The sequence below is a fragment of the Natrix helvetica genome (genome assembly GCF_964273705.1).
Source record: "Natrix helvetica genome assembly, chromosome: 9".
Lineage (NCBI taxonomy): Eukaryota > Metazoa > Chordata > Lepidosauria > Squamata > Natricidae > Natrix > Natrix helvetica.
The window spans coordinates 17,845,010-17,989,188 of NC_138560.1; the positions used below are offsets into that span (position 1 = coordinate 17,845,010).

At 44.8% G+C, this 144,179-nt stretch overlaps 2 protein-coding genes across 5 annotated transcripts in view; both read right to left on the bottom strand.

The window, feature by feature from the left end:
- The window catches only part of CAP1 (cyclase associated actin cytoskeleton regulatory protein 1), a 30,697-nt gene extending 30,633 nt beyond the window's left edge, over positions 1–64 (bottom strand). The window contains exon 1 of one of the 2 annotated variants that reach the window (XM_081961960.1): positions 1–64. This exon is cut by the window's left edge and continues 85 nt beyond it. The gene's annotated coding sequence lies outside the window, so the exon portion shown is untranslated. The other variant, XM_081961961.1, reaches the window with a different exon arrangement.
- A 21,523-nt stretch (positions 65–21,587) lies between these two features.
- On the bottom strand, positions 21,588–80,055 carry MFSD2A (MFSD2 lysolipid transporter A, lysophospholipid). 3 transcript variants are annotated; one of them, XM_081961950.1, is made up of 14 exons: positions 79,255–80,055; positions 76,253–76,378; positions 72,687–72,811; positions 54,088–54,211; positions 53,271–53,349; positions 50,696–50,868; positions 47,158–47,248; positions 43,075–43,196; positions 40,795–40,878; positions 31,177–31,260; positions 28,086–28,198; positions 26,199–26,342; positions 24,457–24,633; positions 21,588–22,351 (listed from the first exon to the last, which is right to left on the bottom strand). In XM_081961950.1, exons 1-14 carry the CDS (start codon positions 79,342–79,344, stop codon positions 22,291–22,293), a joined length of 1,593 nt encoding a protein of 530 aa, XP_081818076.1. In that variant the 5' UTR covers positions 79,345–80,055; the 3' UTR covers positions 21,588–22,290. The 3 variants fall into 3 exon arrangements, with proteins under 3 accessions (XP_081818076.1, XP_081818077.1, XP_081818078.1); XM_081961951.1 differs by lacking the exon at positions 79,255–80,055 and adding an exon at positions 78,735–79,234; XM_081961952.1 differs by lacking the exon at positions 79,255–80,055 and adding an exon at positions 78,502–78,678.
- Between the last annotated feature and the right edge of the window lie 64,124 nt (positions 80,056–144,179).

A 144,179-nucleotide genomic window follows, 5' to 3' on the forward strand; every position in this document is an offset into this window, starting at 1 on the left:
CTGGAGACGCCCAGTAACCCTCCCCGCTCCACTTCCGGCGTTACCGGAAATACGCTAAGTGAGAGAGAGAGAGAGAGAGAGAGAGAGAGAGAGAGAGAGAGAGAGAAGGCAGGTAAAGAAGACGCGCCAGTGGGCGGGGCTTAAAAGGGAAATAGCCCTAGCCACGCCTCTCTCGCTCGTCTTAGGCTGGGGAAGAGAAGGGAAAGGTGGGATTCGGGCGGAAGGTCTCTGAAGGCGAAGGCTCGAAGGAAGGGCGGGGAGGAGGCGGGGCTTCCCCCGACGGGGCGGGCTTTGGACGAGATGGACAGCTAAGGTTTCCGCCGGGAAGCACGAAGGCGGGAAAGTTGAGGCATGGGGCGTGTGGGGGAGGGGAAGGTTTCCACGCCGAGCAAGGTTTTTCCGGTTGCAGGCAGAAGTAGAGATGGTGCATAAGCTTCGCGCACCGGTTGGATTTCTGCCTGTCGTAATTAGAGGAGTTCCACACTTTGCAAGGCAGTGTGATTGAAAATACCTGCACACGGGAACCACATGCTTCAAATTCTGCCTGTCGTAATTGCAGGAATTTCACACTTTATTTATTTATTTATTTACTTATTTACTTACTTATTTTGTCACTCATCCACAAGATGACAGGAATAAGAATAAAGATGAAGAAGAAGACAGGAGATGGGTACAAATAAATGGGGACAGTAGGCAGGCTGGTATGCTTATGCACGCCCATTGCAATTGCAATTTCAGTGTGGCTGAAATGCACCTAAACGCACGTAAACTAAACACATTTTGTCTACCGGGTGAATGTCTGCCTGTCGTCATTGTAGCTATGGGGTTCAAATACAGGTCGTCCTTGACTTCCGATCACAACTGAGCCCAAGATTTCTGTTGCTAAGTGAGACCGTGGTTAAGGCAGTTTTGCCCCGTTTTACCACCTTTGTGGCCAGAGTTGTTAAATGAATCACTGCAGTTCTTAAGATAGTAACACGGTTGTTAAGTGAATCTAGGTTCCCCATTGACTTTGCTTGTCAGAAGGTCATAAAAGGTATTCACAATGACCCCCAGGACACTGCAACTGTCATAAATACGAGTCAAGTAATCAGAGCTGCAGCAATGGTTGTAAGTGTGAAAAATGGTCCTAAGTCACTTTTTTCAGTGCCCTTGTAACTTTGGCCAGTAAATAAACTTGCAAACCAAGGACAACCTCTATATACACATACACACACACCAGGGGTGTCCAAACTTGGGAACTTTAAGACTTGTGGACTTCAACTCCCAGAATTCCCCAGCCAGCTGGCTGGGGAATTCTGGGAGTTGAAGTCCACAAGTCTTAAAGTTCCCAAGTTTGGACACCCCTGACATACACAAACACATACATTTAAGACGCTTGCTCAGAACCAAAAAGCCGTCCAGATGACTTTTTGCAGAACCTTTTCATGCTTCCCCAGCCAGGTTTCTGGGGTGGTGGGTTGCAGAGCCCATAATCCTGCATTTTACTCCTGAGTGGGTCTCTAGAGATCGTCAATCATCCAGGTCATGGTTGTCTCAAAGATGCTTTTCTGGAAGCAACTGGGCTTCTTGTTTTTTTTTCCTTTGAAGATGTTTCACTATACAATTTGGGATGAACACCAGACTACAGGAACTATGTGCACTACTCAGGTGACCCTGAGGACACATATAAAACCTCCAAGGGCTTCAACGACCCTCAAAAAGGATGCAAATGACCAGCTGTCTGCAAGGAAGATAAATCCTTCCATTCCCCACCATCCAGTCAGAGCTGAAGAAGCTTCTTGGATCAGAAGCAAAACTTCTTCAAAGAAAAAACAAACAAACCAGAAAGCCCAGTTGTCTTCTGAAAAAGGACCTTTACTTCCCAACCCAGTTTCCCAAAGCCCATTTGGAGCCTTATTCAACCCACATGACCCCAGGCAGGTCTCTACTCCACCCCACCCAGCTGTGCTGTTTGCTCTCCCCCACTTGCCCTCCCCTTCCTCATCCACCCGCCTGCCAGGCGAGCAGCTTTTTAAAAACAAAAAACACCCAGAAAAGAGCCGAAAAGCAGCATTGCAAAAGAGGCCTGAGCGGTTGGGGGATATTTATGGGACTCGCAGCCCGCCGAGAGGAAGGAGGCAGCGGGCTGTGTGTGTGTGTGTGTGTTTTATCCGGCTTCCTGCTCGTCTCGGTGTTTTTGACCATAGATGGTAAAATCGACAGTCATTGGCACGTGGAAAGTGGAAAGGAGCGGGCGTAGCTGGCCTGCAGCTCTCAAACAGACGTCTGCGCTGTTCAGATGCTTCAGAAATAGGGGGAGGAGGGAGGGAGGGAGAAGGGGGGGATGGCTGCTGGGGGCAACTCGGTGCAGGAGATGGGAGGCTCGCACACGCGAGGAATGGGGGGGGACGTTGGCAGCTAAGTAGTCCGTCCGTCCGTGGAAGGGCTGGGAAAATGCAGGACTGGGTGGAAAGGACTTCGAAGTGCTTAAAAGCAAGAGTGTCCCCCTCCCTCCCTCCCACCCACCCCTGCGCCCCACAATCCCAAAATACAGCTGCCAAACAACTGATGCATTTTATCCTGCATTTATTTAATTTGCTTATTTGTTTAGAGTTCGAAGGGACCTTGTAGGTCACAGAATAACAAGAATTGGAAGGGGCCTGGGAGGGTATCTAGTCCAACCCCCTGCTCAAGCAGGAGACCCTACACCAGGGACGGCTAATCTTTTCCACAATAAGTGCCCAAAGTGTGTGTGTGTGTGTGCGCGTGTGTGCGTGCGTGCGGAAGTGCGTGCGCCCAAAGTGCGTGCGTGCGTGCGTGCGTCCCGAATCCCCAAAATGCAATGCCTGCATGCCCCCCAACGCCCACACTCTCCGCACATTTGCGTGTGGCCCCCCCAGCACACCCATGCCAGTGGTGGGTTCCTACCAATTTGGACCGGTTTAGCCGAACCGGCAGTGGTTTCGCGGCATGGGCCGCTGGAACTGGCAGCGACCCAGGCCTGCTACGCCCTCGAATGCAAAGCACGCATGTGAGCGAACCAGCAGTAGTGCTGGCTGGAACCCCCACCCCTGGTCCACGCCCCCCGCCTTGATCCATGCATTGCAGAGACCCGAAGACCAGCTGCCTGGCAGGAGGCGTTCATGTATGCGCGGTGGAACTGAAATGGGGTGACAGCTCACGTGCCCACAGAGAGGGCGCTGCTTGCCATCTCTGGCACGCGGGCCATAGGTTCACCATCACAGCGCTACATCTTTTTTCACAGATGGCAATCCAATCTCTTCTTGAAAGCTTCCAGTGATAAAGCTCCCACAACTTCTGTTCCATGGGTTGATTGTTCTCACTGTCAGGAAATTTCTCCTTATTTCTAGGTTGAATCTCTCCTTGGTCAGTTTCCATCCATTATTCCTTGTCTGGCTTTATGCTTTGGAAAGTTTTGGAAAATAGGTGCTTTGGAAAATAGGCTGATCCTATTCTCTCTGGGGCAGCCCCTCAAATATTGGAAGGATGCTCTCATGTCTCCCCTGGTCCTTCTCTTCACTAGACTAGCCATGCCCAATTCCTGTAACCGTTCTTTGTATGTTTTAGCCTCCAGTCCCCTAACCATCTTTGTTGCTCTCCTCTGCACTCTTTCTAGAGTCTCAACAACTTTTTTATAGCGTGGCCAAAACTGGATGCAGTATTCTAGATGTGGTAAACAATAACAGAGTTGGAAGGGACCTTGGAGGTCATCTAGTCCAACCCCCTGCTCATGCAGCAGACCTGTACTAGGGATTCGAACCGCTGAACTGCCGACCTTTCTGATCGACAAGCTCAGTGTCTTAGCCACTGGGCCACCTAGTGGTCTTACCCCTTGATTTGTTAAATTTAAATTTAAATTGAGCCCCAAAATTTCTGTTATTAAGTGAGGCATTTGTAAACTGAATTTTGCCTAACTTTACAATCTTTCTTGCCATGGTTGTTAAGTGAAGCACTGCAGTTGTTAAGTTAGTAACATAGTTATGAAGTGATCCTGGCTTCCTCATTCACTTGATTTGGCAAAAGGTGACCACCTGACCTTGGGAACACAACAACGGTCGTAAGTATGAACCAGTTGCCAAGCATCTGAATTTTGATCATATGATCATGGAGATGCTGGAAATGTCGTAACTGTGAAAAACAGTCATAAGTCCCTTTTTTCAGTACCGTTGTAACTGTAAATGGTCCCTAAGTGAATTGTTATAAATCAGGGATGTCCAAACTTGGCAACTTTAAGACTTGTGGACTTCAACTCCCAGAATTCCTCAGCCAGCTGGCTGTGGAATTCTGGGAGTTGAAGTCCACAAGTCTTAAAGTTGCCAAGTTTGGACACCCCTGTTATAAATCAAGGACTATTTGTGGAGTAACCATACAATGGATATTTTAATATTAAGTAATTGGCTTAAGATTGAAACTATTGTCATACAATTAATACTTTAATGTGGATTGCACTATTTCCCCCCTTTGTTTAATACTTAACTTTGGATGAGAGCTAAGTTACGTTATGCTTAAAATATTGACATCCTGAATAATAATGTTGACAGATTAAGGAGGCGTGTGCATTTACATATGCAGATACATTCCTACCAAGCTAACTCAATGAAATTCATGGTAAGTTTCTTTATTTTTTTAAAATAATTTTTATTAAAGTTTATTATAGGATAAGTGCAAATAAAAGCAAACACTAAGAAAGAGAAAAGTGCAGAAAGAAATGAAAAAGGATTAAAAAGTAATGCTTTCCAACATTTTGAGTGCAGTAGAATGCAAAGAGAGTTAAAACCTCAACTTTTTCCTTTGCACTTCTAAATGTTAGCAGCCATTTCTGTAACAACAAAGTCATTCTAATCGTCAAAACCTAAAATTAGTTCTGTTTTTGTGTGTGTGCTTCAAGCACAAAATCCAGAAGTGGTTTCTAAATGGAAACAAAACTAGATGAATTCTTCTCTTTATTTAGAACAGACAATTTTACCATCTCCGCCAACTCCATCACCTTAACCATCCGTGCTTCCAATGTAGGAATTATAATTCACAGTAATTTTCAGCGACTACGATTTCTTTTTAAAAAAAGAAGTTTTCGGCTGTCCCTGACAGCTTTAGCTGGGGGTGGAAGAAAAGAGGCTTTAGGCATCATTTTGAACAGGAGTCAAATAACACTGGATATTTGCATCTGTTCACCTTTCTTAATTCCCTCCGATGCTCCGATGGATGTTTTGAAGGCAACATTGGGAAAAACAATCACTGCCCTATTTATAGCAGTGGACTCTATAATTTGGAGAATGTGCTCCTCTTATGAGAACAAGTGTGGGAGAATCTGAGAACCGAATAAGTCCAATGCATCTTTATTGCACTGAATAAGAACTGAGTAAGTCCAACGCATCTTTCATGGAAGATGCCTGCACTTACATTATCCTTAAAATCTGGAAATGCGTAGATCAGTGGTTCTCAACCTGTGGGTCGGGACCCCTTTGGGGGTCGCCTAAGACCATCAGAAAACACCTATTTTTGATGGTCTTAGGAACTGAGACACCAATTTTATGGTTGGGGGTCACCACAACATGAGGAACTGTATTAAAGGGTTGCGGCATTGGGAAGGTGGAGAACCACTGGGGTTGATGGATAGAGACAAATTCCTTCCATCCATTCTTGGGTAATTTCAGGCTCCCCTCAGGGCTGTGTGCTCAGCCCCTACCTGTACTCGTTGTATACACATGGCTGCAAAATCTCTGATCCATCCAACATCATAATAAAGTTTGCAGACAACACAACGTGCTGGATTTCATAACGAGGGGACGAATCAGCATACAGGGAAGAAGTCCAGAAGGTATCCACATGGTGCTCAAGAAACAACTTAACATCTAATTACTAGTAAGGCAAAGGAGAAGGTGCTAGATTTCCGGAAGCACAGAGAGGAACCTGCCCCACTGTATACCGAGGGGGGCTGTGTAGAGAGGGTTTCCTCTTTCAAATTCTTGAGAGTGCTTATTAGTCAAGATTTCACCTGGAAAAACAACAAGTCCCTGGTGATTGGCAAGGCCCAACAAACACTTCATTTCTTAGAGTCCTGCGAAAAAAATCAGGTGGAACAACGGCTGATGACCTCTTTCTATCAGTCCACGATAGAAAGAGTCCTCACATATTGTGTTACAGTATGGTACCCTGGTTTAACAGCTGTGAACAGGAAGGCCCTACAGAGAGTGATCGATTCGGCACAAGAAGCCATTGGTTGCCCTCTGACACCACTGGATGACATCGCCAGCTCTCGCTGCTTTAGCAGAGTAAGGAAGATACTCAGAGATGATTCACACCCTGGTCAGTGTCTCTTTGCACTTCTACCATCGGGCAGAAGGCATCAAAGTATAGCCAGCGGAACAAATAGGTTTAAAAATAGTTTCTACCCTTGGGCTGCCAGACTCTTAAACACAACCACAATCACTCCACGCACACATGGAAATTTATGACTAGCTTTTATTTTTCTTTCTTTTTTCCCCCTAATTACTTGCATAGGGATTATTCTTTATGCTATTTATGTTGTTTGTATTTGTTGTCATGGATTGCAACAGTGAGACTAAAACCAATTTTGTTCTATACATGATGTACAATGACAATAAAGGCTGTACTATACCAATTTCTCAAGCACTGGATTGCTCAAAAGAATGCAAAATATTTCCTTTCCCCCCCTTTGGCTGGCTAGCCCACCTCTTTGCTTTTCTTCCTCGAAGAACTATTGCCCTCAAGAGTAATAATGTGCTTAAAATCAGAGTCAGTTCAAGAACAGCTACATCGTATTGGAGATAAGTGGTGAGTAGGAAGCTCTGTATTTGCACATCTATAGCGGTCATGTCGGTACAGCAACCACAGGACAGGTACAGACTCCAAGGAGTAATTAAGACCAGGGATTTAACAACCGGTTCGTTGAGTGTCAATCATGGGATTCAATTTTTTTTTACTACTGGTTCTGTGGGCGTGGCTTGGCTTGGTGTGGTTTGATGGGTGTGGCTTGGTGGGCATGCCAGGGGAAGGATACTGCAAAATCCCCATTTCCTCCTGATCAGCTGGGACTCGGGAGGCAAAGAATAGATGGAGGTGGGGCCAGTCAGAGATGGTATTTACCGGGTCTCCGAACTACTCAAAATTTCCTCTACCAGTTCTCCAGAACTGGTCAGAACCTGCTGAATACCACCTCTGGCACACGTGCACAGTTTACAAATAATTTTTTACTTCCCCTTTTACTGCCTGTACAGTTTATTATTATTATTGTTATTATGATGATGATGATGATGATGATGATGATGTCCTGTTATTCTGCAAGTACACTGAGTACTTCTGTACCAGAGACAAATTCCTTGTATGTCTAACCATACTTGGTCAAATAAATAAAGCATAAAGTATTTATGATGCAGCAGCACTGAAACAGCGATTCTTAGAGGTTGATATAATTGTTTTTATGCTTAGGAGAGATGCAGGATTCCTTCCCTTATGTAAATGCATTAATAAAACTAACATAAAGTATTTTGAATTTTTTTGTAATGCTTACCCAATACTTTAAGATGTTGGTCAATAATTCCCGGAGTTAAAAGATTAATAGAGTTAATTAACATCCTCCTTGTTTTGAAAAAGAAATGTTTTTATTGTTGATCTAATGCAATGCAAAAGAAAGAAAATAAGAATATGAAACATTTTCTAATAATACATTCTCCCCTTCCCTTCCATGTGTGTTCCCAACCGCCAGGCCTCATTTTACATATTTATATTATAGAATGTCAAAGATGGTTGATGGTTTCTATTTAAGTTCCCCAAACATCTGACAGTGTCTACATTTCCCTTCCCCACATTGTGTAATGTGTTGTGTATAAAGGAACCATCCCTGCTGGGATATGGTTAATCTTCTATTGTGGATATATATTCCGTCAATTTTGCCATTGCTGTATACTCTCCAATTTTATCCTTCCAATCTCTTTTGCAGAGTACTGCCAAGTTTGTTCTAGCTTCTGTCAACATATTGTAGATCTTAGTAAATTATGGTTTTCATTTATGTATTCTGGAATTCTATCTGATAAAAAAATATCTGGAGTTTCCTTTCAAATCTTGTTTTTAGATTCCCTCCCCACCCCCCGTATCTGGATGCATTTCTTTCTAATACTGTTATTTTCTGTCCCACTGTTATGTCTGAGTATGATGAGTAGAGAGGGTCTCTAAACTTCAGCCTTCTATCATGCAGAAGAGGATAATCAAAAGAGGAGCAAAAGCAACAGCACTTAGACTTATATACCGCTTCACAGTGCTTTTACAGCCCTCTCTAAGCGGTTTACCGAGCCAGCATATTGCCCCCAATAATCTGGGCCCTCATTTTATCCACCTCTGAAGGATGGAAGGCTGAGTCAACCTTGAGACTGGTGAGATTTGAACTGCCAAACTTCAGGCAGCCAGCAATCAGCAGAAGGAACCTGCAGTACTGCACTCTAACCACCGTGGCTCTTTAGAGTAGCAAGGATTATGAGTCACTTTTCATACTTCTCTTCCTTGGTGAAGCTCGTGGCAGCCTCCGTGAGGCTCATTCTATATTTACAGAATGACAATGACAGTACAAGTTGTACTCAATTTAGAAGAGTTCATTTAGTGACCATTTTTCAATGGCACTGAAAAAAGTGGCTCATGACCGTTTTCCCCATGGTCACTTGATCAAAATTCAGACACATAAAATCAACGGGGAAGCCAGCTTCATTTAACAGCCATGTTAATAACTTAACAACCCTAATGATTCACTTAACAACTGTGGCAAGAAAGGAACATATCGAAATTGGGGATTTCAATATAAATGGCTTTAAATTGGCCGGCAACGGAGTTTAAAAGCATGTCATTTTCCATATAGACCAGGAGGTGGCGGCCTTCTTCCAGTCCTCGAAATAGTCCTCCTGCAGGCCAGCAGTACAGATGGGCTGGTTACTATTATGCCTAAAGAAGGAATAAGAAGTCTCAAAGCAGAATAAAAAGCGTAACCTGTTATGCAACACTAATTTCTGTCGTGTCCCCTAATTAGATGACTTCAAGGGAAAAATATTGCATTTCTCTTCTCCAGTGGAATGTATTAGCATATGGGCAGGAGCCAAGACGTGAATGCTTCTCTCTAAAAATAATTTTCAGAGGCTGTTTCGCAGGCTCTTCGGTTAATTCCAAGGTCTCAGAATAGTGTGCACTCTTTCTGATTCTGCAAAAAAATGTTCAGGGGGATAAAGCAGGGAGGTTAGGCTGAAACCAGGAATCTTCTGAGGGAATTCCTCAGGGATTTGTCAGTAGAAGACAGGTAGTCCTCAACTTAAGAGCACAATTGAGTCCCAAAAAATTAGTGCCGTGGTTGTTAATATATCTCCAACGTATTCTTGGCATCAACCGGCATGACAAAGTTCCAAATAGCACAGTCTTGGAACGTGTGGGAATTTCAATACACTATTGAAACAGCGACGTCTACGGTGGCTTGGGCATTTGTGAGAATGGCCGATGGTCAGATACCAAAAGATCTCCTGTATGGAGAACTAGTGCAGGGAAAGCTCCCCAGAGGGAGACCAGAGCTGCGATATAAGGATATCTGCAAGAGGGATCTAAAGGCCTTGGGAATGGACATTAACAGCTGGGAAACCTTGACCTCTGATCGGTCAGCTTGGAGGCTAAAGAAGCAGCATGGCCCTCTCCAATCCAAAAAGACGCTCGTTCGACAGGCTGAGGCAAAGGCAGTCCCGGAACCAGCAAAATCTGGGTTCTGGGCAGGGGACAGAATGTATCTGCCCTCAGTGTGGAAGGGATTACCACTCCCGAATTGGCCTCTTTAGCCACACCAGATGCTGCTTTAGGGCCTCTTTCCAGAGCACGAGACCCTCGTCTTTTGAGACTGAAGGATGCCAATGTATGGTTGTTAAGTGAATTTAGCTTCCCCATTGACTTTGCTTCTCAGAAAGTCACAAAAGGGGATCGGTCCCGTGACCCCGGGATACTGCAACCGTCATAAATATATGCCAGTTGCCAAGCATCTGATTTTTGATCGCATGACTGTGGGGGATGCTAGAAATGTCATAACTGTGAAAAACAGCCAGAAGTCACTTTTTTTCAGGGCCGTTATAACTTTGAACCAGGGGTGAAATCCAGCAGGTTCTGAAATTTTGAGTAGTTCGGAGAACCGGCAAATGCCACCTCTGGCTGGCCCCAGAGTGGGTTTGGGAATGGGGATTTTGCAGTATCCTTCCCCTGCCACGCCCACCATGCCATGCCCACAGAACCGGTAGTAAAAAAACTTTGAATCCCATCACTGCTCCATGGTAGTGTTTGTCAATTTTTAGATGCATGGATTTGAAATCCCAGAATTCCCCAGCCAGCATGGCAAGCTGGAGAATTCTGGGAGCTGAAGTCCACCTGTCTTAAAGTTATCTAGTTTGAGAAACATGATGTATGAGGCACTTGGGGCTTTTCATATATTTCTAAATACTCTGCAGTCATAGCCAACAGGACCAATGATGAGAAACCTGTTGTTGGTTTTAGTAGCATTTAAGGATCATAGATTCCTGACTCTTGGCTTATGACAGGGGTGTCCAAACTTGGGAACTTTAAGACTTGTGGACTTCAACTCCCAGAATTCTGGGAGTTGAAGTCCACAAGTCTTAAAGTTCCCAAGTTTGGACACCCCTGGCTTATGACAATGGCAACCCAGCTTTGCATGTACATTATTTCTCTTCTTCCTCTTCCTCCCTCTTTCCCTTCTCCTATAAAAAGAACTTTATCATCTATTGAAAATCCAAATGTTTTTCATTTCATAATCTATAGCACATGCTAAGCTTTCTTAAACAAAAATAATGCCATGCTCCAGATATTACATTTATTTGAATTCCTTTGGCGTCTTGGATTCTCTTTCCATGTTTCAACAACTAATATATGGATCAATATACAAGAATGAAAAAAAAAACCCTGCTTAGCTGCTAAACATTTCTTACTGTGGTTGGCAAGAATGCTGCATCTCTAGTATTTGAGGGGGGAAGAGGGGGCTGTTTAGCCTTTCATTTGCATTGCATCAGAAAGATTGGTTGCATATTTTAGCTGCATCCTGAAATAATTATTTTAACAGCAGACCTCTACTTCTCATTCTGCTGGAATAAAAATATATGCCTGTAAGATGAGTCTGGTTTGATTGTACATCCAATTGAATACAATATATGCCATTGGCCTTGCTAGCTGAAGATTTTGGCAGTTTTAGTTACAATACATATGAAAACTAACCGATTGGGAAAGATTAATTTAACGTCTGACACCAGAATTCAGCACTGTCAATTTTGCAGCCAGTGGTTATATTCACACAACATGCTAAACTTGATTAGTATTCATCCTGGCTTGTTTGTTCGTATTTTTACTAAGTGAAATATAAGATAATAAATAGCACATTGGATTAGGTTGATTCATTATACTGGGTAAACATAGAAAACGAATGAGTTCAGTTTATTTATGTTGTATAAATAAAATGAATGAAAAAAAGTCCTGATCTTTACACTATAAGATCCTGTGATAGGCATACATTTATCTGGTCTACAAACAGCAGAATCCCACAGGATACACTGAAATACAGCTAAAAAGATGGATTGATGCAAACCTATGCAAATTGTTTTTATCCTTAAAGAAAAATTATGATTTAAAAAAGCATATAAGCCCAAAGAATAGAAGGGCATACAAAAATAAAATGCTTATTAAGATTAAAGTAAATAAACCTGGGATCTGAAATGAGATGGAAATTACAAGTTTTCAATATTTCCCTAACTGTAAAGTTATATAATATATATTACTTTTATACCACTTTTTAAGGACAGAACTAAAAGTCATAAACTTTAAAAAATACCTGGTTAGCACAGTAACTTTTTGATAACTGGAATAATAAACGAATAATTAATATCAATACTGAAAATCAAATACTTCATAAAACAACTATGGAAATATAGAAAAACTGTAGCTTGGGGTATGGTACAAACCCTTATATTAGGTTATAGTGCAAAAATATTTTCCTATTAGAATTAAATTGCACATCATTAATTTTTGTGTTGTTTTTATTGTTCACTATGGAGAAGAGAAGATAGAAGGGGAGAGGAAGGGAAAGGAAGAGAAGAGAAGAGAATCATAGGGCTGAAGGGACCTTTGAGGTCTTCCAGTCGGGAAACTCTATATCAGTGTTTCTCAACCTTGGTGACTTTAAGTCCTGTGGACTTCAACTCCCAGAATCCCCCAGCCAGCACAGCACTCTTTTCTTGAAAACCTCCAACAATAGGACACCCACTCACTCACCTGCCCACCCACTCAACCACACAGAGAATGTGTGAGGGGTGGGCTTCAAACATTTCAGCAACGGGTTCTCTGCCTGGTTGCTGGGTGGGCATGGCCATGGTGGCTATGGTCTAGTCGGCCTCCTGCACCACGACGTGTGTGTGTGTGTGTGTGTGTGTGTGTGTACCTTTCACCAAAGGTAGTCCCTATTTTTCTACTTGCATTTTTACGTGCTTTTGAACTGCTAGGTTGGCAGAAACTGGGACAAGTAACGGGAGCTCACTCCGTTACGCGGCACTAGGGATTCGAAATGCCGAACTGCTGACCTTCTGATCGATGTTCAGCATCTTAGTCAGCATCTTCCTCAGGCTCCGGAGGCTTTCCTGTAGGCTCCGGGAGAGCGAAAACTGCCTCTCCCAGGTTCTGGAGGCCTTCCGGGAGGCCATTTCCCCCCCTGTCCGACCCTCCACACAGGTCCTGCACTTACCTTGCATCCAAAACAGGCTGCATGGAGATTGCTGGGAGGGGCATGGTGGGGTGGCATGGACGGGGTCAGCCAGGGGTGGGATTTGGCGGGTCTCAGAACCGGCCATAACTCCCGAACCCAGGCAAACACGTAGTAGCTGACCCCCTGGAATATGTATATGTGTGTATACATACACATACATACATACATACATACATACATACATACATACATACATAGATGGCAAAAAGCATAAATGCAATTTTAAACACTGCCTCTTTGTTGTGATTATATTTAGCAGCTCAAAGATAAAGAGATGAAACAAAGGTAGGAAATGTCAGTGGAGGTCAAGAAATAGGTGTGTGAGTCAGACTAATTTTTTTAATCGATTAAATTTTATGGTTTCCGAAAAGTTTCATAGAAAAGAAGCACACAATACTTCTTTCCTAAAAAAAAAAATGTGCACGGCTATTTTTAAAACCTATTTTTATAAGCCAAAGTTGCAATTGTGTCCATTTTATATCCATGTCACCCAATTGTGTTTGCCTGGTTTTTACAGAAAAAACAGAAAAGAATCAACAAAGTTTGTCAACTAATGGAATATATTATGATCAGAGTTCCTCGTTCGCATTGAGATGATCACAGTTTCAAACTGAAAAAGTTCATAGCCCACAGCCAAACAAATCTACCTCTACTACCCTGTTTCCCTGAAAATAAGACCCCCTCGAATAATAAGCCCAACGGGCTTTTGAGTGCATGCGCTAAAATAAGCCCTCCCTGAAAATATTGCAACACAGCAGCAGCCATGAGGTGACCACTCTCGCCGCCTCCTGCACCTGAAAAATAATAAGACCTCCCCCAAAATAAGGCCAAGCCCTTATTTTGGGGGTCAAAAGAAAATAAGACCCTGTCTTATTTTGGGGGAAACACAGTAGGTAAAGGTAAAGGTTCCCCTCGCACATCTGTGTTAGTCGTTCCCGACTCTAGGGGCGGTTCGAAAGCTCATCTCTGTTTCAAAGCCAAAGAGCCAGCGCTGTCTGAAGACGTCTCCATGGTCATGTAGCCGGCATGACTAAATGCCAAAGGCGCATGGAACACTGTTACCTTTCCACCAAAGGTGGTCCCTATTTTTCTACTTGCATTTTTACGTGCTTTCGAACAGCTAGGTTGGCAGAAACTGGGACAAGTAACGGGAGCTCACTCTGTTACGCGGTGCTAGGGATTCGAAATGCTGAACTGCCAACCTTCTGATTAACAAGTTCAGCATCTTAGCCACTGAGCCACCAAGCCCCTATCTACCTCTACTGCTGAGGCGGAAATATTTTGCCTAAACATTGAAGTACAGTGACGATCCAATGCTTTTCCTTCCTAGCATCCTTGTGATGTGATAGACACGCAGGATTCCAGAAGCATCCCACCAATTCCTGAGAATTCTGGGAGCTGAGATCCTACACATGAAGTGTCCCAATATGGGACAGGCTGAAATAAGTCTTAAAATAAGCTGAGAGCGTGGACCGTCTGTAGCTATCTCTGCTCCCAAGCACGGCGAGAACCATCCGTGTGGCCAGCTGTGGATCCAACATCACGGTTGTGCTTTCACTCCACTTCCTGACCTCATTCTCCATGTTTTCTCCAGAGGATATAATTTACTTGTGCTTGAATGGACCAGTTGTTTCTTTCCTCCCATGGAGATGGAGGAGAACCATGCCTCCCCCTGCTTTTCACGTACAGGCATTAATTTGGAAGCTGCCTTCCTTGCTTGGCCTATTCAAGAAGCCATTATCTGGGCTGCTTTTGTCTCCTTGTTTCCGACCAACCATTCATCCCAATGGCAAGATAGACCCCTCGATTCTTTTCCCACGCCAGAAACCCCTTTTCCTTAGCAGCTCCCTCAGTTCTGCTGGGTCCTTTCCCCCCACCTCTTTTTATGAGGAAGGGGCTTTTATTGAGCCAAACGATCAGGCCATACACATCTGGGATGTCAGTCAGCTTTTTGCCCAATGGAGGACGAGACCCATAATTCGTGTACTTTTTACCAAACGAGAACCACCGAACGCCCCTGGGGGGGGTGTGCTCTATTGGTCAGGCTGCAATTGCATCTGATGTTCCCTGAGCTGAAAGAAATTTACTTCACTTCTTTTTAAAAGAAATCATTATAGAAAAGTTATAATAAAGGTCAAATACAAATCGAAACAAAAAGTTAAGAAAGTTAAAAGGAGAAAAAAGAGTGGTGGAAAAAAAGAAGAAAGAAGAAGAAAAAAACATGACTTTTTTCAGTGCCATAGAGTACAAATAAAAGAGTTAACAACCTCACCTTTTCGTGTTACATATTTAAGAATTACAAGCCATTTCTATAACAACAAGTTGTCCTAGTTGTCAAAACCTAAAATCCAAGTTTCATTTTTATTTTGGTTCAAGTACAAAGTCCAGAAATGGTTTCCATATGGAAACAAAACTAGATAAATTCTTCTCTTCGGTTAAAGCAGCCAATTTTGCCATCTCTGTCACTTTTACAATCCAGATGTCCTTCATTTCTTGATTCACATCATAAGACCACCCTTTAATTTGCTTGCTTTTGGCTCCAGATCCCCAACTGCTTTTCAGACTGTTTTGTTGGGAGGATAGAAAAAAGCATTTCTATCCGAGGGATATAATCCCTTTTGTTATTTTTAACCCACCACCTCCTCCTGGCTCCCTGGCTCTCTTCCGTTGACATGCCGTGCATGAGTCATTCTTCGTGCAATCTTCCCATCCACTTCTGAGAACGATGCTCTGTTAAGGCTCATGTCTCGTTCTTGAACTTTTGGCTTGCAAAGGCGTTGAATGGGTGCCAGAACGATGCTAAAGTTGTCGCAAAGAAAGGGAGCACTCTTGACTTTCAGAGTCCCTTTTCACCGTCTGGAAAGCAAAATATCCCCTTCAAGCCAAAATGAAAGGCCTTATGAAAGATCAAGAAAACAAACTTGGTCAACTGCACAGCAGCATAACTTAAAACAGCAGCCAAAGAATCCCAATATTAATCTTCTATAGATATATAAAAATGGCTGTGTTTGTCTATGTATGTTTCAGCATAATTCTGGAACGCCACGAGCAATTTCAACCAAACTTGGTACATGGATTACTTACCCTCTGGAGACAAATACTGTGGGAGCAAGACATCCCTAACACCCCCTCGGTGTGTGTGTTCTGCTAAGATACAGCCTGTTGTGCCTTACAATGACTTCTACTGTACTGCCATAAAATGGCTTTTACTGTGTAGTGTGTGAAGTCGCCTTGGTAGCGGCTTCACAGTACTCCACAAGGAGGCTCCCTCTGGTAAGGGGGAAAACCCAACATTAGAAAATAAGGTGGTATCATGTTTCTTGACGCTTCTGGGGGGCACAGGGAAAATATTTGGAACTAATTTCATTGTCGCTGAAATCAGGGCTTTTCCTGTCTAATAAAGGATTAGGATAAGTAAATACACGGACAATGCCAGGTTATCAGCTACTACTTTCTTTAAAAATTGAAATGGCCTGAATCTTCTGTTCTCATGTTCGTTCAGGTGAACTCACAGATAAGTTATGTTAGGTGCTATTATGCAAGATTTGGGCTATTTAAAAAAAATATGGTGCATATGCTCCAAATTACGCATTGCTTGAAAAGGCTGCTGAAGTCAGTGACATTTAGGATGGTCCATGCTGGCTGGGGAATTCTGGGAACTGAAGCCCACAAATTTTATATTTGTGGGCTTCTTTATAATACCACTTTATAATGCCTTGGTAAGGCCACACTTGGAATACTGCATTCAGTTCTGGTCGCCACGATGTAAAAAAGATGTGGAGACTCTAGAAAGAGTGCGGAGAACAGCAACAAAGATGATTAGGGGACTGGAGGCTAAAACCTATGAAGAACGGTTGCAGGAACTGGGTATGTTTAGCTTAAGAGAAAGAAGGACTAGGGGAGACATGATAGCAGTGTTCCAATATCTCAGGGGTTGCCACAAAGAAGAGGGAGTCAAACTATTCTCCAAAGCACCTGAGGGTAGAACAAGAAGCAATGGGTGGAAACTAATCAAGGAGAGAAGCAACTTAGAACTGAGGGGAAATTTCCTGACAGTTAGAACAATTAATCAGTGGAACAGAAGTTGCCTCCAGAAGTTGTGAATGCTCCAACACTGGAAGTCTTTAAGAAGATGTTGGATAGCTATTTGTCTGAAACGGTATAGGGTTTCCTGCCTAGGCAGTGGGTTGGACTAGAAGACCTCCAAGGTCCCTTCCAACTCTACTATTGTATTGTATTGTATTAAATCTTTAACTTGCCAAGGTTGGACACCCTGGTGCACACCTTCATCCCATTCTCCCTCAGTGTGATTTTTTCTAAAACAAAAACTAACCTAAATTGATACGGGTATTTTCTGTTCTCCAAAGATGGGACACATTCCAGGCCTCTGGTCATTGTGGTTGTGTCTTTTGCACTTTCCCCAGCTCTATTACATCTTTTCCAACATGGCAATCAGAACTGTACCTTAGAGTCAACATTGCAATATTATTTTTGGTCCATTAACAAATGACTCCAATATGGAATTTGCCCTTTTCATTGCTGTTGCATGTTGAGTCGATTTCCTCCCTGAATTGCCTCTTATGATCCCATAACTTTTTCCCTGATTAGTTTCAGATAATTGCGACCTGATCAGAACATATGCAAAACGGAGAGAAGGTACAGCTGTCTGCCTTAAATTGCTTTGGCGTTTGTTTGACTTCTTACACAGTTTTAAAGAAATATTTCTGGAGCTGCTGAAATCACTTATTTATTTAATATACTGAATGCATTTATTTTCTGCTGTTATTCTTTTTATAAATAACTCAAGGCAGTGACCATGCTACCTAATCAGGGGTGGGTTCTGGCTTCTTCTACTGCCTGTTCGCTCAGGGATGCGCTTCACATGCGTACATGCTTGATGCACACTACATGCGCATGCACAGTAGTAAAAAAACAAAAAACAAGATGGTGGTGTCTATAGCACTGCCGATAGAACCAGTTCTGGGGCATGGCAGGCCGAGTTACTAACTACTCGGCCGAACCAGCCTCTGTACCTAATATCCATAATATTTAATGCTTCTTTCTCCTGTTTTCTCCACAACAATCCTGTGAGATGAACTGGACCAAGAGGGAATGATTGGCCTAAAGTTACCAATTGACTTTTCTGCCTAAGGCAAGATTACCTCCTCTGATTGGCCCAAAGACATCCAGGTGGCTTTCGTTACTAAAGTGGGACTAGAAGTCACACTCTCCTGGGTTCTAGATTGGTGCCTTAAACCACTAGAGTGCCGAAAAGAGAGTGTGCGTATGCATGCATTCGTCAGCCACACAACCTAGAAGAGGAGCTGCAAAAGGGGGACATGCGCGCGCATGCACATACCGGGAAATGAACTTCTAGTTTCTAGCGCACGTATGCATACCAGACACCTAGTCTTCTGGTTACTGGCATATGCGTGCGCAACGACCAGATGGCCAGCGTGCATGCCCATGCTGGAAAACTTTCCAGTTTCTAGCACTGCCACACGCACAAACACCAGCTGATGATCGCGTGCCAGAAACCTGGAAGAGGAACAGGTGATGCTGCGTGTGCCAGGCGAAATGGCTCTGCATGCCACTTCAGGCACGTGTGCTATAGGTTCGCCATCACTGCACTAGATCAAACTAACTTTTACTTTTCGATACCCAGGGAAAGAATTGATTACAAGGCTGGACCCCTTCCAGGCAACTCAGAACATTTTGTTTGGAGACTGAAATGTTCCCTGACAGATTGTTTTGCACACCTGGCACAAAAGCCCTCCACAGCTTCCTTGTCACCAGTACACAGCTGATATATTGTCAGTGCTGCCAAGTACCTTACTCAGTAGAAAAACCCAGCCATTGGAAAACTTTCTCTCTTCCCTGATGCCATGCAAAGAAGATTAAGGGACCGGAGGCTAAAACCTATGGAGAACGGTTGCAGGAATCAAGGATGCCTAGTTTAATGGAAAAAAAAAAGGGACCAGGGGAGACATGATAGCAGTCGTTCCGATATCTCAGGGGCTGCCACAAAGAAGAGGGAGTCAAGCTATTCTCCAAGGCACCTGAACCAAAAGCAGTAGATTGAAACTAATCAAGGAGAGAACCAACTTAGAACTAAGGAGAAATTTACTGAGAGTGAGAACAATTAATTTTCCTTCAGTGGTTGTGGCTACTCCCATCACTGGAGGTTTTTAACAGGAGTTTGGACAGTCATTTGTCTGGAATGGTATACAGTGCATTCAGAAAGTATTCAGACCCCCTTCACTTTTGTTAACATTGTTATGCTCCAGTCAGGGGTGGGTTCGGGCAGGCACTACTGCTGCTTTGTTCGTGGGCTGCGCATTCATGCACCATGCAATAAAAATTGCTATGCGCAGAACAGGGACGTGCGGTCAGGGGAGGCACGGGAGGCAGAGCCTCACCTCTCTTCATGAAATAATAGTATATAATATTATATACTATATATATATATATATATATATATATATATATATATATATATATATATATATATATATATATATATAATATTATAATATTATATACTATATATACTACTAATATTATATACATCCGTCCGGTCGCGCCTGGGAGCTGTGGAGGCAGAAATGTTGTCGGCGCTCCCGGATGACAAAGGCACGAAAGCCACTGGGTCCCCAGTCGCTTTCGTGCCTTCGTCATCCGGCAGCGCCAACAACATTTCTGCCTCCACCCTCCGCAGCTCCCGGGCGCGGCCGTCCAGATGTAGCCACAGCGACGCCGAGGCGGTCCGGGTGGATGAAAGAGCGAGCGAGGCAGCCTGATCCTCGGTCGCTCGCCCGCCAGACTGCCTCGGCACCATTCTGGCTACCTCCGTCCGGGCGCACCCAGGAGATGCGGAGGGCGGAGGCAGAAATGTTGTTGCCGCTCCCGGATGACGAAGGCACGAAATCAACTGGGGAACGACGAGAACCTTCCTGCCTCTGCTGGATTTCGCGCGCTCCTCGCGACTGCATATTGCACAAAGTGCGCAAAGTCCAGGAGAGGCAGGAAGGTTCTCGTCATTCCCCAGTCGCTTTCGAGGACTGCGGAGCGCGAGCCGGCGGAGCACGCTCAGGAAGGCACGGAATGGGATCACGTGTGCTGGAGGCTGAGGCAGCCTGAGCCTCCAGCACACTTGGTCCCATTCCCCGCCTTCCTGATGACGTCACCACCCTCACCAGCCATAAACCTCACCGCACGTCACTGGCGCAGAAGTGAAAAACAAGGTGGCGGTGCCTACAGCGCCGCCCGGAGAACAGGTTCAGGGATGTGGCAGACCTGGGTCACTGCTGGTTCCAGTGACCCAGGCTGCCAAACCATTACCGGTTCGGTCGAACCAGTCGGAACCCACCACTGGTCCCCAGCCTTTCTACAGTTGTTGAAATTCCCCCTCCCCCCCACTCATTAATCTACACTCAGTACCCCATAATGAGAAAGTGTAAACAGAATTTTAGAAATGTCTGTAAATTTATTAAAAAGAAAAAAAAACTGAAATATTCACTCAGTGCTTAGTTGAAGCACCTTTGGTAGCAATTACAGCCCCGAGCCTTTTTGGGTATGACATACAGCGTTTCCTGCTTGAGCAAGGGGTTGGACTAGAAGACCTCCAAGGTCCCTTCCAACTCTATTGTACTGTTATATTAAAATGTACTTTGCCACTGTGATTATGGAAAGATGGAAACTACTGTGCTTCCCCACCCCCCAAAAAGACTGGGTCTTATATTAATTTTGGCTACTAGATGTTCGTTAGGCTATTTCATAAATGGTAAAGGTCTATGACCGCAGTAAACTGAACTGAACTGAACGTCTTCCATTTATATTATTTTCTGCCTTTCTTTAAAACGAGAGAACTGAAATCACGACAATGCTTAATGACAAATGTAATCCTTCACAAATAAAAAGTGTTGTAGATTTAATAAAGAGTTTGAGGATCCAATTAAGTGTATAGTCACATCACACGTATCCGGGGGTGGGTGGGTTTGCTGCCGATCTTACTACTGATTCGCAACCCGCGCACACAAGAAATGCGCTGGGTGCACCTGCGCTGTTCAACGTAAATTGTTTTTTGTGCATGCACAGAACAATTTACAATGAACTGCGCACATGCAGCCTAGTGGTGGATTCCGGATCCCGTTCCTCCAACCGGTATGGTTGGAACGGGCCCAGCGGTGTCCACATGGACGCGCGCAGCACGTGCATATGCGCGCAGGGGGCACATGCATCTTAGTGCCTCCACGATGCTCCAGCTGCTCAGCGGAGCATTGCGCGGGTGCTGTACGTGCCGTGCACGGAAGACTTAAAAAAGACCGGTAAGGAGCTTGGGCGGGCGGGTGGGCCCTCTGGAGCACTGTACCGGAATGTTATGCGGTGCTCCAGGCTGGCTCCGGTACGCCTGTACCGGGGCGTACTGCCTGCAACTCACCACTGGAGCAGTCACTAGAAAAACAAAATGGCGGCAAGCAGCAGCGGTGAGGGAACCGGTTTGGGGGCGTGGCAGGCCTGCGTCGCTGCCGGTTCTGCGACCCAGGCCTGAACTCCACGACCAGTTCAGCTGAACCAGGCCGAACCGGCAGGAACCCACCTCTGTATGTACGGTATCTTATTTTATTTTTTTTTTAAAAAAACTTTTTCTTAAGCTCTTTTGCTTCTTCCTTTCAGTTTAATGCATCTTTAGCAGGGTAACGAATGCACTTTCTTATTATTGATGCATTATCTTGTTTGTTATACTTCACTTACATTTGTAAGAAATATTAAAGAAAAACAGCCATGCTAGTGTCATTTTTCCATTTTAATGTAAATTATTAACAAATCCACAGTTTTCTTTCTGTACACAATATACAAATAGGAAAACGTAACATTTTTATATGTACAGGATTAAGTTACTTTAATTAGCTTCTTGATATGTACAAATATATATACATATATTTATACTTATATATAAACAGGAACATCATAGGATCGTTCATTAGTTGCATCTTATTTACAGAAAAAAACAGTACAAGGTCATATTTTGACAAGGTCAAGCCACCGGTGTAATATACACCAAAAAAGCACCATCTGGATCCATGATAATATAATATATAATGCAATATTGAATAGAAAAAACATACCAAAATACACTTAACAGTACTTTAGAGATTTGCACCATTCAGTGGGTGGATTAGTGATAAATAGCATAGGTTTAAAAGATACCACAACACAACAGAGTTTTTCAAACCAATTCTGGCAAAAGACACACTGAAATGGTGCTTGCTCTCCTTAGAGGTATCTTCCTGGAGTACCAAAAGGTAAAGTATGTTTCACAATCGGTGATCCATGGATCCCACTTAAGGCACAACGTCGATCAATATTTGATTTCCAGAGCAGTCTTTAAGGCTTCACAAGAGCTCTCCCATGGAAGGAAGTCTTTCACAGTAGATGTCATGGTGGCCCCAGGTTTAGAGGATTCCCAGGGGGTAAACCAAGACAAGGTAAGGTCAAACAATACTGGCTAATTCTGTAGAATCTGTCTCGGTGCTACTGCTGCTCTCTTCCTCTCTGAAAGAGTCAAAAGATAGAAAAGTAATAAGTACAACATCTTGGTAGGCACAATTATCTCTAGTGGTGATTCAGGGACTGGGTTCACCCATTGCCTTAGGCCAGGGGTGTCAAACTCAAGCCCTGTTGGCCGGATCTGGCCCAGGGGACAGCCCTGGAAACAGCAAAGGACCAGCGCATGGTGCCTCTGCCAGTGAAAACAGAGCTCAGGTGGGCCGCGAGCTCAGTTTTTGCTGGCAGAGGTTGCAGGAGTCTGTCGCAACCGAAAACGGAGCTCGGGAGCCCGTTTTCACAGGCAGAGCTCTTGCGCCACACAGGCGCCCCCTGACACGAGTGATGACAAGATGGCCACGCCCACCCTGTCGTCCCCCATCCCCCGCCCAAGGTCAAACACAACCCTGATGCGGCCCAGAATGAAATCGAGTTTGACACCCCTGCCTTAGGCTACGGGTATGGTGCCCTTGATTTTGACCCAGCCAAAGTTGACTCTACAAAAGATGATTAAATGGGCTATGGCTTAGTCTATGATGCAACACCTGATCCAGGTGAGTTTGGAGGAGAGAGAAGGAAGATAGTGTGTAATATAAGACCAAACCAAGGCTGGAGATTGCTTTTGTGCCAGGCATAGTATAAAGAATGGCTAACTAAGGAAGCGTAAACTTAGCTAGAGATCGGGAAGGTGGCCCAAAATCATTTGTTGACGACCCATCTCTGCACAAGATGGAACAATATATGAACGCTTCCTATTCTTCTAAAAAGCCAGGTGCTCACAATCTAACGACAACTGGACAAATTTGAAACATATGAGAAGTCTAGTATAAAGAAGACTAAAAGGCCATAGGTGTGATGGAACATGCACCTGCAGTAGAAGTGGGGAGGGGGGAAAGTTTGGGTAACACAGAGCTTTCCTAGAGAGAGACCCACATCAAGAGGCTGCACAGTCCTGAGATGAAAGTGGGGTGGGGAGGATCACGGTAGCCACACCTGAGAATTTGTCAAGATATATCTAGTAGAGTGTTTCTCAAACTTGGCAACTCTAAGACATGTGGACTTCAACTCCTAGAATTCCCCAGCCAGGGGGGGGAAATCATAACTTTAGTTTGGCAAGATTCTGTCTATTAGATGCAAGTAAATGAAGGACTAGACTCGACTGGATTTCACTGTGTCATCTCTGAGTTTGGGCCTGACCATCAGCAAGCCATGCAAGACTTCTCTTTGCAAAACTATGGTACGGGAACACTCAGCATTTTATATTTAGTGTCCTACTGTATGCTCACCCTTCTGGGGCAAAAGTGCTACATCAGAGAAATGAGATAGCCACTTGTCTCAGAGCCAGAAGCATCCACCCTATTTTAAGTTTCAGCAATTAAGTTACAAGGATGCTCTTGAACGGAACTCCTGGGGTTCAGGATTTCAAATGCTATCCATAAGAGGGAGTTCTTTCAGGTATATATTAAATGTGACAATTTTAGTGTACTTATTTAGGGTAAACAAGGGATTGGTGTTACTTATGTCCCACAGCTGCAGAAATGTGAACTGATCCAGAAGGCAGCTTCAAAGAATTCTATTTATGCCATCATGGTACAAAAACGATAAAAGAGAGATGGGGGGCTTTGTGACCATGCATCCTGAATGAAGGGCATTTCTGCCAGCTATGCCAACCACGGGTGGTTATGTAGAAGCCCTAAAGGTCATCACTTGTGGTATGACATCATAGCAATAGCAGTAACAATAGACTTATATACTGCCCCATAATGCTTTACAGCCCCCTCTGGGCAGTTTACAGAGTCAGCATATTGCCCCCAACAATCTGGGTCCTCGTTTTACCAAACTCAGAAGGATGGAAGGCTGAGTCAACCTCTAAGCCTGGTCAGGATCGAACTGCAGGCTGTGGGTAGAGTTTGCCTGTAATACTGTAGTTCAACTTTTTGAGTTTGCATGATAATGCAATGACACGAGTGATGTCCTTTGCTTCCCTGTGGGTCATCCAAGCTGCCAGCCCATGAAAGGCAAATCCCAGCCCACCTTTCCCTCTTCGCCAGGTGCCCATCCTGAGGAGATCCCTCCTCCCCTTCCTCTCGGGCTGCCCGTGGTAAGCCTTTCACCTTAAATCCTGCAGCGCTTTCTTGTTTTTTTTCCGCCTGTCCTCATCAATGGGGTAGAGCTTAAAAAGGAGCAGGCCAAAGATGATCAAAGCCACCGGGGCAGCAGAGACGAGCATTTTCAAAGTCAGGTTCACCTCCTCTGGTTGGGAGCAGCCTCGAGTCTTGTATCCTGCAAAGCTGCAACGAATTAAACAGGGGAGGTTGAATAAAGGGAGCGGAGGCAACAATTCAAACTACTTCGTGGTGGTAACAAAATTAGAATAAACGATGGAAGAGGAAGAGCAGTGATACCAGTTGGCGCAAAGCTCTGTATAGAGTTTGAATGCAGAGCTTTGCCATGGGGTCATATTTTCTCTATTGGACAAACGGTTAATCATTGTTTAGCCAAATTATGCTGGAACAGGAATTATACAGATTCTGCAAAATCCCCATTCCCTCCCCACTCCAGGGGAAGGATACTGCAAAATCCCCATTCCCTCCCCACTCCAGGGGAAGGATACTGCAAAATCCCCATTCCCTCCCCACTCCAGGGGAAGGATACTGCAAAATCTCCACTCCCTCCCACTTCAGGGGAAGAATACTGCACAATCTCCATTCCCTCCCCACTCCAGGGGAAGGATACTGCAAAATCTCCACTCCCTCCCCACTCCAGGGGAAGAATACTGCAAAATCTCCACTCCCTCCCCACTCCAGGGGAAGGATACTGCAAAATCTCCACTCCCTCCCCACTCCAGGGGAAGAATACTGCAAAATCTCCACTCCCTCCCCACTCCAGGGGAAGGATACTGCAAAATCCCCATTCCCTCCCCACTCCAGGGGAAGGATACTGCAAAATCCCCATTCCCTCCCCACTCCAGGGGAAGGATACTGCAAAATCTCCACTCCCTCCCCACTCCAGGGGAAGGATACTGCAAAATCTCCATTCCCTCCCCACTCCAGGGGAAGGATACTGCAAAATCTCAACTCCCTCCCCACTCCAGGGGAAGAATACTGCAAAATCTCCACTCCCTCCCCACTCCAGGGGAAGGATACTGCAAAATCCCCATTCCTTCCACACTCCAGGGAAAGGATACTGCAAAATCCCCATTCCTGCCAAAAAGAAGCTTTTAATTCCCGCCAATAAACTTCGTGCATGTATATATGCATGAGAGACAGAAGCTTTACTCCAAGGATTACCAACTGCTAGGGCTACTCAGTGAAGCAGAAAGGGCTGTGACCTCTATTAAATTGCATTGTCTCTCCTGTTGCTTTAAAATAAGAATGGATTGGAATAGAGTAGAATAGAATAGAATTGGAACTGGAATGGAATAGAAATAAGAATAGAATAGAAATCAAAGTAGAATAGAATAGAACTGGAATGGAATAGAAATAGGAATAGAATAAAATAGAATAGAATAGAATAGTGGAATGAAGACTAGACTAGAATAGTATAGGAATAAAAATAGAATAGTATAGAAATAAAAATAGAATAGAAAAAACAATAGAATAGAACAGAACAGTATAGCAATAAGGTGGACTATAATTCAGACAGCATCATAGATGCTCAGAGCAGGAATTTAAGAATCTTGGAGTCCTCCTAATTTACCGGCAACTTTGGGGTCATCTGGAAATCGCTGATAACCAGACCTATCAGTAGAGAGATTTCTTTTTCAAAAGATTTCCAAAGGATTGCAATTCCTGGATCCCGAAAGAGCTGGGATTCTGAATTCTATTAGCCAACGGGGGTGATAGTGAAATCTTACTCTAAACTGAGCGTGGAGATCCCCAGAGACACTCCAGAAGCGAACTTGGTGAAGAAGACGTAGAAAGAGAAGAAAATAGCTTCGTGGCCTCTGCAATTCGGATGCTGGAGGTTGAAGTCATCCACAACATCTGGCAACATAGACCTAATCGGAGGGACAAGACAGACACCAACTAATCAGTTTAGCCATAAGGAAGTTCACTAAGGAACAAGGCTGCCACAAAATTAATTTTTTCAATATGAGTAAAAAGGAAATCACATAGCGAAGGATGAGCTAAACTGTTTTTAATTTATTCCAAATTCTATTCCTATTCCTTTCCTTTCCGTTCTGTGAGAGGTTTTATCCCAAACTATATTTTATTCTTTATACTGTTTCCATCTTCCCTTAAAAGATTAACAGAATCTACAGTGGACTGAGAATCAGTATCTCCACTAGACAATTGACAGTCAAGCAGAAACTAAATTAATCAAGTAAAAATAGCAAACTTCCTCAAACCTCCCCCAAAGTTATCCAGACCTAATCCACATATCAAAGGATAAGGTCTGTAAATACCAGAGTTAATTAAATTAGGTCTCCCAATGGAACTGCATGCTCACAAGAATAAACACTACAGACACAGCTACACAGAAAAACACACCCCTCCCCAAATGTTACTCTAGAATCAGCACATAAGATACTTCCACACCAGGACAAGCTCCCCCATAAAAGTCTGTTGCCGTTCCCCATTTCTCTGCAGCTTCCCCTAAAAGCAAACTGTTTGCTTTTTAGGAATAAACATTTCTTCTTTTCTCACAGCTGTCTGCATCTGATTTTTATTTATTCTTGTGCAATCCTGGCTCAAGTTGGAATCCTAAATAATTTTTTGATAGTTCAAACATAACTTATACTTAAGCTTATACTTCAATAGACAGTAATAGAGTTGAAATATGATGTAACAAACCAACTGGTAAATCAGTCAAAACCCAACAGAAACTGCATATCAATGGGGAACCCAAATCCTTATGAATCTCAAAGGCCCTTGGAAAGAGACAAGTCTTAATGGCCTTTCCAAATCCTCATAGGTTTGGGGCTACTCTTTAGGAGTGATCCCTGATTTTTGGGGGGGATGCTTTTCAGAGAGGTGGGACAGAGATAGAACTATGCAAGTATGACCACAATTGAGCCCAAAATGTCTGTTGCTAAATGAGAAAATTGTTAAGTGGGTTTTGCCCCATTTTAAAAGGTAAAGGTTCCCCTTGCACATGCATACTAGTCGTTCCCGATTCTAGGGGGCGGTGCTCATTTCCATTTCAAAGCCGAAGAGCCAGTGTTGTCCGAAGACGTCTCCGTGGTCATGTGGCCGGCGTGACTAAACGCCGAAGGTGCATGGAACGCTGTTACCCTCCCACCAAAAGTGGTGCCTATTTTTCTACTTCCCTTTTTTACCTGCTTTCAATCGGCTAGGTTGGCAGAAGCTGGGACAAGTAACGGGAGCTCACTCCATTATGCGGCGCTAGGGATTCAAACCACCGAACTTTCTGATCGACAAGCCCAGCGTCTTAGCCACTGAACCACCGTGTTCCCATTTTACGACACAGTTATTTGGTGAATCGCAGAAGGTGTTACGTTAGTAACACGGTTGTTAAGCGAACCTGGCATTCCCATTGATTTTGCTTGTCCCATGACATTGCAACCGTCGTAAATACATGCCAGTTGCCAAGCATCTGAATTCTGATCACATGACCACGGGGAAGCTGCAATGGTCATGTGAAAAACAGTCACAAGTCACTTTTTTTCAGCGCCGTTATATCTTTGAACGGTCACTAAATGAATGGTTGTAAGTCAAGAACTACCTGTACTGTACATTGGGTTCGGAAAACAAACGACGATACTCGGCAATTCACTCACCACGGCAAGAGGAAAGCAGCGGCGACGCTCATTCCAGCTGCAATGGCCACCACGTAGGTCATAATGAGGTTACTTTCCAAAATCACCACCGAGATGAGAAAAGGAGTGGCAGACTGAAGAAGGAGAAGAGAAGACGTGCTCAGGAAGATCACTTTGATTCAAACTTGAATGAACTCGTGCAATTTTGCACCTTAAGACATCAGACCAAAAATGGGACTTTGGCTACAAAGGGGTCTCCAGAAAATTGGGTTAGCTTGAGGGCTAAGAATGACTTGATCATTAAGGGAAACTTAAGACTTTTTTGTGGGTGCTTCTTTCCTTTCTTGCCCGTGAGAACCTAGTCATAATTAAGAGCAGTTTCCTTATTCCTGCTCGGATACAACTATGGGTTGAGAAGAAAGTTCTCAAAATGTCTATCAATCCATATTTAGACTGAAACTTATCAGTTACTTTACATTTGACTGAGATCAAAGTCTTCGAACTGGTTCATGCATCATGCTAAATCATATTTTGACTCATCAAGGTTTATTGCATAAGCCACCATTGACTGGTTTCATACCTTACTCTAAATCAGGGGTCTCCAAACTTGGCCCCTTTAAGATTTGCAGATGTCAACTCCCAGAATTCCCCAGTCAGCCATGCTCCCTAGGGAATTCTGGGAGTTGATGTCCACAGGTCTTAACGTTGCCTGCTCTAAATCACAACTATATATTACCACAGCTGGGTATACACATGCTACCGAGGCCTAGCAAAATGTAACCTGCCTATTATCTCTTAGCCTGTTTTGCACACAAGACCATTGTATCTATGGGGATTCTCATAGGTGCTTTTTCAGGAAGCAACTGGACTTTCTGTTTTTTCTTTGAATGTGTTTCACTTCTCATCCAAGAAGCTTCTTCAGCTCTCACTGGATGGTGGGGAATGGAAGGATTTATATTACTTGCAGACAGCTGGTCATTTGCATCCTTTTAGAGAGTCGTTGAGGCCACTTGGAGGTTTTATCTGTGTCCTCAGGGTCACCTGAGTTAGTGCTCCTGGTTCCTGTAGTCTGCCATTTTTTCCCCTCTGGAAATCCATTCCTGCTCCCACACCATCCCAAGGGTTTTCATCCCAAATTGCATAGCTAAAAAGTTGGTAGAGATTCTCAGTCAACCAGATCATGGTTATCCCAAAGTTGCTTTCTCAAGAGGCAACTGGGATTTCTTGGTTTTTTTTTCTGTGAAGACGTTTCGCTTCTCATCCAAGAAGCTTCTTCAGTTTTGACTGGATGGTGTGTGTGTGTGCGCGCGTGTGTGTAAGGATTGATATTCTGTGCATTCAAAAGGATGCAAATGACCAGCTGTTTGCAAGGAGTATAAATCCTTCCATTCCCCACCATCCAGTCAGAGCTGAAGAAGCTTCTTGGATGAGAAGCAAAATGTCTTCAAACAAATAAACAAGTCCAATTGCCTCCTGAAAAAAGCACCTTTGGCACTATCAAGACCTGGTTGACTGAGAATCTCTACCGACTTTTTAGCTATGCAATTTGGGATGAAGACCCTTGGAATGGAGTGGGAGTAGGAATGGATTTCCAGAGGGAAAAAATGGCAGACTACAGGAACCAGGAGGATACAGATAAAACCTCCAAGTGCTTCAAAGACCCTCTAAAACAGTGTTTCTCAACCTTGTCAACTTGAAGATGTCTGGACTTCAACTCCCAGAATTCCCCAGCCAGGGGAATTCTGGGGGTTGAAGTCCAGACATCTTCAAGTTGACAAGGTTGAGAAATACTGCTCTAAAAGGATGCAAATGACCAGCTGCCTGCAAGGAGTACTATAAATCCTTCCATTCTCCACCATCCAGTCAGAGCTGAAGAAGCTTCGTGGATGAGATGCAAAACGTCTTCGAAGAAAAAAACAGAAAGTCCATTTGCCTCTTGAAAATGCACCTTTGGGACAAGGCCACTGTTTCCACCAATGAGAAAGGTATGGGCATCCCAGTTTAACCCCATCCTGTCTGAGATTGTCACAGTCAGATTCTCAGGGTTTATTCTCTGAAAGTATAAAAAGGATACACCTGGGACTAGGATGGTCCTGCTAACAGGCCTTAGCCCTGTCCAAAAACAGATGTTTCCAAAAGAAACTTTCAGTTTCTGCGGCACCATTAATAGATCCCAGAGAAACCCCTGCATGAGCCTTAAGCCTCACAGCTGCATCCGTTTGAATCATTATTTGAACGATTTTCATGGAGGCCTCTTTCAGAAGTTACCTAGCGGGTCACAGAACTAAATTATTTCCCCACTAGGACCATAATTGAGTGCCAGTCGTTAAGCAGGTCACCCTGTGACCATGTCTGATTTTACGATCTTTTTTTTACAGCGGTGGTTAAATGAACACTGTGGTTGCTGAGCGAATGCCATGGTCGTAAAGCAAACACAGCAGTTGTTAAGCGAATCCATTTTGGCCCATGAGCAATTTTTGCTGGAAACTGAAAGCAAACTCTGGTTTCTGGCAAAAAAAAATAATGTTGTAAATCGCAATTGATTTGATTGGAAACATTGCAAACTGTAATAAATGCGGGCCAGTTACCAAATGCCGTCAGATGACCACGGGATAAAGGGAGCAGTTATCGTAACATTGAAATTAAATCGTAAGTACCTTTTGGGGGATCTGTTGTAACGTACGATCCCACAGAGTTGGCCTCTTCAGGGTGCCGTCGGCCAGACAGTGTCGGCTGGTGACCCCCAGGGGGAGAGCCTTCTCTGTGGGAGCGCCTTCCCTCTGGAATGAGCTGCCCCCGGAGCTTCGCATAATCCCTGACCTCCGCTCCTTCCGATGCGCCCTAAAAAGTTGGCTTTTCCAGTAAGCCGGCCTGGCCTGTTAATTTTATCTCATTTTTTAAATGTATTGTCCTATAAATTGGGTTTGTTTTTTTGGGATATGTATTTAATTTCTTTCTAACTTTCAGGATGTGTGTTTTTTAATGTTGTACGCCGCCCTGAGTCCTTTGGGAGAAGGGCGGCATATAAATCCAATAAAACAAACAAACAAACAAACTTTGAATGGTCATTAAATGACTGGTCATAAGATGAGGACTATTGCTATTCACTCACCGAGATGCCAATGTAAACAGCTGTTTTCTTCCCAAAACGTATAAGGAACCACTGCCAGAAAGGGATGGTCAGTGTAGCTGAGAGCTGCAAGAGAACAACAAAAGAGGAAAGAAAGAAAGTTTATTCTAGATGGTATTTGACCTACAACCACAAGTGGGATCACAATTGCTGTTGTTAAGCAAGGCGTTGTTAAGTGAATCACAGGCCATTCGATGATATTTTTGCCACGATCGTTAAGAGAATCACTGCATTTGTTAAGTGAATCACATAGTCAGTAAGCAAATCTGGTTTCCCTCATTGACTTTGCTCGTCAGAACCTGGTCGTCAATGGTGATCATGTGATTTCGGGACACTGCAACCATCGTAAGTACATGCCAGTTGCCAAGCATTTTGAAATAATATATGCCAGTTGCCAAAATTTTGATCACGTGATCGTGGGGCTGGCTGCAATGATCATAAAGTTATACGTCGCTTTTTTCAGCACCGTCATAATTTCGAATGGTCACTAAATGAGGACCATTGCAAGTCGAGGACTACCTGTATTTAAGTCAACCAGATGATGACTTTGCCTGGATTTTGTGGCAGCCTAAAATGTTGTGCGTGAAGAATCTGCTGCTCTAATTCCCAGGGAGCAATGCCCACTGTTTCCATCGTATTTTTGTATACCTGGATTGCAGTCAAGTTTCGTCAATTAAAATGGGCAGAAAGTGGAAACTCTCTGCAGATCCATGTTTAGAAATCCTTTGGAGCATAAAGAAGGGAGTGATCCAGTTTGGTGTGGTGGTTAAGAATTCAGGCTAGAAAAATGAGTTCTAGTCAGACATTAGGCACAAAGCCAACTGGGTGATCTTGAGCCAGTCCCTGTCACCAGTGGTGAAATTCAAAATTTTTCCTTATCGGTTATGTGGGCGTGGCTTGGCAGGTGGGGTGTCATGTGATTGGGGTGGCCGTGGCCAAGTTTTTAAAAAAACTTTTTTAAAGCATTTTTTTAACTACTGGTTTTCCTGAACCGGTAGTTAAAAAATGCTTTAAAAAGTAAAACAAAAGTTCCAACGATCAGCTGTGTGATGATCAGCTATGCTGCACAATCGTCGGAACAGTTTTTAAAAACTTTTTAAAGCATTTTCTTACGACCGGTTCGGGCAAACCGGTAGCATTTCATCCCTGCCTGTCACTTAGCCCTAGGAAGGAGACAATGGCAAAACCGCTTCTGAAAATCTTGTTGAGAAAACTGCAGGGACTTGTCTAGGAAGTCACCAGGGAGGACAAAAGCTGACTCAAAGTCACCAAAAGCAAATGGATAATAAAATAAAGGTGAAGTTATCTATTTTTTCAAGCATTTTCCCCTTTTCCTTTCCTCTTGGTTTCATTCTTTTTCCCCCTTTTTTAATATTCATGAACAACAATAAGTAATATTACAGTGGAGACCTCAGTGTTATGCACCCAGATCAAGATACAAATCCTTATTGTGTTATAAAATAATTGTACGCCTTTTGCAGCAGGCTATCAATGCCACTTATTTTTAATTGTACAATTCAAGCAACCTTAAGTCCATTAACCTCTCAGAATTATCGTTAACATTGATAGAGACTTTCCCCCCTTATCTTTAAAGGTTGAAGTTATCTAAATTAGCACACGGTTAACAATTTCTAATTTATATTTTTACAATTTTTCTCTCTACTGAGCTACTATCTGCATAATTTTAACATATTATTTGCATGTCTTATAATGCAATAAAACAATTAACCACAGACACAAACACAGAACCAAGTTTTCCCTATTGAACAGGCTAATATAAACTTTCCCACACCCATTTAAGACTCCCTACTCTTTGACCTAGCCTGGTTAGAAGTTTCCATATAGCAATAAAATGATCTTCCTCTCTTCCTTGTTGTTGTTTTTGCTAATTGCGAAGTCATGTCTGGCCCATTGCGACCCCATGGACAACGTTCCTCCAGGCCTTCCTGTTCTTTACCATCCTCTGGAGTCCATTTAAGCTCAAGCCGACTGCTTCAGTGACTCCATCCAGCCACCTTCTTCTCTGTCTTTTGCCCTCCATCATTCCCAACATGAGGCTCTTCTCCAGTGAGTCTTTTCTTCTCATTAGATGGCCAAAGTATTTGAGTTTCCTCTTCAGGATCTGGCCTTCTAAAGAGCAGCCAGAGTTGATCTCCTCTAGGATTGACCGGCTGGATGGCCTTGCAGTCCAAGGGACTCACAGGAGTCTTCTCCAGCACCAGAGTTCAAAGGCCTCCATTCTTTGGCGCTCAGCCTTCCTTATGATCCAATCATCCATTGCAACTGGGAAAACCAGAGCCTTGACCGTATGCACTTTTGTTGGCAGGGTGATGTCTCTGCTTTTTAATATGCTGTCTAGATTTGCCATATAGCTTTCCTCCCCAGGAGCAAGCGTCTTTTAATTTCTTGGCTGCAGTCCCCATCTGCAGTGATCTTGGAATCCAGAAAAATAAAATCTGTCACTACCTCAATTTCTTCCCCATCTATTGACTTCTCTTCCTACTCGATAAAGAAGAGAAGCAGAAAGGCTGAAACTATTGACTATAGACTCAACATACCACCACCATTGGGCCCAAGATTTCTGTTGCTCAGAGAGAGATGTTAAGTGAGTTTTGCCCCATTTTACAATCTGGCTTGTCACGGTCGTTAAGTTAATCACACAGTTGTTACAGTAAGTGAATCAGGCTTCCCCATTGACTTCGCTTGTCAGAAGGTTGCAAAGGGGGGGGGGGTGTCACATGACCCCGGGACACTGCCACCATCATAAATATGAGTCAGTTGCCAATCGTCTGAATTTTGATCACATGACCGTGGGGAATGCTGCAACGGTCATAAGTGTGAAAAATGCTTATAGGTTTGCTTGGAGGGTCATTTTGAGTGCTCCGAAGGCTTCAGGGACGGTCCGGAGGCTTCCCTGACGCCTTCGGAGCGTTTAAAACGACCCTCCGAGCAAACTGGAAGTCATTTCCGGTTTGCTCGGAGGGTCATTTTAAGCATTCCGAAGGTGTCAGGGAAGCATCCGGATGGTTCCTGAAGCCTCCGGAGGGCCTCCGGGGGGGCGGGGGAGGCTCTTTTCGCCCTCCCCAGGCTCCTATAAAGCCTCTGGAGCCTGGGGAGGGTGAAAAAATGGCTTTTAAAAAAGGTGAACTCAGCTGGCCAGCGCACGCATGCGTGCTGGCCAGCTGACAGGGCAGCGCCTCACGTGCCCTGACAAATGGCTCCACGTGCCACAGGTGGCACGCGTGCCATAGGTTCGCCATCACTGGCCTAGCCCATACAATTAACTACTCTAGCACAAGCAGGTGGAAGAAAGAACTTGTGAGCCACATTCAGACACTTTCCATCCAGTAGTGACCTCAATTTAATTAAAATAATTTTTAAAAAAACTATTCCAGGAAAAAGAACCAATTTTCACTAACATCAAAGGTTTTTTTACATCTCTTTTCGGGCAAGACTGAGTCGGAATTGGATATCAGCAGAGGAAGCTGGAGGAATGCCTTAAATTCTGACTCAGTCTCTTGGGCAAATAAGGATTGAACAACCCACTCCTGGACCCTCCTGTGCCATCAGCTGGAGAATGTATAAGAATGACAAATGTAAAGAAGAATAAATATTATGTGAATGTATACTTAAAATGACATGTAAGTGAATACAAAATTTGGGGGAAAAAAAAAGTCTAGCATCATTTTTTATGTTCAATCACCCCCTTGGACCGGCATAAGCATTCTTAGGAAATATAAATAACAGCTGTTAGCAAACCGAAGCTTTGTTTGGAAGCCTATCCAGGGGAAAAAACAAAAAGCAAAAGCATGAGAAGAGATTGGCCATCTATTCCTTGAATAATGCAAGACTGGCTTCCGACTGCCGACTCGTCTTTTCATTCCCCCTCCCGCTGCTGTGGCCCAGACAAAGTCTTAATCTCCATGGGAAAAGGGGGGCTGGGTGGGGGTGGCAGCGGCGGCTGGGGGTTTGCAACGGCTCTTTGGCTGAAAGAGTTTCAGCGTTCCTCAAGAGCTTCTCTTCCATTCATGACCAGACTGCCTAAAATATAAAGTTTAGCCGCTGACGTCCATAGGAATGAGCTAAAAATGGCTGCTTTGAAGTTGCTATTCCCATTCAGCTGGGCTCTTCCTCAAAGGTTGCTTTGCATATTAATAGCATCTCAGAAATCTGGACAAGCAAAAAGATTCCATGGGGAAGGAGGCAGCAGCTTTGCATACCGAAAACATGCATATTAGCCTCTCCCTTTTGTGACTTTCTGGTCCATGGCAGACGGAGAGATTTTCTTTCAATGTGGGGAATTGAATCCTCTCTCCATGCCTGGAGTTGTAACGGTCCGACTGCATTTGAAATAAAAAAATAGAGGAGAAACTAGCCATTTGCGGGGCATTTCCGTCCTCCTCTTTGATGCGCTCCGTGGTTTTGATCCTGGCCTACTTCTCAAGATTCACAATGGTGTTACTACCACCGCTGGAATAAGGAGAATTCAATTTACAACCCGTCTTTCAGTGACCATTCAAAATTGCAACAAGGACTTACAACTGCTCCTCTCACTTATGGCCAACATAGCATCCCCACGGTCAATCATGTGAGAGCAAAATTCACAGCAAGAATTGCGTATGCGCAGCAGCGGAAGAGTGAAAACACCCCTTCAGAGGAGGAGACGATAAGGAAGATACTAGTCTGTGCGGAAATGGACAGACTAACGATAAAAATAAAAGATAAAGGAGATACAGAATACTATGCTACGTGGGATAATTTATATCATGGTTAGAAACAAGAGGTTAGAAGTGGGAATGCGAAAGAGTCAGGTTAGGTGGACATGGAAAGAGACATTATGTACCATGTATTAGAATATAGGTATTAGAACGATAGATCACTTAATATACTACAGGGGTGTCCAAACTTGGGAATTTTAAGACTTGTGGACTTCAACTCCCAGAATTCCCCAGCCAGCCATGGCTGGCTGGGGAATTCTGGGAGTTGAAGTCCACAAGTCTTAAAGTTCCCAAGTTTGGACACCCCTGATATACTAGAATATGATGGTCAGAAATTACTGTACAACACTAGCACTGTTTAAAATAGTATGTATGTTATTTTGTTTTTATCTTTGTTTCATGGCAAATGGAATGCAGGGCAATTACATTGTATTCAATATATTTATATGTAAACAATAAAAAATATATTTGTAAAAAAATTCAGACACTTTGCAACTGGCATGTATTTAGGACGGTTGCAGCATCCCAGGGACAGGTGATAGGAGAAGCCAGATTCACTTAACAACCTCATGATTCACTGCAGTGATTCGCTCAGCAACCATTGCAAAATATGGAGTGGAACTCGCTTAGCAACCATCTTGTTTAGCAATGGAAATTCTGATTCCTGTAAAGTCAAGGACTACCGTATTTTTCGGAGTATGACACACCTTTTTCCCTCAAAAAGAGGGTGAAAATTTGGGTGCGTCTTATACACTAAGTGCAGCATTTTTGGCCTCCTGAAACTCTGCCCCTTCACCAAAATGGCCGTGCATAGTCTTTAGGAGGCTTCCAGAGTGCTCCTGGGGACTGGGGAGGACAAAAATGAGCGAAAACAGGCTGTTTTTTGGTCATTTTTGCCCCCCCCAGCTTCCAGGAACACTCTATAAACCTCCTAAAGACTATGCATGCCCTTTTTTTTTGACAAAAAACAGGCCCGTTTTGGGAGGTCTGCAGAGTGCAAAAACTTTTTTTTTACATTTGCTTCTTTAAAATCTTGGTGCGTCTTATACTCTGGTGCGTCTTATACACCGGAAAATACGGTACACGCATGACAGACACTAATAGCAGTTGGATCACATCAGTGCCCATAAATCTCACCTTGCTTCCCGCTATTGACTCCCCTCACTGCTTGTGCATAAGAGGGACCCTTTGGCAAAGCATGTAGATTTTAAACCTGAACTCTTTTTATTAGGTATCATATCAGGTAAACCTGATAAGAAAAGTATGTATTGACAGCAGCGAGGATAATGCTGGAAAAATGAAGAAACACCACGAGATGAAGAAATCGTTAAGAAGATACTAGAGTGTGCAAAAATGGACAGACTGACATTAGAAATGAAACAGAAAGAAGATACAGGATGTTATCAAACATGGAATCTATTTTATCAGTGGTTGGGAAAAAGAGGGGGAGATTAAGAATGTAATATGCATTGTTAAGCAAATTAAATACCCAGATGTGCATTAAGCACAAAGAAATGTAATTAATAAAAAAGTAATAATAATTAAAAAAGGGACCTTTTGGTCAGGTTCCAACAACCTACTGACCCGGATCTTGAGTTAAACCTAACTTTGCAGTTACACAGAATACACTGGACCATAAATTAACCAGAATGGATGGGTAAATGCAATATTCTAAAGGCATCAAAAACACAAGGCAAGCTCAAAGCAAAACAAACTTCATGAGTTTGGCATGTAGGTTTGTAATTGACTTGGAAAAGCTTGTCATAGGTGTGTGTCTCTGTATGTGTGTGTGGGGGAAACGACCATATTAACATTTTCCACTGTTCCCCATTCAACGAAAGGGCTGTTTTGGAGAATGTGGGAAAGGAAAGCAAATCAGCAAATTATGGCTGGGAGTTTGTAGCGCTAAATCTGAGGTCCGCTGTCAGCTACAGTTTAGAGTCATCCTTCAGATGACTTGCAAAATTGTGAGGTTTTTTTTAACGCATGTTCTACATTTGGCAATTGGATTCCCCCAGACGGTTGGATTAGTTTAGGATCCAGTGCATTGGGTAAAAGTAAATGTAAAGATTCCCTGCGCACATATCTGTTAGTTGTTCCTAACTCTAGGGGCCGGTGCTCATCTCAGTTTCAAATCCGAAGAGCCAGCGCTGCCCGAAGACGTCTCCGTGGTCATGTGACCGGCATGACTCAATGCCAAAGCCGCATGGAACGCTGTTACCTTCCCACCAAAGCTGGTCCCTATTTTTCCACTTGCATTTTTACATGATTTCGAACTGCTAGGTTGGCAGAAGCTGGGACAAGTAACGGGAGCTCACTCCGTTACGCGGCGCTAGGGATTCAAACCGCCAAACTGCCGACCTTTCTGATCGACAAGCTCAAAGTCTTAGCCACTGAACCACCGTGTCCCTCAGTGCATTGGGTAGATTCCCCCAAATAGACTACTTTCCTCAGTGCTTGGAAAGACGTGTGTGTGTGTGTGTGTGTGTGTGTGTTTTCTACCCCTTTCTGGCTTGGCAGAGAGCCTGATCTTTTCTTCTTCCCCCTCTCCTCCCGTTCGGGCCTTCTCAGACAACTTGGCTCCAAGAATTCCATTCAGAGCCTCTCCCTGATCAAGACGGCTTTTTTCCCCTCATGATTAAGGGCAGGCAGGAGGGGAGAAAAATGGCAGGCCTCGGACAAAAGACCAGCCTGGTTTTTGTTTCTCGTCTCTTTTCAGACCCGCTCTAAAAGCACACAAAGGAAGCCTTGTTGGTGATCACCGACTCTATCTTTCCAGAAAGAGGGTTAATTGCCTGGGCTAGTCTCCTTGAGGGATGGTTTTCCCTTAACGTCCTCCAGTTCCCTTGCAGAATCTGACAGCTGAAATATTTCACCCACAACAACAACGCTCGTAATTTTGCTACAGGTAGTGCTCGACTTACGACCACAATTACCGTATTTTTCGGAGTACAAAACACACTTTTCCACCTCAAAAAAGTGGGTGGAAATGTCTGTGCGTCTTATACTCTGAATATTGCGGCAGCAGGGGGGGAGGGGGTTGATGTGGTGAACGGGTCACGGTGGACGGGCCGCAGTGACAAATGGGCCACAGCGAATGGTCTCCGGTGGCAGACAGGCCGTGGCGAACGGGCCACGGTCAACAGGTCATGGGGAATGGGCAGCGACAGCAGCAAATGGGCGGAGGAGGCGGCGAATGGGCCTCATCTGGCCAGATGAATACCGGATGGATGCTGGGAGGCAGAAGCAGATTCCTCCCCCCCTTCCACCCCTTGCTTTCCTCTCAAAAAACTAGGTGTGTCTTATAATCCGGAGCATCTTATAGTCTGAAAACTATGGTAAGCCCCAAATTTCCATTGCTAAGCAAGACAATGGTTAAATGAGTTGCCCCATTTTATAAACTTTCCTGGCCACAATGGTTAAGTGAACCACTGCAGGCTGTAAGTTAGCAACATGGTTGTTAAATGAATCTGGCTTCCCCATTGACTTTGCTTGTCAGAAGGCCGCAAAAGGCAATTTACATGACCCCGGGACACTGCAACCATCATAAATACATGCCAATTGCCAAACATCTGATCACGTGACCATGGGAAAGCTGCAACACTCGTAAGCGTGAAAGACGGTCATAAGTTACTTTTTTCATGCCATTGTAACTTCACATGGTCACTAAACAAATGGTTATAAGTCAAGGACTACCTGTACTAAAAAGCCCGGCGCTGGGATTTATTGGATGATGCCTTGCCAGGAAAGACTTGATCTCTGCTCTAGATGTCTCTGCAGGGGATCTGAAATTCACAGGGCAAGGATAAAGCTCCACTTGTTTGCACTTGTTAGGATTTCGGAAAGATTCATTAGCTCTGTGTGCCTTGCTTAAATAGGATCCGTGCCAGGCAGGTAGTTTAATATCTCTTTACTTGTGGATAGGTAAAGAGAGGGAACCCATGGATGCAAAGTGAGCCCCCTCTCCCCCAAAATAGGGAATCAGTTTATATACAGTTCAAACATATTGGGTTTGGAATATAGAGAACGGTCATGTGTTACTTCAAAGAACTAGAAACATTAATCAAAAACATTCCTAGTTACTGAAAACATTACTCCAAGAGTAATGTTTCTTCTCTTGTTCCCATCACACTCTTTGGAATATCCTCCCCTTGGAAATATGGATGGTGTGAACCTTGCTGACTTTGACAAATACGTTGAAACAATTCTGTCTGAATTTGCTTTGGGCCATAGGTTTTCCCTAGGAGCCTCATTATGGGGCCTTCCTTGCATTCTTGCTTTCTTGTGTCAACTTTTATGATATGGTGGCCCACTCAAGGTCCACAATAATAAATATTGGCGACAAATAAATAATCCAGCTTTAGGGTTGAGAAAGTATATTGAACTATAAAGTAATCAGAGTGAACTAAGTTAACCTAACGTATTTAACCACACAAAAACTAACCAAGCAAGCTGAGTAGGTTATATAACATCAGTGGTGAGACTTGCAACTCGCCCAGCTAAACCTGTCATGCCAGGAATAGTTGAGCCCATGTAGAAAAAGGGGAAAGAAGAAAAGAAAGAAAGAGAAAGAGAGAAAGAAGGGAGCGAGGGAGGAAAGAAGGAAGGAAGAAAAGGAAGGAAGGAAGAAAAGAAAGAAAGAAGGAAGGAAAGAAGACAGGCAGGAAGGAAGGAAGAAAAGAAGGAAGAAAAGAAAGAAAGAAGAAAGGAAGGAAGGAAAGAAGGAAGGATAGAAGGAAGGAAAGGAAGGAAGGAAAGAAAGGAAGGAAGGAAAGAAAGAAAGAAAGAAAGAAAGAAGGAAGGAAAGAAGGAAGGAAAGAAAGAAGGAAGGAAGGAAAGAAAGGAGGGAGGGAGGCAATTGCATGTCTTGGAGAACACATACCATGATGGCGAGCAGAATGTTCTGGAACTCGTTTCGGAACCCCAAGGTGTAAGTGCAGAACAAGGCAAAGTTTCCTTCCAACAGCTGGGAAGAAACAAGACATGTCAGTGGAAAAAAGCAGGAGCATTTTGGCAAGGAAAAAAAAAAGATGGCAATTAGAAAAAAAACCCCACCTTACCAGAATAAAGTTTCTCTAGTCTAGGACAATGTTTTCCACCTTGGCGATGTTAAGACGTGTGGACTTCAACTCCCAGAACTCCCCAGCCCAAGAATTCTGTTGAGTTGAAGTCCACACACATCTTAACATTGCCAAGGTTGAGAAGGCCTGCTTTGTAACATTCCAGAAGCGAAGACTTGAAAGAATACAGGCTTTTGTTTTGTCTACTTAAGGGGCAGGGAAGCAGAGAAGAGAAGGCTACTGGAGAATTGCCACGGAGAAGGAGAAAGGTAGAGGAACAAATACTCAATACATTCCCGGAGGGCTGAAGGGTGGGAACTGGAATTCATTGTCCATTATTGAATTGGAAGCAAACAACAGCGCAGGAGGATTCAGCTGAGCAGTGACCTCAGCATTACTCCTGATAGTTGGGCGGTACATTCTCCAATGTACGTTGAGGCCGTGGGCATCCTTAGGGAGCATACAGATTCAAGAACATGGAGGGTCCTTCAACTGTGTCTAGACAATCAAAACAGGCTTATCAACAAGAGCTTAGACCAGCAAGGGCTAATCTTTTTGTTGTCGCGTGCTGAAAGCGTGTGTATGCAATATGTGCACAATCCCCCATGACCGACAGCCTCTCCATGACACCCCCATGCAACCCACGACCCCCCGTCAGGCACGTGCGACTCCCTTGTGCCCCATTTTGAGTCTACTAGGCCTCCAAGTAGCCTCCTAGGAACAAAAATGGGCTGTGGGGGGACCGTGCCGCACCCCCTTGCATGCACCCTGTCCTCTATGCATGCATGGCAAAGCCCCGTAAACCAACTGGCCGACGGGAAGCACATGCGCTTGCGCGGTGGAGCTAAGCTGGGGCGATGGCTCGCGTGCCTACAGAGACAGCTCTACGTGCCACCTATGGCATGCCTGCCATAGGTTCACCATCACAGGCTTAGACATTTCCTAGGTTAAACACTGAGAAGAACGATCTGGGATCTATTTAGGAAGTACTCAAGATGTAGGTACCGTAGTCCTAGACTTAAAACCCCAAATGGGACAATGATTTCCGTTGCTAAACAAGGCAAGTGAGTCATGCCCACTTTTATTACCCTTTTTGCTATTTAAGCGAATCATGCAGTTGTTAAGCGAAGCAGCTTCCTCCATTGGCTTTGTCAGAAGCGCCAGATGGGAAGGTCACACATGGTGATCTCTTGACCCCGGGACACTGCAAACCTTGTCGATACATGCTGGTTACCAAGTGCCTGAATTCTGATCACATGGCTGTAAGGATGCTACAACCCTTGTAAGTATCAGGACCAATTGTAAGTCCCTTTTTTTTCAGCGTTGCTGTAACGTTAAACTAAACGAATGGTTGTAAGTCAAGGACTACGTGTACTCTAGAGCAGGGGTCTCCAACCTTGCTCACTTTTAATATTTCCCAGGAAGTTTCATTTTTCTAGGAGAAGGGTGGGTGCTAACTTCTTACAATGCTATGGATGGAGGAAACATCCCCCTGAGTTCAGTTCCAAGCGGGGAGAAAGACACTGGAAACACGGAGGCTGATTGGAAAGATGGTTTTAATGGGGAAGCAGAACCACCAAGCACAAGTGATTCTGGGGAGTGGACCCAGCTGCTTGGATGAGCATGTGGGTTTTCATACAATTTGTTCTACAGCGTTTTTGTAATTTAGAGGCTTGTTTTGTGTTGTAGGAAGTTAGCACCCAACCCTCTCCTAGAAGGTTGACATATCCTAGGAAATATTAAAAAGGACTCCAACTCCCGGAGTTCCTCAGCCAGCTGGCTTTCATGGCTAAAACTGAATGAGAATTCATGGTCTCCTGCTTTGCAGCTGGTGCCTTAAACCAGGGGTCTCCAACCTTGGCCGCTTTAAGACTTGTGGACTCCAACTCCCAGAGTTCCTCAGCAAGCTGGCTGAGGAACTCTGGGAGTTGAAGTCCACAAGTCTTAAAGCGACCAAGGTTGGAGACCCCTGCTCTTGAAAATGTATTCCAGGCAAGTTCAAAGAATGAGTAGACTTTTTGCTCTGGTTTTTAAAAAAATCATGGTTGGAAATGTGATGAAGTCTAGATGTTGTGATGGGAAAGACTGAAAAGTTCTCTCACCATGAAAGCGAGGGAGGTGAACAGGAAAGCGGCAATCAGCTTGATGTAGGGTCCATGTTTCATAACCAGCTTCAAACCCTGGAAGAAGGAAACCGGCTCAGCCAATTGAAGTTCAGAAGACTCTGTGGAGCAAAGCACAAAGAGCGGGTGACTCTCTTCTCTTCCACGGATATTCTGGATCATGGGTGTTTTGCTACCATATTTCTAGAACACACCATTTGTTATTTTTCATATGTAATTCCATAATCGTTCTTGTTTGCATAATTCATCCTAATTTTGACAGCCAGAGGATGAGGAAGAGGAAAAGGAGAAGGAAGATGAAGAGGAGGAAGATGTCCAAGAATGTTTAAAAGGACAACTGCCTTGAGTGAGCCCTTCTTCCGTTGTAGGAAAGAGCTCAAATCAGCAGTTTCGTGGGAGAGTCATCTTTTCATAAGTCTAGAGTGAAACGTAAAAACTTTCGCTCTTTTCCCTAATCAGAAACTTAAACTGAAGTATGATGCAAACACCCCTTAGGCAACAGGGCTGGTCAAGGGTTTTCCCTTCACGGCATTCGTTCAGTGTGCATTTTCTTCAGCCCATCCCGTTCTCTACTGCGGGGGTGGGTGGTGGGGAGGCGGGATGTAGGGTGCTTTCCAACCTTTTTATTGGTGCAAAAGGCAGTACCAAGCTGACAAATCAATGCAAAAAGGTTTGGGGAGAAGTGGATACAGGTAGCCTCAAAAGCGCTTTTCCATAAGGCAACTAAATTTCCTTGGGGTTTTTTTCTCTTTGAAAATATTCTGTGGGTGTGGCTCTGTGGGCATGGTAGGGGTAGGATACTACAAAATCCCCAGTCCTTCCCCACTCTCTAAATTTCCGCTACTGGTTCTCAAAACTCGCTGCATACCACCTCTGCTTCTCATCCAAGAACCTTCTTCTTCTGTCCATTCTTTAGTTCACTTCTTGGATGAGGAGTGAAACGTTTTCAAGGAAAAAAAGCAAGAAAGTCCAGTTGTCTTTTGGACAACCACCTTCGGGACAAACAGGACCTAGATCAGGGGTGTCAAACTCAAGGCCCAGATCCGGCCCTAGGGAGCTGCTCTGGAAACAGTGAAGGACTGGCCTGTGGTGCCCTACCAGTGAAAATGGAGCTCTGTTTTTGCTGGGAGAGGGTTGCAGGAGGCCATTACAGCCAAAAATTGAGCTCATGAGGGCACCACAGCAGCACTCCCAAGCTCAGTTTTCACTGGCAGAGGGTTGCAGGAGGCCGTCACAGCCGAAAATGGAGCTCAGGACCACAACAGGCGCCCTGGATGCAAGTCATGAGTTGGCTACGTTTACCCAGGCCCCCCAAGGGCAAACACAATGCTGATGCGGCCCTCAATGAAATTGAGTTTGACACCCCTGACCAAGATGATTGATAACCTCTATAGACTCTTAGAAACAGACAGCCCTCGACTTACGACCCCAATGGGAATCAGCATTTCCCAGTGTGGTTGTTACATGAATCACGCCCAATTTTATTACCCCCCTTTTTTTGCCATGCTTGTTAAGCAAATCCAGTTTCCCCACCATTGACTTCCTTGTTGGAAGGTCGCACATGGTGATTGTGCGATCCCAGGGCCCTGCAACCTTTGTAATTGCATGTCGGTTGCCAAGCGCATCCATTTTGATCACATGACCATGACCAAACCCCTTATAAATGCAATGCCTGACTGTAAATGGCTTTTCTCAGTGTTGTCGTAACGTCAAACAGTTGCTAAACAAATGATTGTGAGTGGAGAATGACCTACAGTGGAATTAAATGTGTGCTATCTTTAGCTACTGATCCAGCCCTATCCTCTGGTGACTTCATCCTATCAGCCCTATTGTTGGAAGTTTGCCCATCAAACTTCCTTTTTTGGCTAATCTTACTATTGTGCATGAGGTGATAAGGCTCTTCCCTTGAAGGAACACTCAGGAGGATTTCTCAGACGTGGAGTGTGTGAATAAGGGCGAGGCATCGGGTACTATTTGCTCAAGAGGAGTGGCTCTTTTGATAAGCATCCTCCAGACAAGGCCTCCATGCCACAGTGGGCTTCAGAAGGTGCTTTCCTTCAGAAGGTTGAAGAGGATGTCATGTCCCCCAGACGACGAAGCAGAGAACACGTCCAGGGAGGGAGCCAACGTCTGCTTCCCGGAGGCTGGTTAGAACCAGAATGTGGGGTTGCCTCATGAGAGAGAAGCTGAGGCCAGGCATGGCAGCTTTATGCAATCCCCAACTCTTGCACAAGACACTCATTTCCTCCCTCAGGCATGAAGCAGGAGTGGCCGCTGGAGAGAAAGTTACAATCAGTTTGTCCCTCTTGACATATTTTTTGGAGTATAAGATGCACCAAGGCTTTGAAGAGGCAAATTTAAAAAAAATGTTTTTGCACTCTACAAACCTCCCAAAAACAGGCCCATTCCCCCCCCCAAAAAGGCATGAATAGCCTTTATGGGGCTTGCACAGTACTCCTGGGGGGGTGCCCCCCCCAAAAAATGAGCAAAAAAATTGCATGCATAATCTTTAGGAGGCTTATAGAGTACTCCTGGGGGCCAGGGGGCAAAATAGAGCAAAAAAGGCCCATTTTTTTGCTCATTTCTGCTCTCCCCAGCCCCCAGGAGTACTCTGAAAGCCTCCTAAAGGCTATGCATGGCCATTTTGGTGAAGGGGGTGGAGTTTCAGGGGCAAAAAAATGCTGTATTCAATGTATAAGATGCACCCAAATTTTCATCCTCTCTTTTGAGGGAAAAAGGTGCATCTTATACTCCGAAAAATATGGTAATTAGTAGGAGTAGTGCAGGGGTGGGTTCCTGCTGGCATTACTACCAGTTCAGTGCCCGAAAAACTTTGCTCTGTGCGCATGCGCATTTGCACTTAAAAAGGTCTGTGCATATGCACACGATTAAAAAGGGGGGGGGGATTAAATTTTTTCAATGAAGATTGTTCTGCGCATGTGCAGAACAGAAAATAAAGATGGCGGCGCCCAGGATAGAACCAGTATGGTTACATGTCCGGCCGAGTTACTACCTATTTGGCTGAACCAGTCCAAACTGGCAGGAACTCATCTCTGGAGCAGTAATACTGAATACTCTAGTATTCAGTAAAAGAAAAAAAAACCCATCCTTAATTAGAAGGATGTCCCCAGGGTGCATTTTGGGAGCCAGAGAACATTTCTGAAAGTTCATTCTTTTAAAGTAAAAGCATATTTAACAAAATGCTAAAGTCAGAGGGTCAGGGTTTTGTAGGCTTCTACAGAGGTGTCCATGCATACCACAACATCCCTCACTGATGCAATGTATTATTTTAGCAGATGATTCAATTCAAATAGCAATAACACTTACATACCACTTCATAGTGCTTTTTACAGCCCTCTCTAAGCGGTTTACAGAGTCAACCTTTTTGCCCCTAAACAATCTGGCTCCTCATTTTACCCACCTCGGAAGGTTGGAAGGCTGAGTCAACCTCGAGCCTGGTGAGAGTTGAACAGCCAAACTGCAGCTAGCAGTCAGCTGAAGTAGCCTGCAGTACTGCACTCTAACCACTGCGCCACCTCAGCTCAAATTATGGATTCACATCCGTTTGACCTCAGTGACTCAACAAAACTGGGCTGAGTCATTTTCAAGATTTCTGCCCTCTAGAGAGAGGTATCTAAGCCAGTTTATCCCAATCATGGCAATTTGTATGAATTTTTACTCTACTTCCAGAATTCTAAGCCAGGACAATGCCAACTGAGGAATTTTGGTGTAGGAGAAGAACAGGCTGAAATAGGAGGTGGGGTTAAATGTGTCATAAGTTTGAAGTCCTTGCATTGACACAAAAGATCCCCGTCCAGCCCCCACCCTTGAATTCCATTGTCCCTTATCGAATGCCAATTTAGTTTTGACCAATTGTTGACTAGATTCTTGTGTATAAGCAGCAACAGCAATGCCAAACTCTTCTATGCTTTGGACTCAATGAATGCATCTAGTTATTTGCGCCTGCTATTAGGGAATTGAAGTCTACGCACACAGAAGTTGCCATGGTTGAGAATACATAATCATAATATTGCATGATGTGAATTGATTCACTTGGCTTACCTTGCCTTTCCCGCACGCCTAGAGACAGAATGGTAGCACAAAGAATGTAAATCCCACCAATGACCCCGGCTGCAATCATATAGGCATTTCTCTGTAAAAGGATAGAAAGAAGGGTGAAAAAATGGGAACATGTCAAATGAGATCAATACTTCAAGCAGGATATGATGTAGGAAAGCATCATTTGATGCTTAGAAGTATTCCTCAACTTACAACTCCATCGGGGACTGGAATTTTGATCATTAAGAGACGCTTAGGCCAATTTTATGATCGTTTTTATGGTGGTTGTTAAGTGAATTCTGGCTTCCCAGCTTGTTAGAAGTCAACAGATTCTTTGATTAGATGCTGCAACTGTTGTAAAGGCGAGTCAGTTGCCAAGTATTCCCAAATTGCAATCATGTGACACACCACATCAGGTGGTGTAATGGTCATAGCTTCGAGCACGGGTCATAAGTCGTTTTTTGAAAGCGCGTCCCATGACTATTAGATTAGGAAATGAATTAAGAGGTGATTTTTTTCATCTTGTAAATAGTGTTTTACGAATTAAAACTATTGATCGGTATCCATAATCCCAGTATCCCCACAATTCTTCCAGAAAAAAAATCAAACTGATTAGAAGAGACATCGGGTATTGATGTTACAAGATCTGCAGACTAGTAACTAAACTAGATACATAGCTGAACTACCATATGTGTCTATCATACAGCTAGTCCTCGACTTACAACAATTCATTTCGTACAACGGCACTGAAAAAAGTGACTTATGACCATTTTTCACACTTATGACCATTGCAGCATCCCCAGGGTCATGTGATTTACATTGGATTGCTTGACAAATGGTTCATATCTATGACAGTTCCAGAGTCCTGGGAAAATGTGATTCCTTTTTGCGACCTTCCGACAAGCAAAGTCAATCAGAAAGCCAGATTCACTTAACAACCGTGTTACTGATTTAACAGCTGTGATGATTCACTGAACAAACGTGGCAAGAAAAGTCATAAAATGGAGCAAAACCCATTTAACATGTTTCTCACTTAGCAACATAAATTCTGGGCACAATTGTGCTCGTAGGTCGAGGACTATCTATGTTGTTTCTCTATTGTCAACCAGATTTACACCTTACAAATGTATATTTTAATATACCGGAGTAAATTCAGATGCTTTCTTTTCCTTTTGGTAGAAATTCTATTTGTTTCAGACATGCAAGATTGACCAACACTTCTAAACTGACCACAACAACTTTTAATCAGGTCAGCGACACACCCGGTGACGGCCTAAGCCTTTAAGTAGGATCCATTTTAACGTGGATTATCTTGTTGAAGGCTTAGCATGTTGTGCACCTCTAGCCCATTTAATTAGCTCTGGGTTCAGCGTATGTGGAAACCCAAAATAAGAGGCTCACTTAATAACCAGCTGAAGTATCTTATGGGATGCAGCTCTGGCAACCGAGACACAAAGGAGATTTGATCTTCTCTCTTGGTTTGATCTGTTCCCAAATACCTCTTCGAATGAACAAGAAGTCGGACCACAGCTCTATCCCAATTTTGTTCCTTAGGCGGGGTGTCAAACTCAAGGCCTGGGAGCTGGAGCTGGCCCTCACAGTACTTAGATCTGGCCTGCGAAGCCACCCTGGAAACAGCGAAGAACCAGCCTGTGGTGCTTCTGCCAGCGAAAACAGACTCCTGAGGTCCATTTTTGCCTTCCACAACCTCCTGCAACCCTCTGCCAGTGAAATGGAGCTCATTTCACTGGCAGAGGGTTGCAGGAGGCCGTGGAAGCTGAATACGGATCTCGGGAGCCTGTTTTTGCTGGCAGAGTGCTCAAGCCACTACAGGCGCCCCCAAGAGGAGTGACGTCGAGCTGGCCATGCCCACCCCAGTCCCCTGAGGACAAACACAACCCTGATGCGGCCCTCAATGAAATCGAGTTTGACACCCCTGCTCTATGACATTCCACCTCTCAAGCCGTGTTTCTCAACCTCAGCAAGTTTAAGAGGAGTGGACTTCAACTCCCAGAATTCCCCAGCCAGCAAAGGAATTGGTTCTCTAGAGCAGTGCTCCCCAACCTTTTTATCGCCGCGGACCGGTAAATGTTTGATAATTTTTCCGTGGCCCGCTTGTTTTGATTTAATAATTTTAATTTAATTGTATTTAAACATGCCTTCAAAAAAAAATACAGCTACACCAAAAAATGAATATAAAGTGATTTATTTTATTTAACTCACTAGAATGCCAAATCAATGAGAACCCTGAGCTTGTTTCTTTGCAACGAGATGGTTCCATCTGGGGGTAATAGGAGACAATGACACCCGAAGTGTGTTGCTTATGTCTAGCTTATTCCGTTGTTTTGTTTTGGTTGCTGTCACTGCAGAAAACCCCGCTTCACACAGATAGGTTGTCGGAAATGGCAATAGGGATTTAAGTGCTGTGGTGGCAATCTCAGGGTATTCCGCCATGACTTTAATTCCAGAACACCGGCAGAGTTGTTGTCTCGAACGTAGTTGCCAGCGTGCCCCTTTCAATACAGAGATGCCAGCGTGCCCCTTTTAATACAGAGATGCCAGCGTGCCCCTTTCAACACAGAGATGGCAGCATGCCCCTTTCAATACAGAGATGCCCCAGCATTCCCCCTTTCAATACAGAGATCATCGCACCATAGTGCTGAGTCTCCTCAATAGCAGAGAACCCCCGCCCCCTCCTCCGTGCACTTATGCCTGAACCCGCACAAACACATTCGACCCAGGAGTTGTTGACCTAAATAAGTGCAATAGGCCTGGGTGAATGAGAGGGCATTCTAATAAAACCACTGCTGCTCCTCTTTCCGTTTGATAGTGCTGAGTCCCCCCCCCCTCCATGCACTTATCTTACGGCAGCTTCTCTTCAGTCCTTGCGTCTCCGACCTCGAGTCCTCAGTCCTCCCGTGGCGCCTCCTCGGCCAATGGCGTGAGGTTTGCCTTTCGGCCAATGGCGTGAGGTTTGCCTTTCGGCCAATCAGGAAGCGGGAGGACCTGCTCCCTGATTGGCCAGGAGAAGCATCAGTGTAACAATAGCGAATTTTCATTCGCTATTGTCACACAATGGGCGGGCTTGGGAGGGTGCAATGCTCTGCGCCTCGGCCGCCCGCCACAGTGAAATGATTTGAAGTTCCTCGGGCGGCCCGGTGCTGATTGATCCACGGACCGGCACCGGTCCGCGGCCCGGGGGTTGGGGAACAAGGCTCTAGAGTTTCTAGCAAGGCTGGCTGGGGAATTCTGGGAGTTGAAGTCCACTCCTCTTAAACTTGCCAAGGTTGAGAATCGTTGCTTTACTGCATTGTAGTGAGAACACGGCATTCTCAGGGATGAACTCCAGCAGGTTCTAGAGAACCGGTAGCGGAAATTTTGAGTAGTTCGAGAACCGGCAAACCGGCTGGCCCCAGTGTGGGGTGGGAATGGAGATTTTGCAGTATCCTTCCCCTGCCACGCCCAACAAGCCACGCCCACAGAACCAGTAGTAAAAAAAATTTGAATTTCACCACTGGGCATTCTCCATAAGGGTCCATACCGTATCAGAAAGCGAACCAGTGTCCCGGGTGATGTTGACTTCTTCTAAGACCACCGAAGAATTGTTAGTGTTCAAGAAAGGTGGGTCGGGAATACAAGGCGTATTTACTTTCCCCACAATCTGTCCTTGGATGGCTGTCCCTAGGACAGTGCCAAGCACTTCTACTGTCATGCCTGTAGAAAACAAGGGAGCGATTAGAACAAATAAAACATAAGTTGGGTCCCCTTTCAAAAGTAGTGGTAGATGCTGGTTTGTAAATCATTGAGCACCTGAATACCAGCGTTCAAACCTTAAACTAAACCATGCTTTAAGTTAGCTGTGGGTTCATCCAATCCAGTTGAGTTATAACACCATCTCATCGAGGAGGAATTCTGGGAGTTGAAGTCCACAAGTCTTAAAGCTGTCAAGTTCGAACACCCTGGTTTTTTTTTTCTAAAGGGTTAGGGGTGCAAGGGTCTTGTAACCTGACAGCTTTAAGACTTGCACACTTCAATGCCAGAGTTTCTGAGCCAACATTTTGGTTGCTAAGCAAGAGCTTGTTAAATGAGTTTCACCACATTTTATAAGTTGGCCACTCCCATCCAGTCACATGGCCGGCAAGCCACTCCCACCTGGTCACATGGCCAGCAAGCCACTCCCACAAAGCAGGCCACACCTACAGAAGAGGTTCTAAAAATTTTTGAAACCCACCACTGGTCTCATGAAGCATAATTTACACATGTCAAAGCTAGGTTCATAAACACTCAATGGTTGGCCAACATGCTCAACTGAACCACAATGAAGTTTTTGTTTTATCAAGTAGCGAACATTAACTTCAACCAAGCCATCCTGCTAAGCTACAATATGCTTCATTGGGGTGGGGGGCTAGAATATTATGTGAAGGCAGGGCTGTCTTAATGCATGGGCCTGATGGGCCCTTGTATTTTGGGCCCCACGAGCATAGGGGCTCCATACTAAGCTGCGTAGGTTAACCCTTCCATCATATAAATGCAGCAACTGTATGGCTTACTGAATCTTATTGTGTTTTTCAAACCTCATGTATCGCTCAAGTATTTATCATGTTGATTAGTTGTTGCTGCACAGCATGTTTTTAACGTTTCAACGCCAATTTTGTTGGACATGCCAATAAAATAAATATAGGTTTAATTTTATCGACCATTTACATTTCCATTCCTGTGAGTAGTTGACATAGGGGTCCCAATACACTGCTTTGCCTGGGGCCCATGAGGCTGTTAAGATGGCCCTGTGTGAAGGCAGACCCTACATTTTGCTAACCAGGGTTTGTGGCTTAGCATGATAGGTGAACGTAGGCAAGGTGTGCATTCATGTGAAAGCATCTTGATAGCCATGTAAGTAAACACCTCTTAATGATGGATTTCTCAAACATCAAAGAAAATTCTTTCCCCAAATAGGGAGAAAATGAGATCCGAGCTATGAATTACAAAAGAGGGAAAGAGGTAGGACTCCTAGTAAACCTCAAAGTCTTTACTTCTGGTTATGTCACTATTGACGGAGATCCTGTTTTGGCATCTGGTCATAAAGTTCCTATGACTACAATGAGCTGCTCTTTACACGTTAGATAAGTGGAATGGATTACCAGGAGGAAGGATTCAAGAGAGCACATAAGTGCTACTTTAAATGCGCTAATGTATTGCAGCCTGTAATATTACAGCCAAGGAAGCAAAAGCCACCACATTGGAAACTGGAAGTATTGGAGAACTCTACAACCAGACTTCTTCCTATTGCTTCCATTTAATATAAACTTGGTACATAGGAAAGCTAAACACTGGGACAAAAATTAAAAACAGCCACTGGAAAACAAAGAAAGGATAGACTGGAAAATCTGGTCATTTCCTAGCATCTTCCTTGGGTTCAACCATGCAATTTTCTGCATGTTTCTGCAACCACAGACAGACAATCATCAGTGAGCTAATAGATCTCCCATAAAGTCACCTAGAGTGCAAACCAGTGGTGGGTTGCAGGCGGTACGCCCTGGTACGGGCGTACCGGATCCTGCCCGGAGCACCGGGTACCATTCCAGTACGGTGCTCCGGAGGGCCCACCTGTCTGCCCGAGCTCCTTACCACTGCTTTAAGCTTTTGGCACTTCTGCGCACGGTGCGTACGGCGCCTACGCAATGCTCCGCCGAGTAGCTGGAGCGTCGCAGAGGCTTGCGGAAGCATCACAGGCAAATACGACGCCTGCAGGTCATGGTGGGTGATGCCGGGGCTGTTCCAACCCTACCGGTTGGAACAGAATCCAGAACCCACTACTGGTGCAAACATGCAAGCTTACATATCGATTGAGAATGGGAGAGAGGGAGGGGAGGGGGAGGGAGAGAAGGAGAGAGAGATGATAGATATAGATAGATAGGTGGGTGGATAGACGGACGGACGGACATAGACAGACAGACATGGATGGATGGATAGAGATTTAGATACACACACACACACACATGTTGGGGTGCTTTGCAATTCAGTGTATCAGAAGGGGAAGGATCAGCTTCCATAGTTAGCAGGGTGGAAGCCTTCTGATATTAGTTTTGCATAAACGGAGATGGGGAGGTGTCTCTTACGGTAGGCTGTGGCAGAATCCCTTTCGCTCTGCTCTCTGCTGATGAACATGGTGAGGGCCGAATAAGGAACATGGAAGCACTGCCAAGGAGAAAAGAAGGAAAGATGCTGAGCTTGCACAGAAAAAATCCGCTTGAAAAATGCAAAATATAATAATATGCTGGGGTACGGCCGCAATCAAGATTTGATTTGACGCAACACACGCGAAGACATAATATCTTCGGAAGGAATAATTGGGGATGGGCAGGTGAGAAACCAGCTTTGGGACCTTATGAGGACAGAGACCAACAGGCTGAATTTAATTCTAAAAAAATACGTTGGAAGACTTCAGAGCATATTCAGCACATACAACCTGATTCAGATTTTATTGGGCTGTTGATCAATTGCTTGGGATCCCTCAATGGCAAAAATGCTGCCCCCCCCCCACAATTACAAGGACTGGAAAATATTCCTACAATTGGAAAAATTAAGCCAAGAGATTCCAAGCAGTGGGCTAAGAGTGTATGTATCTGCAATAGAACAAGGAGGACTAGAATCTTAGAAACAGGTTATCAGAGATATACATTCTACAGCAATATGCACACAGCAGAGTCAATTCAAGCCTGCTTCTCCTTGTTAAAATGTTCCTTTCTTGCTTATTTGAGCTCCCTTCCCATCTTGACAATCTAAAATCCAGCATTTGACCTATATTCTGGTTTTATGATAGCCAACGAAGGCGCTGTATGGAGCAGAAGATCAAAGCAAGCAGGGCTGGCCAAGGGAAGGGAACACAGGGAAGAGGAAAGCACAAAAACCTGGATCGTGAAAGGACAGACTCACCGTCACGAGGGTCTGAAAAATGCAGTAGAAGAAAAGGTACCACAGCACTTGCCCTTGAGAGATGTCGGGCACCAACCATATCATGAAGTAGGAGATCACACCAAAGGGAGTGGAAAAGACAATCCTGTTGGGGGATCAAGTTAAATGAAAGAGTTAATATACTGAGGTGCTTGGAGAAAAGACAAAGAAAGGCAGGGTTGAGCTAACAGATAACAGAGTTGGAAGGGACCTTATAGGTCATCTAGTCCAACCCCCCCCCAACCCAAGTAGGAGATCCTACGCCATTTCTGACAAATGGCAGTCCAATCTCTTCTTGAAAGTCTCCAGTGATGAAGCTCCCACAACTTCCGAAGGCAATTTCTGTTCCATTGAATATAGATTAACAGAGTTGGAAGGGACCTTGGAGGTCATCTAGTCCAACACCCCCGCTCAAGCAGGAGACCCTACACCATTTCTGACAAATGGCAGTCCAATCTCTTCTTGAAAGTCTCAAGTGATGAAGCCCCCACAACCTCCGAAGGCAATTTCTGTTCCATTGGTCGATTGTTCTCACTGTCAGAAAGTTCCTCCTTCTTTCTAGGTTGAATCTCTCCTTGTTCAGTTTCCATCCATTATTCCTTGTCTGGCCTTCAGGTGTTTTTTGGAAAATAGCTTGACCCCCCCTCCTCTCTGTGGTAGCCCCTCAAATATTGGAAGACTGCTATCCTGTCTCCCATAGTCGTTCTCTTCACTAGACTAGCCATGCCCAGTTCCTGCAACCGTTCTTCATATGTCACACCATTCTGACACGTGTTAAGTTGGTTTAAAGCAGGCTGATCAGTGGGATCTCTGCAAAATCCCAACCAATTTGGGGAAGAGGCCTCACTGTTTGGATCCCATTGGCTTCCTCCTGAACAAGTTAATCCCAGCTGAACAACCAAACTTAACAATATTGTAGTTATGGAACGTTTTAATAATAAGAGCCTATTTACGGACTTACCTTGTGGCATTAAGAGTGGCCAAACGCAGACATTGTGCCACTCTTATTGCGTCCGCTGATAACCGCCCTGCCGCCCTGTATTGGGTGACCCGCTCTCTCTTATCACAGAGGACGCGGGAAGCCCCTCTACAGGGCAGAGCAGAGGAGTTTGGGGAATATCTGCAGGACAAAATCGCTCAGATCCGGAGCGGAGTGGACCAGAAGAGCCGCCAACAGTGAGTCTTGTGAGACCACTCTGGGAGGAGTTTGCGTCTGTTGCCCCCGAGGATTTGGATAGGTTGCGTGGACGGCTGCGACCGACCACATGTTTAATGGACCCGTGTCCCTCCTGGTTGGTACTGGCTTCCTGGGAAGTGACACAAGGCTGGCTACTGGGCCTGGTGAACGCCTCTTTGAGCGAGGGGTCCTTTCCTGCCGCCTTGAAAGAGGCGGTGGTGAGGCCCTTACTCAAGAGGCCTTCCCTTGACCCGATGGAGCTAGCTAATTATCATCCAGTCTCCAACCTTCCCTTTTTAGCGAAGGTTGTAGAGAATGTGGTGGCACGGCAGTTTCCACGACACCTTGAGGAATCCGAATATCTAGACCCACGCCAGTCCGGCTTCCGGCCCGGACACAGCACGGAGACGGCCTTGGTCGCGTTGGTCGATGATCTCTGGAGGGCCAGAGATAGGGGTTGTTCCTCTATCCTGGTCCTATTAGATCTCTCGGCGGCTTTTGATACCATCGACCATGGTATCCTATTGCGCCGGCTGGGGGGGATGGGAGTTGGAGGCACCGTTTTGCGGTGGTTCGGCTCCTACCTCTCCGACCGGACGCAATGTGTGTTGGCAGGGGGGCAGAGGTTGACTCCGAGGCCACTCACTTGTGGGGTGCCTCAGGGGTCGGTCCTCTCGCCCCTTCTGTTCAACGCATATGTGAAGCCGCTGGGGGAGATCATCCGTGGTTTTGGGGTGGAGTATCATCTGTACGCTGACGATACGCAGCTGTACATTTCCACCCCAGACCACCCCAACGAGGCTGTCGAGGTGATGACCCGGTGTTTGGAAGCCGTCGGGGTCTGGATGGGGGACAACAGACTCAAGCTCAACCCCTCCAAGACTGAGTGGCTGTGGCTACCGGCAACCCGGTTCAGTCAGTTGATTCCATCGCTGACCATAGGGGGCGAGCAATTGCCCCCTGTGGAACGGGCGCACAATTTGGGCGTCCTCCTAGATGCCCGGCTGTCAATGGACGACCATGTGGCAGCTGTGGCAAGGGGGGTGTTCCACCAGGTTCGCCTGGTGCGCCAATTGCGCCCCCTACTGGACCGGGATGCCCTACGCACGGTCACTCATGCACTGGTGACGTCTCGGCTGGACTACTGCAATGCCCTCTACATGGGGCTTCCCTTGGGACGCGCTCGAAGACTGCAGCTAGTCCAGAACGCAGCCGCGCGGGCTATTTTTGGGAGTACTAGGTACTCCCACGTAACACCGCTCCTGCGCGAGCTGCACTGGCTGCCTGTGGTCTTTCGGGTGCATTTCAAGGTGTTAATCACCATCTTTAAAGCGCTCCATGGCTCAGGACCTAGGTACTTGCGGGATCGCATCCTACCACACACTTCCCTGCGACCGATTCGCTCTCACAGAGAGGGGCTCCTCCGGGTGCCGTCCACTAGGCAGTGCCAACGGGCGACACCTAGGAGTAGAGCCTTCTCTGTGATGGGCCCAACCCTCTGGAATGACCTCCCCCCCGATATCAGAACCACCACCGACTTTCTCTCCTTTCGACGAAAACTGAAGACTCACCTGTTCCGTTTAGCCGGCCTGGACCATTCATAACCTCATTATACCTCTTGGCAGATATATTTTTAACTGGGTAATTTTAATTGGGTATTTTTTAGGATTGTTTATATACTGTTTTTTATCTGCTTTACCTGTACAGTGTTGTATTGCCTCCTCTTCTATGTTTTTATGTTTCCATGTTTGTAGTCTATTTTATCTATTTCACTTGACTGTACACCGCCCCGAGTCCCTTTGGGGAGAGGGGGCGGTATAAAAATCGAAATAAAAGGTAAAGGTAAAAGAATGTGCAAAGGCAGTTTAGTTTAGTTTAGTTTAGTTTACTTTATTGTCATTGCACTTCATACAACAAAATTAAATGTCATCTTTAGTGTACATTGTAACTATAAAAATAAAAACACAAAGACACATCCTTCATATTCTATACAATTGAATTGAAAACCCCTGAAATTGCATTAATATTGCACTATACAGTAGAATTCAATATAGTTACTGCCCTGGGACAGAAGCTATTTTTCAGCCTATTTGTCCTTGTTTTTATTGTCCTGTACCGTCTGCCAGATGGTAATAGTTCAAAAAAAGAGGATGGACCCAGGATGAGATGGATCTTGAAGAATGTTTTGAATAGATTTAAGAAAAGCCACCAACACAACACCCACTCCCGGGTTTCTACCCAATGCCAATTTTCTCACAATGTCCAACCTGGGCTAACACAATATAACGGCTTCCCAGAGCCAAGCCGAAAGAAATACATCATATGGTGGCTTGTCCTGATGGCTTAATTGATCCAGCGTGCTAAACAACAGCTAAGAACCCACAAAATGCTGAATCGCACAGTGGCCAACTCTACTTGGCTTAATCCTGTGAAGTATGTGAGGCAAGCCTCTCTCTTTCTTCTCTCTCTCTCTCTCTCATGCACACATTCAGCCTTCAACGATGGCCCTAAACCAGGGTTGTCCAAACTTGGCAACTTTAAGACTTGTGGACTTCAACTCCCAGAATTCCCCAGCCAGCTCTGCTGGCTGGGGAATTCTGGGAGTTGAAGTCCACAAGTCTTAAAGTTGCCAAGTTTGGACACCCCTGCCCTAAACCATTAAATAGCTTGCCTCTTTCTGGCTTAACCTAGGAATAAACAAACAACACGATGGTCTATGGACATCCTTTTCGTGCCCTTAGAACATTAGGCCTTCTTATTTTTTCATTGCAAAATAAATCTCTTGAGATTTCCAAGGGCCTCAAGCACCTAATGTACTCCTTAAAGCTCCTTGTCCACTCAAGACAAGCCTCCCCCGCCCCCACTTTTGAGTGCAGCTTTCAACATGGCTCTCAAGACCTAGGATGACATCAAACGTGGCATGGGATTCTTGGCTTGGTGTTCTGCTGGATTGAAGCCATTGTCCTAACTCACAAACGACAGCTTAGCCACTCTTCCACCAAGCCATTGTAGCTTCTCCAACTAACCCTCACACAATGTTTCCTCCGAGTTAGGTTTCTTTCCAAGCCATACAGTATCTGTCGTTTTGCAGATGTTGTGGCCTTCAGCTTCTCGTGGTCCCAACTTATAGAAAAGGACTGTAAGAGAGATCCACCCAAACACCTGGAGGATGTCAGGATGCCTACTTTTAATTTAAACCGTAAATTTACATCTCTCCCAACTATAGTTAGGAAGCCATGATTAGGAAGCCTTCCAAATGAAATAAAACGGGCAAGGCTAATCTTTTAACTCAAACTGAAACTCTATTTCTAAGATCGGGGGGAATTCGGTTAAGTATGATTCTCTCTAGTCCAATGTTTCTCAAACCTGGCAGTTTGAAGATGTGTGGACTTCAACTCCCAGAATGCCCGAGTCTACACTTCGTCAAGTCAATGGGCCAAAGAGTTTTAAGTTTTCAAAGTGATCCTGTACATTCGTATCTCCTAGGACAGGGATGGCAAATCTTTTTGCAAATGCGGGCCAAAATTGTGCGCGTGTGCCCACACCAGGGATGGGTTCCTGCCAGTTCTAACCTCTTCTATAGAAGAGGTTCCACAAATCTACAGTGCCGTTTAGAACCGGTTCCAGCTTCCTCCCCCCGCCCATCCGCACATCATCAAGATAAAGAGCGAGAGGAGGAATTCTGGGAGTTGAAGTCCACAAGTCTTAAAACTGTCAAGTTTGAACACCCCTGTTTTTTTTTTCTAAAGGGTTAGGGGTGCAAGGGTAACTTGACAGCTTTAAGACTTGCGTGCTTCAAATGCCAGAGTTTCTGAGCCAACATTTTGGTTGCTAAGCAAGAGCATTGTTAAATGAGTTTCACCACATTTTACAAGTTGGCCACGCCCACCTAGTCACATGACCGGCAGGCCACTCCCACAAAGCAGGCCACACCTACAGAAGAAGTTCTAAAAAAATTTGAAACCCACCACTGGCCCACACCCACAATGCAATGCATCCCACCCACCTGTGCATGTGTGCATGACAACCCTTGGCCCTGTTTTTTGCCCTCCCCAGGCTCCGGAGGCTTTCCTGAAGCCTGGGGAGGGCAAAAACAGCCTCCCCTGGCCCCCCGGAAGCCGGAAACGGATCATTTCCAAATTTCCAATTGGCCTATTGGACCCATTTTTCACACACCCCCAGGCTCCAGAGGCTTTCCTGAAGCCTGGGGAGAGAGAAAGCAGCGTCCCCTGGCCCTCCGGAAGCCTGAAAATCAGCTGGTTGGCAGGCGCATGCATGCTGGAGCTGACAGCTCATGTGCCGGCACATATGGCTCTGCCTGACACCTGTGGCACACGTGCCACAGGTTCGCCCTCACCATCCTAGGACCTCCCAGGGGAGTTGGTGGAGCAAATGTCCATAATGCATCAAAAGCAGAACAATGGGGTGTTTTTTTTGTTGTTGCAAAAACTAAGGAAGAATCATCCAGAAAAGCAGCAGCAAGAGGACTAGAGGGATTTAAATACTACATTTGCAAGGGACAGCTACATGCCAAGATGGTCTTCTTTAGACTGGGAGAAAGGTTAGCGAGATCAAGTCTGCATGCCTGATATGTAAAACGAGATCCGGGGAAAAGAGGAACTCAGGGAATCCATTCAAGGGAGATGGAAATACCGAACACGTTTAGCTGGCTTCACTTCCCTGTAGGAGAGTCAAATAAGGTTATCCAGAACGTGAAGACTCTGCAGTAAAACCGATGAAGAGTTTTGGGGCATTTTCATAACAAATTAATGAATGACCCTGTACGTTTTGGTAGATCCAAGACTACAGGCAGTTCTTGGCTTACAACATTCATCTAGTGACTGTTTGAAGTTACAATGGCACTGAAAAAAGTGACCTATGAGCATTTTTTCACACTTACGACCACTGCAGCACCCCAAAAGTCATGTGATCAAAATCCAAACACTTGGAAACTGGCATGTATTTATGACGGTTGCACTGTCCCGGGGTCCCCTTTTGCGACCTTCTGACAAGCAAAGTCAATAGGGAAGCCAGATTTACTTAACAACCATATTACTAACTTAACAACTGCAGTGATTCACTTAACAACTGTGGCAAGAAAGGTCATAAGATGGGGCAAGACTCACTCAATTGTCTTGTTTAGCAATAGAAATTTTGGGCTGAACTGTGGACGTGAGTCGAGGACCACTTGCTCTTCTTCAGATGTTTGGTACTTGCAGGCTAGTAAGTCTGAAAATTACTGTACCAATTAAGTGAAATTTGTAGGTGTACTGGCTTTATTTGGGGAACTGAAAAGACTGTTGTCATCCTAGATTTTTTCTAGCTCATTAGACATTTTAAAAAGGTAAAGATAAAAGCACATATGTGCTAGTCATTCCCGACTCTAGGGGGTGGTGCTCATCTCCGTTTCAAAACCGAAGAGCCAGTGCTGTCCAAAGATGTCTCCGTGGTCATGTGGCCGGCATGACTAAACGCCGAAGGTGTACGGAACGCTGCTACCTTCCCATCAAAGGTGGTTCCTATTTTTCTACTTGCATTTTTTACATGCTTTCAAATTGCTAGGTTGGCAGAAGCTGGGACAAATAACGGGAGCTCACTCCATTACGGGGCGCTAGGGATTTGAACCGCCAAACTGCCGACCTTTCTGATCGACAAGCTCAGCATCTTTAGCCACTGAGCCATCATGTCCCATTAGACATTTAGATGTTGGGAAACACTGTGACCATTGGCAATATGAAAACCATTCTTCATAAAGGAGACTAAAGAGGATATGACTTCTTCTGCAGGCCAGGCTGGCTCTCACCTTTTATCATTCAAATGAAATATGTTCTCCTCCTCCAGATGATGGGTTATTCCTGTGGTTTCCTTGCCAGTCAGGCAAGTTATTGGGGAAACTGATTTGGGTTGAGCAGGGAGCACAGAGATGTCAAGAAGGGGAAGATAAGTAAAGAGCACTCATTTATAATGCCTTTCTTTAGTCAGGGTAGGAGAAGGGAAAGCATGTTATCCCTATCATCCACAGTTGTGGATTTCTTGTCACAGTTGTTAAGTGATTTGTTAGGTTAGTCGTGCGGTTGTTAAGTGAATGTTGTTAGAGACTAGCTTGTGGCAGTGACGTGCGGTGAGGTTTACAGCTGGTGAGGCAGCAATTTTTTTAGACTTGTGGACTTCAACTCCCAGAATTCCACAGTCAGGCATGCTCAGTTGCGACCTGCTGCCCTCCGCCCTGGGATTCAGCCACGGCACCGCCTGCCAGAGCTGCGCGGAATCCGGGGCGCGCTTGTTGGGCGAGAGCAGCGCAGATGGGGAGCGGACGGAGCGGAGGAAGCCTCTTCCCCCCCCCACTTCCCACACCCAAAAGAACAAAGGGAACCTCTGCCGCCGCCCGGGCAACCTGGCCGGCCTCTCTCACGGCGGCTCTCTGGTGCCGAGCTTGGAAGTCCTGCAAGCACCGCAGGCTGGACTGGAGCCTCGAGTCTAGGGCAGCGAGTCATTCGATAGGAAACTTGCCTCTTGGAAGGAATGACTCGGCTTGGCTCCTGCTTTGTCTCTCCTGCCTCTTCGCTTCTCCGTTCGGTTGTTGGGCGGCAGATCGAAAGCGGGAGCCAAGCTGGGTCATTCCTCCCAAAAGGCAAGTTTCCCATCGAATGACTCGCTGCCCTGATGATGAGAAGTTAGGCTGTGCCTCACTTGCCTCACCTGACTGCACGTCACTGGCTTGTGGCTTCCCCATTGACTTTGCTTGTCAGAAGGTTGCCAAAAGCAATCACATGACCCTGGGGGCGGAGGGGTGGGGGCTGCAGCCGTCACAAATATGAGTCAGTGGCCAAGCATCTGAATTTTGATCCCATGGAGACGGGGATGCTGTAACAGTCATAAATGTGAAAAACGGTCGTAAATCCCTTTTTTCCTATGTCGTTGCAACTGTGAATGGTCACTAAATGAACTATGGAAAGTCGAGGGCTACCTCTATCCCACACCACCAGAGTTCTTTCTCTCATTTCCTGCCAGCCGCTATGATGCTTGCTTGCTACCGGCTGCCATAGTAACGGAGAGGGGGGAGCATTGGCATTTGGGTGAAGAAGCGAGGTGGAGGAGGGGGCTGGCCCGTGTGAACAAAAAGGGAGGTTTGCTCTCATCGTCCACTGCGCAGCTGAATGGACTTGTTTATACCCAGTCAAGGTCAACTGTCCTGGCAAACCAGGTGGGTGGAAACACCTGAAGATGCGCCCCACATGACACCACATGGGCTGGGTTCTGGCTTCGGTTACTGGCGGTTCACTCAGAGGCGCATTTTGATAAGCGCACATGTGCAGTGCAGTAGTAAAAAAATGGCTTCTGCGTATGCGCAGAAGCAAAAAACAAAATGGCGCCGCCAATAGAACCAGTTCGGGGGGGCATGTCCGTCAGAGCTACTACCTACTCAGCCGAACTGGTCTGAACCGGTACGAACCCACCTCTGATGGGTTGGGGACTGGACATTCAGCCTGGGTCCTTGGGGGGAGGGGAGGGATTTGGGAATACTTTCAATATGTAACTTTCGCGCCTTTAGCCTCTGATCCTGCTTTTCTTTCCTTGCTATCATTTCAAACTCAGTAAAAGTACCTCTTCTCTAACAAACACGGAGTTGGGGGGTATTTCCTTTCTGGGGTTTTGAACAGAGGCACGCCTGACATTTCTTTTGCGTCCTGCATGAAACAGGTACGCTGAAAGCAGGAAGTGAAAGAGGAAGATCCTGGAACGTTTGGATTTTCCTCCTGGCTACTTCTTTCCAGTGGAGTGGAACACAAAAATGACGTGTCCCTCGAAAACGAAGCAACCTGCAGCTGGGCTTCAACCCAGACCAGCCCTCTCTCTTCCTCCTGCTGCTTCTGACACGCACAGGGGTTGCTAGTTACTCAGCCTTTCCATGCTCCTCTCGACTCGCTTATCTTTACAAACTTCACCTAGATCTGAAAAGAAAGGAAACTGACGTGGCCAGTGCTGAAAGTGTGGTTTGCTAAGGAAGGGAGGGGGGGTGGGAAATGTCCTTTCGGGAATCCCTCCGGCCAGAGAGACTGACTGTGAGAGCAAGAGCAGAGCTATCCAAGAGCAAAATGCAGCCGGCAAAGAATATATCCAGTTTTATTTCTGTCTAGAAACCGCTTCTGAAGCTTTTGTGGTCAGGACAGAAAAAAACAAAATTAAATGTCGACTTTCGGTTTTGCTGCTTAGTTTGTTGTTACAGCAATAGCACTTACAGTATATTCCACCCCATAGTCCTGTCACAGCCCTCTCTGAGCGGTTTACAGAATCAGCATAAGGTAAAGGTTCCCCTCACACATATGTGCTAGCCGTTCCCGACTCTAGGGGGTGGTGCTCATCTCCATTTCAAAGCTGAAGAGCCAGCGCTTTCCGAAGACGTATCTGTGGTCATGTGGCCGGTATGACTAAATGCCGAAGGTGCACAGAACGCTGCTATTTTCCCACCAAAGGTGGTCCCTATTTTTCTATTTGCATTTTTACATGCTTTTGAACTGCTAGGTTGGCAGAAGTAATGAGAGCTCACTCTGTTACGCGGGACTAGGATTTGAACCGCCGAACTGCCGACCTTTCTGATTGAGAAGCTCATCATTTTAGCCACTGAGCCACTGCATATGCCACCCAAAATCTGGGTCCTCGTTTTATCGGAAAGATGGAAGGCTGAGACAACCCCGAATTCTGTGAGGATCAAATTCCAGGATGTGGGCAGAGAACAGAATAGAGCTGGAAGAGACCTTGGAGGTCTTCTAGTCCAACCCTCTGCTCAAGCAGCAGACCCTATACCAGGGGTCCCCAGCCCCTGGTCCTTGGACAAGCACTGGTCTGCCAGAAACCGGCCCATGAAAACAAGTGAAGCCCATTCGTGGGATGCAGGCAGTATGCGAAACCAGGGCCACTCTGCTCTATGGAAAACCTCTCCCCATGAAACCGGTCCATGGTGCCCAAAACCTTGGGTCCCATTGCCCTATACCAGTGATGGTTAGCCTTTTCGGCACTCAGTGCCGAAACCAGAATGCATGCGCGCCAGAGCAATGGAACCCAGAAGAGACCAGCCGGGCAGTACACATGTGCATGGTAGCCAGCTGTTCTTCCGGATTCTGTCACGTGTATGCTTGCTGGCCAGTGTGCATGCGTGTGCCGGAATCAGGAACAGAGCAACTGGCCAGCGTGCATACACGCGACGGCACCTGGAAGAGCAGCTGGCAATGGCGTGTGTGCCCACAGAGAGGGCTTTGCGTGCCACCTCTGGCGTGTGTGCCATAGATTTGCCATCACAGCCCTACACCATTTCAGACAAGTGGCAGTCCAGTCTCTCCTCTAAAGCCTCCAGTGATGAAGCCCCTACAACTTCTGAAGGCAAAGCTGCTCCACTGATTAATTGCTCTCGCTGTTAGGAAGTTTCTCCTTCATTCCAGGTTGCTTCCTCTCTTGATCGGCTTGCCTGCAATACTGCATTCTAACCGTAGAAGTGGTTAGGATTTATTAAGCCGATTCAGTCAAAAACGGAAGCAGTGCTCATTCTATTTGGTAATTTACAGTGCTGCAAAAAAAGTTGGAACTCAATGCTTTTTTCCCCTTCTCCTTTCTCTTCCATTTTCTCACCTGCCCATTACTTTTATTTTTATTTCTATTTGATAGTCTTATTTTTTAAAAAATATAATGGGAGATAAGAAGAGCAAGCTGCAGCCCAGCCTGGCCCAGCCGGTCTCCCATCCCATTCATCCCACAAGAGTGGCTGAGCCATTTGACTCGGAGTAACCTCCAGCCCAAGGCGTGGCCCCGAGACCCGTTGTAGGAAGGAAGCCAGATGGAATGTTAGCAAGCGCACACGCCCTGCCTCCCCATTGGCTGACTGGGGATGGTGTGTTTTACATCTCCTTTTCCACGCCACACACTTCTCTGCACACACCCCTTGCATAACTTTGCCGGCTTTAAGGCTTTAACCGTTTCCCTTCCTGGGAAAGGGAAGTGGTGCTCGGGTGGAAAGGAGAATCAAAAGTCAAGAGGGAACTCAACCTGGCCCTTGATCTGAGTGCAACACCAATTGAAAGAGATGAAAAGTGTTGATCTGCTTCTTAGTGCCACAATGAGCCTTTATTGCAACCAAAGCTTTGGGCGATGCCAAGCACATGGGTGGGGGTGGGGGGGTTCCACTGAAAAAGTCACGGGTGGGGAAGGTTGGAGAGAAGGTAAAGAGATGGCAAATCATGTTTTTGCAATGGGATACAGGACTAACCACAATGATGCAAAAATGACCAAATGTGCATCAGGATTAAACAATGCAAATCCCAGATTTTGTACTTGTGTTATGAGATAGGATGCAACGATGTCGTAAGCCATGGGATTTGCAGTGAGAAATTGTGGCCCTGGTAGGGTCCATTTTTCCCTAGAGATGCCTGTCCTTCCTTCTTCCCCTTTCTCTCCATGCCCAGCCACTGGCCTTTTCTCCTACTTTTGATGCACAAAGCCTCAAGGAATCATAAAAGGACTTTAAAATGCCTCCATGGCTAGCTCAACAACAGCTTGGAAACTTTTCATATTAAAGCCTCCCATGTAGAAATAGAGGAGAGAAGAACAGCAACTGATGGCTAAATTTACTTCTGGTCTTTCCTTCAAGAGCTCAAGGCAATGTCCCGAGTCCCTTTTGGGAGAGGGGGCGGTCTAGAAATACGAAATAAAGTAAATAAAGTCCTTAACTCTGCAACCTCCAGTTTCAATCCCCACAACAAAGGCTGGGGGAATCAGTAACCAGATTCATGCAACAGGCCAAGATAATTTTCTCAATTAGTCCATTTTCTGGGTTTGCATCATTGTCCCAGCTTCTGCCGACCTAGCAGTTCGAAAGCACGTAAAAAAAATGCAAGTAGAAAAATAGAGACCAGTTGGGTGGGAAGGGAACAATGCTCTGTGAGCCTTCGGCATTTAGTCATGCCGGCCACATGACCATGGAGACGTCTTCACGACAGCACTAGCTCTTTGGCTTAGAAACAGAGATGAGCACCGCCCCCTAGAGTTGGGAACGACTAGCATGCATGTGTGGGGGAACTTTTATCTTTACTTAATATCTTGTGCTCTACACCAGGGGGTCTCCAACCTTGGCAACTTTTAAGACCTGTGGACTTCCTGTGGACAAGAAGGCACTACAGAGAGTGATCAATTCTGCACAAGAAACCATTGGTTGCCCTCTGACACCACTGGATGACATCGCCATGTCTCGCTGCTTTAGTAGAGTAAGGAAGATACTCAGAGATGATTCACACCCTGGTCAGTGACCATTGGGCAGAAGACATCAAAGCCGAACAAATAGGTTTAAAAATAGTTTCTATCCTTGGGCTGTCATACTCTTAAACACAACCACTATCACTCCATGTACACGCAGAAACGTATGACTGGTTTTTCTTTTTCTTTCTTTTTCTTTTCCTAATTACTTGCATAGGGATTATTCTTTATACCATTTAGGTTGTTTGTATTTGTTGTCATGGATTGCACCAGTGAGGCTAAAACCAATTTCATTGCATACATGATGTACAATGACAATAAAGGCTATACTATAACTTCAACTCCCAGTGTTCCTGAGCCAGCAAACCAAAGCAAAGCTGGCTGAGGAATTCTGGGAGTTGAAGTCCACAAGTCTTAAAGTTGCCAAGGTTGGAGACTCTTGCTCTCAACCACTCAACTGCGTGAACAGCCAACTGGGTACACATCCACCCATAAAACCATAACCAGGTTTACAGGTTCTGCAAACGTCACCACTGAGTTCCCACAGGGCGGATGTCTCTCCTATCCTTGTCTGACGGATTCCTTGGCTTCCTCCTAACTGTTGCAAAACCTTTGCACACCACAAAAGAGCATGAAATATCCTGGCAGGGTGCTCTGTCTGTCTGCTTGCTTTGACCCTCTATACATGAAGTGAGCAAGGATCTCAGAAAGAGCATGCATGCAGGAAGTTCTCGACTTACAACTGGTTGCTTAGAAAGTGTTCAAAGTTCCATGGAATGCAACATAGCTACTTACGACAATGCAGAGTTGACGTTTTGACAGCTGCCCACCCCAATCGTGTGATAAGGGGGCTGTTTCACATGACCAGGGTGGGCAGCTGTCATCTTTGGAATGTTTGGCAACTGACCAGCATTAATGGCTGTTTGCAGCACCCCATAGTCCCACGGCTGTCATTGAGGATATTTTTGCTGGAAACTGGCAGTTACTTCTGGTGTCAGGCCTGGAAGCCATCTTTTGCATTGGGGCTTCAGGCCTGCCGCATTTAATGCTGTGGGAAAATGGGAGGGGGGATTCAATGGATATATAGCCATAACAACATTCCTTTCTGAGAGTCAAGGTCACTTTTGTCCTGCACCTGGAGGGGGTGTGACTGGGAGGCATCTCCAGTTGGGATGGTGCCTGATTGGGCCATGTGATGGACATGTGGGTGCTGGGCAAGGGCTTGAACTTTCTTTTGAGTGGGGAAAACTTGGAAACTTTCGGGTTTTCCCAGATGTGCCAATATGATATCTCTAATAAAATGGAACTTTGAGGAACTTCTACCCTCGGAGTCTTCTTTCCTTGGGGGTGTTATTTGGAAGCCTGACATCTGGTTTCCAGCAAAAAAAAACCCGCCCCATAAAGAACAATGAGTTTGCTTTATGACCTCCACAAAAACATGTCATAAACTTGGATCAACCTCTGAACCATCTTCACGACTTGTGGGTTCAATTACAGTGTAAGTCCAGGACAGCCTGCGATGGAAGGGCAAACTAACTTTGAGGAATGTCCGTCTGAAACCGCTGCAAAACCTCACATGGTTTCATTGCAGGAAGAGGAGGAGAAAAACCGAGCTGGTGGCCATTCTCAAAGGATTGGGCTGCAACGTGCACTAAGGTGTCCTGCAGAGCTAAGGACAGCTACCTCATCAGAGGCCTGAGGACACGACCTCCTAAATCCCAGGCTCTTCTTGCGTCAGGGGACACTAAATTTAGCGGCTGATAAGGAGGCTGTTTTAGGCCTTCCAGAGGACGCAACTCTGCCTACCACTACGCTGGGCAAATGCCAAAAGCAGAAACTATAGGTGCAGGAGAGCACTTCAACGCAACACAACACATATACACACCTGCATTCCTCAAGCACAGGGCTTCCCTGCACCCTCCAATTCATGCCCTATCAATACCAGCCAGCATGCCCAGTACAGTCATTTTCTGGCAAAGGGTGAGGGCAGCTGCCTGGAAGGCACTGGGCAAAGAAGACTTTGAGATTCTCTGTTTGGATCCACGCAATATTCGGGCTAAGCTAAGCTAAACTAGGGTTAATGTATTTGTGATATCGCATGTGGCAACCCAACCATTATTTGAGAGTTTATATGAAGGGCAGCGAGTCCTCAACTTAGGATCACAGTTGGGACCAGATTTTCCTTGCTAAGCAAGGCAGTTGAAAAGTGAGTCGCAGCTGGTTTGACGGCCGTTTTGCCATTGTTGTTATGTGAATCACTGCACTTGTTAAATGAATCCAACTTCCCCCAATGTCAGAAGCCAACTGGGTAGCCACATGGCCACATGGTGATCGTGTGACTGCAGGGCACTGCAAACATTGTAAATACATGCCAAATGCCTAGTCCCGTGAGGGCAAACCTATGGCACACATGCCACAGGTGGCATGCAGCACCCCCTCTGTGGGCATATGAGCCACCGCCCCACTTCAGCTCCATTGTGCATGCGTGTGCACCTCCCACCAGCCAGCTGTCTGTAGGGCTCTGTTGCACATGCGTGGGAGGCATGGCGTGTGAAGGGGACTTGCATGAGCATGCGCAGGGGGCTTGTGTGAACATGCATGGGGTATGTATGCGCATGTGGGGCGCATGCACAGGGCTGTGCCTGCATTCCATTTTGGGAGTTCAGGGGGCGCATGCATATTGACACATGCACGCTTTGGGCATCAATGGCCTAGTGCAGGGGTTCCCAAACTTGGCAACTTTAAGACTTGTGGACTTCAACTCCCAGAATTCCCCAGCCAGGCTGGGGAATTCTGGGAGTTGAAGTCCACAAGTCTTAAAGTTGCCAAGTTTGAAGACCTTTAACCTAGTGCAATCCTCAGTTGACCATGGGGATGCTACGATGTTATCATGGCCATGCAAGTGTGTGGACCAATCTGAAGTCATTTTTGCAAAAGAAATGGTTGTTCAATCGAGATCTACCTGTAAGACCAGTATTTCATTAATCTTAGCAACTTTAAGATACATGGATTTCAACTTCTGGAATTCCCCTGCCAGCATAATAAAACACAATTCATTTTTGTTAGGTGAGGGTTGCTTATTATGGGATTCTAGTGTTTTATTCACCTGGGCTTATTGTGGTTGTCTGAACCCAGAGTCAGGGAAAGCTTTTACAAAAACGTCTTTCAAAAAGAGTCCCTAAAGCTTGGCTGAATGAACTTATTTATTCATACATTCTTTGCTCTTATATATATATATTTCTTTTAAAGGCCAATCTATGCAAAGAGAACACACATGACTCTAGCCAGAGGGACTGAGTTATTCCAGCCAATTATTAAAAGATCCTGGTTCATTAGCTTAACAACGGAAGCCTCATGCTTCTGACATCATCAAACCCATGCCCAGCCCTGAGAAAAATCTGAGCATTTTATAGGTAATAACACAATGCTTTTAACTTATGATGGCCCCAACAAGTTATGACCATAATTTCAGGCTAAATTATGGTTATAAGTCGAGGACCATTTGTTACCAATAGATAATTTTCATGCTGAATGGGCAAGGCTTCTAACTGCCAATTGTTCTTAACTACAAGTTTTAATTACGTAAAAGTGAATTAAATCAACTCAAAGTTTGAATGTCTTGGCATCAAGCAACAATTTTTGGACTGTAGCACTAGGTATACCTAAAAAATCCAAATGTAAGCTAGAGAACATTGTGCGTTCCCATTTTATAATATCCTGTGGAGGTTTTCATGCGTGTAGTCTCATTCTCTGAGTCATAATCTTTATTCCATTTACAGACCTTTCCAGGAAGATATCAGAACAAACTTCCTGACTTGTATAAGCTGTAAATCAAGGGAAGGTTGTCTCATGAAATTGAGAATTCTCTTTTCTTTGAGGGGTTCAAATTAAGAGCTGGCTGGTCAACTTTCAGATGTTCTGGTAGTGGATTCTGAATTGAGCAGGTGATTCAGAGCTATATCAATGTATCACGACCTTAGCAACTTTGACATGTGTGGACTTCAACTCCCAGCATGCTTCTTGGGGAATTCTGGGAGTTGACGTCCACACATCTTAAATTTGCTAAGGTTGAACAATACCGTTGTAGGCAATCTGGTGCTGCGCAGTTGCTATTTTCCAAAAAGCATTAATATGGTCAAGAAGATGGATTTCAAGAACAATCCTGAAAAATCTTCTGCCCATGCTTGCTATAAATTAAGAAAACAGGTGTTCCCCAAGCCACTTGGGCCCTGCTATCTCTAAAACGCTCACCAACAGCTGAAATTGGGGTGGGTGGGAGGAAAGCAATCAAACAACCAGAGGGAGAATGGAATATCCAGGAAGAAAATGTAGCTTGAACAAAATGTGTGACCTATTGTGGTTTTTTAAATATATATATCTACACGTACAAAACCCTTCATGGACTAGCCAAGTGCTAGTTGACTTCTTCCTTATGACCCACCAAAATACAACTTTTGCTTCACAACCAGCACTACTCAACTTCCAAGTGCTTCAAGGAACCTCTAAAAGAATGCAAATGACCAGCTGTCTGCAACGAATATAAATCCTTCCGTTCCCCACTATCCTGTCAGAGCTGAAGAAGCTTCTTGGATGAGAAGTGAAACGTCTTCAAAAGAAAGGGCAAGAAAGTTCAGTTGCCTCCTGAAAAAACCAGTCATGGGACAACCATGACTTGGATGACTGAGAAGCTCTACAGACGTTTTGCATCACAAGCTCAGACCATGCAAGACGTCTCAATTTCACCAAGTCACCTTCCTACAAGGACCCAAAATTATCTCCCAGGTTGGGGAAGAAGCAGAATTGATCCACAGTGCTGCAGTCACAAAACTAGGGGAGATAATGAGCTGCCAGTATTACTGGTACCCTCAAATGTAACCCTTGAATGTTTCTCACTTGACTATGATTCACACCAACCCACTTCCTCCACCTTTAATAACATTTGACATTCTCCAATCAAGAACAGCAAACAGCAGGGTTACAATTATCTCTATAAATTCAATCCCCAGCACTTGTGGGTAAGTCAAGACTGATTTTAAGTGAATGTGACTTCAAATGACTACGGGAGCATCTCTGACTAGATTTCCAAGTTGAAGACTAGTTCTTGAAGACTAGTTCTAGGTCCAGTATTGAAAAAAAAATCTCACAAAATAATGGACAAACCTCTTTTGTTACCAAGAATAGCACGCAAATGTGCTCTTGTGATCAGCTGTAATTGAGCTTCCTTACGTTTCATCACAGGAGGTGGCGGAACATAAGCCAACCTTGGTTGATCTTCAAAAAGCTAAACAAGGTTTCTTGGATACTTCTCATATCCAAGAGACACCGGGCTATTGGATAAAATAATATCTCAAAAAAAAAGTGATGGCAAACTACTCCTGCTACAAGAAGATTGTAACTAGAAAAGTCTACAGATGTCACCATACATCAGGGGTATCAAACATAAGTCCTGCGGACTGGATCCAGCCCCGATGTGCTCAGATCTGACCCCAGGGCCATCCTGGAAAATGTAACAGGCTGGCTCACATCGCTTTGGCCCAGTCTACCAAATTCAAAGAGAAAACATTGGGCCAGCATGGCTTTGGCCCGGTCTACCCAGTGTGGAGAGGAAACATGCCAGAAGTTTGGGGAGTGGTGTCAAGCTGGCCACAACCATCCAGTCAGCCATATCCACCCAGTCTCCCCTGCCCCCCCCAGGTCAATCACAGCCATGATGCAGCCCTCAATGAAATTGAGTTTGATATCCCTGCCATACATCATGAAATTTTGTTTGAAAATGGCATCCACAAGACTGCATCCAGGCATATGTCAACTCGCAAAGCACTACCATGTCTGTTATCGAGTTGCCATGGGTGGAAAGGGGAGCACATTCCCTGCATACCTTCAGCCAGGGTCAGATCTCAGATTAGCCACAGCAGGCTTGTGAGGCGTGGGATTCTACAGCTTGCCGGAGCGCCTCGTTGGATAATGTGATTTATGACACAGACTGAGGGGAGGGGGGGAAACAGGGGCAAAGTTCAGCCGTAACTTACATGAGGTCAGATCTGACTCCGCTAGGGTATGGCTGAAATGTTGCTGCTAATAAATGACTGGGTTTCTTTTGAAACTTGGCTTGAGGCTCATAAATTAATTAGGGCATCTTTCGGAAACCTGACAGCATGCTTACCAGGGCATCAGGCGTCCAAAGCAAGTCCAGGAGCTTTTACTGATGAAGAAACCCACCAAGGGGTCAGTTATGGCATCCCACGCCCGTCCCCCAAACAGGATGATGGATGCGTAGAAGGGGTCCATCTGTTAAACAGAAGAAGGGAAGAACCTCCATTCAGTTTGGGCATGAGAACTCATTCTCTCACTGAAAGTCATAAGGAGAAGAAAAGCAAATTGGCCTCTTGTAGAAGAAAAAGGACAAGTAGAAACAAGCCAACCCAGTGGGAAGAGAGCTACTGTAGGGCAAGGTGGAAAATTCAGTATTTGAACCAAATCCATACTTATAAACTCAAGCCAGTTTGCGAGTGAGCTGCAGTTGCTGAAATTCTCTTGGTAATGGCTTTCTATCTCTTCCAATAAATATGGGTAGTCCTTGACTTATGACTGCAATCGAGTCGAGAATTATGCTGGCTAAGTCATGCTGATTATTAAGCGGGTCATCACATGACTGGGCCCAATTTTACAACCTTTTTTGTATCAGTCGTAAATGGGCACCCCAGGTGTTACGCGAACCCGTTGTTGACAATGGTTCAACAACAGTGCTTTGTTACAGTGCTTTACAGCCCTCTCTAAGCAGTTTAGATAATCAGCGTTATTGCCCCCCCCCAACAATCTGGGTCCTCATTTTTCCCACTTCGGAAGGATGGAAGGCGGAGTCAACCTTGAGCCTCGTGAGATTCGATGTACCAAATTGCAGGCAGCCGGCAGGCAGCAGCAGGAGCCTGCAGTACTGCATTCTAACCACTGCGCCACCATGGTTACCTGTGTGACTCACTCTGTGCTTTCGATACGTTCTCCTGAGCTTCTCTAAGTGGTTCAAATTCTGTCTCTAGCTAAAGCCTGGCATTGACAAGCTGGAACATGGAGCGGCTTTATCAGATGGTGAAGTTACATTAATTATCCCAAAGGTGCTTTAAAGAAACGACAACTGGATTTTCTTGGGATGTTTTTTCCCTTAAATAATGTTTCACTTCTCATCCAAGAAGTTTCTTCAGTTCTGGATGAGCTTCTTGGATGAGAAGTGAAATGTTTTCAAAGAAAAAAAAAACACCAAGAAAGTCCAGCTGCCTTTTGGAAAAAGCACCTTTGGGACAACCGTGACCTGGATGATTTGAGAATCTCCATGCTCACGTTAATTGCATTTTTAGGTCTGCCACCTTCTAGTTCTGAAATATTGAGTCGCTGCTTTCTTCACCCGAAGCTAGGAACTTCGAAATGCTACACAGGCTTCCAGGGATGATGGGGCCAAAATACAGATGGAACCACGTATCAACAGTTATGCATATCATTAATTGGGCTTGCGGGATTGTGGTTTATTTAACAAATTACAGTACAAGGAAGTCAGGGCTTTGTGAACTCAAGTCAGTGAGTTACCAAGCAATAGCAAACGTGTTGCTCTCTCAGCAGGAGTTATTGACTGAAAGCAAAATGCCACGGAGAACATACAATCGAGGCAAGCAATGCACCACGAGAAAACAAGATGTTCTTAATCTGAGAACACTTGCCAGGAGCATGCAAAATGGACTGAACAATGCTTTCAACAATCTGGTCATACATCAGACTAGAATAGGGGTGAGACACGTGGTTTGGTTCAGATTAGGTCAAGCGATTCTAGAGGCATTCTGTGCCCCGGGAAGACAAGACATGGAAGAGAAGCATGACGTCCCAGCTAAGAGAAAAGAAAGAGACGCCTCTGCAATTGGGGTGGGTGGGTGGTTCCTTCCCTAAGCTAGCATCCTTTGGATCAGACCTGGGCATTTTGCAGCTCCAGGCCACATCTGGCCTTTCGGCTGTCCCTGTTTGGCCCACGTGAGGTCAATCAGAAATTAGAAATATGAATAAGTGTATAGTCCTATTGTTTTGATTCTTCACAACAGTCTCGTTTTCTCATGTGGCCGCTTGGGAAAATTAATTGCCCCGTTCCCTGCTCTGGATGAATGGGGCAGCCTATTTGCTATTGCTTAGTAACTCCTGGGGTTCCCAAAGAAGTAGTCCCTGTGCTGCTAAGATTTCAGGGCAATTTAATTCTACCACATCTGGAAGATTCTGGATGCAAGAAAGCTGCACTGTGCAAAGCTGTTACAGGTAATCTTCAACTTACAACCGTTCGTTTAGCAATTTTTCAAAGCTGCAATGGTTACTATTGCAATCATTCTTTACTGCAATGTCTCCGCTGTCGTATGATCAAAATTTGGGCCAAAGACCATACATTTATAACAGCTGCAATTTCCCAGGGTCATGGGATCACCACTTTCAACCTTGGGGAAAGCTGGATTTGCTTAACAATTGTGTAATTCACTCAACAACTGCATGATTCTGACACTGATAACAACTGTGGCAAAGAGGTCGTAAAACTGGGCACCGCACACTTCACAACCACCTTACTCAGCGACAGAAATTCTGTTCCCAATTGGGGTTGTAAGTCGAAGACTAGCTTTACACAGGCGTGCAGAAGCCCTTGGATCCTGAGCTCAGTAAGGGGTTGCATGAAGGAGGGCTGCCCATAGGGTGGGTACTAGGGACACAGCACTGAGACCCAATCTGAAAGAGCAACAAGAAAGTACCTCTGTAATAGAAAGCTAGCATCTTAAGCAAAAGGCTAGGCAAGAAGCTACCTTGAAAAGAGATGGTTCTACATAGAGTGGAGCATGTAGGAAATTTTGCATGGAAAGAAAAGTTTTGGGGAACTCTAGAAAGTACCTCTGTAATAGAAAGCTAGCATCTCAAAAGGCTAAGTAAGAAGCTAACTTGAAAAGGGATGGTTCTACATAGAGTGGAGCATGTAGGAAATTTTGCATGGAAAGAAAAGTTTTGGGGAACTCTAGAAAGTACCTCTGTAATAGAAAGTTAGCATCTCAAGCAAAAGGCTAGGTAAGAAGTTATCTTGAAAAGGGATGGTTCTACATAGAGTGGAGCATGTAGGAAATTTTGCATGGAAAGAAAAGTTTTGGGGAACTCTAGAAAGTACCTCTGTAATAGAAAGCTAGCATCTCAAGCAAAAGGCTAGGCAAGAAGCTACCTTGAAAAGGGATGGTTCTACATAGAGTGGAGCATGTAGGAAATTTTGCATGAAAAGAAAAGTTTTTGGGAACTCTAGAAAGTACCTCTGTAATAGAAAGTTAGCATCTCAAGCAAAAGGCTAGGTAAGAAGCTATCTTGAAAAGGGATGGTTCTACATAGAGTGGAGCATGTAGGAAATTTTGCATGGAAAGAAAAGTTTTGGGGAACTCTAGAAAGTACCTCCGTAATAGAAAGCTAGCATCTCAAGCAAAAGGCTAGGCAAGAAGCTACCTTGAAAAGGGATGGTTCTACATAGAGTGGAGGATGTAGGAAATTTTGCATGGAAAGAAAAGCTTTGGGGAACTCTAACCCAAACAAACAGCCCTTAAAGAAAATCTATACTGGGTGCAAATCTTTAGACGTGGCTCAGCCTAGAGTTGAATCCAATTGAAGTCCCCAATAAGTCTTGATTTGACCACACATCCCCAGCCTCAAAGAAAGGACCAAAGCCAATTAAAGACTTACCTGCACCACGTCCAGCAAGTAAATCTGGAGAAAGAATCCCAAAGCACAACCAGTGATCTGATAGGGTGCTCCACCAATGGCATAACATACTTTGCTGCATATCGATAGCTTTGCTTTGCTTTCTCTCTGGAAAAGAGAATTTGGAAGCAATGGTCAAAACTCCAGAAGGAAGATCAAACAGGACTCGCTCTGTATCAGTGGTTCTCAGCCTTGGCCATTTTAAGACATGTGGACTTCAATTCCCCGCAAGTGGGCTGGGAAATTCTAGGAGTTAAAGTCCTCATGTCTTAAAGTTACCAAGGATGAGAAATACTTGCGCTACGTTCCATAAATTCGATTCATCTTTAAATTCACCCAACCCAGTTTACGGAATTAACTTATTTTCTGGATTCACACAATACACTGAACAAGAAATTGACCCAGTGCTTTGGTTAGTACTTGGTTTTAGAAAGGGAGAATTTTGCACCTTCTAGACTCTTTAGCAGTATTTGCACGTATCTTCCCGAGGTATTTATCACTCCTACTTTCTAGCAACAACTTTCTTTGTTCACTCTTAGCAAATATCCCAGCTTAAACAGGCAATAAATCTCACCAAGGACAGATAATAGAAGCTAGTCCAGAAAAAGTGGTGCTTGTTCACGCTTTCAACCCAATTGGGGTGGAAAAAACAATGAAACACTCTCTCCCACTGCCAGGAGGGTGTACGGCTGTAACAGCCTCCCCATTCACCCAAACAACTCTGGATGCGCTATCAATAATTATTACGGATTGAAAAACTTGAGACGTTGCATTAAATTATTCAGCTTTCAGGTCCTCTTCCCCCTGTTGGATCCAATCAAGAAGTTAAAGCAGAGTTTTGAACACCACTGGATTTTTACCAGTGTTGATTATTAACCAATTTCATTGTATACGTGATGTACGATGACAATAAAGGCTATACTACTACAATTAGGTATGTTGGGTGAACATAACAATTGTGCATCATCTCCAATAAGTTGCGGTAATCACACATCCAATCTAACCAACTGGTAAATACAAGTGGTGTGAACTCAGAAGAATCATCATAAATATATTGGCTGAAATCGCAGGAGTGGTTTTTAGAGAAAATCTTAGTCCCTTTACAACACTCAATCCATGCTACTGTGCATTGTTTTGAAAGAGTTTGCAATTCCTGATTTAACTAGACTTCTTTTCTGAAACTCAGTTCAGTTTTTACTACCGAAAAGGCAGTTTACAAGTGAGGGAATAGTGAGATCCTTCCAGTTAAGACACCCAGACACAAAGACTATCTTCACACCATTCTTAATCAGAGGTAGACAATTGGATGTTCTCCAGGTATTTTGGATACAGTCCTGCATTCCCTTGCCACTGGATATGCCGGCTGAGGCTGAATGGGTATTTAAATTCAAAACATTGGGTGAGTGCAATGCCTAGCCAAGTGCTATGCCCTGAACTTACATTCAATGGTTACCCCAAGATCAATATACAGTGGCCATGTATGTTTGCATGGTTAGACTACAGTGCAGTTGGATGTGCAGTCATTTGGTGAATCCAGCTACTGTTTAGCCTTTTGAGTGAAACAGGCCATTCACTTAAGACATAACTGGTCACCCTAAAACCATCTCACAGACCCCCAACAAACTCTCCATCAAAAGCCAACCATCCCTTCCGTGCTCAGGTTACAGATTATAAACACCAAGTCTAAGAGAGAAGCCACAGGCTGAATTGTCCTCTTCTATTAAGGTTTGTTTCCTGGCATCCTGGTCAGTTCACTGGCCATCCTGGTCAGAAGCGGAAACTGGGTAAGAGAGCGCCAGGCGATTTTCAGCACCTAGTTCATTCATTCTTTCAAGACCTCTTAAGTCCCAGGCTCACATTCTCACCCATCGATAACTTCCCACCCCACGCTAAAAATCGGGGCATTCCAGCCACCCACGGCTACGAGGGAAGCCCAATGCTGGAAAAGCCACCCTCGCATTAAAACATCACCCCACCCCTTTCTGAAACAACCTGCGACTTCTCTGTAAGAGCTCCACGGTTGTTAAAGAGGCAGAAACACACACATACGGCCACGAAGCTTTGAAAAAGAAACTGAAGGGGAAGGAAAATCTGCCCCCTTCCCCATTAAAAACATTTATTTTACAAAAAAGGAGAAACAAGCCGACTGCTTTGCTCGTGTATTATATTTATATGTATATATTTTTCCAAAGAGGAAGCCGCCCAAAGCAGGGGCCGTCCCTTCTTCTCACCGTTTATGAATGGACTTGAACTCCACGAGGCCTCGTAGCGCTTTTAGTTACAACTCCAAGGCTGACTCTCCGAAAAGCCCGAGGTGGGAGCTCTTATTAAAAGAGGCGGGGGGTGGGGTGGGGGCTTCCTCGCGGTGTAAGTCAACCCCTCTTCTTCCTCCCTCTCTTCTCAGTCCCCTCCGCTACTCTCCCGTTGCCCCGTCCGCACGCCCGACCTACCGGGAGGGACTAACCTTGAGGATACGCCAGGGGCCAGCCAGCGTCCGCAGCAGAGCCATGGTGGATCGCTCACCCGGAGCCCGCTCGAATTTGAAGGCTCCGAGCCTTATAAGGGAGGCTCGCCCGCCCGCCCACCCACCCCCGCCCTGATCCGCAGAGTGGGATCCGGGCGGCTCGCCGAACTTCGCCTTCCAGGACCCCTTTGGTTTTGGGGAGGGGGCGTTTCAGGCTTTCCCGGGTCCGCTTGGGAGGAGGGGGGGAAGCCAGCGAGCAGCGCGGACCGCGCGGACACATCCCGGGCTTTCTGGGGATCCTTCCCCGGTGGATCGACTGCCCCGGGGGCTGCACGTGGATCGCCCAGCTCTTTCTAGCCGCGCTTCCTCGGGAGTCGATCTGCCTTGGGCTTGCAAGCAGGGCCAGCTTCGCGCGCGGTTTCCAGCCTCTCCGCGCCTTAGTTCACTCTTTTTTTCTTCTTCTTCCCCCGGCCCCTTTTGGCCTTCGCCCTCCCGCTTCCGCCGCTGACTTTCGCTTTACCTTGGATGGGATGAGCTCCTCCGGTTTTAAGATGCTCGGTTGCAAGAGGCCAGCCGAAGAGACGCTCTCAGCTCCTTCTCCTTTGGCCATTGGCAAGCCCAGGGGATCGGGTCCGAGTAATCCACTTGATCTCCGTGCTCGAAAGTTGTCCTTTCCCCCCTTTCCTTTCCTTCCTTCTCCTTTCCTTCCTTTTTCCTTTCTTCTGTCTTTTCTTTCCCCCTTTCTTTTCCTCCTTTCTCCTCTTTCCCTTTTTTCTTTTCCTTTTTCCTCTTTTCCTTTCCTTTCTTTTCCTTTCTCCTCTTTTCCTCTTTCTTTTCCTTTCCGCTCTCTTCCTTTCTTTTCTTTTCCTTTCTCCTCTTTTCTTTTCTTTTCCTTTCCTTCTTCTCCTCTTTCTTTTCCTTTCTCCTCTTTTCCTCTTTTTTTTCTTTTCCTTTCTCCTCTTCTCTTTTCCCTTTCTCCTACTTTCAGACCTTTCTGTCTCAAGAACAGCGGCGGGGCCGTCCAGGCAGCCGATCGCAAGGCTGACGTGCGCGTCCCGAACGGCTCGGCCCGAGCGGAGGAGAATGAATGAATGCCTCCCTTTCTAGGGCGGGCGGAGTTTCTTTCGCGGGCCACCAGCCGCGCCTCCTCCCCAGCGTCATAAGTGGAGGGGAGAGGGCGCCTCTGCTGGAATTAGAAGCACCCCAAAAATTCTGGACGTGTGAAGGGAGCCAATCCGGAGCTGAGCCTCTGAAAACACCCTCGCCTTTCCCACTCCGGACAGCTGGCAGTTCTCGCCTTGCAAGACAGACGCGGGCTGCAAAAAAAAAATGACTTCTCCTTTCTGTCTGCGTGTAAAAAATAGAATAGACTTCTTTCTTGGCGTAGGTTGTATGGAGAGCATAAGAGCTAATAATTGTTCTTGGGGGTCGATGGTAAGACGAATTGATGTAAATATTTAATAATATGAAATAATGTTGGTTAGGTAACAGTATACATGTGGTTATTTGTTATGAAAATGAAAAAAATAAATAAAAAACTTTATTTTTAAAAAAAGAATTCTTTATTGGCCAAGGGTGATTGGACACCTAAGGAATTGGTCTTTGGTGCAGATGCTCTCAGTGTACATAAAGAAAACTAAAATAGAATACATTAATCAAGAATCATAAGAAACAACACTTAGTGATAGTCAAGGTTACTAATAAGCTATCAAATTATACTAGGAAACAAATAAAAACAATATAAATTGTAAAGATACAAGCAACATGGTTACAGTCATAAGTGCGGAGAGATAGGTACTAGAAAGGAAGAGAATAATGATATTAATACAGTCTTAGTAGGTAATATGACAGTGGTGTGGGAATTAGTTGTTAAGCAGAGTGATGGCATTCGGTGAAAACCTGTCCTTGTGTCTAGTTGTTCTGGTGTGCAGTGCCCTATAACGTCATTTTGTGGGTAGGAGTTGAAACAATTTATGTCCAGGATGTGAAGGGACTGTAGATATTTTCACCACCCTCTTTTTGACTCATGCAGAATACAGGTCCTCAACGGAAGGCAGGTTGGTAGCCATTGTTTTTTTCTGCAGTTCTAATTATCTGTTGAAGTCAATGTTTGTCTTGTTTGGTTGCAGAGCCAAACCAGACAGTTTGCATCCAAAGAATGCAGCCTTTTCTGAGATTCAGGGAGTCCTCGACTTACAACACTTCATTTAGTGACCATTCAAAGTTACCGCGGTGCTGAAAAGAGGGACCCGTGACCGTTTTTTTACACTTTGAAACATTGCAACATTGCAGTAGAGTCACACGATCAACATTTGGATGCATGGCAATTGGTTCATAGTTATGACCGTTGTGCGTGTGTGTCAGTGGTGGGTTTCAAAATTTTTTGGAACCTACTCTGTGGGTGTGGCCTGCTTTGTGGGAGTGGCTTGCCTGCCATGTGAGCAGGTGGGAGTGGCTTGCCAGCCATGTGACCGGGTGGGAGTGGCTTGCTGGCCGTGTGACCGGGTGGGAGTGGGATGTTAGAAGATCCCAAATGAAGTTAGAAAGGCTGGGTCCCAAACCCAGCTGGCTTAACTGGGATAGGGTGAATAGGGGGTAGAGGTTCACAAATCACCAAGGACCCTCCTCTCCTTTCCCCCCAAAAGCAGAGGGCGTCAGTATTTAGAGGGAAGTCCCCCAACTTCCCCCCTTGGTGTGTCACTCTTTCTCTCTCTCTCTTCCCCCCGTTTCTCTCCCCCCTTTCCTTCCTCCTCCTTTTCCTCTGTTCCCCCCAGTTTTTCAAGCTGAGCCATTGGGGGAGGTCAGAGGGAGAGAGAGACGGATTGAAGGGTGCAAAGAGATGGGCTTCCCATTTTGAGAAGCCTCCCTTAGCAAAAGATCGCTGACAGGAGGAAGGGAGGATTCCCCACCCCACTTTTCCCTTTCCAAAAGATCGCTGAGAGGAGGAAAGGGAGGATTCCCCACCCCACTTTTCCCTTCCCTTTCCACCTCTCAGCGATCTTTTGGGAAGGGAAAAGTGGGGTGGGGAATCCTCCCTTTCCTCCTCTCAGCGATCATTTGGGAAGGGAAAAGTGGGGTGGGGAATCCTCAGATCGCTGAGAGGAGGAAAGGGAGGATTCCCCACCCCACTTTTCCCTTCCCTTTCCACCTCTCAGCGATCTTTTGGGAAGGGAAAAGTGGGGTGGGGAATCCTCCCTTTCCTCCTCTCAGCGATCATTTGGGAAGGGAAAAGTGGGGTGGGGAATCCTCAGATCGCTGAGAGGAGGAAAGGGAGGATTCCCCACCCCACTTTTCCCTTCCCTTTCCACCTCTCAGCGATCTTTTGGGAAGGGAAAAGTGGGGTGAGGAATCCTCCCTTTCCTCCTCTCAGCGATCATTTGGGAAGGGAAAAGTGGGGTGGGGAATCCTCAGATCGCTGAGAGGAGGAAAGGGAGGATTCCCCACCCCACTTTTCCCTTCCCAAAAGATCGCTGAGAGGAGGAATGGGAGGATTCCCCACCCCACTTTTCCCTTCCCAAATGATCGCTGAGAGGAGGAAAGGGAGGATTCCCCACCCCACTTTTCCCTTCCCTTTCCTCCTCTCAGCGATCTTTTGGGAAGGGAAAAGTGGGGTGGGGAATCCTCCCTTTCCTCCTCTCAGCGATCGTTTGGGAAGGGAAAAGTGGGGTGGGGAATCCTCAGATCGCTGAGAGGAGGAAAGGGAGGATTCCCCACCCCACTTTTCCCTTCCCAAAAGATCACTGAGAGGAGGAAAGGGAGGATTCCCCACCCCACTTTTCCCTTCCCTTTCCTCCTCTCAGCGATCTTTTGGGAAGGGAAAAGTGGGGTGGGGAATCCTCCCTTTCCTCCTCTCAGCGATCTTTTGGGAAGGGAAAAGTGGGGTGGGGAATCCTCAGATCGCTGAGAGGAGGAAAGGGAGGATTCCCCACCCCACTTTTCCCTTCCCAAAAGATGGCTGAGAGGAGGGATGGGAGGATTCCCCACCCCACTTTTCCCTTCCCAAAAGATCGCTGAGAGGAGGAAAGGGAGGATTCCCCACCCCACTTTTCCCTTCCCAAAAGATCGCTGAGAGGAGGAATGGGAGGATTCCCCACCCCACTTTTCCCTTCCCTTTCCTCCTCTCAGCGATCTTTTGGGAAGGGAAAAGTGGGGTGGGGAATCCTCCATTTCCTCCTCTCAGCCATCTTTTGGGAAGGGAAAAGTGGGGTGGGGAATCCTCCCTTTCCTCCTCTCAGCGATCTTTTGGGAAGGGAAAAGTGGGGTGGGGAATCCTCAGATCGCTGAGAGGAGGAACGGGAGAAAGGGGGGTGAGCGAGCAATGGAGTGGCTTCTGAACCGGCAGGGGTGAGCAAGTGAGTGATAGGGGCGGGGCAGGAACTTACTTCCGGGTTCATTGTCCAACAGGTTCGCCAGAACCGGTGCGAACCGGTAGAAACCCACCACTGGTGTGTGTGTGTGTGTGTGTGTGTGATGCGATCCCCTTTTGCGACCTTCTGACAAGCAAAGTCAATGGGGAAACCAGGTTCACTCAACAACCGTCTGCCTAAATTAACAGCTGCGGTGATTTACTTAACAATTGCGGCAAGAAAAATCGTAAAACGGGGCAAAGCTCACTTCACAAATGTTTCACTGAACGACATAAATTTGGGGCTCAATTGTGGTCGTAAGTCGAGGACTACCTGTACAGTATTTGCACCGCATGCTTACAGGTCGCCCTGGGCTTCCAACAACCATTCGTTTACTGACATTCAAGGTTACAATGGCACAATGACAAAGGGATTTGGGAGCATTTTTCACACTAACGACTGTTGTGGACATGTGACCAAAATTAAGATGCTTGGCAACTGGTTCATATTTATGATGGTCGCGGTGTCCAGGGGTCAGGTGACTTCCTTTTTATGATCTTATGACATGCAAAGTCAGATTCACTTACCAGCCCTGTTACTCGCTTAACAACTGTAATGATTCACTGAGCAACTGTTGCAAAAAAAGGTTGTAAAACTGGACAGATCTCACTTAATAACTGTCTTGCAGCATCCCCGTAGCCACGTGATCAAAATTCAGCCGCTTGGCAACTGGCATGTACTTATGACGGTTGCAGCATCCCGCCCTTTTGCGACCTTCTGACAAGCAAAGTCAATGGGGAAGCCAGATTCACTTAGCAACTGTGTTACTAATTTAACAGCCACAGTGATTCACTTAACAACTGTGGCATGAAAGATCGTAAAACGGGGCAAGACTCACTGAACAATTGTCTTGCTTAGCAATGGAAATTTTGGGCTCGGTTGGGCTCAAGCTTATTCATTACAGTAATTTATAATATTTTAATAATATTTTATAATATTTTAAGACACCCATCTTCCTCATAATTAATGCAGTGTAAAGTGATGAATATCCTATTCTAGATTTTCACCTGAGGTGAGAACAGTATAACTAACCATAGAATAGGGGTTGAGTTTGACCCTCACTTTAATCCTGTAATCTGTTTTCCCATCATGCTTAATCTGGTTGTTGAATCAACCCACGAAGCACAAATCAAACCAAGACTAAAACTAACCTAGGATGCAAGTTACTGCTGCTAAATTTTCCATTCATCTGATTAAGCATGTTGGGTAAATAAGGCCACCGAAGCCCAAACTAGCTTATGGATATTTTATTCAAGCCTGTTTGACCCATTTGTAGTTCAGTGGGTTAGGCAATGCCTCAATTAACTGAGTTAATTGAGTAAGCCTTAGCTTTGTTCATTGTATTATGAAAACTTTCAAGGTACGCCTTAGACTTAATTATGCCCCCGCAAAGCCCATAAACAGTGTGGGGTTTAAGAGCCGTGGCAAAGTCTGGCTGGGTTAAGGATTCCAGTTTTTAAACCAGATTTCTAAGAAGAGAGAAAATTTCAATGTGAGATTTTGAATATTTTTAATTTTTTAAAAAAACTTTGCTTCAAAGTAATGTGGAAAGTCAGTGGATGCTATTATGCCTGTGGGCATTTAATTATTGGCCTTCAGGCTAAATCCTGAATTTCATTTATTTCTGGCATGAAGTTTTCCTGCAGGCTAAAACGGTTTGTTAAACAAATGATAGGGTTTTTTTTTTTAAAAAAAATCTGACTTAGCATTGTTTGCAAATGCAGCCTTTCGATAACGGACCAGCGGACTTTCAGCTATAAATTGGTCACATTCATTTTAAAAAGCTTTTCAGGTTAGTGGCATTTGTGGTAATCCATTCCACAGTAGAACCATTCATCTGCTCTTCCTTTCTCCTGAACAAAGACAGTGGACTACCGTGTGCTGGTAAGCTTGTGAAAAGTAAAGAAAAGGTACAATTAAGGTATTAACAAATATGGAACAAGATTGTGACTGAAGACTAATATATGTACCTATCCTTATGATTTATATTGATTGTTTCCTAATATGATTTGATTGCTTATTGGTACTCTATGACTCAGAGGTGGTCTTCAGCAGGTCCCGACCAGATCTGGAGAAACGGTAGTGGAAATTTTGAGTAGTTCGGAGAACCGGTAAATACCACCTCTGACTGGCCCCGCCCCCATCTATTCTCTGCCTCCTGAGTCCCAGCTGATTGGTTGGGAATGGGTATTTTGCAGTAACCTTCTCCTGCCACATCCACCAAGCCACGCCCACCAAGCACATCCACAGAACCGGTAGTAAAAAAAAATTGAATCCCACCACTGCTATGACTATCAATAAGTGTTGTACCTTATGATTCGTGATGAATGTATCTTTTCTTTTATGTACACTGAGAGCATATGCACCAAAGACAAATTCTATTCTATTCTATTCTATTCTATTCTATTCTATTCTATTCTATTCTATTCTATTCTATTCTATTCTATTCTATTCTATTCTATTCTATTCTATTCTATTCTATTCTATTCTATTCTACTGAACTCTACTCTACTCTACTCTACTCTACTCCACTCCACTCCACTCCACTCCACTCTAATTCTATTCTATTCTTCTACTCTACTCTACTCTACTCTACTCTGACAAGGCAAGAAGGTGTGCAAATTGTCAAACTTTGCACTAAAGTTTCCTCAAACCAATGCCTTTTCCCGAAGACCTTTCAAAAAAAGAGCACGCTTGGAAGAAATGTTAGAGACCAGAAATGTCATACAAGCATGCAGGTTTTACACAAACCTCTCTGTCTTTTGGGGTAGAATAACCAGTATGGATGGCCACAGGAAGTGTAGTGGGTATAGCGTACCTTGATTTCAGCAAATCAGCAATACTAATAGCACTTAGACACATTACCGCTTCGTGGTGCTTTACTTTACATTAGGGTCATATGTCGAGGACATATGTCATACTGAGAGGAGCAGAAGAGGGAGAACCTAACCGCTTCTGATTTGCAGAGCCATGGCGAGAGCCAGGATCAGGGCCACAGCTTTTCCTTTACAAAGAAGGGGGTGAAGTGGGAAAGAATTTGCCCACTGCAATTCTTGGAACACCGCCCAAGGCGTCAAGATTTACACCAGCTTGGAAAAATATATGGGCATATTTTTAGTGCAGCAACAGAGCTCTTCTAAGCTTCTGCCTCTTCTAAGCTCCTTCCCACTTAAGCAGAGGAAGCTTAAAACATTTTGGCAGTGGGTAGATGCGGAAGAGATTAGCAATAACAATAGCACTTAGACTATATATCAGCCCATAGTGCTTTCCAGTACTCTCTGGGTGATTTACAAATGCCAACATCCTCATTTGACCCACCTTGGAAGAACGGAAGGCTGAGTCAACCTTCAGCCAGTCAGGATCGAACTCCTGACAGTAGGAATGCAAATTTAGCCTGCGATACCGCATTCTAACCACTGCATCACCACCGGCAAAGCCTCCGCTGAAATCCTTTGGAGAGAACATAGTAAAATGTGGACTGGATTATGCTACCATTCAATGAATACGGAGTTGGTTGCACCATGGTCCCCATCACAGATTCTGTGTCAAGCTGGAAGGAAGCATTGAACGTACATCATAGGGTTAAGCAAAAAAGGTCCCAGTGTACAGATAATCCTTGATGTATAACCACAACTGGGACCAGAATTTCCATTGCTAAGCGAGATGGTTGCTAAGGGAATCATGCCAATTCTATGACCCTTTTTGCCACAGTTGTTAAGGGAATCATGTGGTCGTTAAGCAGCCTGACTTCCCCACTTTGCTTGCCTGAAACCACCTGAGAAGGTCATGAACAGAAATCATATGGCCCCGGAATGCTGCAACAATTGTAAATATATGTTGTTTGCCCAGTGCCCAAATTTTACTCATGTGATTATGGGAATGCTGATATGGTCATAAATGAGAGGACTGGTTGTAAGTCACTTTTTTCTGTGCCATTGTAATTTCAAACTGTCACTAAACAAATGGTCATAAGTCAAGTACTGCCTCTATTTATACATAAGTGACTTGGATGTGGAATTAGAAAATCTATATATATAAAAACGTGTGTGTGTGTGTGTGTGTGTGTGTGTGTGTATGTGTTCCAGCATAACTCTGGAATGCCTCAAGCAATTTCAACCAAACGTGGTACACAGATGACTCACCCTTTGGAGAAAAATACTGTGGGGATAAGACACCCCTAAAGCCCCTCAAAGTGTGTGTTCTGTTAAGATACAGCATGTTGTGCCTTAAAATGGTTTCTACTGTACTTCCTTAAAATGGCTTCTACTGTACAGCGCAGTGGAGTTGCCATGGTAACGGCTTCACAGTATTCCACAAGGGGGCTCCCTTTGGTAAGTGGGAAAGTCCAACATTAGAAATTATGTTTGATCCGGACATTTTCCCCCCTGTAAAAAATAGCTGGGCAACACCAGGTTATCAGCTAGTATGACTATAAAATTTGCAGGAAACAGAAAAACAAGGAGAGTAAAAACGTTGGAGGACACTATCAAGATTCAGAAGAATCTTGCCAAGCTGGAACATTGGATAGACTGTAGGAAGGTGCAAGTCAACAAGGGAAAGTCAAAACCCAGCATTCATGTAGGGAATATCAAATTCCTCAGTATAGAGACAGTTGGGCCAAATTGGATGCCAATCTTTGAAGAAAGGATCTAGGTTTCTTTCATGGAAAGGATGATTAGTGTCACACACACACACACCCCATCTTCCCTGAGTCTTCGTGCTACTCTGTTTCGGGTTGACGTTTGGGGCTCAGGACACCAGACAGCACCCCGGAGTTCGGGGGAGCTGGTTGAGTTTTAAAAGGGATTTGGGTTAATGTCAGGGTTCCAAGTGACACCCGCAACGAAAGAAGACTCCGAGGCTTGAGGTTCCTCAAAGTTCCATTTTATTAGAGTTGTCATATTGGCACATCTGGGAAAACCCGACTCTGAAAGCTTCCCGGTGTTCCCCACCCAAAAGTAAGTCCAAGCCCCTGCCCAGCACCCACCTGTCCATCACATGCACTGTCCCAGCTGGAGATGCCTCCCAGTCACACCCCTCCAGGTGCAGGACAAAAGTGACCTTGACTCTCTGAGAAAGGAATGTTATTATGGCTATATATCTCCCTTACTCCATATAATCCCCCCTCCCATTTTCCCACAGCATTGAATGTGGCAGGTCTGAAGGCCCAATTCAAAAGATGGCTTCCAGGCCTGACAATCAGCTGATTAAAAACAAAAGGAATGCAGTCTTAGGTTGTGTCAGCAGAAGCATTATCTCAAAATCAAGAGAGTCGCTGGTCTTCTCCATTCTGCCGTAGTCCAGCCACATCCAGAATTTTGCGCCCCATTCTAGGCACTTCATTTTGGGAAGAACATTAACAGAGTGGAGCACCTTCAGAGAAGACCAAGCCAAATGCGCTCTTAAGGGGGTAGGATGAGGCACCTTAAGAGGAGCAGTTGGAGACCAGGATTATATTTAGTCTGGAGAAGAGAAGACGTCAGGGAGACCTGATTGATCACAGCCTTCAAGTATCTTCTGATGGGTGTCGTGTAGAGGAGTAGAATTGTTCAGTATCATTCCACAAGGCAGGTCATGAAATGAGGGGTTTAAATTACAAGGTATGATTAGGCTTTAAGAAAAAATAGTTAATGGTAAGAGTTGTGTAACAATGGAACATTCTGCTTCGCAAAGTGTTGAGGCTGGAACAGAGGCAGGTCACTGTGGTTCTGCATCCTTACCCTAGGTAAGAAGTTGGGTTAGATGACCTAGATAGAACAAGTGTTGGCCACCCATGCCTCTGGATCCATATGCAGCTCTTCCGTCCCTCTGCCGTGGCTCCCTGTCAGGTGATCCCACCATTGGCTGGCCCCACGCCTTGCCCTCCCCGTCACTCGACACATGAAGCAGGGCAGGAGAGCATGGAGAGAAAGAGACAGAGAGAGAGAGTGAAAGAAAGAAAGAGAGAGAAAGAGAGAGACCCCATTTCCCACAGAAAAGAAAATATGAGGAGCCAAAAAACCTGGCTGGGTATGGCTGGTGTGTGTGTGTGTGTGTGTGTGTGTGTGTGTGTGTGTGTGATGTGACTGGGTGGGAGTGAATGACATCGAGTTGGCCACGCCCACCCAGGTTTTGTAGCTCCCAGTGGTTTCTTTTCTGTGGGAAATGGGTCCAAATGGCTCTTTGAATCTTTAAGGTTGCAGATCCCTAGAACCTAGAAGCTCACCTTCAATTAATCACTTTCCAAGACTTGGATGGAGAAATAAAGATGACAGCTAAAATAAGATAGACAATTGAAAGAGCAGGAGCAGAGATTCCCTTTGCTTCGTTGGATTATGTACAGGTAACCGTTGATTTACCACCACAACTGGAAGCAGAAGTTTCATTGCTAAGCAAAGCAGTTGTTAAGTGAATCACATGCCATTTTACGACCCTTTTGCCACAGTTGTTAAGCGAATCACTGCAATTGTTAAGTGGATTGTCCAGTCATTAAACAAGCCTGAGTTCCCCCATTAACTTTGCTTGTGGAAAGCCAGCTGGGAAAGTAGCAAATGATGATCAGATAATCCTGGCATGCTGTAGCCATCATAAATATGAATTTTGATTTCACAATCATAGGTATGCTGTGAGAGTTGTCAGTGCGAGGACCGGTCATAGGTCATTTTTTTCAGTACCGGTGTAACTCTGAAAGGTCACTAAATGCGAGTCGAGGACCAGTTGTCAGAATCTGAGATTTAGGACTAATGTCTTGATTATTCTTTTGAGGAATCTTCACAAGAAGTGGGAGAAAAAGCCATTTAAAAAGGGAGATAGTAGATAAGAAAGGCATGTATATCAATTACAAGAGAGGCAAATATATCAATTACAAGAGAGGAAGAGATGACAACTCTTCAACAACAAATATACAAACAAATATATACAAACAAATATATCAATTACAAGAGAGGAAGAGATGACAACTCATCAGAATTGGATCCTAAACATTTGAGATAAGGGAAATGATAGTCCTTTTTTTGAACGTTGGAAAGCTACAAAAGTCATTAGCAAAGTGAAAATGGAAAGCCAAAAAAACCCACCCCAAAACAACGAGGTTAGTTAAATATGAAAACAATAATGGTAAAACCAACCATTTTGTTAGATATTAACACAAGCTACTGTGGTTTCCACTCCAGTCCTCTGTTCAGGCGGGAACAGAGGTTTAATCTGATTGGTTGAGAGGTCTGACAGCTCCCTATAAAAGGAGAGCTGTCAGACCTAATCGCTGCTGGATTGTACATACTTGACTGTTGTAATAATGCAAATGTTGTTGCATTAACCCTGAGTCTGCCTTCTCATTGCCCTATCTAACACTTTTCATGAATTTAAATTGTTAGTAAAGAAGCAAAGATAGTAGATAGTTTTGTTTTCTTGGGCTGAAGAATAGATAAGGTGCAGATAGGGGAGGGGTGCTGGGAAGATTTAAAAAAAAAGAGACAAGGACAAATTAGAAAAAGATCAGAAAGGAAATAGATGATTTCTATGGCAATCAGAATAGTTAAAGCAGGGGTGTCCAAACTTGGGAACTTTAAGACTTGTGGACTTCAAGGCTGGGGAATTCTGGGAGTTGAAGTCCACAAGTCTTAAAGTTCCCAAGTTTGGACATCCCTGAGTTAAAGCAACCGGTTTTCCACTGGCAATGTAGAAATATCAAAGCTATATAGACTGGAAGGAAGGAAGAAAAGAGACCTTTGAATTATGAATCTGGAGATACGTACTAAATCTCCAGAAATGAGCCCTACAACAAATAAAGCCTAGCTTTTCTTGAGGCAGTGATCAGCAAGGGTGCATACTAGGAGCATGTGATGTGGATGGATGGTAGACTCGAAGGAATAAACCTGCTTCTCAAAATTGAGTGACAGAGAAGGAAAGGTGGCAGGCATTTCCCAACAGAATTGCTCAAGGCCAGTCCTGATGCAGTGACTTATAATTAACTCCTACATCCATGTGAGGCTGCCCTTGTGCTTGCTCTGGGAGATAGGCAGAATATGGCAGTCTGGTACCTGGCCACGTACCAGTTGCATCATGCCAACTAAGTCAACTTAGTTGGATTTGCTTGCGATGCACAAGATACTAAACCAGTGTTTCTCAACCTTGGAAACTTTAAGATGTATGGACTTCAATTCCCAGAATTCCTCAGCCAGCAAACTTTGGAACTTTAAGATGTATCGACTCCAACTCTCAGAATTCCCCAGCCAGCATATCTAGCTAGGGAATTCTGGGAGTTGAAGTTTCTACATCTTAAAATTGCCAAAGTTGAGAAATACTATCCTAAACAATGTGACGTCCTTGAGAAATGGCCTTTTGTGGTTGATCACTACAGACCCGAGATGGTATTCAGCCAGTTTGGACTGGTTTGGGTAGCGGAAATTTTGAGTAGTTCAGAGAACCGGCAAATACCACCTCTGGTTGGCCCCGCCCTCCCGCCCTTGTCGCTCCCTATTCTATATTCCCTTGTTTTTTAGCTCAGCTGATTCGCGCGCCAGAATGGATTGCCACGCCTCAGCTGAGCTAAAAAACAGCTCAGCTCACCAGCGCTGACACCAAGGGTGGTCTTTGAGTGCTCTCTCATAGAACCGGTAGGAAAAGATTTGGAATCCCACCACTTCTACAGTGGCTATCCTTCTTTCTTGGGATACCTAGAGCCTGGAAGGCTATCCTTCTTTCTTGGGATACCTAGAGCCTGGAACATCCTCTTCAACCATGTCTTTCCTAGATGAATGTTGGATGAGTGGGTTGTGTCAGACACTTTATGCCAACTTTAAAGTTGTTTCTTGCCTGGGCCATGGATTTCACTGAGTTTCTGTGGCAAGAGCTGTTAAGGCCGTGTTTCTCAACCTCTGCAAATTTAAAGCTGGGAAACTCTGTTGGAAGTTGGAATCCACACAACATAAAGTTGCTAGATTTGGGATCAATGATTTAAGATGGAGACATGGGCAAATCCTTGGCGAAGAGAAATGGGAAACGTCCAGGAATTGTGATTTCTCACGGCAGTGTCTGTCCTCTGGAGCAGCGTCCCTCTGGAAATTTAGATGGTTTGATCCTATTAAGGTTTTCATAAGACATTGAAGACCATTGAGGTTTCCCCCAGGTGTTTGTGATAAGAAGTTAGGCGAGCTCGGCTGGTTAATGTTGTTTTTTTTATCAGTTGAGATCATTGTTTTGACCTCAGGCATTGTGACTGAGATAATCGAATTGTTGCTTTAATCTCATATGGTGTCAAGAGTCACTGTTGTGAGATCTGCAGTCGTATAAATCCTATGAATGATTCTTCTCCTCATCTTTGTGGACAAATGTTGACAATTATTGCCCCATTTCTAATCTTTTTGTGAGGAAGATTGTGAAGAAAGTCCATGGATAGTAGGGACCAAGGTTTTTTCAGGGAACAGATCATCTGGACTTGTTTCAGTCAGGTTTTCTTCTCTCCCCAGGACTAAACAATTAAGATCTGGCGTTGGTAATAATAGAAATAAACGAATTGGAGGATTGGAAAGAATATGAATAGATGTACTTTAAAGGCTCAAATGATTGTGATTGGTATTAGAAGTGAACATTGAGGCATTGAATAATGAAAGAAGGAAGGATGAAACTTTAACATAAATAGATGTGCAGAGACAAATAAGTGGAATATGTATAATAAATATATATATATATATGTTATATTTGTACTGATAAATAAATAAAGGGATATATATATATATATATATATATATATATATATATATATATATATATATATATATATATATATATATATATATATATATATATATATATATATATATATATATATATATATATATATATAAATGCTAGTCTTGTTGTATTCGCGTCTTTTCCCATGTAAGATTGGGATTGTCTTGGCAAAGTTTCAGCGAAGTCTCACTCGCCATCTTCAGGCTAGTGTTTTGAGCTTAAAGCGTGATCCGAGCTGCCGTTCCCTTATAAACCTTGGTGGGGGTGGGGGGTGGAGTGCTTGCCCCATTTCAGCAAGTGGATTGATTGGATGTGTGGCTGTATCATGATTGGTAGATTGGTGCTGATTGGTGCTGGCTATGGGTCTGTTGATGTTTTGTGTTGTAACGGCTTGGGTTGGGCTCGTTTGTTTACCAGGGCTGGTTTCCAGATGTCTAGTAGGCGGGAGGTGTCATCACGTTTATTCATGTTGTGGGGGTTCCTCTATTTTGAGAGCTTCCATAATTATTCTCTTGTTGAAGTGTTCAGCTTTGGAGATTAACCTGGTTCCTTCAAAATTAATTTCATGTCCTGTAGCTTTAAGGTGCTGGAAAAGGGAGGAAGTTTTTTCTTTTTTTCTTACTGCATTCTTGTGTTCTGCGATGCGTGTATTTATTCTCCTGTTAGTTTGTCCTATGTATGTTGCAGGGCAGATTTTGCATGGTATTTCGTAGACTCCTTGGTTTTCTAGCTGGATTTTGCACGCATCGCAGAACACAAGAATGCAGTAAGAAAAAACTTCCTTCCTTTCCAGCACCTTAAAGCTACAGGACATGAAATTAATTTTGAAGGAACCAGGTTAATCTCCAAAACAGAACACTTCAACAAGAGATTAATTATGGAAGCTATCGAAATAGAGAAACAACCCCACAACATGAATAAACGTGACGATACCTCCCACCTACCAGCCCTGGTAAACAAACGAGCCCCACCCACCATCCAGGCCGTTCCAACACAAAACAACTACGGACGCAAAGCCAGCACCAATCAGCACCCATCTACCAATCATGATACAGCCACACATCCAATCAATCCACTTGCTGAAACGGGGCCAGTACTCCAAACCCCCCCCCCCAAGGTTTGTAGAGGGACGGCAGCTCCGATCACGCTTTAAGCCCAAAATACCAGCCTGAAGATGGCGATTGAGACCTCGCTGAAATGTTGCCAAGACAATCCCAATCTTACATGGGAAAAGACCCGAATACAACAAGACCAGCATACCTACACCTGTGAAAATCTATGAAAACATATATCGAATTATCCTAAAAATATGAGTTCCAGGTGTAGCTATAAAAGAAGAAACAGACATTGTGATCTCCTGAACTTTAAAATATATTGCTCACTTAGCTTTCGTTAGCCACTGTGCATGTAAAAACCATTTTTAGGAGCATCGATTAACATGCCTGATGTAAAAACAACAAAGCTAATTACAGATGGGAGGCGGGTGGAGGGGCCTGTCATGCACACAATGGCCAAATTGATTAGTAGTGTATAATGGCAGATATCTCTATACTGGTTTTTACACACACACACACACACACACACACACACACACACACACACACACACATATATATATATATTGTCTTGGCAACGTTTCAGCGAGGTCTCACTCACCATCTTCAGGATGGGTTTTGGGCTTAAAGTGGGCTTAAGGGTTTTGGTTTTTGGGCTTAAACACACTTTAAGCTCAAAACCCAGCCTGAAGATGGCGAGTGAGACCTCGCTGAAATGTTGCCAAGACAATCTCAATCTTACATGGGAAAAGACCCGAATACAACAAGACCAGCATACCTACACCCATGAAAATTTACGAAAACACACACACACACACGTGTGTGTGTGTTTGTAACTTTTCATATATATATGCACACATATACATACATACATACATACACACATACATATTAAGATATATGAAAAAAAGAATAAGAAGGAGGTTTTAGAAACTGAAGGGTGTGTAAGCAATATGAAATAATGAGAACGAAATGTAGTAATTGTGAGTAACAATATTATACTTATTTGTATTGAAATGTATGATACCCAGGTATCACACCATTCACACATTGATATGTATAAATCATTTAAGATAAAAAACGTGTTTGGAAAAAAAATCTGGCCTTGGTCCCAGGCCATTTGTGGGGTCTCTGTCCTGGGTTCAGTCCAGATTGTCTCTGTTGCTTTAAACTTTAAACAGCTTTTACTGTATCTGGATTTTGTAAGCTGCCCTGAGTTTGCTTACAGTTTGCGGTAACAAATGTACAGAAATAATGCCACTCAATATTATAAACGGAATGTTCCCTGAAATGTCGAGCATATTGAGTGCTTTTTTTGTCTTCCTTGTCCCTTTGTCTACTGTAGCTAATTTCAAATGTGGACAGACAACATAGTTGTCCATTGCTGCAGATCAGTATCAATTCACCTTTCATTTCTAAATCTGTCCATTCTTGAAAAATCACTGTTTCACTGTATCTGGTTTGCCTATGTTTACACTTATTGTTTCTGTTGTGAATTTTGGAGTTTGTAAACTGCCACAAATGGATATTTCCCATTGCTGGTTGAAGATCTCTTAAAGATCATGGCAAAAAAAAAAAAGGGGGGGGGGAAGCTTATAAAATTTGGTATATGTGATGCATCATTTAAACCCGCACTGTTTAACAGTGAATTTTCCAGTCCCTATTGTGTTTACAAATTGAGGACTACCTGTACAAATTTTGAGGCTGTGTCTTTCTTTTTTATATATAAAGTTTTTTATTAGTTAAACATTAAAAAACATTGGACATAGTGCGACATTTCTGGCATAAATGTATAGTGATTAGATCTTACAACAATTACATTGTATATCCAATACATAGGCATATATAGTCAGTCAGATTACCTGTCTGTTGATCCTTTCTTTTATATAATTACTAATCATACAAATACATATCCTATTCATACCTATCACACATTCTTAATACCATGTTCTGCAATTCTTAACTTGTCTGTGTTTTTCTGTCCTGGCCTTTTCCCCTCATTTCTAACCATTGGTACCATTTGTCCCAGATTTCATGATATTCCATCTCACCCTCGTTTTTGAGCTCTAGAGTCAGTCTGTCCATCTCTGTGCATGTCAGTATCTTATTTATTATTTCTTGTTCCGAGGGAGTCTCCTTATTTTTCCATTTCTGTGCAAAAACCAGTTTTGCCTCTGTTAAAATACGCAGCATTAAATATAGTCCACCTTTGCCAGGTTTTTCTTTTGTGATCCCTAGTAGAAAAAAATTCTGGCCTCAACTCCATCCTTTGATTTAGCATCTCTTCCAAATGCTTTCTTATCTGCTGTGTCTTTCATCAACCCAATCATAGATGTCTAATAAATACAGGTAGTCCTTAACCACAACTGGGTCCAAAATTTCTGTTGCTAAGCGAGACAATTGTTACATGAATTTTGCCCCATTTTACGACCTTTCTAGCCACAGTTGTTAAGTGAACCATTGCAGTTGTTCAGTTAGTCACATGTCTGTTCAGTGAATCTGCCTTCACCATTGACTTTGCTTGTCAGAAGATCGCAAAATGTGCTCCTATGACCCCAGGACACTGCAACCATCATAAATAGGATCCAGTTGCCAAGCATCTAAATTTTGATTGTGTGATCACAGGGCTGTTGCAATAGTCATAGGTATGAAAGACGATCATAAATATCTTTTTATCAGAGCTGTTGTAACTTTGATCACTAAATGAATGGTTATAAGTTGAGGACTAGCTGTACCCCAGTGGAAATTGCATGCATTATTACATATATTGCATGATTGTATCATTTGTAGATGGCATCGCAGCGTGCAAAGTATCACTTGTTCTTGAGGGCACCCAAGGGCATCCAGCCTGCCTTTCAGTAATCCTTCTCTCTACTTGGATGGGTAGATACAACCACCCCACCTCTCGTCCTAATCCGCTGAACTGGAGATTTGCCTTTCGATTTCAACTAAGCATCCTTGCAAAAGTTCCATTGGTATGGATATTGCTCCTTTGTTAACCCTTTGATCAAAATCTGATGAAACAAAAAGACAAAACTTGGAACAATTCCACCTGGAGGAATTGGTAGGAAGAAAACTACTGAAAAGTTAGAGAAAAAAATAGCTTCTTCCCAGAGTTATTCAGGGCTGAATTGGCCGGTCTTCATTCTACAATGAATATACTTCCTGCCTGCAACTTGGCAACTTTACAGTGGATGAAATTCCAGCATTCCCCAAAAAATTTCAGTTGCACATCTCTTCAAGTTGCTCAGGTTGAAAAACACTGTTCTCAACATTTTGATGCTTTCTGTTATAGCATCAAAGCCACCTTAGAGCCTCATAACGCAACCATCATTCCTAGGTAGTGGTCAGTTCTACATATAATAGTTGCACACCCTTGTCTTTCATCCTTTGGCTCAATTCATACAGCCTACTCTGGAAAGGGACCTTTCGTCTCCTACCCTTGGCCGCCCCTGCTTCTCTGCCAGCATTCCATCCTTGGGCGATTCTCCTCTGACTTTTCTCCTCGGATGACACCCACCCATTGGCCTTGGCCAATGGGCCACAGCCCCTCCATCCCACATGCTTCGGTGCGGCTGATTCGCAGAAGGGAGCGGCCAAGGATAAGAGATGAATGGTCCTAAACCCATGATGGCGAACCTATGTCACACGTGCCAGTAGTGCAGTGTTTCTCAACCTTGGCGACTTTAAGTCCTGTGGACTTCTACTCCCAGAATTCCCCAGCCAGCTGGCTAGGGGATTCTGGGAGTTGAAGTCCACAGGACTTAAAGTCGCCAAGGTTGAGAAACACTGCACTCATGGTATGGGGACCCATTTCTGAGGGCATGTGAGGCGTTGCCCTGTCAGCTCCAGCATGCATGCATGCACTGGCCATCTGATATTTGGCCATTTTTTGCCCTCCAGAGGCTTCCCTAAAGCATCCGGAGGGCAAAAAACCACCCAATGCACAAACCGGAAGTTAAGGAATGGACAATAGCACCCGCCCACTTGCTTTTGGCACCTGAGGTAAAAAAGGTTCACCATCACTGTCCTAGACCCAGCCTACTAACTTTCAATGACCCAATTCAGAGAAGCTAATTAACTCAGGCAATTTGATTTCAGCCCTTGCTTTTGTTCTCTAAGTTACGCAATTGAATACAACGTGATTCGATTAAATATGGAAGAATGTCTGTGGAGATTTTCAATTTTCCAGGTCATGGTTGTCCCAAAGGTGTTTCCCCCCCCCCAAAAAAAGGGAGCTGGATTGTACTTGATTTTTTTCTTTTGAAAACATTTCACTTCTCACCCAAGAAGCTTCTTCCATTCTGAAGAACTGAACTAAAGAAGTTTCTTGGATGAGGAGTGAAATGTTTTTAAAGGGAAAAAACCCCAAGAAAGTCCAATTCCCTTTAGGGAAAAAGCACCTTTGGACAATCATATGGAAGCATCTCATAGGAACACAGCCTGTCTGGTTTATTCTTTACTAACTGACATTAAGCAAACCATGGCTTGACATGATGGTTACATCAGGTGTTTATTCATATGTAAGAAAGCAACATTTGGCCCCACTTTCTGGTCCTAAAGTAGTCCATTCAGCGGTGGACACCATGAGGTCTGGAAACTGATTTTAGTCCCCTGACACTTTTGAGAGTGCTTCAAGAAACCTTTTGCCGTGACTCAAATTCCTGACTTTCAAGAATGCCTCAGAAGAGTACTTTGTATGCTAATCGCCTCCCAAAGTTATCAACGGAAAGCTTTGTGTCTATCATTTATTTATTCATGTGAATTCAAAGCCACTCCATGGACCCTGGGCAGTGTACAAAAGTAGAAAAAACATAAACACTGATTAAAAACATTAAACCAAATGGACGGCCCAGACTGAAATAGTCTTACACAGAACAAAATCAAACAGGACGGGGCCTTAGACAAACAATAATACCTCAGTCTTTCATGTTGACAGAAAAACAAACATTACATCTACCACGTAGACGTAATAGACACATCTGTTGTGTCAAGAGGCTACTTATCTCTTGTATTTTTTTTAAGTGTAAGGTACCTTTTATGTATGTATGCATATATATACTACTCAGGTGACCCTGAGGACACAGATAAACTTCCAAATGCTTCAAGGACCCTCTAAATTACAGTGTTTCTCAACCTCGGGACCTTGAAGATCAGTGGACTTCAACTCCCAGAATTCTCCCGCCAGCTAGCCTGGCAGGGGGATTCTGGGAGTTGAAGTTCACCCATCTTCAACCTGCCAAGGTTGAGAAACACTGTGTCAGCGTTCCAAATATCATCCAAAATTAAATCAGAGTCCAAGGCAAGGTATTGCTCTAAGTTCCAATTGATTGAGAGACATGTTGGCACATCTGTGGAAAACCTGAATCTGAAAGCTTCCTGGGTTTTCAACCCAGTTGAAAGTTCATTACCTTGCCCCCAAACCCACAAGTCCATCACATGGCCCAATCTTCCACTGCTATGCTGGCATTTCCACCTATCTAATTCCGGTCAGGTACAGAGGCGCGGAGACAAAGAATGACCTTGGGCTTCTAGAGAGGAATGTTTTATTTTGACAACAACACATTCTACTCCTTACTATTCCCCCTCCCAATTACCCCACTAATGAAACAGCATAGTAATATAATAAAGAGTGTGGCAGGCTGAAGATCCTAAAAGGAATATGACTGCAGGCCTGACACACTGCTCTAAAAGGAGGCAACTGCTCTTGAAAAAGCACCTTTGGGATATCCTTAATTCAGGTTCTTCTGAGAAATAAACATAAAAAACCCTCAACTGTGTGCCATGACCATTAAAAGACATTAAAAATGCCTTTTTTTCCACAGAAGTTCTTTCAGGTACTAAATTCAAAATGCATTCAAGAACCAATCAGAAAGTAGAATGCACATCTTTTTCTCTCTTTTTAAAAAAATATGCGTAAACTAACACAAAACAATAAAGAGTAAAGCAGTAAAGAAAAAAGAAAGAAAAAAAAGAAAAAGGACAGAAAGAAAAAAAAAACAGAAAGAAATAGAAAGAAGCAGCAGCTTTCAATTTTCTTTGCAGCAAATATCCAAAATATCTCTTACTCTGTAATTATGAAAGAAAGCTCACTCTTTGCTATTGTCCATTTTTTCCTAATCATCAAAAACCACAAACCATAAGTGCATTTTTCCTGTTTTACGCAAGAGGTCTATAAGGGGTTTCCAGTCAGCCAGCCATAAATGTAAATATTATTTTTTTTCTCTGACTAAAGAGGTTGATTTAGCCATCTGAAAGTTAAAGTCACATCTCTAAAGCTGGAGGGGTTTGTACAAAATATTCATTCAACCACATCTCCATCTGAATGCTGGTAGTATGAGTGTTTAATGTCCATCCCTTCAGTGGAGATTCACATCTGATCTATTCTTGCAATTCCAGCCACTATAAACAGCTCAGTTGTTCTGTTCTGGTCCTTAATGTCTTCATTAACATACTCTGAATTGGAAGAAACCCAGGGCATCCGTTTTTCAAGGAGCTAAACATCAAAATCCTACCGTATTTGGAAAATGTTGAGCGCCAACAGCTGGATCAGAGCACAGGAATCTGAGTGAAGAGCTTGACTTGGGTGAAATACCACTAGGCCCGGAATTTTGGGCTCGGACAACCTGGAACTACGCCGCCTACAGTCTGACCTAACCATAGTACACAAAATTGTCTGCTACAACATCCTACCTGTCAATGACTACTTCAGCTTCAATCGCAATAATACACGGGCAAACAATCGATACAAACTCAAGGTCCAAACTCGATTGCAGAAAACATGACTTCAGCAACAGAGTGGTCAACACCTGGAATGCTCTACCTGATTCCATTGTTACATCCTCAAACCCTCATAGCTTCAACCTCAAACTGTCTACCATGGACCTCACCCCATTCTTAAGAGGTCCGTAAAGGGGGGCGTGTATAAGCGCACCAGAGTGCCTATCGTCCCTGTCCTACTGTCCCCATTTATTTGTACTTGTTTCCTTTGTTCATGTCCATGTTTATACTTATACCTGTTATCTTGTACATGTTTGACAAACTAAATAAATAAAATAAATAAATCTTTCAGCCGTAGATCTTTGGAACATGGTGATCCTATCTATTCTCCTTCCACCTGTTGGGCTTAGAGAGCAGATGCCTTTTCTCATATGGCTATGTCACCACCCTTATGGAGTCCGAATTTCCATTTGACCTTGTTGTCACCCAGCCACAGACGTCTCTTTTCCAGCACTTGTGCCTTCAGCTGATCCTTCAGATTTTTGTCTGGTCATCAGATTTGGAGAGAAGGGAAGGCACAATTTCTGCCTGAAAAAGTAATAACAATGCCACTCTCTCCAAGCATGTGTTTGATGTAGAAATCAGAATATATTCTTAAGTGGAAACATCAAACGATCGAGAGGAAAGGAAGGGAGAAGGGCAGGAAGATACAAATCAGATCTCTCTTCCTCTCTGGGATGGAATATTTTAAGCATTTCCTGCTGAATGAGTAAGGGGCTAAGACGTCACCCAAAGGAAGAAGTTTTAGATTTACATAAGGTGGGTCCAATTGTCGTAATGCAGGAAATAAGAATATCGTTACTACCAATCTCGCACGTTCCCGGCACTGAAAGTAAAAACGCAGAAATCTGCTTCCAAGCAGAAGCCTAGATGAAAAGAACACTGTTTATTTATGTCTTTAGGTATACTAGCCCAGAGGAAGAGAGGTATGATTGTTATCTGGATGATCGCCAATGAATCAACATCGTACGATGTGTCTATTGAACCCTTCAGAAGGGTAGGATATGCTGGCTGGGGGATTCTGGGTGTTGAAGCGCACATATCTTAAGGTTGCCGAAGTTGAGACACACTGGCCTAGAGGGTGGGGGGCATTGGTCACAGAGTTGGTATTCATCCTGTTCTGACAGGTTCTGGAGAACCGGTAGCAGAAATTTTGAATAGTTCAGAGAATTGGCAAATAGGCTCAAAGAACAAGTGAACCAGTACCCTATACACAGGGAATTGCTTAAAACATGAAGAATTAATTGCCTTTCCTTCTCCCCATTGGAATTTGGTAATTTGGAGAGTACAGGTAGTCCTCGATTTACGACTGCAACTGAGCCCAAACTTTTTGTTGCTAAGCGAGATAGTTGCTAGGTTTTGCCCATTTTATTACGTTACTTGCCACAGTTGTTAAGTGAACCACTGCAGTTGTCAGGTTAGTAACACAGTGGTTAAGAGAATCTGGTTTCCCCACTGACTTTAGAATGAGAATAGAATCTCCGAGTTGGAGTCCAACCCCCTGCTTAGGCAGGAAATCCTACACCACTTCAGACAAATGGTTATCCAATCTCTTCTTTAAAACGTCTAGTGTTGGAGCATTCACAACTTCTGGAGGCAAATTGTTCCATTAATTAATTGTTCTAACTGTCAGGAAATTTCTCTTCAGTTCTAAGTTGCTTCTCTCCTTGATTAGTTTCCACCCATTGCTTCTTGTTCTACCCTCAGGTGCCTTGGAGAATAGCTTGACTCCCTCTTCTTTGTGGCAACCCCTGAGATATTGGAACACTGCTATCATGTCTCCCCTAGTCCTTCTTTCTCTTAAGCTAAACATACCCAGTTCTAGCCAACCGTTCTTCATATGTTTTAGCCTCCAGTCCCCTAATCATCTTCGTTGCTCTTCTCTGCTCTCTTTCTAGAGTCTCAACTTTGCTTGTCAGAAGGTCGCAAAAGGGGATCACATGAGCCCAGGACACTGCAACCGTCATAAATCTGAATGAGAGCTGCCAAGCACCTGAATTGTGATCATGTGAACTTGAGGATACTGCGTAAGTGTGAGAACATTCATACCATACTTTTCAATGCCATTTGTAACTTTGAACGGTGACTAAACAAACTGTGCTAAGTCGAGACTACCTGTAGCAAGGTTGGGAGCAGGACTTGTTTAATTCTTTCTTCCTTGCTACTTGGCTTAAGATAACTCAGTTGTTTTCCTGATTTATCTGCATCAGGGAAAGAGTTGGGCTACTGCCCATATATGCTGTATGTTTCTTGTCCCGAGACACAATGACAACCACAAGAAAGCCATCTTCTCAGCAGCTCAGGAGCCTGGAAAACAAATACCCCAAAAGATCCTTTTCCTTGGCAACAGGAAGAACTCAACAATACAATAAGGCGGCTCCCCACAAGGGGCTTATTTCATATTTATGTTCCAAATGGGGTGTAGACTATTAGAGACCTCGCTCTCCGGCTGAGTCACAGCTGGACATGTTTTAAAAGAAATTCAAATTTCTGGTAAAGATAATGTATTAGGAACGATTACAGCCTTTCTAAGGTCAAGTCATCTCTTAAAATCAGGTCCCTCTTGCTTAGGAATAATGCCTTTTGATATATATGCCTAAAAGTATCCCGGATGCCAGCAAAAATAAAGAAATTCTCTGGATAATTCAAGCATATGGTGTTTTCCCCCCTTTCAAGGTTGTTTAGCCATTTCTCTCTTTCTGGGTCTTTTTTCAGGAAGTCTGATTGATTGGCTCAGTTTCTAACGAAGGAAAATAAATCAGATGGTTCATCAGTTTGTATGTTTGAAGGAGCTGAAAAGGAATCAAACAAACATTTTGCAAATTAATCTTAAGGGAAAAGGGAAAAGTTCCCCTCGCACATATGTGCTAGTCATTCTTGACTCCAGGGGGCGGTGCTCATCTCCGTTATGAAGCTGAAGAGCCAGCGCTGTCCGAAGACGTCTCCGTGGTCATGTGGTCGGCATGACTCAATGCTGAAGGCGCACAGAACGCTGTTACCTTCCCACCAAAGATGGTCCCTATTTTTCTACTTGCTTTTTTACAATGCTTTCGAACTGCTAGGGTGGCAGAAGCTGGGAGAAGTAACGGGAGCTCACTCCGTTACGCGGCACTAGGGATTCAAACCGCCAAACTACCGACCCTCCTGATAAATAAGCTCAGCGTCTTAGCCACTGAGCCACCGCATCCCTACTCAAATTAATGTGACCACCAAGCAATTTTCTTCGGGGATGTGGGACAACTATCATCTCCAGCCATCTGGACCACCTAGATCAGGGGTGTCCAAACTTGGCAACTTTAAGACTTGTGGACTTCAACTCCCAGAATTCCCCAGCCAGCAGAGCTTAAAGTTGCCAAGTTTGGACACCCCTGACCTAGAGAATAGCATGCTGGGGAAAAGTGGTGGAGCAAAAACATTTTAAACCTTGCACTTAATTATCTTACATGTGTATTTTAACAGTATGATATGTTCCAGGATCTTGTGATCCCCTTTTGTGACCTTCTGACAAGCAAAGTCAACGGGGAAGCCAGATTCACTTAAATACCATGTTAGTAACTTAACAACTGCCGCAATTCACTTAACAACTATGTCAAGAAAGGTCATAAAATGGGGCAAAATTCACTTAATTACTGTTTCACTTAGCAACAGGAATTTTGGGCACAATTGTGGTCGTACGCTGAGCTTGTCGATTAGAAAGGTCGGCAGTTCAGCGGTTCAAATCTCTAGCATCACGTAACGGAGTGAGCTCCCATTACTTGTCCCAGCTTCTGCCAACCTAGCAGTTTGAAAGCACATAAAAAATGCAAGTAGAAAAATAGGAACCATCTTTGGTGGGAAGGTAACAGCGTTCCATGCGCCTTCGATATTTAGTCATGCTGGCCACATGACCAGGGAGACATCTTCGGACAGTGCTGGCTTTTCGGCTTTGAAACGGAGATGAGCACCACCCCCTAGGGTCGGGAACGACTAGCACATATGTGCAAGGGGAACCTTTACCTTTAGGAACCTAAGCCTGTTGACCGAGATTGAAACCCCACAGTGAAATGGCTCTTGAAAAACTGCCTGGACTATCAGATGTGTAACAAATATTTCTGATTCCAAGGTAGCCCTTCCCTGGGCAAAAGAGGTGGGTTCCTACTGGTTTGGACTGGTTTGGCCGAACTGGTAGTGCTATGCTGGCCTGGGTCGTAGAACCGGCAGCGACCCAGGCTGGCCACGCCCCTGAACCAGTTCCACGGTTGCCTCCATCTTTTTTGGGAGTTCTGCGCATGCGCAGAACAATTTCCATTGAACTGCCCATGCATGCACGCACGCACGAGCTAACTGGAAGTAACGCCGGCTAGAACCCACCCCTGGGTGGTGGGTTGGATAAACAAAATATAAAGTAATCCAGGATGAAATAGATGACCAAGTTTCTAATCAAATTCTGCTTTGAAAACAGATTGGTCATGGAAATAACATGACAAGCGACCTACTCTAGGAGAAATCAGTCTTGCCAAATCTGGAATGCTCAGCGACTTGACATCTTCAGCCACAGCTTGTTACCCAAAATATTTTGCTGCTTGAGCAGAAGGGCAAATGCCCACCTTTAAAGGAATAGTCCCCACAGTGTGCCAAATTCTTTGGCATTTGAGAAAGAAGATCCTGTAGCTGTTGAAATGGAACTATAATTAATCAGGTTGTGATTCCTTTGTTGTTTACGCACAGCCAACAACCCAATGCTACCTGCAATGTTAGGACCAGCCCTGTTGTAAGATTGACACATTTGGCTAACAAGAGTCAGAAGTGCCCTATTTGCTAAGTGACAAAGTTGCCAAGTTTCTTAGAGAGATGTCCATGGGTCTTAATCTTTTGAAGGAAACAAAACCTCCATTGACCCCAGCTAAGGAGAAGAAATAAAGGGGGCAGACTGTATTTACCCAGTGAGATACAGAAGTCTGGCAGATAGAGCACCATAAACACAGGTGCTGTAATAGCTGCCTTTCTCTGAAGATCTGGCGTTAGACAATCAGCATAGCTTTGTGTCAGGCTGATTAGCTCACTTTTTAAATATTCTCAATCAATATACTTATAAGTAAAGGCTAAAGGGCTCAGTGGCTCGGTGGCTCGGTGGCTATGATGCTGAGCTTGTTGATTAGAAGGTTGGCAGTTCAGCGGTTCGAATCCCTAATGCCGCATAACAGAGTGAGCTCCTGTTACTTGTCCCAGCTTCTGCCAACCTAGCAGCTCGAAAGCATGTAAAAATGCAAGTAGAAAAATAGGGACCATCTTTGGTAGGAAGGTCACAGCGTTCTGTGCGCCTTCGGCATTGAGTCATGCCGGCCACATGACCACAGAGACGTCTTCGGAAAGCGCTGGCTCTTCGGCTTCGAAACGGAGATGAGCACCGCCCCCTAGAGTCGGGAACTACTAGCACGCATGTGCGGGGGAATCTTTACCTTTAAATACAAATATTGTAAAATGTCACATCACTAATGATTGGCTTTTGCTGGATACCAACTTGGCTATGTTCTTCAGCCTTGCCAACTTCTTATCATCCAATGGGAGAGAAAGAATTCCAGCCTGGAGGACTGATTGCAGATTCCTGGGGATCACTCTTTGACCTCATATATTTAAATCAGGAGATCCCACAGAATTAGGTCTCTTGTGTTGTTAGCAGCCACCTATAACCATCATGTGCATATTGGAATGCAAGCACCATTAAAAGTGCAGGTGAAACCACAGCCTATCTAGAGGATAAGTGAAATTGTGATACCAGTATTATTTTTGACAACTGCATATCTTGTGCCCATAGAATGCTCTTTTTTGCTGTGTGATTCCTGTTGTATGACTCCAGTTGACTTCAAGGACATAGATCAGAGGTGGTGAAATCCAGCAGGTTCTGATCAGTTCTGGAGAACTGGTAGTGGAAATTTTGAATAGTTCGGAGAACCGGTAAATGCCACCTCTGATTGGCCCTGTCCCCATCTATTCTCTGCCTCCCAAGTCCCAGCTGATTGGGAAGGAATGGGGATTTTGCAGTATCCTTCCCCTGCCATGCCCACCAAGCCATGCCACGCCCACCAAGCCACACCCACAGAACAGGTAGTAAAAATGTTGAATCCCATGACTGACATAGATGATAGATAGACGATAGATAGACAGACAGACAGAGTTATTTAACTTCCCACCATAATCCAGCCTTGCAATTTCCTATGTTTTTTATTAAATGACTAGCAAGACTGGCCAAGTTATGCCACTAGTGAACAGCAGTGGTGGGTTTCCATTATTTTTACTACTGGTTTGCGCATGCACAGAAGTGTCCAGGCAGGTGGGCGGAGCCTCCCGCTCCCACCATTACCAGTTCGCCCGATCTGAGCTGAACCGGGAGCAACCCTTCTCCGTACACAATGGCAAACAGATCTTACACAACCTATTGTTAGAAAACAAGGTTCCTTTTATGACCATGAAGTGACCATTCTCCTCTTCCTGTGACCATTTTCATGCCTCCTTCATCTTAGGAATTGTTTCAGCTTTGTCGTGCGCTTCTTCTTCTTTTAAAATACCATCATTAATATGTAACTTTAACTGTTATATTGGACACTTGGACTGCAAATGAACGGTCCAATTGATCATCTTTCCATCTTTCTTTATGCCCTTCTGTTTTCCTGTCTTTCTGTCGTTCACTCAAGATATGTAACAATCAATAACATTCCAACTTGCAAACCAATTAGCTTCTCCTTCAAGGAAACATACACACACTGGTCTAGACTGTGCAAGAGTCTAGTTGGTATCTGCTGTTGACAAAAGATTTTCCACTCACTTTGCAAGACCGTATTGTTATTGGGCAATGATCACTCTTCACACAGCGTCTTACTTTTCCCAAATTCAAATGCCTCCCTTCCGGCACTTTTGAGTATTTAAGGCTATCCCCAATCTTAGCTTGTTCAACAGCACGGATGCTCCCTTATCATCACACTTTATGACACAAAGCTGTGCGGCTTGCTTATTCTCACAGCCGCTTTCTGGTCAATTAGGCTGAACAAACTGGTTTTCAGTTGATGAGTCAAGAGATCAAGATGAGGTATAGCTAGAAAAATGTTCTTGGGAATGTGAGAGAGAACAGATTGTGTCTTTAGGGAAAAATATTTTTTTGCATTAATTCTCACAATTTTTGGATGCCATTTTTGAAAAGTCCAGATCAGACAGAAAGTGAATATGAAAACATGAGAACTGGGCTGATTCAGGGCAAGGATGTACCAACCGGGATAAACGATTTACTGCTGCCTTGAAGATCTTCCTTGGCATTGAAGTGTTGAAAAGCCAACAAATACAAACAAAGTTAGCAATAACCCCCCCCCCTTACCCATTTTCAGCACTGAAGCACAAGGAAGTTTCATTTCCTTTAGATATAAGAGCATTGGAGAGTTCTAGCAGTTGCATTTAGAAGTCACTGGAGTTGGGAGGCCAATAGCAATAGCTCTTAGACTTCTATACTGCTTCACAGTGCTTTCCAGCCCTCTCTAAGCGGTTTACAGAGTCAGCCTCTTGTCCCCAACCATCTGGGTCCTCATCTTACCCACCTTGGAAGGATGGAAGGCTGAGTCAACCTTGAGCCTGTTGACATTCAATCTGCCAAACTGCTGGCAACCGGTGATCAGCAGAAGGAACCTATAGGATTGCACTCTAACCACTGCAGCTCTTTATTCAATATGTTTAAATAAATAAAACAAACTTGGAAAGTTTGGCTTCTGTGCAATGGTGAAATTCCATTTTTTTTTACTACAGGTTCTGTGGGTGTGGTAGGGGAAGGATAGTGCAAAATCTCCATTACCTCCCCACTCTGGGGCCAGCCAGAGGTGGTATTTGCAGGTTCTCCAAACTACTTACCATTTCTACTACCGGTTCTCCAGAACCTGTCAGAACCTGCTGGATTTCACCCCTGCTTCAATGGTGTCTGTAGAGAGAGAGTCATGACAAATGACAAGAGGTAGTTACACACCATGGGATTGGTGGCTCCCCATCGGGGAATCGAACCCCGGTCTCCCACATGATAAGCGGGGATACTTACCACTATACCACCAATGCCAGTCAGGCCTCCAATCATATTCCTTTTAGGATCTTTGGCCTGCCACACTATCTCTTATTTTACTATGTTGTTTCATTAGTGAGGAATTGGGAGGGGGAATAGTAAGGAGTAGAATGTTGTTGTCAAAATAAAACATTCCTTTCTAGAAGTCCAAGGTCATCTTTTGTCTCTGCACCTCCGAGCGTGACCGGAACTGGATGGGTGGAACTGCCAGCATGGCAATGGAAGAATGGACCATGTGATGGACTTGTGGGTGTGGGGGCAAGATCATGAACTTTCAACTGGGTGGGAAACCCCGGAAGCTTTCATATCTGGGTTTTTCACAGATGTACCAACATGTCTCTCTTAATAAATTGGAACTTTGAGGAAAGCTATGCCTTGAACTCTGATTTAATTTTGGATGATATTTGGAACGCTGGCAGGGATTTTGCATGCATCGTGACAGATGTTCAAAAGGGGTCACTTTGATTGTGTTGTTTCGATGCCATTGAGGGTTTCCCCCCTCCCTATGGACACTTCGGATCAGCAGAAATGGGTCTACTTGATGAACAGGTGGAATCAAGGACCTCCTGGTCCTGATCATGTCTCACCATATATAAACATGGGATTCCTTGAAAGGCATCAGAAGGGAGCCTTGTTTTGTCACATCAGCTCTTCCAATCATAAAAAAACAGATTAACAGAGTTGGAAGGGACCCTCTATTCCAACCCCTTGACTTAGGACCATTCTAAACACTTATGACCATTGCAGCATCCCCATGGTCATGTGATCAAAATTTGGATGCTTGGCCACTGGTTCATATTTATGACAGTTGCAGTGTCCCGGGGTCATGTGATCCTCTTTTGACAAGCAGAGTCAATGAGGAAACCAGATTCTCTTAACAACTGGGTTACTAACTTAACCATTGCAATGACAATTGCAACTGTGGAATGACAATTAACAACTGTGGAAAGAAAGGTCGTAAAAGGGGGCAAAACTCACTTAACAAATGTCTCACATAACTAATTTTGGGCTCAATTGGCGTCGTAAGTCAAGGATTACCTGTAGTAAAGCCAGGATAAAAAAAAATCTAATAACTAACTAACTAAAACTATATCAAATAGGATGTCTTTGAGAGGGTCAAAAAAAGCAACATGGCAGCTCTGTTCATGTGACTGAAGCCACTCCCCCTTGTTAAACATGCATGGGACACATGTAAAACAGGAGCAGGGTTTTGAGTCCCTAAGCGCAGCTTCGATCTTGCATTTTTTGACATTCCCTCTCTGCCCCATGCATCCCCCCCAGGATTGAATTAGGGAAACTGGACCCAAAGGCATCTTCAAATCATGGCTGAAGAACAATCAATCAACTGATGGAACAGAAGTTGCCTTCAGAAATTGTGGGGCCTTCATCACTTGAGACTTTCAAGAAGAGATTGGACTGCCATTTGTCAGAAATGGTGTAGGGCAGTGGTGGGATACGACCAGGCGTACCGGTGCCTGCTGGGAGCACCAGGTACTGTTCTGGTACAGTGCTCCAGAGGCCCATCCATCCGCCCACACTATACGAGGCGATTGGGGCTTGCGCGCACGGAGCATATGGCGGCTGCGCAGCGCTCCGAGTAGCTGGAGCGTCATAGGTGGTAAGTACACACGTTCATGTGGTGGACGCCGGGCCCCATTGCAGCGTACTGGTTGCTATAGGATCCGGAACCCACCACTGGTGCAGGGTCTCCTGCTTGAGCGGAGGGTTGGACTAGATGACCTATAAGGGTCCCTTGCAATTCTATTAATCTGTCTGTCTGGTTGGCTGTTGCTCATTTTTTGCTGCCAGTTTCTGAAATCAAACATGTGAGTGCCTGCTTTTTTTTTTTTAAGATAAATTTTAAAAAAATATCCTTCCTTAACTGGAAGGGAGACATTGACTGTGTTGGCATTCAACCTCTGCCCTAATCAGGCCACTGTCAAAGAGTCCAAAGGTCTTGGCACGTGAAGACTCCGGGCAGAGGCTACTGGCCATCAAACGGCTTTCTCTGACAGAGATCACAGGGCCGTCCTCGTTGGAGCCGATAAGGAAAATGTGATAAGCACGACTCAGGTGTTTTTTTCTGGCCAAATGGCAAAGCAGCTTCTCTCTCACCCAACTCTGGTTGGGCGACATCTGTCTCAGCTGTGGATGTTCACTAGACACAATGCCATAGTGCTTTATAACAGAATAACAGGTTTGGAGGGGACCTTGGAGGTCTTCCAGTCCAGTTACCTGCTCAAGCTTCTTAAACACAAGCTTGGAGCACTCCCAACTTCTGAAGGCAACCTGTTCCACAGATTACTTGTTCTCACTAACAGGAAACTTCTCCTTAGTTCTAGGTTCTGACCTTGATAGGTTTCCATCCATTGCTTCTTCTCTTGCCCTCAGGTCTATAGAGATTCTCAGTCATCCAGGTCTCAGTTGTCCCAAAGGTGCTTTTTCAAGAGGCAACTGGACTTGCTGGTACGAAACGTCCCCAAAATGCATATACCGTATTTTTCAGAGTATAAGACGTATCAGAGTATAAGACGCACCATGATTTTGAAGACGTAAATTTTTTAAAAAAATGTTTTTGCACTCTGCAGGCCTCCCAAATGCTCTGCACGCCTGTTTTTTTTTTTTTTTTTTGCAAAAAAGGGGGACATGCAGAGCTTTGGGAGGCTTGTAGAGGCAGGGTGGGGCAGAAACGGCCCATTCTTTGCTCCTGTTTACCTCCCCCAGTACCCAGGACCACTTTGCAAACCTCCCAAACCCTCTGCACATCCATTTTTGCAAAGGGGGCGGGGTTTCATTAGGCCAAAATGCTATATTCAGCGTATAAGACGCACCCAGATTTTCAGCCTCTTTTTTGAGGGAAAAAGGTGCATCTTATACTCCGAAAAATACGGTATGTTTGAACAATATAATGAGGATTACTTAAATTTGATAAATGGGATAGAGATAACTAATACGGTTACTGTGAATTGGATTAATATGCATGATACCCTGTTCACACACAATATGGATGCATATTTTTAATAGATGATGATGATAGATAGATAGATAGATAGATAGATAGATAGATAGATAGATAGATAGATAGATAGACAGACAGACAGAGAGAGAGAGAGAGAGAGAGAGAGAGAGAGAGAGAGAGAGAGAGGGAGAGAGAGAGAGAGAGGGAGAGAATCAATACATTCAATGGGTGAGTGAGTCCCAGGAGCATTTGGAAATTATCAGCTGCGTGATGAAATCATTTTTCAGAAACCGAACCCTCCAATATGTATTGCAAATCGTGAATCACCCTTTTGAGGTGGGGCAGAAAATTGGTCATGATATTTGCATCGGTGGGAAATCCAGGAAGAAAGACAGTCTGCCCGAAAGTGAAAAAGGGTGAAAGTTGCATTGATACTTAGCCTGCCATACTACTCTAACAGGTAGTCCTCAACTTACAACCGTTTTTTTAGCGACCATTCAAAGTTACAATGGCACAGGAAAAAGTGATTTACATCTGAAACTTGCACTTATTCACAGCATCCTTGTGGTCAAGTGATCAAAATGGGAGGGCTTGGCAATTGGTATGTAACTTATGTCGGCACTGTCTCGGGGGGAGGGGGAGGGGGGGATTTCACGTGATTGTCATTTGTGACCATTCCAGAAAAGCTGCCAATAAGCAAAATCAACAGGGGGAGCTAGATTGACTTAACAATCATGTTATTAATTGAACTGCAAGCGATTCACTTAACAACTATGGCGAATAAGTTCTTAAAATTGGGCGTGACTCACTTAACAACAGCCTTGTTTAAAAACAGAAATTCTGGTTCCCATTGTGGTCGTATGTTGAGGACTACTGTAATTGTAGAGTCCAGTTTTGGGAAGGGGGTGATAACATATCATGTCAGTGGTTTTTTGGTAAATATAGAATATATGGAGTTCAACTCCCAGAATTCTCCAGCTGGCTGGGAATTGAAGTCCACACATCTTAAGGGTAAAAAAACCCACTGACATAGAGAGTCAGTGAAACTCACTGAGCTGTCTGCTGGCAATTGCAGTTTGTGTTTTGTTATCATGTGGGAAACCTGAGGAACCAGTTCAACTGCTTTTGACTCAACTTAAAAACGTAGCCCATTTGTTCCTGTGAACCGTACCCCAAATGTTTCCCCCTCTTCTCTGTGCCTTTGAAAAGCTGCCTTGGTAGCCTCTTTCTCTTGGGCCTGTAGTGATACGTGAAGGTTCAAAAGGACTAAATCTATCCTGGCATCTAGAAAACTAGATGGGGATTGGGGAAAAGGATTAGAATTGTGTTTCTCAACTTTAGCAACTCTACAATGTGTGGAGTTCAACTTCCAGGATTCATGCTGGGTGGGGAACTCTGGGAGTTGAAGTTGACGTATCTTGGATTTATCCAGATTGAGAAATACTAGGTTAAAACATGGCTTTGATCTGTTAACTTTTTTCTGGAACATATTCCAAGCTGAGGAAGACATTGTTTTAGTATACCCTGTTTCCCTGAAAACGAGACCTCCCCGGACAATAAGCCCAAGCGGGCTTTTGAGCGCATGCGCTAAAATAAGTCCTCCCCCCAAAATAAGCCCTCCACTAAAATATTTGAACTCATGTGCAGCTGGTCCCGGCCATTTCCTGGGGGGGGGGGGTAGAAGATGCCCCATGTGCCCCACAGGCACCTGCCATCCACGTGGAATGGCCTCACGGAGGCCACTTCTGCAAATCCTAGCTCCCACCCCTCTTCTCTTAGTGACGGCCACAAAATGAGCGGCAGGCCCAGCAATGCTAGGGCTGGCAAGAGTGTGCCAGAAACAGAGACAGAACTTCCGGCCCTCTCTGGATCAGCTGATCCGCGGGCTGAGGTGAACCCTCCTGTACCTCAAAAATAATAAGACCTCTCCCAAAATAAGGCCAAGCGCTTATTTCGGGGGTCAAAAGAAAGTAAGACCCTGTCTTATTTTCGGGGAAACATGGTAAGAACCAAGAATATCACTGGAAACAAATGTCCAGAAAACATGGAAGGAGACAGATGAATCAATGTCTACTTTATGATAAACCATGGTCAGTCTAACTCCATCGCTTGTTTGATCTATGTCATACCTGACTAAGTTCACAACCAGCATGTTAAGCCATAACCCACCATTCCCCAGCTACAATTCCTGAGTTCACCAGCTTTGTTTAGCCAAAGCAAAACAAGATGTATTATGGCTTATTGTGAAGGGTGAATTCTGATGACCATGGCAGAAACCTAGTTAGTGACTTGGAAGGGGCCAGTTAAGGTTATGAAATCTAACTGGCAACTGAACGCTTGTGTTGTTTCCTCTACTTTTTTGTTTTCAGGGGGTGGGTGGAACGCAAGACAACACTATAAAATATTGAGGGATGAGAGAAGTAAGATGGGTAGCAAGGAAATTGCCCAACATGGAAAGGAGGTTTTGCAAGATGCTTAATCCAAAGAAGACCAGATTGTTTGAAGACCAGAGAAACAAAATCTGACGGGCTCTTAAGAGTTATTTTTTGCAACTTGCATGGTAATCGGTCATCATCACACTCCTTCTGAATTCTGAATTCACAAATGGCTGAATTAGGTCCACACAACTTGCAGAGTCACACCATGGAGGCACACCCAGTGAAGTAAGACACAACACTGATTGTAAAACTAGTATCGTAGATGTGTTGTGTTGTAATTTAGTAAGCCACAATTCCTTTCATCAGGTTACATGGTGTGATATACTGAAAGAACAGGCATATATGCCAAAAATGGCAGAAGGCTGATACCACGAGAAGCGAAGCCAGAATAAATGACTAGATGCCTCCAGAAATTATTATAAAATCCATGCAGACGATCAAAGGTTGCATAAGAAGGAGGCAGCTATGAATCAGCCGCAAATTGCAAAATGTTGAGCAAACACAGTGAGTCGCAACTACATTTTTCGTCTCTCTTTCAGATCTACGTATTTAGTGTCAAACACAGATAGTCTTTGACTTAGAATCACAGTGGGGACTGGAATTTCCATTGCTGAACGATGAGGATGTTAAGTGAGTCATCACACGACTGCATCCCCATTTCATGAGCGTTTTTACCACCGTCGTTAAATGAACCTGGCTTCCCCATTGGCTTTGCTGCTGGAAAGCTGCATGGGAATATCACAAGTGGCAATCACACAACCCTGGGAGGGTGCAGCCGTCAGAAGTACACGGCAGTGGTCAAACGCCTGAATTTTGATCGCGTGACATGGGGAATGCTGTGACAATTGCGTGAGGACTGGTTGTAAATCACTTTTTGCCGTGTTGTAACTTTGAACAGTTGATAAATGAATTGTTCTAAGTCAGGGGTGTCCAAACTTAGCAACTTTAAGACTTGTGGACTTCAACTCCCAGAATTCCCCAGCCAGCTATGCTGGCTGGGGAATTCTGGGAGTTGAAGTCCACAAGTCTTAAAGTTGCCAAGTTTGGACACCCCTGTTCTAAGTCAAGAGCTACTCAAACATTGCAAGTCAGAACTAGTAGCTCTCTCTAGGAAAAACACGCCGTCTATTGGCTCATTCATTTGCCATGCTGGAAAACATGAACAATAGATTATCCATAATAATAATTTTTCTAGCAACAGGGGATCATAGCGGCAGTTGCAGTGAGTGGATTCGGAGTACAGGAAGTCCTCGACTTACAACCACAGTTGAGCCCCACATTTCTGCTGCTAAGTGAGTCGTGTGTTAACTGAGTTTTGCTCCATTTTACAACCTTTCTTGCCACAGTTGTTCAGTGAATTAATGCAGCTGTTAAGTTAGTAACAGGATGAATATGGTTTCCCCATTGACTTCACTTGTCAGAAGGTGGCAAAAGTGGGATCGCATGACCCTGGGACATTGCTTAGCACTTAGCAATAGCACTTAGGCCAGGGGTGTCAAACTCAAGGCCCACGGGCCGGATCCAGCCCGCAGGGTGCTTATATCTCGCCTGTGGGGCCACCTGGAAATAGCGAAGGACCGGTCCGCGGTGCCTCTGCCAGTGACAAGAGAGCTTGGGAAGGTCGAGCACAGCCTCCTCAAGCTCTGTTTTTGGCCGCAATGGCCTCCTGCAGCCCTCTACCAGCAAAAATGAAGCGGGGGAGGGATCTCCATTTTTGCTAGCAGAGGACTGGAGGAGCCCTTTGCACCCCGAAAATGGGACCCAGGAGCCCATTTTTGCTTGGGCCACCACAGGTGCTCCCAACACAAGTGATGTCATGCTGGCTATGCCCACCCTGGCCCCCTGAGGTCAAACACAACCATGATGCAGCCCTCAATGAAATCGAGTTTGACACCCCTGACTTAGACCTATATACCGCTTCACAATGCTTCACAGCCCTCTCTAATCGGTTCACAGAGTCAGCCTACTGCCCCCAATAATCGGGCTCCCCATTTTACCAAACTCGGAAGGACGGAAAGCTGAGTCAACCTTGAGCCGGTGAAAATCGAACTCTTGGCAGTCGGCAGAATTAGCCTGCAATACTGCATTCCAACCACGGCGCCACCAGGATCCCTAAGTCACTTTTTTTTCAATGCCATTGTAACTTCACCTGCCCACTAGATGAACTGTTGTAACTTGAGGGCTACCTGCGAAGGATAATCCTGTTAAAAAGGGGGTGACTGTTTGGATAGATAAGATAACCTCCTTCCCAGGACAGCCTCCCTCTCCCTCCAGAGTGTGGTCAAAAAAGGTAAGATGGCAGCCGTGAGGGTGAGGTTGAAGCTGTTTGTGAGTGAGGCAAAGCTTTGATCGAGCTATTGTAGCTGCCGTCTTTTTAACCACATCCCGTGGTCAGCCCTCCTTTTCTGCTGCCTCTTACTCTGGGTTTCTTCTCCATCTTTAAATAGCACGGCTGGCAACCACAGCCAGTCCTTCGCTTGGCAGGTTTGATCTTCCAAGTTTTCACTTTAATGTGTCGGCTATGCATTGCATGAAGCCCGTCTCTCAGCTTTGCAAATAACCCAGCTTTATTAAACGAAGCCAAATTGAAGGAATACAAGCGAAGACGTTTGACCGATATGCTTCAAAGTTAGCATTGAGGAAAAAACAGATGACACAGTTAGAAGTCTCTTTCCCTGGAACAGCAGCTGTAAGCTAAAAGAGGCCTAAGAACAGATAAAGATTTCTTAAATTTCTGTCTTACTTTACTTTACTTTACTTTTATTTAGACTTTTATACCGCCCCCTCTCCCCAAAGGGACTGTCTTGATGTGTCCCCCCCCTCCCCATATAGATTTAATTCTCTGTGGAGAACATCTGGTTCAAGAAGCTGAGGTAAATGAATACTGGCAGATGGAAAAGAGAACCTTCCAGAATACAACACGTTCTTTGTCAGGAAACACCTGGATTAACTCGATCTCATCACCGTTTAGTCTTTCTGGAGGGAACTTTATTGCCGCTATGAACTGAACGAGAAAGTAGACAAAACACAGGCAGTCCTCAACTTATTACCATAATTGAGCCAACAGCTTTGGTCATAAGTCATTTGACAATCCTGAAGCGGGTTACCACATGACCAGACTCAATTGTGGCAGCCATTAAGCAAACATTTTGTTCGCTGTGGGATGGTTTTTTGCTGGAAACCAATAGTAAACGCTGGTTTCCAGCAAAAATATGATAAATAGCAGTTGTGCGACGACAGGATGCTGCAAACATCTGTAAATGCGAGCCAATTGACTGCCCAAATTGAAGTCATGTGACCACAAGGAGAGGCAGACATTGGAATTCTGAAACCAGGTTGCAAATCCCATTTCTGTGGTCCATTATAACTTTAGTTGCTAAGCAATCGGTTGCAAAATTGAGGACTATCTGTAAATTGGTACATCAAATACATATGCTAGATATGGCTAATTTTATTATCCAAGGAGAAAACTTTGAAGCATACCTGTGCTCCATTCATTACTGAAGTCAACCTTATACAACCCAAGGAGCCAAAATCATAACTACCTTACTATTAGGTATGCTGGAGGTTTATAGCACCATACTGGAGAAGGGACATAGGCATGTAGTCTGCCCTGCGTATCCAAAATCAACTTGAAGATTTCAGATGTAATAGAGATCCCGTGAGGTGTTAGTGCCACTTTACAATGCCTTGGTAAAACCACCTTTGGAATATTGAATTCAGTTTGATCTCCATGATGTAAAAATGATGTTGAAGCTCTGAAAAAAGTGCAGAGAAGAGCAACAAAGGAAACTGGAGGCTAAAACGTGTGAAGAACGGTTGGGCTTGTCTAGTATGACGAAAGGAAAGAGTAGAGGTGACATGATAGCAGTGTTCCAATATCTCAGGGGATGCCACAAAGAAGAGGGAGTCAAGTTATTCTCCAAAGCACCTGAGGGCAGGACAAGAAGCAATGGGTGGAAACTAATCAAGGAGAGAAGCAACCTAGAACTAAGGAGAAATTTCCTAACAGAACAATTAATCAGTGGAACAATTTGTCTCCAGAAGTTCTGGGTGCTTCAATAGGAAGGGTTTTCAAGAAGAGATTGAATAACCATTGGTCTGCAATAGTATAGGGTTTCCTGCCTGAGCAGGAGGTTGGATCAGAAGACCTCCAAGGTCCTTCCAGCTCCATTATTCTATTAAGTTGTTGTCCCCTTGGCAGTGTTGAACTAAAACCCAACTGCCCATCCATTCTACTTCTGCATTTGGAAAGACAGAGGCCTCATCATGCCTTCTCTTCAGGCACCAACACCTCTTAGATTGGTTCTGATTGAAACGGCCAATTCCTTGACACTGGTCCAGAAGTAAAGAGGAAAGTCTAGCTTTTTTTGCAGATTTCAGATTTTTAGCAGCTCTTTTTAGAGCAGGATGATTTAAGAGAAGCCATATTCACGAGGGTTGGCCTACTGTGTCAAGCCTTTGCTTAAATCAGGGGTGTCCAAACAGCATAGCTGGCTGGGGAATTCTGGGAGTTGAAGTCCACAAGTCTTAAAGTTCCCAAGTTTGGACAGCCCTGGTTTAAATCATGATTTATGGAATGAATTAATGGTGGCTAGACCTGGCCAACCTACCAAGCCACAACTAAGCAAGATCCTTGGTGGTTTAGCGTGTTGTAGAAATTTTACTGCTGTCTTTCACTCCAGGCCCATCCCTTCTTTTAAATTGCTTTTTCACTCCTTATTTCCACATGGAGCCAGGAGAGCTTGGGCCAGAGGCTGTGTTCTCAGGCGTAATTGTGATTTAAGAAGTTTTCATTTTCCCAGCTACCTAAAACTCTTGGTTTGGGGCTCAAGGGGATCCCTTGCAAGCTAGATTGGGCTCGGCTTGAAAGTCAAGATGATTGAAGCAGTCCAAAAAGAAGGCTGGGTGGTAAAGCCAGACAGCAAACCTAGGCCTGCAGCCCACTGGGGTGGGGGGGCGGGAGGGAAAAGGAAGGGAAGGGTGTGTGAGCAAGGGGAGGGGGAACAAGTGTGAGCTTATTAAGAGTAAAGGCATTGGGGATGGAGTGCAAGGAGGACCAGAGGGAGACCTGGAATGCAGTAAGGCGACATACGGCCAAGTGTCTTCCAGGTCACAAGATGCCCCTTAGAGTCTTGTTCTTTCATCACTTAAACTTCTTTGCGTTTTTACAGAACATTTCCTACATCTGGCTGTGTCTGCTTCTCCTGGCGGGTTCACGAAATGGTTCTTGGGTTAGCTAATGCAGTAATTTTGCCAATTGTTCAGTAGGAAGTTAGCACATGCCCGGCTCCCAGAAGAATGAAATATTCCAGGGAAAAGTCAGAATATTATATCTCCCTGGATGAGAAAAAGAGAAACATGTTCTTGGAACGCAGCTCCCACCTTGGTTAATAGCCCCAGAAAGGCTGGGCCAGCTTATCTACAACACAAAAGATCTTCACCCTCAGGACATAATAGGATTAGCTCTCTACCCCTCTCACCACATGACACCTGAGAAGATTACAGCACCCAGCAAGATTCAACCAAGCCTGGGACTCAGGACAACCTACTCCTGCATGGCCCCATGGGAGTCTGAAAACCAATCAGAATACATTTCTTGCCACAGGAATAGGAAGCAAATTCAAAGCCCAAGAGAGGGTATAAATCTCTCTCCTTCTCTCACTCATGTGCTCTTTTTTGCCCAGGACCTCAAACCATGTAGTCACGTCCACCATTAAAACATCTTTCCAAGCAGCCTCCATGTTTCCAGTGTCTTTTTCCCCACTTGGAACTGGATCCAGGTGGACATTTCTTCCAACAGTTCCTTTTGGCTGCAAAACTTAAACCCTCTGAAAAAGGCAGATAGGAGAAGGGTGGGTGCTTTTGAACTGTGGTGCTGGAGGCGACTGTTACTCATCCCATAGACTGCAAAAATAACAAAGACCTACACTGAACTTCACCCAAAATATGACCCGAAGCCAAGATCGCTAAACAGAGGCTGTCATATTTAGTCATGCCATGAGAGCTGATTCACTTGAAAAGTCAATCAGGGTGGGAGTGATCAGCAGAAAAAGGAGAATTGGCCACCCTAATACCCACTGGCTGGACATTGCAAAATATGACACTGAGATGACCATGGTAAATCTGAAGGAGGTGGTGCAAGACAGAGAAGATGGAGAGTGCTGATCCATAGAATGACCGAAGGTTGGACATGACTCAATGGCTGATAACAATACTGGTTTCTGCAGGAAAGTGAAGCTGTTAGGTGCAGAGTAAGCTTCCCACGGCTCAAGAGTGTCCCTCATCTCAAATGGAAAGGTGTGTGATCTTCCAATGTTACCATGATGCATTGCAGTCCTGACGAATGGTTTTGTTTTCCATTTTAACCAGAAGAAAATCCATGGTCATATACAATCTATTTCCCTCCCTCTCATTCCTCCAATCCTACCTTTACTGCTTCTTTTGTCTATATCTTTATTTTAAAATATGAGCCTAAGCCTACCCCGGGGCCAATTTAGAATAAAATGAAAGAACTGGCATATGCTCAAAATGAGATTCATCGTACAGTAAAGAAGCTCCAATTAAGTAGGTTTCTTTTGATGAATCTCAAAGCGTGGAAGGCATGATACAGGCATAGTAGGCATGGTCCTAAACTTGATAGACAGGTAGGCAGTGACTCCACCTTTCCTTTTCATGTGCAAAGAAAAAACTGACTTGTTCTGGGTGAAAGGAAGCGGGAAGCAATCCTCTCTGTGAGTGGAGACAGGACCAACACCCTACGAAGTGGGCAATCTGCCCTCGTCTAGATCAAGCACCTCCAAACGTAGCAGCTTTAACACTTGGGGACTTCAACTCCCATAATTCCCCAGTCAGCCATGCGTGGACCTCAACCCCCAACTTTCATGCCGGCTGGGGAATTCTGGGAGTTGAAGTACACAAATCATACAGTTCCCAAGTTTCGAGGCACCACGTTTCTCAAGTGCAGAGAAGAGCAACAAAGATGATTAGGGGACTGGAGTCTAAAACATATGAAGAACGGTTGCAGGAACTGGGTATGTCTAGCTTAAGAGAAAGAAGGACTAGGGGAGACATGATAGCAGTCTTCCAATATCTCAGGGGTTGCCACAAAGAAGAGGGAGTCAAACTATTCTCCAAAGCACCTGAGGACAGAACAAGAAGCAATGGGTGGAAACTAATCAAGGAGAGAAGCAACTTAGAACTGAGGATAAATTTTCTGAGTTAGAACAATTAATCAGTGGAACAGCTTGCCTCCAGAAGTTGTGAATGCCCCAACACTGGAAGTCTTTAAGAAGATGTTGGATAGCCATCTGACTGAAACGGTATAGGGTTTCCTGCCTAGGCAGGGGGTTGGACTAGAAGACCTCCAAGGTCCCTTCCAACTCTACTATTGTATTGTATTGTATTGTATTGTATTGTATTGTATTGTATTGTACGTTTGGCAACTTTTAAGAGGCGTGGACTTCAATTCCCAGAGCTCCCCAGACAGCCAGGCAGCCATCTTGACTCTTTAGACCACGCCCACAGCACATCTATGCAAGCAGGCCACCCAGAATGGGGTTTGCCTGTAACAGCAAAGCTGGAAAGCTTTCAAAACTCATTCAGGGCAATCAATTAGCAAGGTCAGTTTGCATGGCCAAAGCCACAATGGCTAGCTGGAGAATTCTGGGAGTTGAAGTCCACACATCTTAAAGTTGCCAGAGTTGAGGGGGAAAAACACTGCTCTAGATGTTGCCAGTTGCAGAAGAAACATCTGGAGGCTCAGTAGAATGACAATAAGTTTTGCCTGACATCTATAAGAGAAAAAAACATCGAGAGCCACCTTGGTATCTCATTGGAAAGAACCACTTTTCCATTTGAGATGAGGGACACTTTTGAGCCGTGTGAAGCTTACTCTGCACTTAACAGCTTCACTTTCCTGAAGAAACTAGCATTGTTATCAGCCATTGAGTCATGTCCAACTTTCGGTCACTCTATGGATTAGCACTCTCCATCTTCTCTGTCCTGCACCACCTCCTTCAGATTTACCATGGTCATCTCAGGGTCATATTTTGCAATGTCCAGCCAGTGGGTATTAGGGTGGCCAATTGTCCTTTTTCTGCTGATCACCCCCACCCTGATTGACTTTTCAAGTGAATCAGCTCTCATGGCATGACTAAATATGACAGCCTCTGTTTAGGGATCTTGACTTTGGGTCATATTTTGGGTGAAGTTCAGTGTAGGCCAGGGGTGTCCAAACTTGGCAACTTTAAGACTTGTGGACTTCAACTCCCAGAATTTCCCAGCCCGCAGCTGGCTGGGGAATTTTGGGAGTTGAAGTCCACAAGTCTTAAAGTTGCCAAGTTAGGACACCCCTGGTGTAGGTCTTTGTTATTTTTGCAGTCTATGCGATGAGTAACAGTTACCTCCAGCACCACAGTTCAAGGTCTACGTTTTGCAGCCAAAAGGAACTGTTGGAAGAAATGACCATCTGGATTCAGTTCCAAGTGGGGGCAAAGACGCTGGAAACATGGAGGCTGCTTGGAAAGGTGGTTTAATGGTGGACAGGACCATGTGGTTTGAGGTCCTGGGCAATCCAGCACATGCGGGGGTGGGGGGTGGGGAAGAGAGATAGAGAGAGATTTGTACTCTCTCTTGGACCCTGCCTTGCAGCTTCCTGTTCCTGTGTAAGAAATGTATTCTGATTGGTTGTCAGACTCCCATTGGGTGATGCAGGGTAACTTTGTAAGTTTTCTTGAGTCCCAAGCTTGGTTGAATCTTGCTGGGTGATGTAATGAAGGGGCTTTGGGCAATTCCTATTATGGCTTAATGCAGGGGTGTCCAAACTTGGGAACTTTAAGACTTGTGGACTTCAACTCCCAGAATTCCCCAGCCAGCATAGCTGGCTGGGGAATTCTGGGAGTTGAAGTCCACAAGTCTTAAAGTTCCCAAGTTTGGACACCCCTGGCTTAATGGCTTTGTCCTGGTTTGGATATTGAGTGAGGGTTAATCCTATCATGTCCTGAGAGTGAAGGTCTTTTGTCTTGCAGATAAAGTGGCCCCGTCTTTTGTCTTATAGATAGATTGGGACCAGTCTTTCTGGGGTTATTAACCAAGGGGGGGGGGCTGCTTTCCAAGAACATGTTTCTCCTTTTCTCACCCAGGGAGGTATAATATTCGGACTTTTTAATATTTCCTAGAATCGTTCATTCTTCTAGGAGTGGGGTGGGTGTGAACTTTCTGCAAAGGTATACAGCAAAACCCTTCGAGTAGCACTGATGATGTTACCTAGTTTGAGTATCAAAACCCCTGCAAGTAAGCAACCAAGCTCGGAGAGCACCAAGGATCCTTATTCAGAGAAACGTCAGGAGATGATGTTTCCACCTGTTCCAATTAGCTGGCTTAGCCGATTTATAGCTCCATCTTCCACCTCCTGGCAAACATTTTATTGGGGAATTTTTTAAGGGAATTTTAATTTTATTTGTATTTTAACTAAATATTGTACAGTATATTTTCTACCTCCTCCGTCTACGTCTATGTCTATGTCTATGTATTTGTATATGGTTTTAATAATGACTGTACACCGCCCCGAGTCCTGCTTAGGAAAGGGTGCGGTCTAGAAATAAAAGATTATTATTATTATTATTATTATTATTATTATTATTATTATTATTATTATTATTTCCGATTGTAGGAAGAGATGTCCATCTGGGTTCAGTTCCAAGTGGGGAGAAAGACACTGGAAACATGGAGACTGCTTGAAAGAGGGTTTAATGGTGGGCAGGATGACATGGTTTGAGGCACTGAGCAATAAAAGCACATGGGAGAGAGGTAGAGAGAGATTTATACCCTCTGATGGGCTTTGAATTTGAGCTTGCATTCTGATTGGTTGTCAGATTCCCGTGGGGCCATGCAGGTGCAACTCTGTAGGCTGTCCTGAGTCCCAGGCTTGGTTGACTCTTGCTGGGTGATGATGCAATGAAAGGGCTTTGGGATTCCTACTACGGCTCTGCCTGAAGGAGGTAGATCTTTGTTATGTAGAATAGACTGGCTCAGGCCTTAATGGCCCATTACCAAAGGTGTGTGTGAGGGGGGGGTTCCTGCCTCCCTTTTAGGGGAAATATTCTGCCCTTTTAATATTTCCTAAAATACCTCATTTTCCTAGGAGAGGGGTGGGTGCTAACCTCCTACAAAATACAGGCTGATTCAAGACTTGGTGGTCCCTCATTACTCAGCAAAAGGGCAGCTCCCCCTACAGCCTTCCTAGAGCTAGGAAAGTCAATTGGCATAACTTGATTCCCAGATTAAAAAAAGAAAAAACACCATCAAGGCAGAGGTGGTAAAAAGAGAGATGCTTTGACTGTTGTTTGTCAGCCAAAACCAGGCAATTAGCAATTACTATCAGAATACGAGCCATGGGGGCCGGCCGGCCTGTGGCAAGCAGCAACATGAGCTTACTTGGCATCTGAGGATGGGTGCCAATACCACTGTCTCGCAGCGATGGAAAGGAGGGTCTTGCTCAGTGACGTCACTGCAGGGTGGGCTTGCCACAACTTGTCCTGCTCTGCTGTAGACATCCCGCCACTATCAGAGTCAGTGCTGTAGATATCCTGCAACTTTCTAGCTGGCATGAAGGTTTCCCTCCCCTCGGCTAAAACGCAAAGCTTTTGGATGGCTGACTGCCTAAAAATCTTGCCAAGCGCCAAAACTCCACACAAGTGGGCCAGATCAAGATCACATGAAGTGTTAATACCACTTTATAAGGCCTTGGTAAGGCCACACTTGGAATACTGCATCCAGTTTTGGTCACCACGATGTAAAAAGGATGCTGAGACTCTAGAAAGAGTGCAGAGAAGAGCAACAAAGAGGATTAGGGGACTGGAGGCTAAAACATATGAAGAACGGTTGCAGGAACTGGGTATGTCTAGTTTAATAGAAAGAAGGACTAGGGGAGACATGATAGCAGTGTTCCGATATTTCAGTGGCTGCCACAAAGAAGAGGGAGTCAAGCTATTCTCAAAAGCACCTGAGGGTAGAACAAGAAGCAATGGGTGGAAACTAATCAAGGAGAGAAACAACTTAGAACTGAGGAGAAACTTCCTGACAGTTAGAACAATTAATCAGTGGAACAGCTTGCCTCCAGAAGTTGTGAATGCCCCAACACTGCAGGTTTTAAAGAAGATGTTGGATAACCATTTGTCTGAAGTGGTGTAGGGTTTCCTGTCTAGGCATGGGGTTGGACTAGAAGACCTCCAAGGTCCCTTCCAACTCTGTTATTCTATTCTAGATATTACTGCTCCATGTCAACTTTTAATACAGAAGGCTGGATTAACATTGGGAAGGCGGAACAGAGGAGAGCAATGATATCAAGTGGGAGGGGTTATCTCATAAACGTGGGCGGGTCAAAACTTTTCTCTTTTTCCTGAATTTAAGGACCAGAATGCTTCATTTTTTTTTTAAAAAAAAGCCCTGAATCTATTGTATGGCTTAACTTTGTACCTCTGTCATGTTTCCTGTACCAACATAACAGAAAATTGCCTCTTTTTTTAAAAAAAGAATCCACACCAAAACAAAATTTCTAGGCAGACGACAAAACTTTATAGTCGAAACATTAATGATTTTTTTTGAAAACATGCTCAAGCAAAGAAATGTAGAGAAAATAGATAAATAGTAATAACAATGAAGCTCAGTGAGTGAACGGAACTGGGCTTGGGGGGATACATATCAATCTATTCTCATTCAAGTAGCTTCTTCAGTTCACTGAAGAAGAACTGAAGAAGCTCCTTGGGAGAGAAGTGAAACGTTTTTAAAGAAAAAAGTAAGAAAGTCCAGTTGATTTTGGGACAACCGTGGCCTGGATGATTGAGAATCTCCACAGATATATCAATCCAGTATTTGTTTGTTATGCTTGGAGAAGGTTCCAGATTCAAGAGACAGATGTTTTGGGCCTACAGATGTTCCTCATGGAAGAGTCAGAAGGTTGTCAGACAGGAATGGAGACAGAGGTGGGTTGGCGGTTCGACCCGGATTGGGTGAACTGGTAGTAGCAGCGGTGGGAGGCTCCGCCCACCTGCCCAGATGTTTCAGCACATGCGCAGAAGCGTTGCGCGTGGACGGGAGTGCGCCCAAAACGGTAGTAAAAAAAATTGGCAACCCACCAGTGAGTGGACAGTCTCCTCTTGGATTCTTGCTCAGTTACAAGCTTCATCAGATGACCTGTTGAGGTGGTCAGTTGCTTGTTTCCCAGGCTAAACCAGAGGTGGGTTCCTACCAGTTTGGACCGGTACAGCCAAACCGGTAGTGGTTTGGCAGCCTGGGCCTCTAGAACCGACAGCGACCCAGGCCTGCCAAGCCCCCGAACCGGTTCTCCTAAGGGGCCGCCATCTTGATTTTCGGTTCTGCGCAGAACAATTGTAATTGCACAAATTTGATTTTTTTAAACGTTTTGCGCACACGCAGACCTGTTTTTGTGCAAATGCGCATGCGTGTGGACTGAACTGGCGGTAATACTAGGAGCGACCCACCTCTGGGCTAAACCCAGCATGGATTTGTTGAGAACATCAATCGAGTGGAGGAAGGGTGAACTGAAGATGTTTGCTGAATTCCTCGTCCTGCACACTGATCTCATTGGCAACGTGAGTAATTCTCAGAAACCAACTGAGGTGACCCTCAGCTTCTGTCACTCCCTCGTTGTTATCCTGAATTTGGTCAGGAAGAGGCTGACTGAGACTCAATGCTCAGTCAGCAGAATCATCTCATTCCTTCTGCACTCTTGTCCACCCAAACACTAAGGAGAGATGGGGAAATCTCTACCCATTGAAGCCAACCAATGGTCATCTAGGATTGTGTCCTGACTTCTCAGCAGCCAATGAAAGCTGAGTCTCTTGAAACGGGGAGTAAAGTTGAGCTTTAGGTGATCGGGGCAAGGAGTCTATCTAGGTCACAGCTGCCATGCCCCTCGCAGAGGCAGAGAGATAAACAAGGAATGTTTGCTAATCTAAACTCTGGGATGGGCTATCAACAAAAGAACTAATGGCCACGTACATACTAGGTGATATTGACTGGCAGCCCCTACGCGAGGCTTGGCACCGAACTGAGAGGTATGATACAATCAGGACAAACTTCAAAAGTACATCCTGAGCTTTACTTTGTACGTCCAAGGCATTCTTCCAGATTTCACACACTGGTTTTCCTTCATAATTATAAATATATCTGGCAATTTATAGGTAAAGGTAAAGGTTCCCCTTGCACAAGCGTGCTAGCCGTTCCCGACTCTAGGGGGTGGTGCTCATCTCCATTTCAAAGCCGAAGAGCCAGGGCTGTCCAAAGACGTCTCCGTGGTCATGTGGCTGGCATGACTAAACGCCGAAGGCACATGGAACGCTGTTACCTTCCCACCAAAGGTGGTTCCTATTTTTCCACTTGCATTTTTTACATGCTTTCAAACTGCTAGGTTGGCAAAAGCTGGGACAAATAACGGAAGCTCACTCCTTTATGTGGCGCTTGGGATTCGAACCGCCGAACTGCCAACCTTTCTGATCGACAAGCTCAGCATCTTTAGCCACTGAGCCACCACGTTTCCTGGCAATTTATGAGGCCACAAAATCCCCAACTCCAAATACAGACTGGAGGATTGTTATATCAAAACAATTGTCTTTTTAAAGTAATAGACACATACACACCCTAGACGATATTCAGTACCTCAGATTTGGGGAAAGGTTGTTTTAATGGCAAATGAATGAACGCTTATTATAGTCCAATCATGCAAGAAATATTATAAGAGCAAAGGAAGAAAAGTGCACACTTGGACGTTTGATGGGAAACAGATCGTTTAACAAATGGTTTTCGGTTCTTTTGTTTTAATTATCTTGCAAAAAGAGGGATGTGGCAAATGTTTCTGTCTTAATTTCAGGGTTGCTCAAGATGATTGGCTAAGGCAGGAGAAGACTCGACCACATGGCTTCTGGCTTTCTCCTGCATTGTCCTCCCTTCTGTGGTGTTGCCACACACCATTCAGCTGTCTGGCCAACTGCCCACCTCAAGGGCTTTCCTAGGAGAAGCTGAGGAGGCGCAGCTTCTACACAACCCTTACAAAGCGCTATTTCATGGACTTTCCCAAGACTGGAAGGCCTGCAATGGTCAAGACTAGAACCAGCAGTCTTCAGGCCATTCAGAAGCACCTTGTGAACATGGAACTGATGTTTGCAGGACCGGATAGAGGAAGGTCAAAAAAGTCAGGATAGTTGTCTAACTGCACAATCAAAACCTTGCTTCTTTTTAAAGATGAGTTTATGTGTGCATGTCACATTTAAAAAGGCAGGGCTTCAGTTATGCAGTCACAGATGCCAACTTGACTTTTTTACCATCCCTATGATCATCCCTTGTTGTTGTTAGTTGCGAAGTTGTGTCCGACCGATTGTGACCCCATGGACAATGTTTCTCCAGGCCTTCCTGTTCTCTACTATCCTCTGGACTCCATTGAAGCTCATGCTGGTTGCTTCGGTGACTCCATCCAGCCACCTCATTCTCTGTCGTCCCATTCTTCTTTTGCCCTCCATCGTTCCCAGCATGAGGCTCTTCTCCAGGGAGTCCTTCTTCCTTCTCCTTAGGTGGCCAAAGTATTTGAGTTTCCTCTTCAGGATCTGGCCTTCTAAAGGGCATTCAGGGTGAATCTCCTCTAGGACTGACCGGTTGGATCGCCTTGCAGTCCAAGGGACTCGCAGGAGTCTTTTCCAGCCCCCTAGTGAACATCCATAGATGTTTCAAATCTGGGACAGAAAGCAAGAAAGCAGATCCTCCTCTTCCTCCTCCTTCTCTTCCCTCTTTTCTCTTCCCCTTCTCCCCCCCCATCCAATTCCTTTAACTGAGACCTGGCTTAAGAAGGGAGGATCCTGCCCTCCCATTTGGTCTCCAGTTGCACCACTTTCCCCTTTTAGTTCCCAGTGTCATGGCTCAGCAGAATGCGGAAGGTTAGAGACCTCAACATATCCATAAATTGGTAGACAGAAGCTGCACATGCATGTCTGCTCAGCTGGTACAGTACAAGCCTAGCATACTTTCTGAAGAGCAGCTCAAAATAGCCTGTTCTTGGCAAGCTGACAGCCAGTAGCTGAACTCTACTGCCCAAAAATCCTTCTTGTTCTCTTGGCTGTCATGCGCTCTTCTGTTGTGGTGTTGTCATCCCTTATCTCTCCGATGCGTTGCTACCTGGCAATCCAAAGTTTGGCTTGCTCTCTTGTGTCTCTTGTCATCCTTTTTTCCTTTGCCCCCAGCCAAGGGGTTGTGGCTCTGCACAAATGTCTTTATTTTTGACCCAGCTTACCACCCAGAGGAGAGAAGCACGTGGTCCAGAGTCTGACCCAAACAATGTCAAAAGCGCTTGTGGAGGGAGCAAATTCCAAAGGTACCAGGAGGAGCGGTGATGCAGTTCAGACCCTGGACTGCTTTATCTTCTAGCCAGGCCCTCTGTGGATGGAAATCCATATCCCTTCTCTTTTTTTTTCCAAATGTGGCAAATGGACCTGGTTGATTCCTAATCACCCAGCTGAGAGGAAGGTGGGATGGGACCCCAGAGGACTTGCCAGGAGTCTAAAGGGCTTTCCTGGCATGGCCTTGTGTATGTGCCAATGTCAATGACAGCATTTGGAAAGGTAACCCACACTTAGGGAGACATGCTGCTAACTGCTGCCTCCTAAGCCCTCCTATTTGTTCCTTCCTATTGTTGTGGCCCACCAGGAGCTGGCAGCAGATTCGGGCAGTGAGGAGGTTGGGGAGGAACATGGGCCAGTCCTGGAGTCTGGGGAAGGTTCTGATGAGGGCTCTGTGTCGGAGGCAGAGAGGGGGCCAGGGTCGTCTGACAGTTATCAGCTGCCTTCAGAGTCAGACATCAGTGAGGCAGAGGAACAGCTGGAGCCTGTTCCCAGTGTGCGCATGCAGAGTTGCCAGACAAAGGGAACAGCTAAAGAACAGAGGTCAACTTGGGAGTAAGGCCACAGGGGGACGATGAATGGCCCCTCCCAGAGGAAATAAAAGAGGAGCAAAAAGAGGAGTGGAGTTTGCAAGAGACAATTAGTTCGCTTAATTGGTTCATGACTCTCTGAGACTCCTTACCAAGTTTTGCAGATATCGGCCTGGCAGCTCTCCAAGCCAGAGAAGGTCTGTGATTGTAAATCCTCCCTTGAAAGACTTTGCTGGATATGAACGAGCAGAACTCACAGTAAATTAATAAAAGGTATTTTTGTCGGGACAAGGAGTTTGCTTCCTGCTCTTGGGAAGCCTCGGTCAGAACACCCCTTGGTGTTTAGGGAACAGCTAAAGAACAGGGGTTGACTTGGGAGTAAGGCCACAGGTGGACGAGGAATGGCCCCTTCCATAGGGAATAAAAGAAGGGCGAAAGAGGAGTGGAGTTTGCAGGAGACAATTAGTTCATTCCTGCATTCTTTGCAAGTATTGCCGCATCTGAAAGATATCGGCCTGGCCACTCTCCAAGTGTGATAAAGGTCGATCATTGGGAACTATCTTGAAAGACTGTCGGCTGGGATTTTGCTGGAAAGGAATTCACTGTAAATTAAATAAAAGGGGTTTATCGGGACGAGGTCTCGGCTTTGTGCTGCTGGGGAAGCCTTGGTTAGAATACCTATCCTGTTATCCATAGCAAAGCTATTATAAAAGTGGTGGAAAGAATCCATAAATCATGTTTCTCCTGCTTCCTCCAATTTGTTTCACAAGTCCCACTGCCTAGTCAGTCTTGCCCCAATTGGTTTCTGCATTTGTTCTTGGTCTCCTAAGTGATAGACTTGGCAATTGTCTCTGCTCAGTTCAGTTCGTTCTTCTCATCCCACTTCTGTAATCTAAGAAGATTGTTTTCTAATTCCCTTTCTGTAGGAATTAACGACCTCACCCAATGCTGCGACTTCTGCAATCGTGATAAATGTTTCCTCCACTTCCACCCCCTCATCCCCATTTAATTAACAAAAAGTCTTTTACAGTTTGATTAATTAGCGATTTAGAGTTCCGTGTAAACCCAGAAAATGGATTAATTTAACAATGGAGAGAAAGTGTGTGGTACAAAAATATGATAATGGGAAGCAACAAAGATGATCCGGGGGCTGGAGGTGGAAGAACAGTTGCCAGAATTGAGTTTGTCTAGTCTAGTGAAAAGAAGGACCAGGGATGACATGATAGCAGTGGGGTTGCCACGAAGAAGAGAGGGGCACCTGAAGGCAGGACAAGAAGCAATGGATGGGAACTAATCAAGCAGAGAAGCAACCTAGCACTATAGAGGAATTTCCTGACAGTGAGAACAATTAACCTGTGGAACAGCTGGCCTTCAGAAGTTGTGGGTGCTCCATCATTGGAGGCTTTTAAGAAGAGATTGGACAGCCACTGTGAGCAGGGGTTGGACTAGAAGACCTCCAAGGTCCCATCCAACTCTGTTATTCTGTTCTGTTCATCTTCCTGTGAGGTCTTTGAAATCCATTCACAGATCTTGAAAATCAGTGACCATTCCAGATCTTCCTGGACATAGGAATACTATGAAGATAAGACTTCCGACGCGCCCTAAAAAGTTGGCTTTTCCAGCAAGCCGGCCTGGCCTGGCCTGAACAAAATAAAAAAAAACGATTGATGTAATTGTTAATTTTAATCTAGTTTTTAAAATGTTATTGTTCATATTAATTGGGTTTGTTTTTGGATACTCTATCTAATTTCTTTTTTAACTTTTGTAATATGTGTTGTTGTTTTTTAATGTTGTACGCCGCCCTGAGTCCTTTGGGAGAAGGGCGGCATATAAATCCAATAAACAAACAAACAAACTTGTTTTAAACGGGTTTGAAATCCAGACCCAACTTTTGGCTTGTCCTTTTGTGGCAATAGCCAAACATTGAGAACTGCCAGCCAACAGTTATTGGCCAGAAATGTATGCCATGTTCTCTCCCATCCGCTTGATGCCTAACCTTTTCTCCAGCCTGTTAAAAAAACATGGAGGGATGTTTCCATTTCCTTGAATACTCTTTCCATACCGTCAGCTTTCGGGATCCTCTCCGAGGCAGCATTGCAGTTGGAAGGATTCTTGTTGATAGGAAAAAGTGATGCAACTAATACTATTGTGTGATTATCACATGCAATCAGTGACGGAATTGCAGGTAGGGTCACCACAATGGTGTGTTTGGATCTCCCTCGCTCCTTATCCCCCAGGTCAGAATAGCTCAAAGCTTTAGCATGTGTGCAGTGGTGGAATTCAATTTTTTTTTACTACCGGTTCTGTGGGTGTGGCTTGGTGAGCGTGGCAGGGGAAGGATACTGCAAAATCTCCATTCCCTTTCCACTCCACTAAGCTGATTTCCAGCTCCGTTCCCCTGTGCAGGGCAAGAGAAGCAGACCCAGCCAATCAGCTGGGACTCGGGAGGCAGAGAATAGATGGGGGCGGAACCAGCCAGAGGTGGCCTTTGCCGGTTCTCTGAAATACTCAAAATTTCCATTAATGGCCGGAAATGGCCGAATACCAACTCTGCATGTGTTTCTCCTTAGGTTTGATGGAGCAATTGTCATCCCCCCTCCCCAAAACAAGAAAGACATGCAGAGTTTGTCAGCGTTCCAAATATCATGCAGAATTAAATCAGAATCCAAGGCAGAGCTATCTTGAAAGTTCCAATTTAATAACACAGACATGTTGGCAACAAACTGTGGAATCCCAAATCTAAAAGCTTCCTGGTATTCCACCCAGTTGAAAGTTCATGATCTTATCCCCACACCCATAAATCCATCACATGGTCCAATCTTCTTTGGCCACGTTGGCATCTCCGCCCAGCTGGTTCCGGTCAAGCGTAGAGGTGCAGAGACAAAAGATGACCTTGGGCTTCTAGAAAGGAATGACAACAACACATTCCACAATTCTACTCCTTTCTATTCTCCCTCCCAATTACTACACTAATGAAACAGCATAATGAAATAATAGAGAGTGTGGCAGGCCAAAGATCCTAAAAAGGAATATAACTGCAGGCCTGACAGAGTTACTTCTAAGCAGTTTCCCTTAGTGTTCCTCACCTATTGCCAAATGAAAGCATTGCCTTGCCCCATTAAAGACATTCTTGAGAACTTTTCGGGAGAAGCTATCTTGACTCTCTTCCTCCCAGTCAAACTATCTAAAGTTTGCTGTCTCTTGTTCCTCTGAAATGCAGCCTGTCAGAGGCTTACACAGCCCCTCCTTCTTGGGAATCCTGGCTACATTCCATCACAGCAACTCAGCTCAGATTCTAAAAATTGATCCTGCAAGAAGCAAGATCTAGAAATGATCGATGCTTTTCTCAGCTGGGCACCTACTGGTATCTTCAGCTCCAGAAAGCATCCTAAGCCATGAGGAAACTTCTTCACATCTTGTACCCCTCAACTGATTAATTTCCAGGAATGCCAGAATGTAATATTCCTTACCGCCTAGCCATAATTACATGGGCTGCTAATTCAGAAATTATAGCCCAACATATCTGGAGGGCATTAGGTTGGTGACAGCTACCATCTGCTTTTTTGATCAAGACGGTACACAGACCCACCACTGTGGATTGACATATGTGGGTGAGTGATTACCCCTAGCATCTCTCAGCAGTGACCATATTGGCTGATGCTGAAGGGAGCTGCAGTTCAATGGCATCTCTAGGTGGACCATCTGTGCAGGTAGCTAAATGTTAAATAGCAGATTTTTGGGACAACATGTCGTTTAGGATGCCTTCCGGTGGCCATAATAAGATCTGCAAGCTTTATCCCCAATTCCTCACTATCATTTTCAAAATAAGCTTGCAGAATTTTACAGTCAGTGCAGGATAGGTAAAGGTCATTTTTTGCCCCCTGGAGGCTTCAGGGAAGCCTCCTGAAGGTCCCTGAAGCCTCTGGAGGGCCTCCGGGGGGCGGGGGAGGCTGTTTTCGCTCTCCCCAGTCTACTATAAAGCCTCTGGAGCCTGGGGAGGGCAAAAAAAGCATGCAAAAAATGGGGGGGAGCACCTCTTATGCGCGCATGCGCACTAGGAGGGTCATGCGTTGCATTATGGATGCGACCCCCCTGTGCTCCCCCTTATCACTAGCGAGCCAAAAAAGTTCACCATCGCTGATCTAGACCATTATTTCTTAACCATGGCAGCTTGAAGATGGGTGGACTTCAATTCCCAGAATTCTCCAGCCAGCATGGGCTTTCAGTCCTTACATATGAAACTTATTGGTTGACTAGGTATCCTTGTCACGTTCACTGTGATCAGCTGCTAAACATGGCTAACGATGGCCTCTGGACGCTCAAAGTTTGGCCATCCGATGGAAGGGAGAATATAAGAAGCCAAGCTGTGGAGTAAGGAATATTTCAAACTATGTTTTTTAAATCTTTTCAGATTAGGCAGTCCGTAGGCTAATAAGGAACGATGCTGCCATCGAGTGGCTGCATTCAGGCAGCATCCTGAGTCTAAGCTTGGCTCAACTTTGTTGAAGGACTCGATTGTCTCAGCCTATTGTATGAACATCCTGGCATCCTGCTAAGTTACAACGGGATCTGTTGTAACTATTTCCAAAGGAAGCTAGGTAGTGCGGAATCTGGGCTCTCTCAAAGCTGCAAAGTCCTTGTCCTGCCTCAGTGGGTCCTGACACTTATTATCTATCTCTTGGCTCAACAGCAGTAACTGTGGGAGGACTCTAGGTATCCTAGTGGACAACCACTTAAGTATGAGCCAGCCGTTTGCTGCAGCTACCAAAAAAGACAATGTACTCCTTGGCAACCAACTATTGTGGCCCACCAGCGGCCAGTGGAGCTGGCAGAAGATTCGGACAGTGAGGAAGTTGGGGAGGAACATGGGCCAGTCCTGGAGTCTGGGGAAGGCTCTGATGAGGGCTCTGTGTTGGAGGCAGAGAGGGGGCCAGAGCCGTAGGCCAGTTACCAGCTGCTTTCAGAGTAAGACATCAGTGAAGCACAAGAACAGCTGGAGCCTGTTTCCAGTGTGTGCATGCACAGAGTTGCCAGATGAAGGGAAGAGCTAAGGAACAAGGGTTGACTTGGGAGTAAGGCCACAGGTAGATGGTGAAAACCCCTCACATAGGGAATAAAAGAGGAGCGAAAGGGGAGTGGAGTTTGCAGGAGACAATTAGTTCGCTTAATTGGTTCGTGACTCTCCGAGACTCCTGGCCAAGTTTTGCGGCTATCGGCCTGTCAGCTCTCCAAGCCAGATAAGGTCTGTGACTGTAAATCCTCCCTTGAAAGACTTTGCTGGATGTGAATTTGAGGAATTCACAGCAACTTAATAAAAAGGGCTTTTTGTTGGGACAAGGAGTCTGCTTCATGGTTTGGGGGAGCCTCGGTCAGAACATAGATATCCTAGTGGACAACCAACATACTCCTCGGCTACCAACAGAGGGATGATATTAGGATCATGTGAAGTGTTAGTACTGCTTTATACTGCACTGGTAAGACCATACTTGGAATACTGCATCCAGTTTTGGTTTTCACTATAGAAAAAAGATGTTGAGATTCTAGAGGAGTGCAGAGGAGAGCAACGAAGACGATTAGGAGACCGGAGACTAAACCCTACAATAAGCGATTGAGGAAACAAGGTAGGTCCAGTCTAATGAAAAGAACAACTAGGGGTAACATGATAGCAGTCTTCCAATATCTGAGGGGCTGTCATAGAGAAGAAGAAGAAACGTCCTGTCGGTGAAAACAATTAATCAGTGGAACAGCTTACATCTGGAAGCTGTTGGTGCTCCATCCCTGTAGGTTTCTAAGAAGAAATTGGATAGACATTTGTCCAGAAAGGTATAGGGTCTCCTGCTCCTTAAGGGACTCGGACTAGAGTGGATCCCCTCCAATTCTATTATTCTATACTAGCTGATAACCCGGCATAGCCCAAGTATGTATTTATCCCAATCCTGTATTAGAAGGATCCCCCTTGTGGAGTACTGTGAAGCCGTTACCATGGCAACTCCACTGTGCTGTACAGTAGAATCCATTTTAAGGCACAACAGGCTGTATCTTAACAGAACTTGAATCCAAAATGCACACTATCACTGTCTAAAGTATTGTGACTTGACACTATAGATATAATTCAGTCCTTTTCATTTCAGTGGCCCAGGCGTTCCGGAGTTATGCTGGAACACACACTCACAGGGACACACAAGGGGTGTCTTACCCTACAGTATTTGTTTCCAGAGAGTAAGTCATCTGTGTACCAAGTTTGGTTGAAATTGCTAGAAGCGTTCTAGAGTTATGCTGGAACACACACACACACACACACACACACACACACACACACACACAGAGTTATATATATATGTGTGTATGTGTATGTGTATGTGTATGTGTATGTGTATGTGTATGTATGTATGTATGTATATGTATGTACACACACACACACACACACACACACACACACATATATATATATAATTTGTGCTGGTAAATAAATAAATAAATAATTTATTTATCAGCACAAATACAACACAAATGTAACAAAGGCAACATTAAAAATATGGTTTTCTGCCTGGATGGTCTCCTGGAGTGAGCCGAAAGACAGAAAAGGGAAGCAGTGTGTTCCCTCCCATATTTGGGCATACCAGGGGTTGTGAAACAATACATACATACATACATACATACATACATACATACATACATACATACATACGTATATTCTGAACATCAAGAAGTAGAAAACAGACATGATCTCAGAACTATTACTGTCTAACACACTGGTGAACTATAGTATCTAAACTGCAGTCAATGCAAGGAGGTATGGAGCTAACAAAACTCTGCCCTTCAATTCTTTATGCCCTGCAGTTCCGTCTATGGCCATTTACGAGGGGGCAATGCAAGACAGACAATTGAATCCTCAGGCATTCAGTGACTTTCTCATTATTGCTGGTATGAATGGCTGAAGGAAATCACTGGCTTGATTCGCAGAAAGAAGGAAGCCTTCCTAGAAGATTGATTACCTCCTATGATCCTACCATTGAGACATCTATGATCTTGGTCACTGAATACATGGCCGTATCCCCAACACAAACGTCTTCTTTCCCTATTGGACAGCTGTGAGTTGACTGCACAACAGTGTGTTGGTTGCACTAGTGCTAGTAAAGGCAATAGGAGACCAGCACTTTCCTCCCTATTTATGTCAGGACTTTACACAGGGGCTCAAAGATTTTTGGAACTCAACCAAAAATCAAAGCTTCAAAGACCAGCCTTGAAAAAAGAAGACAAAAAGCCCAATGAATGAATGAATGAATGAATGAATGAATGAACGAACGAACAAACGAATGAATGAAGAGTCACCTACTGCAGAATCTAATAATCCAAGTACAATACAATGAGAACATAACCCTTACATCTCTTTCTGGTGGGCTTTGGTAGAGATCGATTTCTTGACCTGAAATATAAGGGGGGAGGGTGGCACAGGGGTGTCCACCAGAGAGAGTAAAAACAATAATGGCGTCAACCTTGGTCATTTGACTGAAGTTCCTCCCATGGAAGACGTAAGTAAGGGCAGGGTTTTAATTGAGCTGACGCTTGAAACATCTTGATTTCTTTGTGACATCTCCCCTCCTGTGAATGTCCCTAGGTGGGCACTGGCATTCTGTTCTTGGTCTTGTTTATCCATAGCAGCTTCAGCCACTACTAGGTGCATCAGAGTTTTTGTCTTAGACCTGTGAATGTGGTGGTTGTGGCACAGACGCTTTGAGCCACTTTGAGGATTTGTGAAGAAGCTTCCATGCTCACCATTGATCTTGTGGGGTTTTTTTGGGGGGGGGGGGTAGGAGGTATTTCTGAGTTTCTCCTCCTGGAAGCTTCTGGTTGTACCAACATTCTTAGTTCTTTGGTGCACTCAGTGCTTTTAGAAGTCGATGAGACAGTCTGGAAGAAGTAATGTCCAACCAATTGGGAACAGGTTTGCTTAGAAATAAAAGTAAAAATTCCCCTGCACATGTGTGCTACTTATTCTTGACTCTAGGGGGAGATGCTCATCTCCGTTTCAAAGCCAAAGAGCCAGTGCTGTCCAAAGACATCTCCATGGTCAGGTGGCTGGCATGACTAAACGCCGAAGGTACAGGGAAAGCTGTTATCTTCCCATCAAAGGTGGTTCCTATTTTTCCACTTGCATTTTTAAACTGCTAGGTTGGCAGAAGCTAGGACAAGTAATGGGAGCTCACTCCATTACACAATGCTAGGGATTCGAACTGCTGGACTGCCGACCTTCTGATCGACAAGCTCAGCATCTTAGCTACTGAGCCATCCTTTTGGTAAGAAATACCTGGGTGGAAACGTTTGCTGGGGTGGGCAATTTAAGTATCTGGTCTTATTTTAAAATATGTATTAGCTTTATTATCAGCAGCGATCACTAAAATCTTGGCTCCTTGCAAGAATTCAGATCATAAAATTGTAGAATTGTAGAGCTGGAAGGGACAACAAGGAGATGCCGTTCAACCCAGGCGACCTTCCCTTGCTAGCTCTTGTCAAAATTTATGGTGATCTCCTTTGCTTCCCATCTGAAATGATGTCTTCTCTTCTGGATTACAGATACTATTCAGGGGGAAAAAAAGACTGCAGTATGATTGGTAAGACATCTGGCATCTGTTCTCTCATTTATGATAGTGCTAGTAATATGATAAGCTTTATGGCAACAGAGAGCAATAAGAATGTGATAAAAAGAATACAAGTGCAGATCTTTGCAGTTTCAATAGCAAAGCAAATTAAAACACCAACCAACCTTGTATCTCCATGAGCTCCCAGTCTGGATTCTGACTGGAAAAAGAAGCTGGAGGACAGAAAGTGACAGGTGAAGGTTACCTGCAGAGGCTTAGACCTACATTGAAGGAGCCAGAGGTGTAAGAATGGGGAAAGATGCTCATTGGCTTCTTTATGGTTCACAACTAGCTGGAGAGGGAAGTTTCTAGACCAGGGGTCAGCAACCCACAGCTCCAGAGCCGCATATGGCTCTTTCATCCCTCAGCTGTGGCTCCCTGTCGCCAGTCATCTCCACAATCGATAGGGCTTTCGGTTAGGACAGGTAGAGGAAAAAGGACTCTGTGCTAGGAGGAGACTTTATGGTGCTAGGAGGAGACTCTATGGTGCTAGGAGGAGACTCTATGGTGCTAGGAGGAGACTCTATGGTGGGGGAACTGGACTTTCAGTCGGGTCCAGAATTGAATTGGGGGGGGGGGGCTTCCGGTTGGGACCTTTGTGGCTCTTTGAGTGTTTAAGGTGCCTATTCTAGATGGAGGTGTTTTTTTGGCCTGTTCTTCAAAACATCAATCAGAGAGACGCTGAAGGGGCTGATCTCCCTCACTTTGGGAGATATCAGGAGGAGGCTACTTTAATCATCATCATCATCATCATCATCATCATCATCATCATCATCATCATCATCATCTTTGCTTCTTGTTTCATTGTCAATCCCTCTGAGGGATGTCCTGCTGCCATATTTTCACATTGCAAACTTTCAGAAGCTGAAAAGGGGCCGGGGATGCAGGTGGCCTAAGATAGCTGGGGAGCCACTTCCAAAGTTTATCTACTCTTTTTTAAATGTTAAGTTGCTTTAAAAGACCAGATGATATTCCCTGTATGTACTCCTTTTAAAAAAATTATGTCTGTGCCTTGTCTAATTTTTCTGGTTTTTGCTTTTCCCCTTGGCACTTGGTTTCTAGCATTTCAAGATTCATTCAAGGTTGTCCATTGAGTATCATCTCCGTGTGGAGAAGGAAGGGAGGGAGGGATGGGAGGAGGGGGGAAGGAGGATGGATTGGAGGAGGAAGGGAGGAGAGGGAGGGAGGAGGAAGGGAGGGAAGAAGGGAGGGAGGGAGGAAGATGGATTGGAGGAAGGAGAGGGAGGGAAGAAGGAAGGGAGGAAAGAAGATGGATTGGAGGAGAAAGGAAGGAGAGGGAGGGGAGGAAAGAAGGAAGATGGATTGGAGGAGGAAGGAAAGAGAGGGAGGGAAGAAGGGAGGGAGATGGATTGGAGGAAGAAGGAAGGAGGATGGGAGAAGGAAGGGAGGAAAGAAGATGGATTGGAGGAGGAAGGAAGGAGAGGGAGAAGAGGGAGGGGAGGAAGGAAGGAAGATGGATGGGAGGAGGAAGGGAGGAAGGAAGGCGGATTGGAGGAGGAAAGAAGAAAGGAGAGGGAGGGGAGGGAGGGAAGAAGGAAGGAAGAAGGAAGGAAAATGCTGCGCCTTCAAAGTTTTCTCCCCTTCAGTGGACACCTACGGTGAGTGTACAGAAGACCCCAGAAGCTGTTTGTGCCCCCCCAGCTGGTTGAAGGGGACCAAATCAGTTGTCAGTCGATCTGGTTCCTTTTTACCAGCCCCAGGAGCACAAGGAAACCGGATCTGCCTGCTGGCTGCCTTCCTCCTGCAGCGGCTGCTGTGCGTGCGGTGAGAAGGTCCACACGCTCACAATCTATCCCAAAGATACATACTTCTTAACATTCCATAGCCGGCCGACTCCATATGGGCATATGAAGAAGTATGTAGACTCAGGACAGAGGGAGAGGGTTCTCCATCCGTTCGGCCGTGGGTCTCCATCACCCGTCACCGAAACGCCCTGCAAAGAAAACAGAATCAAAGCAGAGAATGGAAGACAAGATTTGGCCATAAAGTCAAGATGGCAGCTGGGGAGGGGCTATAGTACAGCTTTTCCATAATCTTCTTTCAACCTGCCTAGTTTTAATTAATTATCATTTTAATCGTTTTCATTCCTTTAATAACTTGTAAGCCAACCTAGGATCATCTTGTAGGGAAGATGGACGGCAAAAAAAATGTAATGAATAAAATAAATAATAATAAAGCAAAGATGTGGCTGGTGTGTGTGTGTGTGTGTTTGTGTTTGTGTGTGTGTGTGTTCTTCCATCATGGTTGCCATCTTGACTTGAGGGGCTCATTGGCTAAAGGGAAACCTCCAAGAACAAGGAATGGAAAGCCGGCCAGAGTCTTTGATTTTAGAACTGGACTCTGTTTAGAATAACAGAGTTGGAAGGGACCTTGGAGGTCTTCTAGTCAACCCCCCTGCTCTGGTAGGAAACCCTACACCACTTCAGACAAATGGCTATCCAACATCTCCTTAAAGACTTCCAGTGTTGGGGCATTCACAACTTCTGGAGGCAACTTCTGTTCCACTGATTAATTGTTCTAACTGTCAGGAAATTTCTCCTCGGTTCTAAGTTGCTTCTCTCCTTGATTAGTCTCCGTCCATTGCTTCTTGTCCTATCCTCAGGTGCTTTGGAGAATAGCTTGACTCCCTCTTCTTTGTAGCAACCCGTGAGATATTGGAAGACTGCTATTATGTCTCCCCTAGTCCTTCTTTTCATTAAACTAGCCATGCCCAGTTCCTGCAAACGTTCCTCATATGTTTTGGCCTCCAGTTCCCTCATCATCTTTGTTGCTCTTCTCTGCACTCTTCCTAGAATAAATAAATGACAATGGAGGAATAAATAAATAAATGATATAATCAAGCAGGCTCTCTTTGAAAAAGCAAAAGAGGCTTCTAACCTTTAAGAGCAGGTGGGCATTTCAGGAATTCTGAAGTAGAAAATGTCACGGGTGCCCACGGAGAGACCTCCTTGGCCTAAGAGTGGCCCCTTCAGACAATGACTGCTGCTGGGGAGGAAGCCTCCATAGATCCATTTCACAGGAAAACCAAGCTGTGTGATGAAAACAGCAAAAACCTGAGCTGGAGGCTAGGCCTGAGGGAATGGTGAGGCTCAGAAGGTTTCAGTTTCCTGATCCAGCTAAACCCATTTCACAGACAGGCAAGCTGAGGATGCAAATGAGAAATACCTTGCATAAGATGCTGACAACATCCCAGGGATAAATCTGACTCCTGAAACATGCATTGATCTGGCAAATTTCTCTGACAAGAGAAATTGTGTGCATCACAATGTCATCTCCCCGATGACACAATTTGTAATCATTCCTCTCACATCAAGAGGGACGTGGCGGCTCAGTGGCTAAGACGCTGAGCTTGTCGATCAGAAAGGTCGGCAGTTCAGTGGTTCGAATCCCTAGCGCTGCGTAACAGAGTGAGCTCCCATTACTTGTCCCAGCTTCTGTCAACCTAGCAGTTCAAAAGCATGTAAAGATGCAAGTAGAAAAATAGGGACCACCTTTGGTGGGAAGATAACAGCGTTCCGTGCTCCTTCAGCATTTAGTTATGCCGGCCACATGACCCCAGAGACGTCTTCGGACAGTGCTGGCTCTTCGGCTTTGAAACGGAGATTAGCACTGCCTCCTAGAGTCGGGAACAACTAGCACATATGTGTGAGGGGAACCTTTACCTTTACCTCACATCAAAAATAGAGACAGTGCCCCCCCCCATTTCTCCCAATTGAGCTGCCTGAAACCATCCTTTGCTTTACCTCAGCTGGGTCTCCTCTCAACAGCAGTTAAAATTAATTCCTATACTCAAATCACCTAGTTATTAAATAAGTCATCTTCCCGGCTTTTCTCAGTCGTAAACTATATGCTAGACACTTAAGATATGATAAAAGAGGCAATAAACCGTTTAAAAGGTCCCTGGCAGATCAAGAATCATTTACATCTGAAGATTGCATAATAATCACAGGAATTCTACAGATAATTTCCTGTGATTATTATACAAACTTCAGTTGTACATTGAATTTATCTGAAAGAAGAGTTAAGGCTTGACCGAGGATGGGAGAGAGCAGAGTTTGGATGTTCTGAAATTGTAGTAACAGTTTTCTTTAAATCATGTTCTCATGATCAGGCCTTCAATTCAGAGATGGTCTTCAGCAGGTTCTGACCAGTTCTGGAGAACTGGTAGCGGAAACTTTGAATAGTTCGGAGAACCGGCAAATACCGCCTCTAACTGGCCCCACCCTCATCTATTCTCTGCCTCCCGAGTCCCAGCAGATTGGGAGGAAATGGGGATTTTGCAATAATCTTCCCCTGGAGTGGGGAGGGAATGGAGATTTTACATTATCCTTTCCTTGCCATGCCTACCAAGCCATGCCACGCCCACAGAACTGGCAATAAAAAATTTTTGAATCTCACCACTGCTTCAATTCTTTCCCAGCCCATCAGGAAGCAAATAACGTTAGCACTAGCAATACCGCTTCACAGTGCTTTTACAGCCCTCTCTAAGCAGTTTACAGAGGCAGCCTATGGCCCCCAACAATCTGGGTCCTCATTTTACCCACCTCGGAAGGATGGAAGGCTGAGCCAACCTACAAGGAGGAGGAAGAGGAGGAGGAGGAAGAGGAAGAATAGCAATAGCACTTAGACTTATATACCACTTCGTAAAGCTTTATAGCCTCTCTAAGTGGATTACAAAGTCAGCCTCTTGCCCCCAACAATCTGGGTCCTCATTTAACCCACCTCGGAAGGATGGAAGGCTGAGTCAACCTTGAGCCTGGCGAGATTTGAACTGCAGCTAGCAGCCAGCTGAAGTAGACTGCAGTACTGCACTCTAACCACTGAGCCATCTCGGCTCTAGCTGTTCCAGTTTCAAAGTGGTGTTTTCCCCTCTTTCCCCAACACAGTGTGGGCTCAGCTTCTATTGGACCATCTCCTTCTCCTCCAGTCACTCCAGTTGACTCAGCCTTCCATCCTTCCGAGGTCAGTAAAATGAGGTCCCAGTTTGGTTGGGAGAAACATGCTGATTCTGTAAACAACTTAGAGAGGACCGTAAAGCACCATGAAGCGGTATATAAGTCTAAGTGCTATTGTTATTTTCAATGGGCTCCTTGGGATGCTGTCAGCCACAGCTGTTCTCTTGCAGCTCAACATCGGGGGGGGGGGGGGGTGACCAACCATTGCCTTAGTACGTTGTGGGAATGGGGGAAAGAGAGAGAAGAGATGAGAGAAGAAAGAGGGAGAGAGGGAGGGAGAGAGGGAGGGAGAGAGAGGGAAAGAGAGGGAGAGGGAGGGAGAAGGAGGGAAAAAGAGAGGGAGGGAAAAAGAGAGGGAGGGAGACAGAGAGGGAGGGAGACAGAGAGGTGTCAGGCTTGTAGTTATGTGAGAGAGAGAGAGAGAGAGAGAGAGGAAGGGGGAGAGAGAGGGGGAGAAAGAGGGAGGGAGGAGG

Excerpts from the sequence above, each read along its gene's own strand:
- MFSD2A (XM_081961950.1), bottom strand. The coding sequence starts at position 79,344 with ATGGCCAAAGGAGAAGGAGCTGAGAGCGTCTCTTCGGCTGGCCTCTTG. Across the intron at positions 72,812-76,252 it reads ACTTGCTGGACGTGGTGCAG|ATGGACCCCTTCTACGCATC; the intron begins GTAAGTCTTTAA and ends TCTGTTTAACAG. Across the intron at positions 54,212-72,686 it reads TTTGGACGCCTGATGCCCTG|GATTGTCTTTTCCACTCCCT; the intron begins GTAAGCATGCTG and ends ATCCCCCAACAG.